Source organism: Eulemur rufifrons, chromosome 7 (assembly GCF_041146395.1).
Source record: "Eulemur rufifrons isolate Redbay chromosome 7, OSU_ERuf_1, whole genome shotgun sequence".
NCBI lineage: Eukaryota > Metazoa > Chordata > Mammalia > Primates > Lemuridae > Eulemur > Eulemur rufifrons.
In genome coordinates this window covers 140,341,378-140,460,817 of record NC_090989.1, presented here as the reverse complement: position 1 = coordinate 140,460,817, position 119,440 = coordinate 140,341,378, and the positions used below count along the sequence as shown (strand labels likewise).

Here is a 119,440-nt window from a genome sequence, read left to right as displayed (position 1 = left end):
CAATATTTTATTTTGTAGTACAAATAATATAGTCTTACCTCATACAAACACACAGTGTAAAACTGCAATGAAAAGGGAATGATAAATGGAAACTTTGAGTATGGTTTCCAGTGAGATGGGAGGAAAAACATGGAATTGGGAGAAGATGAGACACAGATGAGGGGATGAGAAGTGAGTGTGAGAATGTTCATTGCATCATTATTTTTTTTCATGAGCCAAAGGTTTTATTTGTTACTTCTTACATTTGAAGTACTCTTTGATGACATCCTTAGCCTGAGATTCTTTGCCATAGTCCTTAAATACTACACAACTGCAACCAACCACTTTATGGGGTTTCCCTTCTCTGTCAGTTTTACAAAGACCTACCCATTCCCCTAGTTTCTTGTTGTCATCAACCTTAATTAGGTTGGTTTGGTGTTCAGCACAAAGTTGACATACATGGGCTCATCACGGTTGGATGCAGCACACAAAGATGGGCTTGGCACTTGTCTAAGGCTTTGGCAGCTTGGCGAATTCCACGTGCAAGGCCATCGTGGATGAGGATGGTCTTCAGCACCTCTTGTAAAGCAGTATTAATGTCCGTTACGCCGCCAGCAGCAATGCCTTCCTCGGCCATGGCTGTGGGTTATGGGCGAAGCCGAATCTTGAACGCACACGAGCCTCGGTCTCCGCACAACTGGGCGACGGCAGAGAAAGAGCTGCATCATTATTTTTTATGCCATACATCCATTTTGTAAATAGTATTTTATATTTTTATACTTTGTGTTTTTATATTGTTATTTTTAAAACAATTTTTGGAAAAAAAATTGTGGTAGTGATATGAAGAAAATAAAACAAGTGGATGTGGTGGGGTAGGGGAGATTGATCAAGGAGGTGGCATTTGAGCAGAGACCTGAAGGCAGGGAGGGAACCAGTGGACAGAGTTGAGCTGGGAGGAGGTGTAGAATGCTTACCTGGTCCCCTGGGACCCCCTGCCCTGTGAAGCCACAAGGACTATCTTGCTTGGAGCTCCTTGCTTGAGATCCTTAATGTGTGGAGAACATAAATAAGGCCAGTATCCCAATTCAAACACAGACACACAAACAGAAAAAAGTTCAACTCTACTAGCAAAGAGACACAATTTAGAATCATCTCACACAACTGCTCAACTGAACAAGATGTTAAGCTCTGGCCAGTTTCTTCCTGTGTCTTGTACTTGCCTTACCAGCTCCTGCCTTTGCCCAGGGCTGTCATTTTAGATTCCAGTTCAGATGTCAATTCCTTGGGGACACTTTCATTTCTTCTCTGTCCCCCCAGCTAGATCAAATCAGAATCTCAGAGAACTTGTGACAATTTCAGGTCAAAATTTATGAAACTGTATACTTTAAATATGTACAGTTCATTGTATCAATCAAACCTCAACAAAGCTGCTCAAAAAAGAGATAAAATATTTTTTAAAAAACCTCACACAACCCCATGTACTTCTTATTTATAGCACCCATCACAGTTGCAATTTTATATTTATTATTGTGATTATTTGATTGATTTCTCTCTCCTCATAAGACTGTAAGCTTCATAAAGTGGGATGTGTGTCTGTTTTACCTACCACTGTGTTCCCAGCACCCCACAGAGGGTTTGGCCATAGTATGTGCTCCAGAAATTCTTGCAGGATTAATTATATATCTGCCAGACTGTCCAAACTCTCTTCTCTCATCACAATATTTCTCTCACAGTCATCATTCAAAAGCCCATTTTTAATCAATCTCCTGTGTCCAGACCATTGTTTGTGATCCAGTAAGGTTAATGGAGATGAGTGAGTGCAGCAGCATAAACCTGGAAAGGGACATAAGACAACTATTTAAATAACTCATAATTTGTTAACCATTATCAGGAATACCAGAACAAACTGGAAAGGCACTTTAAGGTACACACTAAAAATGGTTGCCTTTCTACAAAAAACAATCTCACCTAAGAGATAGAATGAGCTGAAAATTTGGTTGTGGTTAATTGCAAAAATGATTCAAATTCCTGCCTTCTGCACACCCATGGCTCTTTGTAATTTGACTGCAGCTTCTCCCTCAAGAAGGGAAGCCAGTTCTCCACAGTTTGCGTATGGGTTCAACAATGTGATTTGCCTTGGCCAATGAGACAGTAGAAAAGGTCCCACTGTGCACGGGACTTGTCATCTCTTATGACACTTGGAGCCCTCTCTTCATGTGAGTAAGCCTAGGCTAGTCTGTTGAAATGAGAGACACGTGACTCAGTTGTCTTTCCATCATTCCTGCCTCCTGTCAGTTGCATGAGTGAGACCATCCCAGGTCACTCAGCACCAGGAGATTCTCCAGCCGTCTTCAGATGCATGGCAAGTCCAGTAGAGCCAAGACCAGAAGAATTACTCAGCTGACCTAGAGAATCATGACCTAAATAAATGATTATTGTTGACCACTAAGTTTTGAGGTGGTTTGTTACATAGCACTACCTAATGGGTGCATTGACCAAAACTTCAAGAAGGATAACCTCATTTTTTTCTCCTTGAAGTCCTTGAAGTCAGTTTGAGTCAACGTGGTGAGATTGATAGGGAGAGACTGTCACATATGCACTCTGGCCTCTGCTGAAATGTCGTCTGGTCCTGCTTGGTCATCATTGAGAAATCATCCCTCATTCCCTTGGGCCAAGCCCCTCCAGGTCTCTCTGTGCTGTGCCACTACCAGGCTGCTCTACTCTGACAGTGGGGTTGGGAGCTGCTTCAATCCAGGTTACCTCCTCATATCACAGGCCGATGCTCCAGACCCCACAGAAGATGGCTCTGTAGAAAGAGACATAAAGAGTACGAGAGGCTGAGAGAAGGGACAGCAAAAGTCAAGTGTAATTGCCTTTGAGGAACAAGGTTGTCTGTGGACAGGTGTAGGTGGAGGGAACAGTTGCTTCCCATTATAATTCAACAGAATTTGTAAAAGGAAGTGAGACCAGACAACGCCTAGGGTGGCTGATCCTACTTGTGGGGCTGTCCAGCCTCATTAGAGCAGTATCTGAGGGTGTTTCCTCACCAAAGGAGGCAGTATTCCCTCAGGTGACTTTAGCAACAAATGCTCTTCCATATCATGAATTGATTTATTCTTTCAATACACTGTCCAGCACCTACCTTATACCAGGTCCTGCACTTGGTGCTGGAATGCAAAGATGAATCAGACACACATCCGTGTGACTGTAGCACCTTCAGCTGAGTAGAGCAGACAAGGCATTTATTTTTTCATTTGTTACATAAACCTATAATGAACTCCTAATGTGTGCCAGGCACGATATTAGAGAAACAGTATCACCTCTTGCCTCAAGAAACTCAAAATTAGGAGAAGACAGATAAGTGAACTTTTAATTACCCCATTGTTGGAGTTGGAATTGAGATGTGGAAAGAGTAAGGTGTGGGCCCCAAAGAGGGCTAGGTCACCATCCTGAGGGTGAGCCCAGGATGGCTTCTTGCAAGAGGGAGGCCTTGCTTGAACTCCTTTTAAGGGTATAGGCCGGACGTGGTGGTGTGTGCCTGTAATCCCAGCTACTACAGAGGCTGAGGTGGAAGATTACTTGAGGCCAGGAGTTCAAGACCAAACTTGGTGATATAGTGAGACCCAAAAAGATTGCTGGCAGAGGGCGCAACATGTGCAAAGGCTTGACTGGGGGAGAGGAGGTTGGGGCCAGAGGCCACAAAGCAGTACGAGAGATCCCTGAAGTGATCCCCACAAGAAATATGAGGACCTGAATTAAAGCACAGAACACAAAGAGCCTACAGATAAGACAGACAGAGAAATGTCAAAAGTTAGATGTAGGTAGAGCACTGCAGGGATTTCTAGAAGTAAAAAACAGGAATTTCTAGAAGGAAAAAACTCCTTCAGCTAGTGCAATCAGTGATTGCTTCATTAAGAAAGAGGTATTAAATCTGGGGTTTGAACTGGGATGAGTTGGGAACCTGTAGTCCTAAAAACAAAATCAGAGAGGGCATCCCCAAAACTCTGGGTTGGAGAAAGCTCAAGAAATGCATACAGAAAATGTCATCATGTTGAACAAATAATTACCTCACGGTGGGCTCCCTAGAAGACAGAGCCTGTGGAAAGGATGAAATGCTAATCCTTTCTTTGGGAGCTCCATGACAATGAGAGTGAGAAGAAAGGGAAATGAGGTAGGGAAGGGTGAGAAGTGATGCAAAGTGATGTGTTACAATCCAGGCCACTGCTTCAGGACAGCCTTGAAGACATAAAGCTGATTTCTTGGCAGATGCACCCACTAGATGTCTCTGGTCAGGCGATACAGAGAAACTTTAGCTTCAAATAGTTATTCAAAGGGAGGAAGTGAGAGAAAATTTATTTACACTCCTTCCCTCCTCTTTTCTTGCATTGTACTGTGCTGCTCCAGGGGGAGTCAACTTGCCCTCCCTTCTGGGATGCACCATCTAGCCTCTTTGGCAGGCACTTGGGAAGCACAGTGCTTCATTCCAGTGAGTCCAGAAGTATCTGGAGGAGCCAGAGATTCCAGATAGTTGGCTTTGGGTGGCAGATGAGCTGCAATGGCAGCTGTGGTGGAGAGGCAGCCTAGGGTTCAGGAGACAGGTGACTAGAGAATCAAGTAAGATGTCTGGTACAGCAATCATAGAGGTTGGGATCAAATTACCACCGAGACTTTCTGACCCAGAAGTTGCGAATTCAAATCTATCTTGGGGCCTGCTGCAGGATTTGTCAAAATTGAAGTGAACCAGATGGAAAATGTCCTTGACTGGAGGGAACTATTCTGCCTAAAGAATGTCCCAATACATATACCTGGTCTATTGTTACCCCATGGGACCTTGGGCCTGATGTGGCCAGACCTTCTGATCTTTGAGAAGAAACTGGAAATCAGATTATGTAACTTCCCCTGATTAAATGTTGATAACTACAGTAATTAAGTAAAATCTAAGACCCCGATGGGCCAACATGGTGAGTGTCTAATCAAATAGCTCTTCTGGCCATGTCTAGTTTTAACCTTTAATCTGGCTATGGAAAAATACTGTGATCATTCAGAGAAGTGAGCCACGGCTGCAGATGTGGCTATAAAAACAGAGAGGGTGGGTTACATCTGGTGGGGCCAGGTAAAGAAGAAATAACGGGCCTTGGTGATAGATCAGACATGAAAGGCAAAAAGAAAAAATACTGCAAAGATGCAGCTGGGAGACCCTGGGAAGCAGATGCCCATGGTAGATGATAGAAGGTGATAGAAAGAAGATAGGAGAGAAGAATGTTTGAAATAATTTCCCCCCCCCCAAGGCAGGCCTCACTTGGGGCATGTTATGTTTTCAGATATCCCAAACTCCTAAAAGGGCAAACACAGGGACAAAGACATCTCAAAACCCATGACTGCTATATGTCCTGGTCCAGTCCCTGATACACAGCTATCAACTTTTATTGGGACCTGTGGGGACACTGTTAGGTGATTATTTCATTATTTCACAATTTTATGTTTTTATTGTTTCATAACCATACCTATCAGTTGGTTGCACAATTTAACCCCAGGACATGGGTTTTAGGACTTTCTGTGTCAGAGGGCCTAAAGACATGTGAGAAGGCTGAGGAATTGCTGCATGGCAGAGTTCTCCACATTTGTAGGCCAGAGACCTTGTTATTTTCAGTTTTTATTTTTTGGTATAAGGATTCCTGCATGTCCTTTACCCACTGCATCAATTGTTAACATTTTGCTTTATTTGCTTCATCACATGCTCCCTCATCATATACATGTAATGTATATGTATTATGTATGAGGTATAATTACATATATATGTAAGTATAGACATGTTACCATTATCATTTGAGAGTAAAATGTAGACATTATGCTCCTTTACTCCTAAATATTTCAGGGTATATTTCCCAAGAACATAACCACAGTATCACTTATCAAAATTAGGAAACTGAATATTGATAAAATGTTATTTTCTAATCCATGGTCTATATTCAACTTTTGTTAATTGTCCCAATAATGCTTTACAGCTATTTTTTTCCTGGTCCAAGATCCAATCCAGGATCACACATCCACATTTAATTGTCTTTTTAGTGGAGACTTTGCGTTTTTTTTCTTGTTTTTAACATATGTCATTTAATACTCCTAAAAACCTATTTCAAATTACAATAATTCTAATGGCATTTAAAAAATATTAGAAATGTAAAATTAGGTAAAAATTTTATACTGAAAAACAAGTCAGAACTGACAGGGTGAATTAAAATTTGTTGAATAAGAAACCTCCCTAAGGGAAAATAGGTCAAAGGGGTTGAGATTGATTCTTAACTTGTGTATAGAGCCCTGTTATGACAGAAAAGCCAGCATTTCCTCTGGGATTTTGGGCTGCGTATCTCTCTCCCTCTCAGAGTTCTCATGCTACCCTGTGCTTCTCAAACCACCTTTGGTGAAGGATCAGTTTTGTTTCTTTTGTTATCAGTGCTCCTTCCCATCTATTAAGGATTCATCCTTTTGTAAAAATACAATAAAAATAAATTCCTAGAAAAATGAAATAAAAATAGACACAGGAAGTTCACACCCATTTTTTTTTCATTATTACATTCAACAGACAAACTTACTTTCTCAAATTGCTGCAAGTTTCTAAGTGCCTCATATGAATTTCTGTACTTATCTTGTGGCACTAGTCTGTGGACCACACTTTGAGAAGTACTAGTCTATACTGGAGCATGTACCACGTTTAGTTATGGCCATCTTTCTCACTGGAGGGAGTCCCTACAAGGTGACAGCCTTCTCGAGGTCATTTCTTATCCCCCAGAACCTGGAACAGGGGATTTTGCATCCCCGCACACTCTGTGTGTGCATTTGAACAGGAACTAAAAAGTGAAGTACAGGCAGAAGCATGGCCTAGTGAAAATAACTTGGGCTGTAAAGTCAGGTAATGTGACTGTAGAGGCTCCACCTCTTCCCAGCTCCGTGGCTGTTGTCAAGTTGTTTAAATCCTCTGTGCCTCAATTTACTAATCTGTGAATGTGGATAGCAGCGTGCAATTTGGATTGGGAGGCACAGTGACACACTGCTGGTAAAGCACTCAGCACAACAATGGCAATTACTACTATTGCTATTTCAACTTCAATACAAAGTCAAGCACTAAAATCTCAGAAACAAACTATGATCTATATACTCTCTTGGCAAGCTTCTACCATTAAGGGCCAGATAATAAATATTTTAGGCTTTGTGGGCCCTACGCTCCCTGCTGCAGCTACTCAACTCTGCTGCTGTAGTGCGAAAGCAGCCATATGTAATATGTAGAGGATCGGAGGTGGCTGTGTTCTAATAAAATTTTATTTATAAACACTGACATTAGAATCACACGTCACTTTCAAATGTCATAAAATATTATTCTTTTGATTTTTTTTCATCTATTTAAAAATGTAAAAACCATTCTTAGACGGCAGGCCATGCAGAAACAGGCAGTGGGCCACATTTGGTCCCCTGCCCTTAGTGTGCCAACTCCTGCTTTAAACTCCTGCCTCAATTCAGTTACAAATGCCTGTTGTATATTACAACCCTGAGTCTACAGGCTGGGAAGGAAGGTGGGAAAAGGTCAATCTCCCACGTACTAAGCATTGTTTTTAGTTTTTAAACTTCATTCTTTAATAATTTCAGGTTTAGAAAAAAAGTTGAAAAAAACAGTTCAAAGAATTCCTTCATTGATTTCCCAAATGTTAATATTTTGCCACATTTGCTTTCCTTTCTCAGGTTCTTTTCATGCCTGGAATACCAGCTCTGGAATACCATTTTTTTCCTCTCTCTCTCTCCACATTTTTTCCTCAATTGTTTGAGAGTCAGTTGCAAAGATCATGCCCTTGTCTAAAAACCAAGGATATTCTCTTACATAACTGCATTAGAGTTATCAAAATCAATAAATTAATATAAAATTATTATTTAATCTTTAGACCTTGTGCCATTATCAAAATCAGGAAATTAACATTGAATGGTACTATCTAACTTACAGATCTAATTCTGATTTCATTAGGTGTCCCACTAACATCCTCTATATGTCAAGCATCTTACAGTCATCGTCTTTGGCAACTTCCCCAATTATCCAGTGAATTTGATATTATTATCCTTATTTTACCAATGAAGGAACTAAGGCTCGGGGATGTTAAGTAGCTTGCCATCAGGCACATAGATAGTAAGTAGCAGAGCTGGAACTGCAACTCAGTGTGCCTGCCTCCAGAGCTCCTGCTGTTTAGTACTGGACTAGACTTGCAGATCTTGGGCAAGACTTCACAGTGCAAGGAGAGGGAGCTGGTATTCGAGGCATGAGAAGAGCCTGAGAAAGGAAAGCCAGTGACTGATACTTTCTGTCTATCAGAAAGGATAGGAGAAAGGAATCAGTAAATGAAATTTAGCTATTTTGTTATACAATATAAAAAGCTTTTGGAACACCAAGGTACAAACTAAAGTTATTTTTTTAACTTTTTAAAAGTAAAAAATAACTTGTTAACTTATTAAAAGTAAAAAATAATTTTTATCTTATTTTTAAAAGCAGATACAGAAAACAACACAAAACAGATACGTGGCTTGATGGGATATATTATGGCAAACACTCTTGTAATCACCCTCCAGGTCACGGAACAAAACTTTGTTGCCCTCTCTAGGGCCCCTGTTCCAATCTCAGCCCCCCACCCCCCTCCCCCATAATAACCATTATTCTTGACTTTTATAGTCATTACTCCCAGTGTGTAAGAACAAATTTAAGGTTTTTAGAAGATCCAAACATTGTAAAATAATGTTAAAGAAAAAAATTACTCTGACACCTGTTAAAGTGGTAAGGAAGACTTTATTCAAGACTGGGGCCGGGCGCAGTGGCTCACGCCTGTAATCCTAGCACTCTGGGAGGCCAAGGTGGGCGGATCGTTTGAGCTCAGGAGTTCGAGACCAGCCTGAGCAAGAGCGAGACCCCATCTCTACTAAAAATAGAAAGAAATTATATGGACAACTAAAAATATATATAGAAAAAATTAGCCGGGCATGGTGGTGCATGCCTGTAGTCCCAGCTACTCGGGAGGCTGAGACAGGAGGATCCCTTGAGCTCAGGAGTTTGAGGTTGCTGTGAGCTAGGCTGACGCCACGGCACTCACTCTAGCCTGGGCAACAGAGTAAGACTCTGTCTCAAAAAAAAAAAAAAAAAAAAAGACTGGTGCAAGAGGGGTCACTCCATTGCAGGGGGGGGAGAGTGACACAGCTCTACTCCAAGTACAGCAAAGACAGCTGGGGATTTATAACCAACCAGCAGAGTGAGGGGGTCAGTGGGTGGAAAATTACTAAGAGGAGAATAACAAGGGTAGGAGCATTCTCCCTAAACTGACTTAGCAGGATTTTTTGCTAAGACTGGGTGACACAGGCCCGGCAAGAATAAGACCAACTAGGAGGGCCACAGTTGAGGCCTAGCTGAGAAGAGGGCTCAGGGAAGCCTAACTAAATTCTGGACAAGGAGAGAGTCTTTGTCAATAGACAGCATGATTTAACTATACATTTTTATTTTTCAAAATAAGTTAAAAGTTCAAAATATTTTAAATGGGTAACTTTTATGGTATGTAAATTCAAAAAAGTTGGGAAAAAATTTAAATTATATTTATAAACACATACACACAAACACACACACACAAAGCAATTTCCCTAAAATTTCTTCCACTAAGTTTCGATTGAAGCTAAAGCTTGCACAGTAAGGGTAAGGCGGTATTTTCAGAGAGTGCAGCAAAGCGGCCTGGAAGATTTTAACTTTAGACTCAGCTCTGTAGTAACCAGAAGGCCTGGATAAGTTAACTCACACGGAGACCCTTCATTTTCTCAAATGTAAAAATAATGTGTTATTTCACGACATGTGACAGATCTGTCTGCATCCCAGAAATGTGATGCAAAACTGAAAGGTGGGAGATGTTGCTGTTCTTGTCACTCAGAACCCAAAGATGAAATTAAAATTCTGCAGACCCTGGTGCTTTGGGGCAGGTATTGGGAATAATTTTGCCACAGTTGAACCATACCTCTAAATTCATCAGTAACCTAGAGCAGTGGTTCTCAAACTTTGGCGTGCATGGGAATAATCTGCAGAGTTTGTAAAAATACAGATACCTGGAGTTTCTGATTCAGACCTTCTGCCCTGGGATCCCAGAATTTACATTTCTAACAAGTTCCTGGGGATGTCGATGTGGTTCGTCCAGGGACCGTACTTTGAAGACCCCTGGTTTAGAGTTTTCCGAAGAGCCCGTATACGCGAGGCGAGATTCGACCTAGTACATGTAAGTTTCGTTATCAATTTCCCCCTTCCAGGGACCCTTGTCAATATCCAACCCCCGGGCCCGTTATCAAGCTGCTGACAGTGGGGCCTCCTGCTTCCCATTCCAGATGGTATCTCCCTCCGGCAGAGGATGGCAGAATCCAGATAACACTACCCTGGAGTCACGCGGCCGCGCGTGGCCCCACACGCCCCGCCCAGCCCGCCCTGCTCGGCCGCCGCGGGGCGGAGAGCGGGACGGAGCAGGCGCCGAGGCTGGCTGCCCGGCCGGCGAGGGGCGGCGCCAGGCGGCGGGTCCTTAGTCAAGTGACGCCGAGCGGCTGTCCTGGGCGCAGACTGCGGAGCCGCGAGGCTGGAGGGTGGTCATGCCGGGGGTTCTGGTTCGCGTCTTCTCTCTGCTGCTGGCGCCGCTGCTTCTGTGCTCTGCGAGCTACTTGCGCGTAAGTCTGTGGGACCCCGGCGCGGGGACGCACTGCTAGGGGACAGGGTGGTCGGGAACCGGGCTGCGGCCACGGCCGCTTGGGGTCCTGCGGGGCGGGGAGCCTGGGACCCTGGGTGTCCCCGCAGGCAGGCAGCCGGCGGAGCGCAGGCAGTGGCCCGGCCCTCCCGTCCGGGGCGGGCTGGGCGGGGCGCGCGTCCGTCCCGGCAGCTGGGGCGTTAGTGTGTTCCGCTGCGGTCGCCCTGATCGCTGGGACCCACTTCCCTGTCTGTGTGACGAGGGGGTGAGGTGAGGTGAGGAGCGCCTAACCCTTTCCAACTTCGGCTTTCCGGGAGGGGGCTTCTAAGTTGCTCGGGTTATCAGAGGGCGCCTCGGCTTGGGGCGCCCTCCCTTGCCCATTCGCGCTCTGCGGAGCTCTCCGGAAGGAGAAAAATGGGGTCAGGAGAGGCCCCTGCAATGGGAACATTGGATTGTTTTTCTTCGCGGTGATTCCCCTTTTCAGACATCTCGTTCCCTTCTCCCCACTCCTCGCCGCCTGCTTTTTGGCTTGGGGTTTGCATCACATTCATGGGACCGTTTTATTTCAGGGGTTGACGGCCCAGGTTGAGGGTGGGAAGGGGCAGGTCGCAGGGGGGCGGCAGCGTTGATGGAGGGAAGTTTGGCGAGGGGAGTGGGTGGGGTGCAGGGGCGTGCACGTCTGGTGGGAGAGGGAGGACAGCCTCACTCCACCTGTCCGAGCTGAGGCGGCGGCCTGCGGGTTCCGAAGCGCTGCCTGGGGAGGTTGGCATCACATCTGAGGGAAGGAGAGGTGGTCATCAAAACGGGCAGCTTCTCCTCTGCACGTTCAGCGAACCAACTTTGGTTCCTCCAGAGTTTAGGTGGCCTGAGTCTGGGGCATATTTTAAGTACCAGATGGTGGAATTTGAGCCTGTGACTTGTAAGTTACATTCTTTGATAAAAGGTTTGCCTAGGGCAAAGAAAAGTCATACGTTTGTCTAAAGCAAAGGTTGAAAATTTTAAGTATTTGGGAAACAGCTGCTGAATGTGTTTTCATTTTGGGAAAAGGTCACCTCAAATTGAGTACTTGCTACACCCTCTCCACCTCGTCTGTGGTTCTCCTGCCCCAATTTTGTCTTTCTTTTCTTTTCTTTCTTTCTTTCTTTTTTTTTTTTTGGTAGACGGAATTTTCTTGTCAGGGAGACCTGGAGGAGTCTTGGGGGTCAGAGCTAGCCAGCTGTGAGAACCACTGGTAAAGGTGGAATTGGGGAATAGTTCAGAACAGTGGCAGAGTAAGGGGGGTGGGGAAAAGGCAGATCTTAACCATTATCTGGGGGTGGTTGGGGGAGAGATTAAAGATTTATGAATGAGGAGCAGGTGGACAGGGCAGCCTTCAGTGTGACATTAGCTTATCAGTCTTGTGCAGTGTCTTTGGGTGGATGCCCTGTGGCTGCCATACCTATGGCCCACACATAAAGGCTGGCATCACCCCAGGAATTCTCACGGCAGGTGTGCCTCCTGCACTGCCGTGCCTAGAGATGAAGAAAGATGCCAGCAGGCTAGCTTTCTGTTATTTCTTGGTTTGCATTTCTTTAGAACAGCGATTCTCAAACTTTAACTGTCCTAGAAATTAAGAAAAATTTTAAAAATATTTACTAACTAAGAAATAATAAATCTATTACATGTTAATAAACTATATTTTTGTGAAAAATAATTTCTCCCAAAATTTTAGGGTGACGAGTTGTATTGTTTTACATTTCTACAAGTCTCTTTCATGTCTGTCTTAAGAGAAGACAGATTTTCATGTCTACTTCTGCATTCAGTCTGTTGTCATCACATGTCACACAGTCTCTGGAAAACTCCACTGCACACTCATGAGAGAGAGAATGGAAAAGGCAGCAATGGCCTAGTATTATTTGGAAAATAATTTTGACTAAGTGGACCCCCGAAAGGGTTTCCCCAGACCAGACTTTGAGAACCACTTTTAGAATAATGTTTTTTTTATAAAGAAGTACATGTTCTTTGTGGAGAAACTTTAAACATATAAAAAAACAGTAAAAAAAACCCTGAAAACTGCTCATCACATCACATCCCTGTGTGTTTGTGTTTGAATAATAAACTTTAGCTAGTAAGTGACTGGTATTTGAGTGGCTTGGATTCAGGGTGGGTTGGGCGATGTAAATGGCCTTCAGGTTTTGAATGGGTATAAGGACCCTCTAATATCCCACAAAGCTGATGCCGGTTCCTGGTTGCAGGCGGAGTTGACCTGGAAACCTCTCCTTGGCCACTGTCCTTTCTAAGGAATTCATTTCCAGAGCCCTCCTGCACAGAACTGGTGGGGGACCCTTCTAGGAACAGAGAAAATGGCCGTCTTCAGGCAGCTGTCCCTAGGCTCGAAGGCCGCCCTGGCTGCTGTCACTGTCTTCGTGTCCATGATCGTCTCTCGCTCCTGTCTAGCTGAGAGCCTTGAGCTCAGGGCCTGGCGTTGGCTGTTTCGCCTGCAGCTCGCCCTGTTTGTCAATTCGCTCATGCTCATTGGCTCTCTCTACATCTGGCGTAGCACAGTGAGCAACCTCTGCCACTCCCCAGCCGCGGAGTCAACCTGTTTTCAGCTCTGGAAGGTGGTGGTTCTGGCATTTCTGGTCCTGGCCCATTCCAGTTTCTTCACCATGATTTTTTTAGTGGCTGAGGAGCCTTATCTCTTTTCCTTGGCAGCCTGCTCCTGCCTGGGTGCTTACATCATCATGCTCTTCTTTCTCTGCATCCTCAGCAGCATGGAGCAAGCCTATCAGCTCTTGGCCTGGCACAGTGGTAGGGTTGTGGGCAGTCTTGACAAGACAAGGAAGCTGGTGCTCAGGCCCGCCCTGGCAGTAGCAGTGACCGCCGTGCTCAGTGTGGCAGGACTTCTGAATGCTGCCCAACCTCCAGCTGTGAAAACCGTGGAGGTGCCCATTGATCAGCTGCCCCCCTCTATGAACAACCTCAAGATCGCGCTCCTCTCAGACATCCACTTGGGCCCCACGGTGGGCAGGACAAAGATGGAGATGTTTGTGAGGATGGTGAATGTACTGGAACCAGACATCACAGTGATCGTGGGTGACCTCTCTGATTCGGAAGCCTCGGTCCTGCGGAAAGCTGTTGCTCCTTTGGGCCAGCTTCATTCACGCCTCGGCACCTATTTCGTCACAGGCAATCACGAGTACTACACGTCAGATGTTAGCAACTGGTTTGCGCTGCTGGAATCCCTGCACGTCCAGCCTCTTCACAATGAGAACGTGAAGATTTCTGCCACAGGGGCCCAACGTGGTGGTGGTGAAGATGACGGCTGGATCTGCTTGGCCGGGGTGGACGATATTGAAGCAGACATCCTGCACTACTCTGGCCATGGCATGGATCTTGTCAAGGCCCTGAAGGGCTGCAGCCCAGACCACACCATCATCTTGCTAGCTCACCAGCCCCTGGCTGCCAAAAGAGCCCTCCAGGCTCGGCCAGACATTAACCTGATCCTTTCTGGGCACACGCATGCTGGGCAAATCTTCCCCTTGAACGTGGCAGCCTATCTCCTGAACCCCTTTTTTGCTGGTCTTTACCAGGTGGCCCAGGCTACATTTGTATATGTCAGCCCAGGCACAGCCTACTATGGGATACCCATGAGGTTGGGGAGCCGGGCAGAGATTACGGAGCTCATCCTGCAGCGGGCTCCCTGAACCAGTCCTGCCCTGTGCGCGCCTCTGCCCTGCCCTGCCCTGCTCACCTCCGTCCTGCCCTTGCTCTCCACCTTGTCCTGCTGCAGAGTCACTTGCCTGCTTTATCCCTCTGGCCTCTCCTGCCCAGCCCTGCCAGTGCACCCTTGGACACAAGCCTGACTCTCACAGTGAGTCTATAACATCCTTCTTGCCCTTATTTTATGTCATTTAGTTACTCAAGTTATCTGGGTCGTATGTCTTAGGATTTCCTACATTTTGGATTTTGGGATTGCTTAACGTGTTCTACTATCCCTCATATTTTCTGTGAACTGGTAGAACTGGAGCTCTGTAAGGGTTAGAGGTAGAGGCTGGATAGATTGAGGTTCGATATCTTCCGTTTCTGGTAGGAAGACTTCATTGCTACAGTGATGCTAAGATTGACCCAGGTGGGCCCAGGTGTTCTCAGCTTGATCCCTCCAACAGAGAGTTGCTCATCATCTTTTCATCTCATGTTTCAGCAGTCGTTGGTGAATGTTGACTAATGTCATTATTTCACTGGGCTGCAAAATGGTGATTTTTTTAAAAAAAATTCCATCATTTCTTCTGCATTTACTAGCTGTAGTTCTTCTGCAAAGAATTCTCCTCAATTGTTTTGTTACTCTGAAAAAGTCTTTAGCAAAGGCAAGATAGATGCTAGATTTTTTTCACTTTATTCATTAATTTCTAGAATAATGAGCTGGTACCACAGCAACCTCCAAGGGTGATTGATAAGCTTGTCTTTTGGGTGAGTGGGAGTAGCATTATGAATTTGGATATTTTTATATATCAGATGTTTTTTAATTCATTGAAGTGATATTTTGATGCTCAAAATATCCCATCTTTGGCCAGTTGGAGCCCCTTCAAATAGGCTTCTGTCATTTTGATGAGACCTTAATAGTTTTTATATTTAAGATAGTTTTAGGCTTATTTTGTACATATTCTGCCACAGACTTGGACTAACTAATTTCTTTTTTTTTTTTGAGACAGAGTCTCGCTCTGTTACCCGGGCTAGAGTGAGTGCTGTGGCGTCAGCCTCGCTCACAGCAACCTCAAACTCCTGGGCTTAAGCGATCCTACTGCCTCAGCCTCCCGAGTAGCTGGGACTACAGGCATGTGCCACCACGCCTGGCTAATTTTTTTCTATATATGTTTTTAGTTGGCCAGATAATTTCTTTCTATTTTTAGTAGAGACGGGGTCTCGTTCTTGCTCAGGCTGGTCTCAAACTCCTGACCTCTAGTGATCCACCCGCCTCAGCCTCCCAGAGTGCTAGGATTACAGGCGTGAGCCACCACGCCCGGCCTGGACTAACTAATTTCTTGAAGAAGCAGCTCTGGTTCCTTTAGTGGGAAATGTTTGCAGACCACAGTTTAGGTGCTATATTAGCACCCAGGTTAGATTGCTCATGGCTGGCATCGTTTCAAGCTGTTTCAGTGGGTATTGCTAGGAAATAAAATACTTTTTCAGAAAGAGAAAAAAAAAATCCTAAGTGTATACTAATATTTCCAATTCCAATGGAAGAATGCAGGTTTTCTTTTTTTAAGACTTTATTGTTTTAGAGAAGTTTTCAGTTGATAGCAAAATTGGAAGGTACAGAGCTTTCCCATATACCCCCGATTACCAGGTTTTTACTTGACTTTCTTTGATTTTATATTTGTTTCTCTTTTTACACTGAAATTTTTAGTTCCTAATAATCTGATGTAATTATTTATTTACTTTATCCTGCTACATGTATATATAACAGAATCAAAATAGCAATAACAATATTATTACTAAGATGAAATCCACTGGATGCAGTTTGCTTTTCTGTTATTTTGTCTGAATGCAGTTTAAGCTAAATACAGTCAGAGCGGTATTTCAAATTAACTTGGAATAATTCTTTCTGTGTGGAAAGTTAGGTCTGTTTTTAATATTTAAGAATTATTTTATATTTTTTAATTTAATTTTTTTAAACCATGCACTTACCTTTCCTCTGAGATGAAGAGCAGAACCAAACCTGTGCTTGTCCCTGAGTCGGTGAGGATCGGAACTGGACCAAGCTGTGCTCGTTTCCCCTCCATTCTGCCATTTCCCTATCTCTTCCATTGTCGCTTACCCACTTCATCCACAGTGCTCTGGAATGCTGAACAAAAATCTTTTTGGCACAAGGCAATCGTGAATAAATAAACAAAATTAATAAAAATAGAGTGTGTGAGCTAGAGCAGATCAGCCACGTTTTCCTCTTGTCCAGGCTGAGATGATCTCCATTACCTGCACTTGTTTTGCTTCTCCAGCCAGGCTGATGTCATGGTGCTTCCATGATGTGATGTTTTAAAGGCTCTTAGCTCTGACACAATCAGAGTTTGTTTTATAGTTAATATTTCTTCTCTTGCCCTTTTGTGCAAATACCCTTGCAGTCCCTCCCCTCTCTCATCTCTCCTTGCCTTGGTGCCTCTTCCCTCAACTCTCGGGTGCTTGCAGGCTAAGAGGATTGGGTCTCTGCCACCCCGGGGCCTCTGGAGTGAGTTGACAGGGTGTGTAGGGTGCTGGGGTTGGAGATCCAGTGAATAGCTGCTTACTGGAGTTGCACTGAGGGACCTGAAGACAGATTGTCCCCGCGGACTCAGCATGACCCATAACCGATGATATCACTGAGCTCCGTTTATCTCTTTGTTCTAGTCAAGGACTGTGCACAAGTAATGCAAATATAATTATTTTTAGTCCTGAGGATTAGGAAACTTGGGAGATGTTCATATTTCCTGATGATGTAAATATTGTGTTGTTTAATGTTTTTTATTTAAAGAGATGCTTATTCACTGCAATAATCTAAACTGAGTAAATAACTTTAAAAAATTATATTGGTCAGTACTAGGTTCCTGATATGTATTAGGTCCAAGGGTGTTTTGTTTGTACTGGTGTTTTATTTCATCCAGTATTATATGCACTGTGTAAATGCCTGGGGGGCCTTGAGAAAGTGGGCGTTTTGCTTTTTTTGGAATTGCTTTTTATTTTGTCTGTTTTCTCTGCCCTCATGCACTGTAAATCCTGATGCCCCTGCAAGTGTGAAATAAAAGTACGTCTCTTCAGTATTCCGTTCCTGCACCAATTCATTTGGAAGGGGTAGAATTTGCACACGGAGCAATTTTGTGTTTTGGGGAGAATAAACTCTGAAGGTCGCCTCCTCTTCCCCCTCCTTCCCCCCTTTCTTCTTCTCTCTCAGTATTTCTTGATGGCCTTATTTCGTCAATGGTACCATAGCTCAGAGGAACCTTAAAAGATGCTGGCTCTTTAGGCTGGATCTTCTCAGGTCCTTAAATGTTGAGAGGGGCCACTTTGGATCCATGAAGCAGACTGTCCACATTTCATTTGGCCACGTTAGTCCACAATCATGCGCCATCTCTGAAGGTGAGGCTGCTTCTGCCTCTGTCCATACTGATCCCCTCTGTGCTGCTTTTCTAGGTGTCCATTTCAGAGACTCGTCCCTGCCCCCCTGGTCCAAATAACATGGTGTCACTCATATCGGACCAGCATGACAATCCATAAATGTCCTGACAGTCAAGGTCTTTCATATGATATAGATCAGGGCAGTGGATGTAGCTCGGCCCACAGGCAGAATGTACCTGCTGCCCTGCTTACTCAAACAAACTGCTTTTGATCTGTTTTTATTGATAGAGTTTGAAAGGATTAGAACATTAGCTGCAAGCCAAGTGCTAGAGGCTGTGTTGCTCTGTCCCAGCAATCATCCCACACCTGCAGAATAGCTGCCGTGGGAACTACCTTGTGGTTAATTAAGTAGCCCACCATCTGGTTGTTTGCATGGGCTCACAGGTGATTCGAGTGGGAGTATGATAGACATGACCTTTAAGGCTTTGTGGAGGGGGCACTAATATCTATTAATACAATTCCAGGAGAGTTATGGTCTTGCTTCAGATTTATCTCAAGTGGGCGTGGGCAGTTCCAGAACTTCTACTTGATCTGTAATGGCTTTTCCTCATGGCGAGGTTCTGCTCTCTGTTCCGTGAAGCCATCCCAACTTGCCCGCCAGACCAGGGAAACAACCGTATGACGGGTCCTCCGACTCGCTGGGCCCACGGCCAGAGGCCTCGGGTCAAGGACCCTTTATCCCCACCTCCCTAAGAGTGATGGCACGTCAGTACCCCAGCATCACCGTCCGTTTAGACTGTAGCCAACAGTCCTCAGAAGGTCTGGGGTTACCCCTTTCCTTAGGACACCAGCACCCTAAGTCCCTTTGGGGAAGAATGGGGGAATATTTACTGTGCATACTTGGGGTGGCATTGCAGGGTCCTTCCTCGAGGGATCCATCCAACCTCCCTGCAGTGTGTGACTGAATGGCTGTATGTCAGAGAACTGGCTCGAAGCTGGGAACTGGGTGAACTGCAGTTTTCCGTTGCAGTGGCTGACATCAGCCTTTTGCTCATGAATTCTTGAATATTTTCATGTTAAACCCATTGAGCGGCACCCTTGCTGATTGCCCAGCCGTATGCCCCCGTAGGAATGCTGTGGTTTATGAGCCATTGCCTAAGATCACTACTGGTCAACACACCCTGGTTGCCACTCTGTCCTTGCTGGTCGTTGTGGTAATTGTGTCCACTTGCTTCTGACAGTTAAGTGGTCCCACCTTGCTTATGCCAGAATCTCGTCATCCCCAGTGACACTAGGGAGCCCAGTGCCTTGGCATCACCTTCTGCTGCTGTCCCTTGCCTACACAGGACAGCCCCACTGGGCATCTCAAGGATGCCTGGGCCCTCTCACTAGTGCATTCCTTACCGAAGGGATATTTTTTCGGGGTGCTCCTGAGGCATATAGTCAGATGGAGTCTCTGGTCACCATTTTCACATTCCCACTTCTTCGAGCCGTCCCATACCTTACTCAGGATGCCAAGGCACTCCCGGCATCTTCGCCTCATTTCCTGTGGGCCAGTCCCGTGTTTGTGTTCCACGGAGCCATCCCAACAGCGAAGGGACTGGGCTCAGATGCTTTTACCAAGGCAATGCACGAGTCATGGGAGAGCACACCATACCAATAATGTCCCCCCACTCAGCCTTATATCCTACTCCCTGAAGATCCACTCCCAGTGACCCTATGCTTAAGTCCTGGACTTTACTTTTCTGGCAGGAGATATGAGTCTCTTTAAACATTGCCACAGAAGCCTTTGGCATTCACAGAATGCCCTGAGTGGATAGCTGACCCGGGCCTGTTGATCTCTTTCTTCAAAGCTTCCAAATCCCTTAACAAAAGCCAGCCAACCTCACCCTCCTTACAATTACCAGTAACCCCCCACCTCTGCCCCGTTCCAGGGGTAGAGCTGGTGCAGATGCCTCCTCTTCTACCTCACCACCTCCCAGTCCAGCACAGCTGAGGGCCTTAGTATTTGTATTTGAGCTAGCACCACCCCACTTAGCACCAGCTATAGGGTTCTTGTTGCTGTTTGACATATATGAGAAATCTGGGTACAGACTCAATATCCTGAGGATCTGCTGTTTAGGCCACTCCTGGTACCAATTGTCTTAATTTGCATTCCTCTGGAAGTGGAACATTGGGTGCAGATGGTTTGAGAAGTGATCCAGAAGCACAGGACCAAGGAACAGAAGGATCAACCTATACAAGAACGTGTATAATGGTTATCACTCTGGGCAACAGAGATGTGATTCTGCCAATACCTCCTGAAAAGTGCACAGAATTGTCTGCCTAAAAGACAAGAGAGTGCAGTTATCCACCCTTTCTGTCCCCCATTGGTTGAGGGTTGCCCCCAGGGGCATCGACTTCCCAGCGCTCCTGGGCTCCTGGGCCGAGCCGGGTTCCCCTGGTATGTGGCAGGAAGACAAAAGACCTGAGGTGTGAGTGTGGGTTGAGACACTGTCAGCACAAAGCACACTGAGCTCGCACAAGATTATCCACAGAGCTGCAGCTGATGTAGGTATGTTTTAAACTGATATATATACATATATATACACACATATTTATTATTTATTTTTTTTACTTTTTTTTGTTTTTTTGAGACAGAGTCTCACTCTGTTGCCTGGGCTAGAGTGAGTGCCGTGGCGTCAGCCTAGCTCACAGCAACCTCAAACTCCTGGGCTCAAGCGATCCTTCTGCCTCAGCCTCCCAAGTAGCTGGGACTACAGGCATGCGCCACCATGCCCGGCTAATTTTTCTATATATATTTTTAGCTGTCCAGATCATTTCTTTCTATTTTTAGTAGAGATGGGGTCTCACTCTTGCTCAGGCTGCAACTCGAACTCCTGAGCTCAAACAATCCGCCCACCTCGGCCTCCCAGAGTGCTAGGATTACAGACATGAGCCACTGCGCCGGGCCTGTAGGTATGTTTTAAAAATCAAGTTCAGTGCCTGCAATCCTAGCATTAGAGGCCAGGGCAGGAGGATCACTTGAGCCCAGGAGTTTGATGTTGCAGTGAGCTATGATGATGCCACTGCGCTCAGGTGACAGAGCGAGGAGACCCTGTCTCTAAAATAAATAAATAAATACATACATAAAAATAAAAACAATTCTCTATCTTTTCTTCTCACCCTATGTGTATCAAGATCTTCCCACAGTGGCAAAAGTAGAGTACCTCATTACTTTCAGGAGCTGCATAATATTTCATCATGGATGTCTGTGCATATATACATGCATGCATATGCAATGCACATACCATAAAACCGTAATTTATGTCATTAGTGCACTTTTTTATTTGCATCAACATTTTTCTAAGAAAATTTTCAAACAGAGTTGAAAAACCAAGTGTGGTGGCATGTTCCTGTAGTCCCAGCTACTCGAGAGGCTGAGACCCTGTCTCAAAAACAAAAACATGTTACTCTCAGTCATCTGTCAATCCATGTTATGGATTGGATGCATGTCAAAGTAAGTTACAGACATCAGTGCCACCCCCCCCCAAAAAAAAAACTTCACCATGCATATCATTAACTAGAGGTCAATATTTGTTTATGGACTATTTTCCCCAAGGTAAAATTTACATACAATGAAATGCACATATCTTAAGTGTACTATATGATGAGTTTTAACAAATGCCTACACCTGCATAAGCAAAAACCGTTACCGAGCTATAGAACATTACCATTATCCCAGAAAGTTCCCTTGTGTCCTTCCCAGGTAGTACCTGCCACCAGTTTCCCACTATTGACAATTATTCTGATTTCAACCCCCCACCATAGATTAGGTTGCCTTTTCTAGAACATCATATAAATAGGTTCATGCAATATGAACATTTTTGTATAAGGCTTCTTTCAATCAGCATTTGGGATTTATCCATTTCATTAGCAGTTTGTCCTTTTTTATTGCTGAGTTGTAGTCTATCATATGAATATACCATAGTTTATTTACCCATTTTCTTGTTTATAGACAATTGGGTTTTTTCCAGTTTTGTTCTATTAAGAATAAAGCTATGAACATTTTTTACAAGTCTTTTTGAACATATTTTTTTTCCTCCTGTAATAAGGCTTATTATTTTGAAGTGAAATTTGGTTTAAACAGTGTTGCAGTTTTTAAAAATGTACTTTGTAAATACATTTTGGAGGAAATTGGGGGGGGAGGTAAATGCATTTTTAAAAAACTTTTTATTATGAAACTTTCCAAAAGTACAGACAGAATACACATGTCCCCACCTCCTAACTTCAGCAGAGATCCATTTTGCTATACATGTCATTTACTTTTTTTGTTTGCTCTTTTTCTTTTTGGTGTCTATTATTTTAAGGCAAATTTCAGACATCATGTCATTCCACCTATAAAGGTTTCTGTATCTATCACTAACTGATGAGGGCATTTTTTTTCTTTTGTATAATCACCATGCAATTGTTGTATGTAACGGAATTGGTGGTAATTCTTTTAATACTATCTAATGCCCAGTCTATGTTCAGATTTTTCCTATCTCAGTGTGTTTTTACAGTTTGTTAGAATCGGGATCCAAACCAGGTTTACACATTGCATTAGTTTGTTATTCCACTTAAGATCTCTTTCATTTTCCAAGAATACTCCCTTTCTTTTATTTTTATTTTTTTGAGACAGAGTCTCACTCTGTCACCCAGGCTAGAGTACTATGGCGTCAGCCTAGCTCACAGCAACCTCAAACTCCTGGGCTTAAGCAATCCTTCTGCCTCAGCCTCCCTGGTAGCTGGGACTACAGGCATGCGCCACCATGCCCGGCTAATTTTTTCTGTATATTTTTAGTTGTCCAGATAATTTCTTTCTATTTTTAGTAGAGACAGGGTCTCGTCCTTGCTCAGGCTGGTCTCGACCTCCTGACCTCTAGTGATCCACCCGCCTCGGCCTCCCAGAGTGCTAGGATTACAGGCATGAGACACCATGCCTGACCCCTCCTTTTTTTTTTTTTTTAATACTGTTGATTTGTTGGAACAACTGACCTGGATCATTGGGCTTTTAGAATGTCCCACATTTTGCAGTTGGCTTATTGCTGCTTTGGTATTGCTAAATTCAAGTTTAATTGTGATTTAGGTTCAATAATGAGGACCACTTCCTTGTGGGACTGTATTTGAATCATAACATGAGAGAGAATGTCTGCTTGTTCCTCTTCTACTGAGGCTGAAATTGAGCAGAGGGATCACATGGAATCTGCCCAATCTTTCTTTATAAAATTTCCATCAGTCTTTCTAATGGTTTTAGCATCTATTGATGATTATAGCTTAAATCCATTTTACTAAGTATTAGAAAAGGATGTTTTTCAGATTCTGTCATTCCTCTGCATTTATTAGCTGAGATCCTGTGAAGAATTTTCTATTGTCTACTTTTTGGTTACCCTGAAATACGGTTTGTTGTGGAGGGGAAGTAAACTGCTTGGCTCTGTCTCTGTCTTTGTCACTGTTCAGAGTAATGAGATGGTACTCTAGCCGTCTCCAAAGGTAACCGATGAATTTTTTCTTCTGTGTATTATGAACTCATGGTTGTTAATACCCATGCAGTAGTGGTTTTTTCCGGTTGATGTGTCTTTTAAGTCTTTCTCGCTCTCTCTTTTTGATGCTCAGATTTTTCCCTGAGGCAAGTAGAAGCTTCTTCAGGTTAGCCCCAGGGCCTCGTATCTAACCAGCCCCAGCCCTGTGGGTCTTCCTCCTGCCCACTGCCGGCCCGACCGTCCCCACTGTGGCCCACGTCGCTGCTGTCCTTTTAACCCCCTCAGGAAAAGGCCACAGTGCTGAACAGTTGAAAACACACCTGTTCCTACCATTCTTTCATTTCACTTGTTCTCCATGGCTCTTGGCATGAAGTCCAAGCCTTGAACCTGGACTTGAGGGCTCTTCAGTCTGGCCCCTGCCGCCGCCTCCGGCTCAGCAGCTGCCACGTTTTATCTGACTCGAGGCTCTGTGGCTTGCGCGCTGCCATCCTGCCCTCCCCAGCCCGGGCCTCACACGCGGTTTTCTCCATTGGTTGCCTTCCCCCTGGGCTAACTGCCCCCAACCCTAGGCCTTCGCTGAGGCCAGCAGTTCCCAGCCCTGGCTGCACGTTACAGCACCTGGGCAGCTTTAAGAAATACCAATGCCTGGGTTTCTCCAAAGACCAATTAAAATCTGAATGTCCAGCAGGGAGAGGCCCGATGTTGCTGTTTTTAAAAGCTTGCATAGGTGATTCTGATGAGCGGCCAAGATTGAGAAGCACAGTTTGGCGTGTTTCTTCCTCTGGGAAACTTGCCCTCCACCCCAGGCCTGGGTTCCATGCCATTTATTTCTGCAGCTTCCTGCTTTAAGACCTGCTTCCCCACCCAGACCCCTCACTGTGTTAGCCCTTACGTTTCTTCCAGGCTAGACGAAGCTTCATGTGGGTTGTGGCCACATCTGTGTGCTGCCCCTCTGGGATTACTCAGCACATAGTAGGTGCTTGGTAATGTTTGTAGATGGATGAAAGGGAGATATTTAGGCTGGACTCTGAGGTTGACTGGGGACAGAGATGGTGCCCCACTACCTGCTAGACAAAGGCTAGATTCCGTTGTCTGCCACCATCATTTCTCGCCAGCTTTGTCTCATGCTCCTCTGAACTGCTTCCCCTGGACGAGTGGAGTTCCAACAGCCCTACCCTTCTCGCAGTCCTGCCTGAAGTTGCTCTGCTTCCTTTCTACCTGTCCAAAGAATTGTCCCCTCTCATGGGCCACCTATGAACTCGAGGAACTTGTGGGGACCCCTTATTTGACACTTAGTCACATACATACTATGAGGATATTTTCAAAATCATCTATTGGGACACCTGGTATAAGAAATAATTTTTATCTTTCTGTGAGTTTCTTGCCTTTGAATGGAAATTAAAGCCTTATTTACTAGAAAAATAAAGTGATATTAAATTGACACTGGCCTTTTAGAAAAATGATTCTTAAATTATTTATGTGTTTGTTTGTGTTAGCTTTTTGAGATGTAACCCACACACAATGAAGCTGTCATTTACCCTTATGCATTCTGCTCTGAGTTGCTTAACTTCCACTCCCCAGGTGGGTTTCAGGCCATGTGTGATCTAGGATGCATGCTCTCACAATTGTTTCCAGATATGACTTCAATGGCAACCTCCAAAGCTACCGTGAACTGAGATGCTGCCATGACTAAAGCTAGTATTGTGACCTTTGAAAGCCTAAAGATGCACAAGGAATCTTACTAATGATGCAGGACACTAATTATTAAATGGATGATTTATTGTAAGCCTACTCCTGTTGGCACCTGTGGCCTGTTGCTTCCTTTCTTGTCCACCAGAGGGCAGTGTTCCACTCTGTCTAACAGTTGGCTCCCCTTTGAGATCTTCCCTTTCAAATCATGTCACTTTAACTCTGAAGGGACTCCAAAACAGTGTTTCTTGAAATTTTATTTGACTGATAGAAATACATTGCAACCCAGTAGCGACATACATACATAGTCAACTCTGCATGTGTATATATAACAAAAGTTTCATAAAGTAATACTTTGTACAATATACTCTGATATTTCCTATTCTTTCATTTAAAAAAAGATGCCTGGCCAGGTGCAGTGGCTCAGGCTTGTAATCCTAGCACTCTGGGACGCCAAGACAGGAGGATCGCTTGAGCTCAGGTGTTCAAGACCAGCCCAAGCAAGCCCAAGACCCTGTCTCTACTAAAAATGGAAAAAATTAGCTGGGCATGGTAATGTGCACCTGTAGCCCCAGTTAGTGGGAAGGCTGAGGCAGGAGGATCACTTGAGGTTGCTGTGAGCTATGATAACATCACTGCACTCTAGCTGGGGCTACAGAGCAAACCTCTGTCTCTCTCTGTCTCTCTCTCTCTCTCTCTATATATATATATAAAAAAGATGCATATCCCAACCCAAATTGAATTTATTGCTCACAAATCTAGTCTCAGCCCACAATTTGAAAAATACTGTTTTAAGGTTCCTTTCGTATGATACCTGAATAGTTACGGCAGAGGAGAGGAGGGTTAGAGATGGGAACGTGCCCAGGTCACTCTGGGACTCAGAGCAACACCTAGGATGGTGCTTCAGGGCTTTGGACTTTTAATCTGTTGCTTTTGTCCTGAATTTTACACTTTCAACTTTCTTTCTTTCTTTCTTTCTTTCCTTCCTTCCTTCCTTCCTTCCTTTCTCTCTTTCTTTTCTTTCTCTCTTTCTGTCTCTTTCTTTCTCTCTCTCCTTCCTTCCTTCTTTTCTTTTCTTTCTTTTCTTTCAAGATAGGATTTCACTCTGTGGCCCAGGCTAGAGTGCAGTGACATCATCGTAGCTCACTGCAACCTCAAAACTCCTGGGCTCAAATGATCCTCCTGCTTCAGCCTCCAGAGTAGCTGGGACTGCAGGCACATGCCACCATGCCCAGCTAATTTTTAAATTTTTTTTGTAGAGATGGCATCGTGCCATTGCCTAGGCTAATCTCAAACTCCTGGCTTCAAGTGATCTTCCTGCCTGGGCCTCCCAGAGTACTAGGATTACAGGTGTGAGCTACCACCCCTGGCCATTTAGAGTTTAATTAATGGGTGTTGGTGAACCCAGTGACATTACTGTTGAGGCACATCCAGTGCTCACGCAGGTCACAGCCACCGCTGTGTGTGTGTGTGTGTGTGTGTGTGTGTGTTCTCTTCCTAAGCCCCGTGAACGGCACACTGGAATGTCATCTCAGCCACTGATTGTCAGATTGGTGCCAGCCTCTGGAAACTAAGCCTTGTGGAATCCTGTATGTGAATCCTCCTTGATGATTTCTGTTACCTGAGTGCACATGGTGGACCTGGCTTAGCAGTGCTTTGTTTGATAGCCCAGGAACCAAGCATTAACTCCATCAGCACGTTACGTAGATTAAATAGGCAGGAATCACCTGCCACTGTCAAAGTGTCTGCTTCGGAAATACAGAAGGTGGAAGTTCTCATGTGTCCCATGCTTGCTCCGTAGAATGCCTCCCAGAAGACGTTCGAGATTGACTACAACCGGGACCGCTTCCTCAAGGATGGCCAGCCGTTTCGCTACATCTCAGGAAGTATTCACTACTCCCGCGTGCCCCGCTTCTACTGGAAGGATCGGCTGCTGAAGATGAAGATGGCTGGACTGAACGCCATCCAGACGTGAGTAGGAGGGCACGTGGCTCTCACCTGGGCCTGGACAGCCACGCTGGAGATAGGTCCAGCTGCATTCTCAGTGCAGCTATTGCTTTGCTCAGAAATGGGAGCTAGTCCAGGGTGGCGTTCTGGGAAGGGCGTGTCATGAGTCGGACTGGCCTTTCTTTGGATAACCACTGCTTCCAATCTTGAATTTTGTCACCAGAAGTCATAAAATAAATACATATCAGCTTAAAAAGGCAAGATGGGGAGAAAAGGCAAGGGGAAGTAGCAATGATTGAGCACTTACCAGGTGCAGGGCACTTTACACGAATGATTCCATTTCTCTGAGGTTGGTATTACTGTTTCCGCTTATAGCTGGTGAAAGTGAAATTTTCCCAAGCTCAAATCTTTGATCGGGTCCAGCTAGGATTTGAACATAAGGCACATAGGCAGCCGTAGCATAAGATGTGACCCTAGACAGCCATAACTTTTCTCAGCTCCCAGGGTGTAGAGGTAGAAAGATGTGATACTTTCTGTCACCCATCATAAGGGTCACAGCTGACACTCCTATAACAAAAGACAGGTTAACAAGAGAAAAGCACAACAAATTTATATAATCAAAGTTTTACATGACACAAGAGCCTTTAGAAATGAAGACCCAGAGACCCAGGAAAAACTGTTTTTGTGCTTAGGTTTGATGAAGAATGGGTAGCCATTAAAAATGTGATTGGACAAAAGGGTGTGAGCTCATGTTAATGGGCTGGTGGCGAAACCCAGCAAGACCTGTCTGTTGACGGACACTCTTCTTGGCCTCTCTAGACAGCAGTCCCTCCTCCTGGGTATAGAGCAAGACCCCAGGGAAGAACGGAGACAGTGATTTTTCTAGGTTTTATGGCTTGGTTTAGGGGAGAGGGGTTCTAGAGAAGGGGGGTGGGGGTCAGGAGGGCAGGGGAAGATCCGGGAGAGAAACGTCGCTTCTGAGGCCTTCTAATCTCCTTCAGTGCAAAGTACTCAGCAGGCCAAGGTGCCGTACTTTGGGGTACTGTTTTCTGAGTCCCAGCAGGGAATAAGGCTTGTCCTTAGGTAGATTCTTCCCCCTTGAGTACTAACCAGGCCCGACCTTGCTTAGCTTTTGAGATTAGACAAGATTGGCACGTTCAGGGTGACATGGCTTTAGACTTTAGGTAGATTTCTAAAACCCAATTTATCTCTGTGGTTCTGCTGGGGTAATTGTACAACCTCAGAGTATAGAATTACCTCCATAGCTATCTCTCTTCATCTCTTCTGCTCTTGTGAAGTCACTGGGAAGACAGCTGGGGTGGTTGGCCGCTCTGCTTTCTGCAGGGCAGATGTGGATTGATTGCCGATAGCTGTTTAAAGAGGATGGGTGAGGGAACTCAGAGGCAGCTTCCCAAGACAGACAGGGAGAATCCCACTCACGATTCTGGTTCCAAGGCCACTGGCAGAGGGAACCTGAGTTTACCTGTTTGTAGTTTGACACTGAGCTCGGGGGGACCCTGAAATCATTGGATCATGAAAAAGGACACAAGCTGGGGTCTTCAAAGAGACATCTGTGATGGGAATGCGTGGCTTCACATATCAAGTGGTCTCCCAGGCTGTAGGTAGGAGGCTTGGTCATTTTCCCTCTTGCCATGCTACTCCTGACAAAATCATCTGTCAGAAGGACAGAGGAGTTGGAGGTTTTTCTACTTTTATTAAAAGTTATTTTTCAAAAAATAAGGATACCTCTTACTACTTTAGCAAGATATTTTCATTTTTCCTAAGCCTTGCATAGGCATATATAATATTTATAGAATAGGAATTAATGTTCATGTAACTCTGGGTTTTTTTGGTTTTTTTTTTTTTTTTTTTTTTTTGCTTTTTTAAAGTTTACACTGTGCTGAGTTTTTTTTTTTTTTTGTCATGGCACACAGTTTCTTTAAAGGTTGTTTTGGGCCGGGCGCGGTGGCTCACGCCTGTAATCCTAGCACTCTGGGAGGCCGAGGTGGGCGGATCGTTTGAGCTCAGGAGTTCGAGACCAGCCTGAGCAAGAGCGAGACCCCATCTCTACTAAAAATAGAAAGAAATTATATGGACAGCTAAAAATATATATATAGAAAAAAAAATTAGCCGGGCATGGTGGTGCATGCCTGTAGTCCCAGCTACTCGGGAGGCGGAGACAGGAGGATCGCTTGAGCTCAGGAGTTTGAGGTTGCTGTGAGCTAGGCTAACGCCACGGCACTCACTCTAGCCTGGGCAACAGAGTGAGACTCTGTCTCAAAAAAAATAAAAAAATAAAAAAATAAAAAAATAAAGGTTGTTTTGATAAATTTTCAAGTTAATGTGCCACCATTGATATATATTTCTCTTTTTAAACTGTCCCCACCACGTTTGATTAGCTTGCATAGCTGCTATGAAAATTTATAACCAGGCCTCTTCCCGAGAAGCTGCCAAAGGGGAAGGTCTGTTTGTCCTATGGGTCTGTAGTTCTACAGACAGCTCAGAAATTCACGTAGGAGAGCTGGAATTTTGAGCAATTTACCCTTATTTTCCACAGAGGACCTCAGTCCAATTATTTACACAAAGCACAATTATAAAAAGCTAAAAGCATGACTTATGAACATGTGTCAAAAATTTATTTAACTCATTACAGGGGAAAGTAGCCAAATAGTAAAGCTAATTCAAAGGGGAATTCAAAGAGGAAGGAAGGTTTATAGTCAGCCAGGAAAGGCATGCTGAAATAAATCTGTCTTTAGAGATTAAACTAGGCTGGGCACAGTGGCTCATGCCTGTAATCCCAGCACTTTGGGAGGCTGAGCCAGGATGATCGCTTGAGGCTAGGAGTTGGAGACCAGACTGAGCAATATAGAGAGACCCGGTCACTACAAAAAAAATTTTAAAAATTAGCCAGGCATGGTTGTGTGTGCCTGTATCCCTAGTTACTCCAGAGGCTGAGGTGGGAGTATCCCTTGAAGCCAGGACTTCAAGGTTGATGCGAGCTATGATCACGCCACCATACCTTGGGTGACGGAGTGAGACCCTGTCTCTGGGAAAAAAAAAAAAACCAAAAACCTGGTCAATATCTTAAAAAGGAATGTATGAAAGAGTAACTTTTGGGCTGGGTGTGGTGGTGCATGCCTGTAATCCTAGCACTCTGGGAGGCTGAGGCAGGAGGATTGCTTGAGTTCAGAAGTTCGAGACCAACCCGAGCAAGAACAAGACCCTGTCTCTACTAAAAATAGAAAAAAAAAAAAAAAAATCAGCTGGGCATTGTGGCACACACCTGTAGTCCCAGCTACTTGGGAGGCTGAGGAAGGTGGATTGCTTAAGCCCAGGAGTTTGAGGTTGCAGTGAGCTATGATGCCACTGCACTCTACCCAGGGTGACAGAATGAGACTCTGTCTACAAAAAAAAGAAAAAGGAAAGTAGCTTTTGGAGTTGTCTTCTTTATATAAAAATAATCATTTGTACCTCTACCAGGGGAAAATCTACAAATTAATCTGTAATTTTAGAGTCTTTCCCCTAATTAATAGTAAATAGTAAATTGGTCAACATATTTCCCCCAGAGAATGAAAGAAGCCTTGGGTGGGCTTGTTGGACAATCCTCCAATATAACATGGAAAGGAAATGCAATCACCCTTTTGCCTTATTTCCAAGTTCTGGATAAATTTTCTTAACAAGCCTCTTCCTACTCTTCTCCCTCTTATCCGTGTGTTAGCAACAGTCCTAAGAAGGCCCATTCTTCCACCGCTTCTTCCTGACTTTGCCCAGTGTCCACGGAAGGGCTGTGGGTGTCTTGCAGGTATGTGCCCTGGAACTTTCACGAGCCCCAGCCGGGGAAGTACCAGTTCACTGAGGACCATGATGTGGAGTACTTCATCCAGCTGGCTCACGAACTGGGCCTGCTGGTTATCCTGCGGCCTGGGCCCTACATCTGCGCGGAGTGGGACATGGTGAGTGTGGCTGGGCGGGGCTCTGCCTGCCTGGTGAACGGGGTGGGCTGGCGGGCAGGGGCTCTGCAGCAAAGTGAACTAAAACAATTTAAAGAAGACTCTGGGCCGGGCGCGGTGGCTCACGCCCGTAATCCTAGCACTCTGGGAGGCCGAGGTGGGCGGATCGTTTGAGCTCAGGAGTTCGAGACCAGCCTAAGCAAGAGCGAGACCCCATCTCTACTAAAAATAGAAAGAAATTATATGGACAGCTAAAAATATATATAGAAAAAATTAGCCGGGCATGGTGGCGCATGCCTGTAGTCCCAGCTACTCGGGAGGCTGAGACAGGAGGATCGCTTGAGCTCAGGAGTTTGAGGTTGCTGTGAGCTAGGCTGACGCCACGGCACTCACTCTAGCCTGGGCAACAGAGTGAGACTCTGTCTCAAAAAAAAAAATAAAATAAAAAAAAAAATAAAGAAGACTCTAATTCCAGATAACATAGAGCCTGTGACTGTCCCCAGCACAGGTGTCTGCTACCTGAGGAAGGTGCCCAGGCAGAGAGGAACAGGTACTGTCCTCCTGGTGGTCACTCACATGCCTGTTTCCTCGTCCATACAAAACAGTTCATGGTGTCTGCTCTGTCTACCTCACAGGGTAGTTGTGAAATTAAGTGGAATAATCTATATAAAAAGCTTCTCAAAACATTACATTCATGCAGAATTGATCTAGTTTTACTACATTACAATTTCTAATTTCTCTGAAAGTAGCTAAGCTACTAACAAATACCCCCTTCCCCCGAAGCTCTTCTTCTTTTCCGTCGCTGCTAATAGTCATTTCTGTCTCCCCTGAGTTGCTTTCATGACATGGACATTCTAATGGCCTGTTTCCCCCCATCCTAGGGAGGATTACCTGCTTGGCTATTAGAGAAAGAATCTATTGTTCTTCGCTCCTCTGACCCAGGTAAGTTGTTACAGATGTCTTGAGAGAATTTACAAGAGCTTAGACAATTTATACCAAGAGGGTCAGGTATTTTGAAGGTTGGAGTACTTCTGTACAAATACTTCTGAAAGTTTAGTGAAAGTCTGAGTGTTAATCACCGTCCACTGCATAACACCAGACATTAAACCAATAGGAAATAGGGTTTTCTTGAACTCCTTGACCAGATCTTGCTGATAAACGGATAGCTCTTTGAGTTGGCATTGAGCCCTGTCTGTGGTTGACCAGCTGACTTCAGTGCATTCTCTTCCTACATACTGAGTACGTCACACATTCCGTGCCAGCGTCTGGCTAATCGAAATGGCAGACACGGTGTCTGGGATAGTGTCACTGGATTGCTTGGTAGCTGCAGTGCCTTCTATTTCCTTGTCTACTTTTACAGAGTGATATGTGAATGACAGTTTTTTTCCTTGTCTTTCTAAATCACTAGAGCTTATTTTAGCTAGTAAACTCTAATCAGTCAGAAGGTCCCGTTTAACTGCTTTTCTATCTTCTGAAGGCCTCAATTTCTCTTGGGGATGGCGGTGGTGGTAGAGGTGGTGATGGTAGTGAAGATGCTTAAAGCAGCAGCTAACATTGATTAAGTTTCCTGCATAAAAGGCTTGTGCATTACACACTATATTTCCTTCTTACTCTGTTACCCTCATGTCTCATACTCTTAGTATATTATTAGTGTTTTCACATGTATTATCTCATTTAATCCTTATGGCAACTTTACGTAACGTGTACTTTTATGATTCCCATTTGACAATGTAAATATATGATTTGTTAGAATTTAGTTTTAAAAAGAAAAAAGCCCCAATGAGACTGATGGCCGAACACGCTATTCAGTCTTTTCTTTGTTCAACACACATGGCTTGGATGCCTCCTGTGCTCCAGGCTTTGTGTCCTGTGGCGAGGACAATGGCTTACAACAGAAAACCTGAAACTGGGTAATTTATAAAGAAAAGGAACTTATTTCTTACAGTTATGGAGGTTGAGAAGTTCACAGTTAAGGGGTCGCATCTGTGGAGCTTCCTTGCTGGTGGGGACTCTCTGCGGAGTCCCGGGGTGGCACAGGGTATCACATGATGTGGGGGCTGGGTGTGCTAGCTCAGGTCTCTCTTCCTCTTCTTATAAAGCCTCCAGTCCCACTCCTGCGATAACCCGCTGATCCATTAGCCGTGAGTGGATTAATCCACTCAGCTTTCATGACCTCTTAAAGGCCCCACCTCTCAACACTGCTGCATTGGGGATTAAGTTTCAGCCTGAGTTTTGGAGGGGACAGACATTCAAACCATAGCGGACAGATACCAGGCATACTGGTCCTTGTCCACGTACTGGCTCAGCTGAGGAGACAGCTGCTTTGCAGGACAGCTTTTATCAGACTTCTGTCGTGTGTAGCTGCCCCACTTCAGGAGGTAGTCGTTGAGTCCGTAGATCCTGAGCCCTGCTGCCGGTGCCAGTGTGATCAGGTTGGGTTGGTGTCTGTTTGTACTAAAAGGTTTGTGATGGTGTTAAACCTCTCTTGTTTTCCAGATTACCTTGCACCTGTGGAAAGGTGGTTGGGAGTTATTCTGCCCAAAATGAAGCCTCTCCTTTATCAGAACGGAGGGCCGATTATAACCGTGCAGGTAAGTCTGGAGTTGAGCACGGGCAGGCGGAGGGAGGGCGGTTTCCATCTACACTATGTAAGTGATAGGCGCAGGGCAGACGTGAGCCTCCCGGGTCTGTTTCTTTGAGAGCTAATGCCACAGACGGTGCTTTTAAGTGCATTTGGGGAAGGCATAAATGCCTGCCGTGTGTCAGGCTCCGGGTCTGCTGCCCTACAAATGCTATTCAATTCCCCCAACCACCCTCTCTTTTACATGAAGAAGTTCGAAAAGGCTAAGTGACTTGGCCAAGGTCACCTAGCTGGCAGGCGGCAGAATCAAGATTGCACCCTCGTTCTGCTGATCCCAGAGTGTGTCTCTGTCTCTGCTGGGATATGGCCTTCTGGCTGCGGGGAGGCAGCATGGGCGGAAGCGCCTGGGACCTGCGCTGCCTAGGCAGGCAGTCAACCCCGGGGTGGAAAAGGATGTGGTGGGTCGGGGCCCTTCTGTGCTCTCTCCCACTTCCTGCCCCACTCTCCTTGCTCCACGTGTTCTTGGTTCTGCAAAGACTGACACACTGCGGGCTACATCATGTTTTTCACATATATGCCACGTGAAACATCGGGATGCTTGAACTTCGTGGGTTTTGGTGTCTGTAAAATTACCGAGGTAAAACATAAGACCATGTTCATTGGACATTTACCAAGGCTCCTCTTATTGAAAAGAATAAAGTTATGTAAAACTGGCAGCAGTCTGGTGCTTCTCAGGGATGCGGCGTGGCACTCCCGTGGGCCCGGTTTCCTCCTATGAGCAGTACTATGGACAGGCTGTAGGGGCGGGTCGTGGCGGGGGGAGCACAGCCCCTCCTTTGCCCCTCAGCTGCGGGGGGACTGAGGGCTGAGCCAGCCGGGGTGTCCCTTCTGAGGCTGCACGGTGAGAGGAGATGTGGTCCTGAGAGAGGCCGGTTGCTGCTCAAAGAGGAATGTGCCAGTGACCCCTCAAAGCCCCTTCATCCTCGACCCGTCCTGAGTCTGTGCTGGTTGAGCTGACAGGGGCCACGTTTTCCTGTATGAAGATACTGAGTCTGAAACGTGGGTGCACCTCTGCTCTGCGAGCCTGTGTCGTCTTCCTTTCTTCTGATCTCAGGGGCGAGCCCTCTTCTTAGCTGGCCTCTTTTTTCAGTCTCTGCTTCTCCTTGAATCACTTTCAATTTCTGCTCACAACTTCTCTGCCCCTTTTGGTTATGGAAATGCCACAAAAAACATCATCAAATATTAAGTCTGCGGAGGATGGTGAAGTCAGCTGTCTTGGAGACGTTTCTTCTCATGTCCATCCCTGGCAACTTCAGATGACTTTAACTTGACCGTGGATCCTGCCAGGTGGCTCTGCCCTGCCCCTCCCCTTCCTCCTCCTTGTCCTCTTCTCTCCCTCCCACTCTACCTGCTTGAATCGCACCTCATCATTTTTGCCCCTGGTTTACTAAATAAAACAGAAAAACAAGAAAGCAGAAAAAATGTAACTGTCACTCAAACTTCAAGAGCCAGAAACAGAGCTCTTCACATTTTGGGAGTTTCCTTGAATATTTTTCTAGGCTTTTTTTTTTTTTTTTTCCTTCCTTTTTACAGACAGAGTAAGTTCATTCTGTGTGACCTATTTTCTTTTTTTTTTTTTCTTTTTTTTTTTTTTTTTTTGAGACAGAGTCTCACTTTGTTGCCCAGGCTAGAGTGAGTGCCATGGCGTCAGCCTAGCTCACAGCAACCTCAAACTCCTGGGCTCAAGCGATCCTCCTGTCTCCGCCTCCCGAGTAGCTGGGACTACAGGCATGCGCCACCATGCCCGGCTAATTTTTTCTATATATATTTTTAGCTGTCCATATAATTTCTTTCAAATTTTTTTTTAGTAGAGATGGGGTCTCGTTCTTGCTCAGGCTGGTCTCGAACTCCTGAGCTCAAACGATCCGCCCACCTCGGCCTCCCAGAGTGCTAGGATTACAGGTGTGAGCCACCGCGCCCGGCCTGTGTGACCTATTTTCTGTGTGGCTTTTTTCACTTCATTCTTATATCGTAAGCGTTTTTTCATATCAGTAAAAATTCTTTGTGCATCATCGTTCACGGTTGCCCTACTTGTCTTTTGAGGCGCAGCTCACATGCAAAAGCTCCCGCCGTCCAGAAGCCGTCCCAGTCGGCCTCTGTTGGACTCGCAGACCCCTGGGTTGGTGCCTGCTTTGGGGAAGCACACGGGCGGCTTACCTTGGTACATCCCTGACCTGCCGTCTCTCCAGTCTCTCTGGCTCCCCACACGCCCGCATGTCACACGCCCACCAAGTGGAGCTGGAATTGAATAGAGGATGGGCTTGATGAAAAAGAACTGGGGGACATGGAGACAGTGTTTCTGTGTGTAAAGATATCTGTAAAAGCTGATTTCTATCTCTGTCTTAATTCATGCCGAGGGGTAGAAAATTATGGCTTTTCTCAATTCATGATGGTGTTCTCTCTGGGTGCCCAGAGAGTTTGAGGAGGCCACAGAAGAGCTCTGGGTGTGCAGCCAGGTTAAAAATGAGTCAGACCTGAAGGCTCCAGTTCCTGCCTGAGGACAGTCAGAGCCCTCAACACTATTGTCTTAGAGATGCAGCCTGACCTTCATTCATCCTTACGATTCAGCCAGATCTGCAAGTGTTTATCTTCGGGAGGGATCAGTGGAGCCAGTGTCACCTGTGGCGGTTTGCTAACGTGGAGGTTCATCTCAGCTTGCACCTCAAATGGGTAAAGCCTCATGCACCCACTGATCTTATACAAGGTGAAACTAATTAGGAGCCACCCACAACTGTACTTCATCCAATTAGTGGGGTATTCATCATGACTTAATGAGGCTATTTATACCTATTGTCTGCAAGATGAACAATTTAAAAGTCTATGGTGCTTAAGGAGCTTATAGGATGGAGATAGTTACTCTAGAAAAGACTTATAAACTGTGGCCACCCTTTACCTGTTTTTGTAAATAAAGGTATATTGGAATAGCCACGCTATGCATTTATATACCGACTCTGGCTGCTTTTGCACTACAGTGGCAGAGGGGAGTGGTGAAGACAGAGACCCTTATGGCCCTTATTCTCTGGCCCTTTACTGAAAAAGTTTGCTGACTCTTGCTTTGGAAAACGCCATGTTCTTCTGAACCTCACAGTACTTTTTCTATGGTCTTGCAAGCCCTTTTCTGTTTGTGTGTTTCCCCCACCCCCACCCCAAGCTTTCACAAAGCTCTTTGTCTTCCCTAATTGGCAATAACATATAACTTGAGTAGAGCTTAGTTGCTAGCTTCTTGAGCACTTACCAGATGCCGGGTGCTGCGCAGAGCTCTAGTCATGTATTGACTCAGTTACTCCCCATGATAACCCAGCAAGGTAGGGGTGCTTTACAGGTGGAGTCCCACAGGTGGGAGTGGCAGAGCTCAGATTTGCATGTGGACAATTGGGCCTCAGCCTCCTGCACCCACAGCCGCCACTTTAAGGTGCCTTGCAAATGTACTTTTCTCTCTCTCAAAACCTAACCAAATTATGTGTATGCATTTTTTATCAGCCTGTTTATGTTAAGGTCATGATATAATGATGATAAGGGATAAATAAGACTTGAAAAAGTGAGATTATAGGGAAGAAAACTGAGGTTGGATTGGGGAATACGGGTGGGCAGAAAACTACATGAGGCACAGAGGTTCTGGGCCTGCTTAGTGGCTAGAGCTGACCCTTAGATTTAGCTCTGAACTTCTTGGCAGCCAAATGATAAAGGGAGACACAGCCATTTAAGTAGCATTTACTAAAAGAGGGGCGGCTGGGCATGGTGGCTCATGCCTGTAATCCCAGCACTTGGGAGGCTAAGGCAGGAGGATTACTTGAGGCCAGTTTAAGAGACCAGCCTGGGCAACATAGTGAGACCCCATCTCTACAAAAAATTAAAAACATTAGCTGGGGTTGATGGTCCTCGTCTGTAGTCCTTTGGGAGGCTGAGGCAGGAGGATCATCACTTCACTTGAGCCTAGGAGTTTGAGGCTGCAGTGAACTATGAATGTGCCACTGCACGCCAGTCTGAGCAATAGAGTGAGACCCTGTCTCTAAAAAAGAAGGGGCAGGGAGAGAATGAGGAAAAAGAACCTTGCCAGTATTTGCAAAGCTTTTATTAGCATTAATCTAATTATTTCAAAAGGAACTTTTGTGGAACTTAACTCACCAATGGGAGTTTTCTACTCTGTGTGAGCAGTAGATACCTCCTCTTTCGGGATGCCTTCATGACCAGTGAAGACCTTGGTACTAGGCATGCTTGCTACACTCTGTTTTGTATCTTGAACCCAGAACATGAAAGTATTGCCAGAGGGATCCTCTCTGAGAGAACAATCACTCACAAAGCCATTTGGGAGGCAGCAGAACTGTACAGATAATAATGGTGGCATTTGGTTCATTGTCATCACTCACCGTTCCGTTCCCACTCTCTAACTCTGCACACGGGCAAAGTCAAGCTGCTGGTGGTTTCACAAACGGGCTGCCTCTTGCAGGAATACCCTCTACCCATTCTCCGTCCCCAGCTCGGAGCCTTTCCTTCTAGAGCTGCCTCGGGCTGCCTCTCTGGGGACACCTCCTTAACCATCTCTCCCGGCTACCCTCAGGCTAAGCACCTCTTTTCTGGGGGCTCACGATGTCTGGTGCTTATGTTTGAAGACCATATATTCCTAGGATCACAACAATTGGATTTGTATTATGTGCAAGTTGGGTTTTAAAAAGATTTTTGTAAAATTATAAAACACGGCAAGCATACATAAATGTGCAGTATAATGAATCATTATAATGTGAACACCCACATAACCACCCTCCAAGGACGGGAGACAGTATGGCCAGTACCCTAGAAGCTTCCCAGGTGACCTTCTTGATCATACCCCGTTTCCTCCCACTGTCTGGACTTTTATGGCCATCAGGCCCTTGCTTTTGTTTGTCTTTTACCACCTATGTGGGCACTCACACTTTACAGTTTGGTTTTTTACTATTTTTGAATTTTCTCCAAGGGGGATTGTACCGTATGTATTTTTCAGCATCATGCTTCTTTCTCTCAACTTTATGTTTCTTAGATTCTTCGGCATATTGGGTAGGGCGGAAGTTCATTTGTTTTATTGCTTGAGTGCAATGTGAACCTTTTTTTCATTGTTGCCCACTAAAGAGCCTTTTTAGACTTTTTTTTTAATTGCCTCCCCTTCCCCACCATGAAATTTTAATACCTGAGATATAGAATATCTGTTTTTGTTGTTGTTTTATTCGGTTAGTTTTAGAGACAGGGCCTTGCTCTGTTGCCCAGGCTGAACTCAAACTCCTGGGCTTGAGAAATCCTCCTGCCTCAGCCTCCCGAGTAGCTGGGACCACCACGCCCAGCCTTTTTTTTTTTTTTTTTTAATGTACACCTTTATGTGCAGTATGTTCATCTATGTTTTATATATAAAAATAATAAGATGTTTTTATCCCATAAGAATCAATTTTCCCCCCTTGGAAGTGCTACCCACCTCATACGTGCTTCAGAGCAGGGCCTCCCACCCTCAGCACCGTAGCCACGTTGCACCTGGTACTTGTTTGTTGCGGTGCTGTCCTGCCACCGTAGGACGTTTAGCAGCATCTCCCCGCTACCACCTCTACCCACTGATGCCATTAGCACCCCCCCCATGCGACAAACCAGAATGTTTCCAAACATTGCCAAATGTCCCCTGGGGGGCAAAAGAGCTCCTGGTTTTGAGAACCACTGACATTCTTCAGCACAGTGGTCCCCAACCTTTTTGGCACCAGAGACTGTTTACATGGAAGACAATTTTTCTAGAGACCTGGGGTGGGAGAGGGTGGGGATGGTTTTGGGATGATTTGAGAGCATTACATTTATTGTGCACTTTATTTCTATTATTATATTGTAATATGTAATGAAATAAGTATACAACTCACCGTAGGTTGGGGACCCCTGCTGTAGCACAAACTGAGCATTGGTGATGGAGCACAAGATGGGAAACACCCTGTGTGTCTGACAGCAGGATGTCAAATAAACAATGGCGCGTCCACGCCCAGCATACACCTTCTTACTGCCTTGGAGATCTTGCATAATGTGTTAAGGGAGAAAGCAGTGTTACAACCAACACATATAATATGATACCAGTTTTGAGGAAGGAGACACTTATTGTGTATATTTAGCATATGTGTGTGTCTGTGTAAATCTGGAAAGCTACATATTAAAATGCTTTCATTGGTTATCTCTGGGCAATAGAATTAACAGATACTTTTTCCATTTTCTTTTCATTTTTCTCCATTTGCTAATATATTTACCATTGGAAGGTATTATTTATATAATGTTTAAAATATCTACTATAAGGGAGAATATCACTACAAACCAAAAACTAATTTGGTGTATTTTGTTTTCTTTCTCTTATTTCTGGGTGGCGGGGGAGGGTTAGTAGAAGGTAAGCTTTCGTGCTGAGCTGCTTTTTAGAAAAATGAGTTTTGCGGTCTGAGCGAAGGGAGACTTTTCTGGCAATCATGAAGCCCAGATATTTTCCCTAAACAAAAGCTTGCATTAGAATGGCTACATTGGGATCTCCTAATTTTTCCCTCCTCTTCTCTTTTCTTTTCTTTCTTTCTTTTTTTTTTTTTTTTTTGAGACAGGGTCTCACTCAGTTGCCAGGGCTGGAGTACAGTGGCTTCATCAGAGCTCACTGCAACCTCTAACTCCTGGGCTCAAGCGATGCTCCTGCCTTAGCCTCCTCTTTTCTAACTTGCAGGTTGAAAATGAATATGGCAGCTACATCACCTGCGACCCTAACTACATGCGTTTCCTGCTGAAGCGCTTCCGCTACTACCTGGGTGACGACGTGGTTCTGTTCACCACTGACGGGGCACAGGATTATTTCCTGCAGCGTGGGGGCCTGCAGGGCCTCTACGCCACAGTGGACTTTGGAACAGGTTGGTGTCTGCAGTAACGGAAAATGCAGTTTAAAATCAGCTTTTTCCTCAGTCCATTACTCTGGGAAGCTGTTGTTTTAGGTGTTGTGGGCAGATTGAACGAGATTTCTCAGATTTTCCTTTATCGAATAATAGGTAAAATAGAATAACTGCATCTCTCAGTAGCAGAGGGTGTCTGGAGGACAAGAGCTTGCAGGGTCACTGCACTTACAGCACTGGTGGAGTTAGCCTGGGACCTGGAGCACAGGGCTGGCCCAGCCAGGATGAGGACACAGGTCAGCAGTTCCAGCTGTGAGAAGCTCTCCCCTGAGGCAGTTGCCTTTGAGGCCCTGTGTCTGGGTCAAGCTTCTCCGCTCTTCTCTGCTCTCCCTGCCCTCCCATCTTGGCAGGACCCTCGGGGCCGTGTCCTGGCCGTAGTCAACTTTGAAGTCAACCACTAGCTGGAAACTTACCTTATACATCTGTTATTTTTCTGCGTAATTCTTAACAGGGCTGAAGGTTTGGCAGATGCTACAAAAACTGTCTTGCCAGACTCATTAGTGCTGTGTAAGCTATGGAGGTTCTGCAAATGAAAGTTCTAGATGGGTTCGGAGTGTGGCTAGGGTGCTTTTGGCCATAAGAAATGTTAAGAGAGTCTTCATGTAGATCGAGGACCTTTCACAGGGTATGTATGGGACAGCTAATTACAGCATGTGATCCTGAATAGGATCCCGGACTGGATTTTTTTTTTTTTTTTTTTTTGCTGTGAAGGACATTATTAAGATAATTACAATCTTTGAATAAAGTCTGTAGATTAGAAAATAGTATTGTATCAATGTAATTTTCTGATTTTTGTAATCGTTTTGAGTTTAAATTTTTATAATTGTTTAAATTTTATAATTGTATTGTGTGTTTCTAGGGAATAAACACCAAAGTATTAAAATATAGGAGCAAAGGGCCAACATGTCTGCAAATTATTCTTGAATGGCTCAGAAAAAAACATATGCTTTTTTAGAGAGAGAGAAGCTGATAGAGTAAATCTGGTAAAATGTGAACAATTGGAGAATCTAGGTGAGGGGAATGTGAGAGTTCTTTGTACTATTCCTACAACTTTCTGTAAGTTAGAAATTATTTCAGAATAAAATGTTACCAAAGAAAGATTAGTCCCTCAAGCAGCATAACGACTCTGCTGCCCTCCCCCCTGAGGCACGAGGCGCTCCGTGCTCGTTGTCCATCATCCAACACTTGCCCTCTCTGGAGAGGGATGTGCAGAAGCCTGGAATGAGCAGTTAGGATGAAGTCACATTTTTAAAGAAGTTCTTCTATGTTACCAAAAAAGAGGAGAAAAGAAGCAGACCTGACCTTAAGTGAATTGTTTCTAGAAACATGTGCCTTGCCCAGAGCGTTAGGTGATGACAGAACTCATCTACGAAGAGCTGCAGAGGAAGTGGCATGCTGGTTTCCTTCAGCTTTGGCACACTTCCCATCACAGCGATGACAAAGCCCACTATTCTTCTGTTGGGAGGAACAAATTGAAGGTTACTGTGAATGTGCTGTAAGCATTATCTGTATAAGGTGACAGTGTGACCGCCACCACTAGGGGTGGGAGAACAGACCGCTACAAGGCCAGTGTGCCTGGAGTGGGTGGGCCTTGCAGCCTGAGGCCTTTGCCACATTCATTCATTTGTGTGGGAGACGGGCATGGCTTGGGGGGAGCGGGTGGTCTCATGAGAACAATGTGTAAAGATCTGAATGCCACCTAATGCTTAACAGTGAGAAACATAGCCGTGAAGTAAATGAGGTTCTGCTCTTTCTTGATCAGCACATTCTCTCCTGAAAGCTGGACCTACAAAGAAGCCACAGGCCAGTCTCAGAGCAGGGTTATCAGGGTCTTGGCTGATGTTGTTTCCACTCTGGGATACCTGCTGTGGGAACTGGGTCATGCAGCATGGGGCCAGGGTGTCCTCTGCTCTAGTTGGTGTGGATATCGTTCATACTTACTCTTTCACTGATGCGAGGCAGCCTGTTGCTTCTCCGTGGAAACATTCTTTTCCTTTTTAGAGGAGGAAGGGACAATAGAAGACACAGGAGGCAAGATAAGACACAGGCATCCTGGCCAAGTGCAGTGGCTCACGCCTGTAATCCTAGCACTCTGGGAGGCCGGGGTGGGAGGATTGCTTGAGCTCAGGAGTTCCAGACCAGCCTGAGCCACAGCAAGACCCCGTCTCTCTACTAAAAATAGAAAAAAATTAGCCGGGTGTGGTGGCACACACCTGTAGTCCCAGCTACTCAGGAGGCTGAAACAGGAGAATGGCTTGAGCCCAGGAGTTTGAGGTTGCTGTGAGCTAGGCTGACGCCATGGCACTCTAGCCCGGGCAACAGAGCGAGACTCTGTCTCAAAAAAAAAAAAAAAAAAAAAAAGCCACAGGCATCCTAATGAAATGTTTCAGGAGAAAAAATTGAGAACAAGTGGTTTGGAATGGCTGAGGATATACAAATTAGTATTCAGAGTATGCTCTATTATTCAGGGATAAACACAATTAGAGCACCCACATCCCCTTGATTTAATTAACTGGCAAACATCTGTGGCATTTTTGTGTGTATGGTGCTGTGGAGGCTGCAAGTAACTATCTTCCAAGCAGACTCTTCCTGTAGGGAGCCTCTGGGTGAACCAGATTCATGGAAGGGAAACATATAAAACATGTGTCCAGGCCCTGGGGAAACACAGATGAAGAAGACAGTCTGTGGCAGGGATGCCTAAGACAGTATAATCAGGAAAGGCCATGGGGACCTCCCTGTTCAGGGAGGAAGCAATGTTCTGTGGTCCCCACCCATGCCTCACATGGATGGCCAGGGTCCAGCCTGAAGCTAGCTTGGAGGTATTCCAGGTCCAAGTGGGTGTGGGGAGGGGCAGGGGATCTGTCTTAGTCCAGGCTGCTCTAACAAAATGCCTTAGACTGGGTAATTTAGAAACAAAAGAAATGTATTGGCAGTTATAGAGGCTCAGAAGTCCAAAATCAGGATGCCAGCAGATTCAGCGCCTGGTGAGGGCTTGCTCTCTGCTCCAAAGATGGTGCCTTCTTGCTGTGTCCTCATATGGCAGACGGGACCAAGGAGCCTTTTTTTTTTTTTTTTTTAAAGAAACAAAAGCAGTTAACTTTTATTTTTACAAATATACATACATAGACAAAAGACTGAAAACAGACACATAAAACTGGTTTTCCTGTGGGAAGTAGGATTGGACATGGGAGAGGATAGAAAGATATTTATTTTTCTAAGTTAGAGTATGTATTGTGTTTCTACAACATCTGTGTGTTCTTTTATTTTTAAATTTTTTTATTTTTAATTATTATGGATACATAATAGTTGTATAATGTTAAAGAAACTCTTATAGACATAGGCCTAGACAAAGAATTTATGAAGACCCCAAAAGCAATCACAGCAACAGCAAAAATAAATAATTTGGACCTGATCAAATTAAAAAGCTTCTGCACAGCAGAGACACTATCATTAGAGTGAATAGACAACCTACAGAGTGGGAGAAAATATTTGCATGCTACACATCCTCTAAAGGGCTAATAACTAGAACCTAAACAGAACTCAGGAAAATCAGTAAGAAAAACTCAGGGAGCTTTCTTGAGCCTCTTTTATAAGGACACTAATCCCATTCATGAGCGTGGAGCCCTCATGACTTAATCTGTTCCCAAAGGCCCCACCTCTTCACACTGTCACATTAGGTATTATGTTCCAACATATGAATTCTGGGGGACTCCCACATTCAGACCAGAGCAGGGCCTCAGGCTCAAGTCCTGTCAAAGGCTCTTGTTATTTAAGTTCTTGTCATTCCTGTGATTGACCTTTCTTTTCCCTCTTGTAATTTTCAGGCGCCAACATCACAGCTGCTTTCCTAACCCAGAGGAAGAGTGAGCCCAAAGGACCCTTGGTAAGAATTGAGGGTGAGGTGGGGAGAGCCTGTTGGCTTATACCAACTTCATTGCAACCGTTGGCACAGAGAGGTTACATGCTGGGGGGCAGGGGGTGGAGTGGATCCTTGATTTTTCTGGCTCTGGGGTCAGCAGCTGATGGCACTGTGGGGACATAGCTGTTCTAGACACATAGGTGACAGCAGAAACAATGCTGCTGTTGACACTGAGGCCCTGCACTGGAGTGGAACAGACTGAGGACCAACGTGAATGGCCTGCCATGCTCCAGGCTCCAAAACCTCATCTGGGTTTTCAGGGCACCTCTCATAAATTGTCTCCTTTTTCAGTGAGGCTCAGGGAACATACGTCACTTGCCAGGGTCATACAGCTGGTGGGTGGCCGGGCCAGGATCTGAGTTCAGGTCTGTGCTTCTTGACAGCTGTTTGTGACAGAGCTTCTCCACCTTTAAAATGTTTGGGGATCTTGTTAATCCTCAAATGATTTGTAAACACAGCAAAATTTGATCTGCTGGGTCTTGGGTGGGGCCTGGGATTCTGTATTTCTAACAGGCAGCCAGGTAGCTTTGAGAATGTTGGTTTGCTGACCACCCTTTGAGTTGTGGGGCCCTTTGGCATGCTGTGTAGATGGTGGCAAGATCCCAGCAGGTGTCAACAATCTGTCAGCCCTGCTCGCTCTGCTCTTCCCTTCTCCAGCTGAAGTTGTTATCGTTGTTGTTACTCAGCCCAGTTTAAGGGGTTATATCTTATGCCATCTTTGCAGCATGTCCCCTGTGTGCAAGCCTTATTTACAAAACAACCTTTTCTGAGTCACTGAGTGAGCAGTGCAGAGCCTCCATTCACGGACTTTGGGTGGAGCTATTTCCTGGAACCTGAAACGAGAAGGGCCAGATTTCTTTTTCCTTCTCGAGCCCAGGAGCTTGGCAGGATGATGCCCAAGAGAAACATGAAGCGTTTGGGACCTGCTTTTCAGAGTACTTGGATAGTCTACCTCATTCTAAGTCAACCTGAGAGCTGAAAATCTAGATTTACACAAAGGGTGAATTTGGAGCTGATTATTTTATAAACATTTTTTGCTGTCCAACTCCTTTGTCCAGTAAGACTTTCCTACTGTATTTAAACAGGGGACCAGTTAACAAAATTTTGATGTAGGTACAGCTTTTCAGGAGAGCTTGTATGGTGTAAGATGACATCTCACTTTGGGTTGGAGCCTGAGGACTGAGTGTAGCATGGCTGTTTTTGGAAGTGCTCATGGGTTCCCTGGCTCTGGAGTAGGCAGTGCATGTCAACTCCCTTGACACCTGTCCCTCGGTGGAGGGTGTGACAGGGAAGCCCTAGCAATGGAAGGCTGTAAATCTATCCTGAGCTCCACATCCTTTTCTCTTTTTAGATCAATTCTGAATTCTATACTGGCTGGTTAGACCATTGGGGCGAACCTCACTCGACAGTCAAGGCTGAAGACGTGGCTTCCACCCTCTATGATATACTTGCCCATGGGGCAAATGTGAACTTGTGAGTGTTCATGTCCTGCGGGGAGGGAGCTTTCAGTAGCTGTGGGCTCACAATAAAGTGCTATGTGTTCTCTTGTTTTCTTGTAGGTACATGTTTATGGGTGGGACCAATTTTGCCTATTGGAATGGTAAGAGCAATTGAAGATAGAAAGCTTATGCTAGGATGTTTCTGTTGACTGATTTTGGGGGGGGGTGTGCCCATAGACAATTTTTATTTTCTGTTTTTGTTTGTCTTCTAAATTTTCTAATATATTAGAATTACCTATATAATTTTTAAAGATAATTAAAAAAAATTTTAAGGTCATAACTTGAGCATTTAGAGCCTTATTGTTTTAAACCAGGCTGGTTGGGCAGGCTTCAGTCGTGGTCTATGACTCTGGCTTCTTTGTTCAGATATTCTGCTGTGGTCTTTTTTTTTTTTTTTTTTTTAACAACTTGTTACGATATGATTTACGTATCATAAAATTCACAATTTTAAAGTGTATGATTCAGTGGTTTTTAGTATATTCACAAAGTTGTGCAACCATTGCCACCATCAAATTCCAGGACATTTTATCACTCCAAAAAGAAACTCCATCCCCATTAGCAGTCACTCTACACTCTCCTTTGACCCATGCCCTGGAAATCACTAATCTCCTTATTCCTGTGGATTTACCTATTCTGGGCATTTTATATGGATGGAACCATACAATATGTGGTCTTTGTGCCTGACTGCTTTCAGTACTTCAGTCTTCTATTGCTGAACAATATTCTATTGTGTAGGTGTGCAATATTTATCCATTCATTGGTTGATGGACATTTGGGGTATTTCCACTTTTCGGCTATAATGTTGCTAGGGACATTGATGTGCAAGTATTTGGATTCCTGTTTCAATTCTTTTGGGTGTGTACCAGGGAGTGGAATTGCTGGGTTACATGGTAACTCTGTGTTTAGAGTTTGAGGAGCTGCCGTGGTGTTTTCCAAAGCAGCTGCACCATTGTACATTCCTGTATATGTAATTTTTTTGGTGGGAAAAATTGTGGTAGATTTTTCTGCATTGTCATTCATTTTTGTGACAAATTATGCTATGTTGGCTTTTCTCTAAACTTCATTCCCCACCTCTCTCCACATCTGCATTTTTCTCTCTGAATCATTTAGGTTGCCCTACTGTTGAGTTTTGGAGGCTTAGTTTGGGCCTAAATCGCTCAGGATCTGAAATTGGATGCTATCAAGTCTTAATGAACATTCTCCTTTGAACTGCTATCTTCTTTGCAGGCTGGGAGGGGCCATTGCTTACAAGCATTATCAATTTTATTACCATTATTAGAGCCAAGAAATGAAGATACTGCAAAACTCAAATGTCACTGCTTAAAAGATGACAGCGTGCCAGGGTTGGTGGTTGACATTTTAGACCTTCTCTGCGTATCTGTCTTCTCACTGGAAACAGTTAAGACGTAGTGGTGCCTTTCACCCCGTGGACAGAAATTCCACCTAGCTGCCGTGGATGAAATTGAGGCCGATCATCCCATCTAGGAATAAAGACTGATATGTTTTGGAACTTTACAGTTCATGAAACAATTTTTAAAAATCTTCCTGTTTTACTTAAAACAATATATTCTTCTTAGAAAAAAAATTTAGATAATATGAAAACTATCGTTCAGAAAATAGAAGTTGTCCTTAATTCTCTCCCCTGCCTCTGCCTCTGCCATAATCAATAGAAGTCTCCTTTCTGCCTCTCTTTAGTCTCTTTTCTGCTTATTTAGTCCTCATATCAGTCTCATCTAGGCTAGGGATTATCAACACCACTTTATAGATAAGAATAGCTAAGTGCAAAAAAAAATAAATAAATAAATAAAAGTCCACACATTTCCTGTTCAGCTGGTGAGAAGAGCCAGTACTCAGGCTCAGGCCGCGGTGAGCTGGAGTCACTGCCCTTTGGACAATCCCTCGCGTCCTGAAGCCCCAGAGCCACCCCCACGCCAGCCCCGCTTGTGTTCTGCCAGGCCTCTCTGCCCGGTCTCTTTAGGGAAGTGAGGGAGGGCCAGTCTCTGCTTCGCTGCTAGCAGCTGCTCCTCAGGCCGGCTTCCCAGAGGAGAGCGGCGAGAGGAGAGCACCTGGGGGGACTCGCCGCCCGTCCTACCCGAGGGAAGGTGCACGTGCTTGTGCAGGGGTGTGCCTCCTACTTCATGCCTGTGTGTGGCTGCCTGCAGGAGCCAGGCTCTCCTGTGCTTCTCACGCAACGTGGAGAGTCGAGGAGTGAGAAGTCTCACCGTTTCTTTGGCCTTTCTACCTCACACCTTCTCAGGTGGCCAGAGCAGGCTTGAGTGTGCACTGTTTCTCTGTGGTCTGAGAACATGCAGAGCAAGAGTCCACTGGCAGAACTAGAACAGAGACCTAGTGTCCCAGTCCACGCTTTAACCCGCTGGCCGGCTTTCCAGCCCGCGCGTCCTCGGCCTGTAGAGTTTGTTTCTGGAGGTCACACTTGTCCATCTCAACTTGGCCGCTGCTCATTGAACTCCTCCTCCATGCCTGGCTCTGGCTGGGGACTGGAGCGCAAGTGAGGCACAGCCTCTGCTCCTGAGGTGCACACAGTTCAGTGGGGAGCGAGAAACACAGGGCAGCACAGTCGCTACCACATGAGAGGTAGCAGAAGGACCACAAAGAAGGTGTGTGCCTTGCAGCAAGGGATGTGGTTTTATTTTTCTTTGTGTCTCAAGAGAAGGGATGTGTTTTAACCTATGCATCCCCCAAGGCAGGTGGACCTGTTAACTGTCAGCTGTCTGATGAATAAGAAATGGGGGAAAGTAACTTGACCACATCAATTCAGTTGTTTGAGTAGTCCAAGTCTTTTGAGATGTAGATTCTGTGCAGAGAACTAATGAATACGTCTTTGAGGGCTGACCTGATCCTCAGCCTCTCTCATCTGTCACCTCCACCACCAATAGGGTCACCCAAGGTGGCTCCATCATTTGTGAGCTGTGTCTAAGGAATTTATTACTAGTTGTAGGTGAACTGTCATATTTTGTGCCTCATTGACTTACAAATCAGGTTGGACAAAAGATCATTCTAAAATAACTTCATTCTCATGCACTTGCATTGCACAATGCTCTCTGCAGTAGAAGAGAAAGGCACAAAGCCTTGCTGGTCCCCAGATGGCAGCATCAGCACCACCTGGGGCCCTGTTAGAAGCGCAGAGTCTTAGGCCCCACCCCAGACCTGCTGAATCAGAATCTCCAGGCTGGGGCTTAGGAGTTTGTTTTAATAAGTTTTCTATATGACTCGTATGCAGAGTTAAGTTTTCAAAGTATTGCCCAATGTTGCAGACAACCTCATGCCTGTGAGCATCATCTGCAACAAGGTTGGGAGCCACTGGTCCAGACTCTGCCTCTTGGACAATGATTGATTACAGGGGTGTTTGCTTTTCTAGTCCTTTTCATTTTTCAGTACTGGCACTATTCATTGGTCTTTGTTGTAGGTAAAGTTCCCAGGGAACAGACTCCGAGATTACCAGGCAGGATGTTTACTGGCTGTGCTCTCCAGAGCAACACCTATAACTGTGTGGGAGGCGGAGGGAGAAGTTGGACTGTGATGCAGTTTCACAAGTGGCCCCAGCCGACCCCAGAGGGAGCTCTGCAGCAGGGATGGCCCTTTGAGGCATGTTGGTCGGTTGTTGGATACCGGCTATCCTGGAGGGCTGTGACTTTGGGTCAGCAGAGGTCTACGTCTCAGAGATGTCAGCAGCCAACAGCCCTCACAGCTGGGGTACTGGGTGTGTGCCTTTGTCCTGACGGGGGTTCTGGGGGTTCCGAGAGGCACACCACAGCCCCGCTGCACTCCGTAGGTGTTACAGACGCCTCAAGGCTGTGTTTGAATCTCAGTGCGCAGTCATCTCCCGCTTTGTTTGGTCTGATAACCACTCGTGTTTCTGCTGAGTGTTGGCCAGTCACCTGTGTCTTCACCCCTGACCTTATCTCCGCTGAATAGTTTCAGGACACAAGAAAGACCAGGGATTGCGGAGCTGAGAGTCAGAGTTGTGGGTCATGTCATAAGCCCTGCCGTTACCAGTTGTGAGATGTTAGCAGATTTCTGTGGGGAGCTTCGGATTCCCTGCTTGTCCGGTGGGGTGTTATCTGTTAGGATCACGGCTGTGAGCATCCACAGAGACAGCGGATAGGAAAAGTGCTTTGAAAACTCCGAGGTGCTTGGCAAATGCTACCTGTAGGAAGAAACTTATTCCTCTAAACCTTGCATCCTGAGGGCCACAGCTATGTCTCTCAAAAATTGGTTTTACTGTGTCCTTCATTTTTCTCTCTCCACAATGCTGAGACCATAGATCCCAGGACAGGGCCATCAGTCGTAACTAGTGCATGTTTTTGTCTCCTAGGGGCCAACACACCCTATGCAGCACAGCCCACCAGCTACGACTACGATGCCCCCCTGAGCGAGGCTGGGGACCTTACTGAGAAGTATTTTGTTCTGCGAAAGGTTATCCAGAAGGTAGGTGCTTCCTACAGGTCATGGTGGGCTGGTCTTGGACAGAACCTGCCTTGAACTCGTTGTGGCTCTGTAGACAACTTCTTGCTTGGAGGCTTCATGTTTAAAAGGATGGATGGAGGGAGCCTCAGCTAGACTTGGCTTTGCATCTTTGCCCTACCTATGGGCAAGTTACTCTATTGATCTATTAATTTATAAGACTGGGACTACAGCACCTGATTGTAAGGATTAAAAAGAACATATATGAGCCATCCAGGACAGTCTCTGACACGTGAATGTCCAATAAGTAGTAGGCATTACTATTATTTGTCTTAAAGGTAAGAAAACTTATGTCCACTTAAAGGCTGAAGTATGGTAGGAAAAAGAAATCTGAGGACACTGTGAAGCACGGTGCAAATGTGAGCTGTCAGTGATGCTTCATTTTCTGTTTGGGGCAAGTGATCGCTGTTTCCTTCTGGCCTGCACCTGAGATGCTTAATTCTGCTAGCATTGTAACCTTTTGGGGCGCCTAACGCACCCAGGTGGGGTTTCCTGTCTCTGCTGTGGGTTCAAAGAAAAACCCACAGTTTTTCTGCTCAGTCACCTGAGTTTTGAAGTTAAAAAACAAAGGTTTTCTGCCTATAAATGGGGTGATTTTTTTTAAGTATCATATAGTCTCATTTTTAAGCATAAGCATTACAATTTGTATTATGGCATATTCTAAACAAATAGAAAAATTCTATCTAAACTACTCTTAAAATTTGTCCATTTCATCCAGATTTTCAAATGTATTGTGAAAATGTTGCTCATTTTATCTTTTTCTTATGAGTTTAATCTCTGCAGAATTTATAGTAATGTCTCCCAAGCTCTCTCTTGCACGTTTTTTCTCTGTTTCAAAGCTTTCTGTTCTGATCTTTATTATTTCCTTCCTTTATCTGAAGCTTAGCTTGTTGATCCAGACTTTCTTCTTTTCTAATATAAATATTCAAGGTTGTACGTTTCCTTCAAGTTCTGCTATAGCTCCAATCTCATAAATTTTGATGTGCAATGTGTTTATTATTGTTTTTTTCTAAGCATGTCTATTTTGATTTCTCTTTGACCCTTGAAATGTTCAGAAGTGTGTTTTGCAATTATTAAAAATAAGTGTTTTTCTAGATTGTTGATTTCTAACATATTTACATTGTGGTTAGAGAATGTAGTCTGTATGATACCAATCCCTTGAAATTTGTTGAGCCTAATCTTAGAGCCGGACATATACCAATATTAATAAATAGTCAATATGTGCTTGGAATGAATGTATTATTTTATGGTTGTTGGGTATAATATTCTATATACATGTTCATTAAATTAAGCTTATTAATGGTGCCATTGATGTCTTTAACATGCTTCCTAATTTTTTACAGTTTATTCAATTATATGTTGAGAGTTGTTCTCATGTATGTCTCCTTATGGTTCTATCAGTTGTTGAGGTTATGTTATTGGGTATGCAAATTGAGAATTAAATCCTTCAGTATTTAATAGTAGAGGGATTATGTAGCCCTTTATCTCTAATAATGCTTTTTGCCTTGAAGTCTTTGTTGTCTGTTATTAGTATAGCTTACTGCATTCTTTTGGTTAATATTTATTTGGTCTATGTTTCCCAGTGCTTTAATTTGAACCTTTTTATATCCTTTGTCTTCTTTACATATGGCCCTTATAAACAAGATGAATTTTTAAAATAGCTAGTTTGAAATTTTTTGTCTTTTAAATGGTACATTTGTTCATTCTTAGTCATCATAATTCTTGATACATGTAGATTAATTTCAATCATCTTGTTTTATCATTTTTATTTGTCTACCTGTTCTGTTTTTTCTTCTCTTTTTTTTTTTTTCTTATTTCTTTAACCCCCTCTTCTGGTTTGGAAGTTATCCACTATATTTTAATTTTTTTAGTAGTTAACTCGTAAGTATGTACAGATCAGTGAATTTAGACATAGTGAACACAGCCCTATAACCAACATACAGCACCCCAGAAGCCCCACTCATGCGCCTTTGTAGTTATTAACACACACACACCCCTGAGTTAACCACTATCCTGACCTCTGTCACCACAGATTCGTTTTGATTGTCTCTGGACTTCATATATTATAAATAAGTTCATGCAATATGGACTCCTTGTGTCTGACTCTCAAGGAGTTAATGTGCAGTTTTAACTTATAAAAGTTTAAAATTCATCAGTATCTTTACTTCCTCCATATTACATTCCTCTTTAACTCAGTGTAACTCCAGTTACATCCCTCTTGACATGTATGTTATTATTGTCATGTATCTTAGTTCTCTGGGTTTAGTCGTCATGTACTTTAGTGCTCTCTTTAAAAAATAAAACCTATAAGGCATTACTATAATGGTGTAGGTAGTGTTTCACTTTACCCACATGGTTCATTTATTAACAAATGATTTAACAAATACGTACCAAGTGCCCCTCTATGCGTCAGGTGTGGTTTTAGCTGCTTGGTATATCTAGGCCTCCTTGAAAAGGTGCAACTTGAACAAAGACTTTAAGGTGGTGAGAGAGCCATGTGGGATATCCAGGGCTAGAACATTCCATTCCAGGCAGAGTTCAGCCAGTGAGAAGGTGAGAAAGTGCATGGCATTCTTAAAGACTCACAAGGAGGCCGGTGTGGCTGGAACTTGGTAAACATGGGAAAGAGGAAGTAGGGGTTGAGGTCAGAGAGATAAGTGGGGAACTGATCACACAGGGCCTTATAGACCGTTGTGAGATGTTGGCTTTTATTCTGAATGAAATGGGGATCTGTTGGAGAGTTGAGCAGGGCAAATAAAGGATTATTCTAGCTGCTATGTTGGAACTGGACTCTGGGAAGCAGGATGAGGATAGAGCAGGAAGACCATTTGAAGGCTTTGGCAGCCATTTAGGTGAGAGGTGATTTGTGGCCTATGAAGGTAGTAGGAACTAGTCAAATTCAGACTATACTATGAAAGTAAAGCTAATAGAATTTCCTCATGTGGAGTGTGAAAGAGAGTAGAATCAAGGTATCTCTGGGGTGTTCAACCTGAGCAACTCAAAGGATAGAGTTGCCATTTATGTGGGGGAAGATCAGGAGTTCATTTTTGGATGTGGTAAGTTTGACTTTTCTAATATATGTCCTGGTGGAGATGGAGAGTAGGCATTAGATATACAAATTCACAGTTTGGGACAAAGGTCCAGGACCTTTGTCCTAGTACCACATTTTCTTTGTCCATTATTCCTTGTCGCAGTTCAATCTTTCCATCTGAGATCATTCCTTCTCCTGAGGTTTATCCTTTAGAATTTCAGTTAGTATGCAAAGTACCTTAATTCTTCTTTGTCTGAAAAGAATTTTTTTCACCTGCATTTTCTTTTTTTTTTTTTTTTTTTTTTTTTTTTGAGACAGAGTCTCACTTTGTTGCCCAGGCTAGAGTGAGTGCCGTGGCATCAGCTCACAGCAACCTCAAACTCCTGAGCTCAAGGGATCCTCCTGTCTCAGCCTCCCGAGTAGTTGGGACTACAGGCATGCACCACCATGCCCGGCTAATTTTTTCTATATATATTTTTAGCTGTCCATATAATTTCTTTCTATTTTTAGTAGAGATGGGGTCTCGCTCTTGCTCAGGCTGGTCTCGAACTCCTGAGCTCAAAGGATCCGCCCACCTCGGCCTCCCAGAGTGCTAGGATTACAGGCGTGAGCCACCGCGCCCGGCCTGCATTTTCAAAATACAGTTTTTCTAGACTGATGGTTTTCTCTGAGAGTACTGACTTCTGCCTTCTGTCGTTCCTGTTGAGAAGTCCGCTAAGTCTACTCTGTCACTCCTTTGAAGGTACTCTGCCTTCCTCTCGGGCAGCTTCAAAGATTTTCCCTTTACATTTGATGTTGTAGTTTGTGTGTGATGAGTCTCAGTGTGAATTTCTTTTTATTTATCCTACTTTAGTTTTGGAACTTAGAAATCTGTGGTTTGGTATCTTTTTCACTAGTCCTTAAAAGTTTAAGACATTATCTCTTTAAATATTTGTTTCTATTTTTTCAAACAAAAAAAATATCTGTTTCTAATATTCTCTCTCTTTTTTTTCAGGAGCTCCTATTTGATGTTTGTTAGACCTTCTGATTCTAGCCTCCATGTCTCAGTCTGTTTTTCTCTTTCCATGGCTTTCAGAGCATCTTCAGATACGTTCTTCAATTCTGTTGTTTTCTTCTCTCTAGCAGTTATAAATTTGAGGTTAAACCTTTTCATTAAATTATTAAATTCTATTTTTTATTCTCAAAGTGCACATTGGCATTTCTAATTCCCCTTGAATATTTTAAAATTCCCTTGCTATTTGCATATATATACATATTCTTATTAAGCACATTAAAGATATTTCTGTTACATGTCTGCATTTGATAATGCTAGTATGCAAAGACTTCCTGTGTCTCATTCTGCTTTTTGTTGTTTCTGTGAGCTCTCCCTCATGACACCTTGTTTCTTTGTGTGTGTTATGATTTTGATAGTGAGTTCAGTTTCCTGGATCTTATCTTTAGGAATTATTTGAGATTTTGGGTGAAGGCGTGTTCTTCCAGAGAGAATTAGCATTTGCTTCTGGCCAGTACCAAGGACCACTACAGTTTAAATTTTAAAATCTTAGGTTGAGGGTTTTGTACTACAGAAGTAGTACGAATTTTGGCTGTGACTATATCTGAGGGATTATTGTGGATATGAATTTTCAAGAGAGATTTGTTTTCTCCCCTATCTATTGCTATATAACAAATTACTCCAAAACTTAGTAGCTCAATATTATAAACATTATCTCACACATTTTCTGAGGGTGAAGAATCTAGAAATGGCTTAGCTAGGTACTATATCTAAGCTATTCCTAGAGTTATTTTTTATTTTTTTAATCAATTTATGCATTTATTTTTTATCAGCACTTTTAAGATATCATTCTACTGTTGTATGACTTCCATCATTTGTTTTGAGAAATCCGCTGTTATTTTTGCTCCTTTGATACTAATAGGTCATTTTTTTCTCTAGCTGCTTTTAAGGTTTTCCCTTCAAATTTAGTTTTCAGAAATTTTCCTATTGTGTGCCTAAGCATAGTTTTCCTTACATACATCTTGTTTGAGGATTTTTGAGCTCCCTAAATCTATGACATTATTTCTTTTGTGGATTTTAGAAAATTCTTGACCATTATCTCATCAAATGTTATGTTGACCCCATTCTCCCGCCTTGCCTTTTGGGACACCAATTATATGTGTATTAAACCTTTTCACTGTGTTCCATATATATTTTAAACTGTTCCATTTTTTACCTATCCTTTTTTCCCCTCCTCCGTTATGAAGGCTAGATTTTTTTTTTCTGACCTATCTTCTAGTTTTCTAATCTTTTCTTTATCTGTGTCTAAGTTAAACCTATATGGTAGTCCTAATTTCAATTATTGAAATTATTCTGTTCCAGAACCTCCATTAGATTAAAAAAATTGTTTCCACTTCTCTGCTGAAATTCTTAATCTTGTTGCATGTTTCTCATCATTATTTTAAGGCTTTTTGCAGATTATTCCAATACCATAATATTTTGTGGGTCTGTTTCATTGGTTTTTTTTTTTTTCCTTTCCTCTTAGTTTTTGATCAGATAGTGTTGTCTACAGTATGGTAGGGGGAGGGGGGTTTCCTCATTCAGAAGCTAATAAAATAAAAAGAGATAATTTAGGCTATATATTTTTTATTCCAAAGGAGATTTACTTTTATTTCTAACAGGCAGTTAGGGTAGAGACAGATCATCTTAATTGCAATCTTAATTGCAAGGATTAAGCTAATTTGAAACAACTGGGCTTCTATCTTTGTGCGGGCTGGTCTATTTCTTAGGGATCTCAGCTGAGAGCCTGAAGCGTTCACCAGGGTTCTTCCTCTCTGATGATCTCTGATGTTCAATTTTTATCTTCGCAGCCTCATAGGACTCCCAGAAGTTGTGATCAGCTTCTAGCCTCTCAGCTGGCCTTTGTGAATTAACAAATACCTTGATGGGAAAACTGGTACCAAATGTCAGACTCATGTTATGGCATTTTCTGCTGTTTTATTTTGTTTTTGTGGAATTATAACCACTTAATTCCTTTCTGCTTTAGGAATCAGAAGGTAGCCTTCTGATGCCTTCAAACAGATATTTTATCTTGTCCAATTTTTCTGGATGTTTTCCATGGGAATGTTTGTCAACAAAAAGCTAGTGTCAGAGATTTACTTGCCCCCTATGAGATTACTCCAAACCTCCCCAGAATTTGTTATTAACAAATGCAAGCACCTTCAGAGCACAGGGAACTCCTTGCACAAATAAATTTTCTGAGACCCTAGGCTCATCTGCTTGATCATTATACAAATATTTATTTAGCATTAGTCTTACATTTCTGTGTTGAATGCTAGAAGTAAGTGATTAATTTTTTTTTTTTTTTTTTGAGACAGACTCTCGCTTTGTTGCCCGGGCTAGAGTGAGTGCCGTGGCGTCAGCCTAGCTCACAGCAACCTCAAACTCCTGGGCTTAAGCAATCCTAGCGCCTCAGCCTCCCGAGTAGCTGGGACTACAGGCATGTACCACCATGCCCGGCTAATTTTTTCTATATATATTTTAGTTGGCCAGATAATTTCTTTCTATTTTTAGTAGAGACAGGGGTCTCGCTCTTGCTCAGGCTGGTCTCGAACTCCTGACCTTGAGCGATCCACCTGCCTCGGCCTCCCAGAGTGCTAGGATTACAGGCGTGAGCCACCGCACCCGGCCAGTGATTAATATTATTATATCATGGTTCTATAGTGGAGGGACTCACAGAAGAGAGAAATTTGAATTTTTATCTTTAAGCACCCATCTTACTGAAGAGTTCCTCCAAATAGAATGAACCAGCTTTCAAGCAAGTTTTAAATAAATGGCAAATATTCAATTTAATACCTCTTTCACCAATCTTGGACTTTTTTTTAAGGAGTCACCTGGTATTGTGTGAGGAGCAGAGCCACAGAGTGGACAGGCTTTGGAGAGGGACAGAACAAGACTTAAGTCTCAACTTTGGTACTCTCAGTGGGCAAGGTACCCTGCCTCCACACCTGTGCAATAGGGCTAGCACTTCTTCTCAGGAGATAATGCATAGCAGCTATTTTTACTATTCTTTTTGTCTACTTGTCTCATTCTGAGTTTTCAAACTGGAGTTAAATACTTTTCTGGAAAGTTGTGTCTACTTGGCCTCAAAGCATCTGTGGGCAGATACCTTCAGTAGCTGCAGCAGTTGCATTGCTCAGTTGCTCCCAAGAAAATCCGAGCAGAGGTATTCCTCTGCCATCCTATTAGCTCTTATCTGGTGTCCAGACTCAAAGGGCGTCTCGTGGCAGAGTGGCATGCACACCTGTAGTGTTTTCTAGACTAGAGTTAATGATCCATGTTTACTTTTGATGTCTCCTCTACTGCTGATTTACCTGATTTGACTATAATGCCTGTTACAGGCTTTTGCTTTATTTCACAAACCCCACTTCAGGTTTATCTATTTATTGTCTGAGCAGATTTGTTGAAATATAATTCATATACCACACAGTTCACCCATTTAAAGTACACCATGGTATGTTATTAGTTTTCTTAATTGTGGTAGAATATTTATAAAATAGAATTTTCCACTTTAACCATAGTTTTGTAAATTCAGTGGCATTAGTTATATTCATAATGTTGTTTCAAAGCTTTTTCTTCACCCCAGACAGAAACTCTGTAACCATTAAGCAATAACTCCCCATTTCCCTGACCCCCTAGCCTCTGGTAATTTCTGGTCTACTTTCTGTCTCTGTGAATTTGCCCATTTTAGATATTTCATATAAGGGGAATCATACAATATTTATCCTTTTGTGTCTGGCTTATTTTACTTAGCACAGTGTTTTCAAGGCTCATGTTGTAGCATGTATCAGAATTTCATTCTTTTAATGGCTTAGTAATATTCCATTGCATTGGTATACCACATTTTGATGATCTATTCATCTCATTCATCTGGTGATGAACATTTCGGTTGTTTCCATCTTTGGTTATTTGGATAATGCTACAGTGAACATCAAGGTACAAGTATCTGTTTAAGTCTCTGCTTTCCATTCCTCTGGGTGTATATCTAGGAGTGGAGTTGCTGGTAAGTTTATTTTTAGAATAATTTTCCTGGCTGGGCCCGGCAGCTCACTTCTGTAATCCCAGCACTTTGGGAGGCAGAGGCAGGCAGATTGCTTGGGGCCAGGAGTTTGAGACCAGCCTGGGTAACATAGCAAGATACTGTCTCTACAAAAAATTAAAAAATTAGCCAGGCATGGCACCTGTAGTCCCACTACTCAAGGGGCTGAGGCTGGGGGATCCCTTGAACCCAGAAGTTGGAGGTCACAGCGAGCTATGATGACACCACTGCACTCTAGCGAGCTATGATGACACCACTGCACTCTAGCCTGAGTGACAGAGTGAGACCCTAACTCTAAAAACAAACAAACAAAAAAGAATAATTTTCTTTCTGAAATAGTGAGCTGTTCTGTACCTAATATGGAAAACAGTTACATGTGGTTCGTTGCATAAAATATCACTTTATATTCTGCCTGATCATAAGCCTACATTTGTATTCTTTCAGACTTCTATCTACCATTTCCTGCCCTCACCTACCCTGGAAACCCTTCACACTTTTCTTACCTTCCCTGGTTCTTCGGCTGATGGCTGTGATAGTCTTACGCCACCACCCTTGATCCCTCTATATGCAGCTGTTCAAGAGGGCCTGCTCTACAGACCACTGCTGGGACCATTCCAGCAGCAGAGCCAGGCAGGGGGATTTTAAACCTCAGTATGGATGGGCTGGGACAGGAATTTGTACTTCCAGCCTCACTTGGATCTTTAACCACCTCCAGTTCTCTTTTTGCCCCTGATAGTCTCTTCTTCTCACTGTTCTAGTGTGAACCATCACTCCCATACTTTCTTCTAATGTACAGGTGACATTATCTCCTACATTACCAAGAAAATAAATGCTACGGAAAGTGCCACGTAAGGGAGCTTGAGTGATAGGTAATAGGTGCCTTTGAAATATTTTAAGGAAGAAAATAATATAGTCAGATATGCATTTCAGAATGGTTATTGGGTGAGGCAACAAAAATGAATGTGGGCTGGGCATGGTGGCTCATGCCTGTAATCCTAGCACTCTGGGAGGCTGAGGCAGGAGGATCACTCGAGGTCAGGAGTTCGAGACCAGCCTGAGCAAGAGCGAGACCCCCGTCTCTACTAAAAATAGAAAGATATTATACGGACGATAAAAATATATATATATATATATAGAAAAATTAGCCGGGCATGGTGGCACATGCCTGTAGTCCCACCTACTCAGGAGGCTGAGGCAGAAGAATCACTGGAGCCCAGGAGTTTGAGGTTGCTGTGAGCTAGGCTGACGCCACGGCACTCTAGCCCGGGCAACAGAGCGAGACACTGTCTCAAAAAAAAAAAAAGTTTAAAAAAAAAAATGAATGTGTATTTACAATGAGTAAAGAAATCATTACAGATTACAAGTGTCTTAGTCTGAGCTTCTGTAACAAAGTATCATAAACTGGGTAGTTTATAAACAACAGAAACTTATTTCTCAGAGTTCTGGAGGCTGGAAGTCATCCAAGGTCAGTGTGTCAGCATGGTCAGGTTCTGGTGAGGGCACTTGTCCGCGTTGCAGACTGCCGACTTCTAGTCGTGCCCTCACACGGGAAAAGGGAGCTAAAGAGCTCTCTGAGGTCTGTTTTATAAGGCGCTGATCCCACCCCAAAGGCCCCACATTGTAATAACGTCACATCGGGGGTAGGATTTCAACATATGAATTTGGGGCAGGGCACAGACATTCAGTCCATAACAAAAAGTTTAAAAGATTATAGTCATCACACTATTACAATATCACAAACATCACAATTTTTTTTTAAAAAAACATACTTTGGATTTATTAACTGCTTGAAAACACCTCTGCCACCTTGCTTTCCTTACTTTCTCGTAGCTGTTTGATTGTCTCTTCAGGTGGCAACAATGTTGGTAATCTTTTTTCTAGAGAGACTAGAAGTCTTTCACTTTAGCATGGCTCACTGAAATTTGTTTAATATTGATAGTTAAAAAAAGAAAAACTTCACATTTTGTTATTGATAACATTATATAAATGTTTAGGATTGTTACCAAAATTGGGAAAATACCTCTCAAGTTCTTTCATATACAAGCAGTAATATTTGGAAGAAATTTCCACAGACAGGTCTGGCCCCACACATTTCAAACCTTGTTTCTCCTCCACAACCCACATACTTCTGGGTCTGGGCGTCTCAGGGCATGACTGTGTTGGTCTGACGCTAAGTGAGTCTGCACGTTGGGAGTTAGGAATAATCCATTAGCAATAACTTACCTGCTCATAGAGGCAGCAGGGAGCCACTTAAATATATCCTCCTACACACAAATTAAATAAATCTTCACCTCAACTGCTCCTCAGGTAGATCCCAAAGATGCCTGTAGTGTAAAGCCTATGAGGACATGTGACACCGGGAAGCTGGAGCAGAAAGGGACAAGGGTCTTACCCTGTTGTGGTCAAATTAATTACTTTTCCAAATTTAGAAAAACATATGCCAATATAAACACACCGCTAGGACCCTTCCCTTGGGGCGTTTCTGGATGCAGAAGATAAGGCAGGCGGCTGCTGCAGTAACCTGCCTGAGAGATGGCAGGGGCGGCAGGGAGTGGGGAGGAAGCAAGAGATTTGAAAAATATTTAGGAGGTAAGATTGGTAGGACTTGGTGATCAACTGAATGCAGGTGTGAGAAAGAGTGAGGAGTGTTGATCTGTCCTGGTTGTAACCTTAGTTGGATAATTAGGTGGATACTGGTGTCAGCAGCTAAGATAGAGGATTGCAGAGGAGGGGCATAGGCAGGGAGAGGGAAGCAAGGTCACTCTGGGCTTGTTCAGCTCAGGATGCCTCTGGGGACATCCAGGGGGAGGTATCTGACCAGCAAGTACCAGCACTTAAGAGTGAGATGCTGCAGGGAGCATTGATGGAGGTGAAAGGCCAGGGAGAGGTTGAGATTGCAGTGAGGAGGGCAGTGGGCCAAGCAAGGGACAAATCCCGGGGTCCCAAGCACTTAACCAGTGGTCCGAGTAAGATGAACCCATGAAGGAGATGGAATCTTTAGAAATGAATGTAATTCAGTAGCTTATGACAGATTGCAGCTTAACATGTAGTCATCTTTTTCCTTCTTTTTCTTTCTTTTCTTCCTTCCTTCCTTCTTTTCTTCTTTCTTTCATTTCTTTTTTTTCTTTCCCTCCCTCCCATCCTTCCTTCCTTCCATCCTTCCTTCACAGAGTCTCACTCTGTCACCTGGGCTGGAGTGCAGGAAGCCTAATCATAGTTCACTGCAACCTCCAACTCCTGGGCTCAAGCGATCCTCCTGCCTCAGCCTCCCGAGTAGCTGGGACTACAGGCATGCGCCACCACACCCTGCTAATTTTTTAAAATGTTTTTGTAGTGATGGGGTCTCACTGTGTTGCCCAGGCTGGTCTTGAACTCCTGGCCTCAAGTGATCCTTCTGTCTCGGCCTCCCAATGTGCTGGGATTACAGGCGTGAGCCACTGTGCCTGACCTCCTTTTTATTTTTTATTTTTTTTTTGACATTTCAGATTTGGAAGAGAGTGAACTACTTTAAAAGATTTAGTGGGCTTTTTCTTATAAAATTTTGTAGACATTCACTTAGCTCTGTGGTCCCCCAACCCCCAGGCAGAGGACTGGTACCAGCCTGTGGCCTGTTAGGAACTGGGCCGCACAGCAGGAGGTGAGCAGCAGGCAAGCCAATGAAGCTTCATCTGTATTCACAGCCGCTCCCCATTGCTTGTGTCACTGCCTGAGCTCCTCCTCCTGTCAGATCAGTGGTGGCATTAGATTCTCATAGGAGCGCGAATCCTACTGTAAATTGCATGCCAGGGATCTAGGTTGCGGCTCCTTATGAGAATCTAATGCCTGATGATCTGAGGTGGAGCTGAGACGGTGATGCTAGCACTGAGGAGCAGCTGCAAATACAGATCATCATTAGCAGAGAGGTTTGACTGCACAGAGACCGTAATAAATCAATTGCTTGCAGACTCATATGGAAACCCTATTAGTGGCTGGGCGCGGTGGCTCACACCTGTAATCCTAGCACTCTGGGAGGCCAAGGTGGGAGGATCACTTGACGTCAGGAGTTCGAGACCACCCTGATCAAGAGTGAGACCCCCATCTCTTCTAAAAATAGAAAAAATTAGCCGAGCATGGTAATACATGCCTTAGTCCCAGCTATTCGAGAGACTGAGGCAGGAGGATGGCTTGAGCCCAGGAGTTGGAGGTTGCTGTGAGCTAGGCTGACACCACAGCACTCACCCAGGCAACAGAGCGAGACTCTATCTCAAAAAAAAAAAAAAAAAAAAAAAAACCCCTATCAATGAGTGGCAAATGACAAGGTAATAATAATAGAAATAAAGTACACGATAAATGTAATGCAATTGAATCATTTCGAAACCATCCCTCCCCCGCACCCCCCACCACCACCACCCCAGTCCGTGGAAAAATTGTCTTCCGTGGTCCGGTCTCTGGTGTGAAAAAGTTTGGGGCTGATTTGTTAAACGGTATTTGAAATATTTGCTTACATTAAGGAAGGGAAATTAGATGGTAAATATCCCCATATATAGCTCTACTTGCCTCCTTCCTTTATCAAAGACTTAAAAAATGGAATCTGTCTCCTTCTTAATCAATTTCAAGAATACATTAGGTGGTGACGGACGTTGTCTTTCACTGATGGGGACTCCTGGGCTAACTTCCCAGCTCCAGGCAGCTCTTTTCGTATGAATCGTCAAGGCATGACAAAGCCCGTGACATTTGCATTTTCTAAGGTAGTTTCTTTGGTGTGGGTAAAACTCAACCAGACATGGTTAACACTTTGACCTCGAACCATAAAACTACAGGGCAGCACCCTCCTCCTCCCTACAGATTCCTGAGATGAGCAGTGGCGACTTTATTTTTATATGCTTTCAAATAAATTTAAGACCCATTTTAAGAGTCTTGTTCCCATTCTTCATAGGGATTCCATCAAGTGTGGCTGGCTTTTTAGAGACAGGTCATGCTGCAGAAATTAATCAGGTGGTAGTTGAGGACCCTGAAAATCATAGTGGATTCTGGGATTCCCAAAGGTGGTAACTGGGGCTGGGTGGGAGAGTGGGATGGGAGAATACCCACAGTGATCTTCAGTACTTCAAAAGCTTAATGAAGTTTGGAGCTTGACCTAGGGTCAGTCTACACCGGCTGACTGTCCTTTGTTTATGACTGGAATGACATTGACTCAGTGGGCAGACACCAGCTATCTCTTACTGATCAATGGTGCTGGTGGGGACACAGTGTTGTATGTCTAATAATGAAAGCTGAAAAGGGGAATATTACTTAATGAATGTTGGATAGTCTTTTAAAGTGCCACCTGTGTACTTGTAACACTGGTCTCTTCATCCTACGGATTTGGATTTTGTAATCCATCTTCCAGACTGATTTCTCTAAAACACTGATCTGGGCAGATGCCCTCCATGACTTGGCCCCTGTATTTTTTCAGCTTCATCTTTCAATTCTTCCTTTCTTATACTTGGCTCTCTGGCTTTAAAATGGAGCTACATAAAATTCTGTGGACAGACATTGCTATTTCTACCTCCTGATCTCTGCACAGACTATTTTCTCTGCCTTTATCTACCTGGAACACGAAGACATACCTCAGTTACCTTCTCTGGAGAGTCTTCTCTTCTTTGAGCCATCTCTCAGTAGAGTTGTCACATTTTGTTTTCTATCACTGTCTTATAGTGTGGAAATCTTTAATACACCACTGTGCATAGTGTGTTCATATGCCTTGTTTACACATATTGCTGACCTTCCGTACTAGAAGCTGTTTCTATCTTCAGTACCAAGCACAGGACCTGGCACAAAAAAGTACTTCCTTAATAAGAGTTTGTTGGATGAGTGAATGAAATCATTAGAGGTCTTGGTAAAGGAAAAACTGGTCACCACTGAATCTAATGGATTCCACAGGGGAAAGAGCAGCTCCCCATGGTGACTTGGTCCAGCTAAATAAATATGATGAGAAGCAACATTTATGATTGGTCTGAAAACTGTGATTGAAGCACAAATTATTACAGAGAAGTAAAGATTCAGAAATATAGCATTTTGGTTTATTTGTCAGTTTCTTTTCTGAAACATTAATTAGCTTGATAAAGATGAGAATTTTACTATAGGATAAACTAGTATCAATGAAAAATCACTAAAATTAAACTGAAAAGACAGAAAGTTATAGCAAGTGGGATAGAGGAAGGTTTAATATCTATATTATAATGAGCTAATGCCTCTGATTAAAATATTGAGATCCAAATAGAAAATTGGATAGAGGACATATATGAGTATAGATACTTGGTGAAAACTTGGGTACATACTATTTTAAGAGTCATATAAAATACTCATATCCTTTGACCTAGTCACCCTCCACTTGGGACTTTATTTTATAACATAAAAATTTTAAAGAAGGCTAATGTTATAGACATGAAGTTTGTTCATTGCACGGAGATTTGTAATGTCAAAATTGTAAATAATTCAACCCCTGACATAGAAAGGATAGTTATATAAATTCTGCCTTATCCATTTGGATCACTGTCATTTGCAATGAATAAAATTATTGATCAACATTTGGCCATGCTAAAAGTGCCTTTGGTGAGCGGCAGTAGCAAATTATTAAATTATCTCTTAAATTTATGTTACATGTGTGCCTAAGGGGAGGGTCTAGGAGGAAAACTGGAAGAGAAAAGGTTTTGTGGGGTTTTCAGTTTGGAACTATGGGTGAAGATACTGTCAATTCTTTTATTATTACGACAGTAAGGAGGCAGGAAGGAGCAGTGAAGATAACCATAGACTTGGGGTCACAGTACCAGCTCCTTCGCTCATCGTCATCTTAATGTTGAGCAAGTTCCTCAATCACATCGCTAAAGAGGAAATGTGTTAATAATAACCAGATGTGAGGGCCTTGGTGAGTGGTAAGTGAGATGACAGACCTGGCACCTGAGCTCTGCATCAAAGTGAGCTGGATGTAGGTTGAATGTCTATGCAATGACTTTTTTCTTCTAATGTGGTAGAAGAGATGGCAGTCCTAGTTCAGTTGGAATCCGCTTTGACTTTGGGCATTAGATAGGACGTGGTCACTGTCACGTGCAGGTAAACAGAAGACCTCAGAAAACAAATCGTACTGCTCTCAAGTTGCTGCCTGTGAATTTGTGTTTTCTGCTTTTATTGGCCAGAATGTGGGGTGATAGAGGCAGGGGTGGGTAAATGTCCAAAAGGAGAAGGGATATGGTCTAGACTTCAGGGAAAGCTGAGAAGAGAGATCTTACAGCATCTTGCTCTAAGATCAATAGTAACTCTTTGACTTCACATTCATCTCTTTTCATATTATCTTTTTAAAATTTCACAGAAATATAGACTCATAGAATATTAGGAGTACAAAGGACTTTCCAGTACAAGATAGCTGACTGACCATGTATTTATCTTCTCTCTCTTCCAAAATGATACTAAATGATAAGAAAGGGGCCGGCACAGTGGCTCACACCTGTAATCCTAGTACTTTGGGAGGCTGAGGTGGGCAGATTGCTTGAAGCTAAGAGTTTGAGACCAGCCTGAGCAAGAGCAAGACCCCATCTCTGTAAAACATAGAAAAATTAGCTGAGCATGGATGGTACATGCCTATAGTCCCAGCTACCAGGGAGGCTGAAGTGGGAAGATCGCTTGAGCCCAGGAGTTTGAGGTTGCTGTGAGCTCTGATGAGGCCAGTACATTCTAGCCTCGGTGATGGAGCAAGACTCTGTCTCACAAAAAAAAAATAAATAAATAAGAGAGGAATCTTTTTTTAAGTGAAGCCAACGATAGGGGAGCTGTCCTTGCATGAGAGATTTCAAAAGATTTCTGGAAAATGAAAGACAATGGAGGAGTGGTGACTGAGGATGTACGATGGGAAAATCTTGATCCCCAGTGAGTGTGGGAGCGGGTTGTAGGAACAGGGAGTAGAGAGCAGATGGGTCTCAGTGAGCCCTGGAGAGCCAGGGGCCTGGAAATACAGGACTGGCAAAGGATGGGAATGAAATACAGCTGGAAATGGGCAGGTGAACTATACATTTCCTGTCAGCTCTTCTGCCCCTTCACCATCTCCCACTGTCCACCACTGAGGCATTCTACCAGTCAGAAAATAAGCGGACATTTTCCCCCACTCATTTCTCCTGAGAAAAAAGGGTTTTTTTCTTTTAAAAAAAATTTTTTTAAGTAAACAGCCCTAAAGTGAAGATTTTCCACATTACATCTGACTTTGTCAAATCACCCTAAAACAAAGTCCCTAGGGAACAAGCCTTGCTTCTGTCCACAGAACAGGATGTTACAGAGAGATGGTCGTGTAGATGCTGGTATGTTCATTTGCATTACCATTAAACACGATGGACACCAAGGACGGCCAGGACATTTGCGGACAACTATAAAACCTGCAGTGGGAAAGAGAAAGACCAGGATGAAATGAACAGAAAAATGACCCTAGAGGCAACAGAGAATTCAGGGGACTGAGGAGATCTTAAGCAAAACAAAGAAAAACCTCTCAAATTTATATCCGTCAGAGAGATTTGAGAAGATATTACATCCATGAAATAAGAACAGGATACCTTGAAAACGGAGCCACTAGAGGACAAGAAAGAGTTTTTAGAAAGTCAGACTAATCTCCTAGAAGTTAGAACCAGAATACAGAGATGGAAATAGGAGAAAAGAAATAAGAGATGTAGAGGAATAGTCTAGAATGTCCAACTGGTTGCTTATAAGAAAGGAAAAATGGAGGAAAAAATATTAAAGAAACAATATAAGCTTTGCTCAGTGACAATATTGTAGCCAATGAGGTTTATCTGAGGTGTGATTATTGCTAATTGAAAACTTTTCCCAATACCCCATCATGACAACTTGCAATATAGTCAGCATTGGCAATTGTGACAGTCCCTATGGGGACTGAGTTAAAAAAAAAAATACAGAATTTTCCCCAAATTGAAAGAGATCTCTGAGTTGCTCAGCATGATGCACGCAGAAAAAAAGCCGTATCCAGGAGTCCCAGGAGCATTGTTGGAAAATTTTAGGACATTGAGAATAAAGAGGATACATGGTTCTAGAGAGAAAATGCCAGGCCCTTTCAAAGGATCAAGAGTGAAGTTGGCATGAGCCACACTGGATGATAGAATAAAATAGAATAGTACCTTTGACATTGTGAGGGGAGATGATTACCGACATAGAATTCGTTTTTTTAGAGACAGGGTCTTGCTCTGTCACCCAGGCTGGAGTGCAGTAACATCATCATAGCACACTGCAACCTCAAACTCCTAGGCTCAAGTCATCCTCCTGCCTCAGCCTCCTGAGTAACTGGAACTAGAGGTGTATGCCACTGTACCCAGCTAATCTTTTTCTCTTTTTGTAGAGGTGGGTCTCTCAATGTTGCCTAGGCTGGTTTCAAACTCCTGGCCTCAAGCAGTCCTCCCACCCTGGCCTCCCAAAGCACTGGGGTTGAGCCACCACTCCTGGCCTCAACATAGAATTCTATACCCATCCAAACTAGATAAACTAGTTTGGATAAATATTTGGAGATTCAAGAAGTTTACCTCTCACATACCAGTTCTTAGGCAGTTACTGGAGATCATGCTCCAGTGAGATGAGGAAGCCATGACATCCCAGAAACGGGAGCTGAAAGCCAGGAGAATAGTGAAGGAAAGTCTCAGAATATCAAGTGCAGAGGGGAGTCAGTCCCTTGGAGCAGGCAGACTAAGAATTTCAGACGGGAGTTTTCCTAGGGGGAAGGGGTGTTTGGAGAAACTTGATACCATCTTTGGAAATTTGGACTAACCTAAAAAGGTGTCAACCTAAAGGCAGACAGAAAAAAGAAAGAAAATTAGAAACCTCAGGAGTGGGTGGAAGAACACAAAAAGCTGAAAAGACAGAGCGTGCCATCATAGTATACACCATTTAGCTATATAGAAAGCAATATTTATAATATTAATAATTATAATGTGAGCACTGTTGGTTGATTTTTGAATTCAGAGTCAATACACAGATGAGGGAAGGGCTTTTGGCTACAGGACAGATGGTCTTAACTTTGACAATGTAAAAGTACAGCTGATAGGATGGAGGTGGGAGTGGGGAGGAGACCTCAGGGAGGGATGCAAAGAGCCTTGTCTTTAAAAATGTGGACACAAAGGATAGTGTCCTAATTGATGGAACTAAGAAATAGAGGTATAAGGATATTATCTTAACCAGTAGAGAAACTGAAAATGGTAACATAACCAGGAAGAAAGGAAGACAGTTCGGGTGATACAACTGAGCCACGCTCTCACGTGTTAAAAGAAATCAATGACAGTGTTTGAAATTAATCAAACAAGAAATAGAAGTACAGGTATATTATTTAGGGACCAGAAGATGCCAAAATAGGAACAATTAAATGATTTTAAAAATGACTTCCTCTGAGGAATAGAACTTAGAGAAAAGCAAGGTTGGGGACTATTGTGTTGCTTTTCCTTCTAACGGTTTTTTTTCACCTTTTTAAAATCGCTAGTTTTTATTATTTCTTTTACAAAGGGAAGCCAAAAGAATGAAAGAAATGTAAGGATACTGAGAAATCATTATACCACAGACTTCTCTAAGAACTGGGACTTAGACCCAGATCTTCTGACTCTATAAGTGTGTGTGTGTGTGTGTGTGTGTGTGTTATATGTGTATGTATATGTCATTCTCTTTTTTTTTTTTCTTTTTTTTTTTTGAGACAGAGTCTTACTCTGTAGCCCTGAATAGAGTGCCGTGGTGTCAGCCTAGCTCACAGCAACCTCACACTCCTGGGTTCAAGTGATCCTCCTGCGTCAGCCTCCCAAGTAGCTGGGACTACAGATACGGGCCACCGAGCCTGGCTAATTTTTTCTGTTTGTCTTAATTGCCCAGATAATTTCTTTCTATTTTTAGTAGAGACGGGGTCTCACTCTTGCTGAGGCTGGTCTCAAACTCCTGACCTCACATAATCCTCCCGCCTCGGCCTCCCTGAGTGTTAGGATTACGGGTGTGCGCCATCATGCCTGACCGTCTGTATATATCATTCCCTCTACTTGTTTTTGCTCTTTTTTTTTTGAAGTCTTTTGTTCTATAATTATTCGGATGATTCCTGGAGCTTAAAACACAGGTACATACTTAGAAATAAAAACTTTACCAGATCCTGTTTTGGAAGAAGTCCCTTGTTCCTTTGCCTTTCCAAAAATCACTAGCACTGTTGTTTGAGTTTTTAATCTTCCTTTTGAAAAATGAATTCCATCAATATGTTTCTGAAGGTTTAACAGCTTTTTTCCTTTTCTCTCGTTTTGCCCTCTGGTTTATAGTTTAAAGAAGTACCAGAAGGTCCTATCCCTCCATCCACACCAAAGTTTGCATATGGAAAAGTTGCTCTAAAAAAGGTAAGAAAAAAAAATAACAAACGTTGAAAGTGAGACGGGAGTGAGGAAGTGTTTAGCAGCAGTGAGTGAAAGTGCTGTGCTGAGGAATCGGTTCATTATTTTTCTATGAATTTGTTTCTGTGAGCCTGAGAGGGTAGATGATGTTTCGGGTAAACGGCGAGTTGGAGGTGAGAAGATACACACACTTGCTGACAAGATGAGATGGGATGTGAGCGGGAGCAGTAGCGTTCTTAGATCATTCAGGTCATTTAGGTTCAGTTATCAGTTGTCAAAAGCAGTGCCGGGAGCCTTTGTGGAAATTACACGACACCTCATTGTTCTGGCTAGAGAGGCGTTTTCCATAGTTCACTTTTTTAAAAGGGGTTCCCAAAAATCACAGGCATTTTGCTAGGTCTCTGCCTTAAATTATACACTCCTCTCCATCTCAAAATGATGGCCTTATTTTTATTATCTGTGGTTTATATGGCATATGATATATAAGGGGGAAAAAGCTAGAAATTAATGATAAACGTGAGTTACGAGCATTGTATTCTAGGGAAAAAGAAATGGATTTTATTTAATAGTCAGAAGGATTGACGTAAGCCAAACTTAATTTGTTTTGACCTTCTGTGTCTTCAGGCTTTCCCCTTTTATAATCCCTAACTCCTACATGTATTAACTCACAGGAAAAAAAAAAGAAGAAGAAAACATGAACAGTTACTTATTTCTTAAGAATCTTGATATCCTAAAATAGCATCATAAGTTTTTATCTTTAAGCAAAATGCCAAACATGACGATTATATAATTTTTCCACTAGAGAAGCCCTTTGACATGATGGTTGGCGGGGTGAGCTTTTGTAACATTTTCCACGTAGTGTCAGATATGGGTGCTACATTCTACAAGAGTGTGGTCTCTCTGCCTGATAGGAATCTTTCTTTAGATTAATCAGACTTCAACCACACTTATAAAGGGAGCACCTTCTACTTGCTCACTGCTTCAGCTACTTAAGGAAAGTGTTGGTTTGTTTGTTGTAGATCTGTGAGAAATTTATTTTTATGCTACAGAAAATAACTCCAAATGTTCAAAACAACAAAATTGCTAAAACAAAGCTACCTTAGTATCAGGAGCACATTCTGTTTGCCGTGAAGGACAATTGGGTGTGCTAAAATGACTTTTCATTGTTTACTAAATGTATACGATTTAAGATAACAGATCAGCACAGAACTGAATTGAATTTATGTAGAACGTAGTTATATAGAATAAAAGCTTTTACTGTGAGTTGAATTCCTTTAGTTGTCCAGGTGAGAAAACACCCATGTGAGTAGCTGGCTTGATGGAACTGTAGTTAAGATTTTTTCCTCTATGCTGCACATCAGCAAAGTAACCATGGGAAATATTTATAAAATTCCTAACCAGTGTCATGTTGTGGAAAGCCCTGGATTTGGGAGCCAAACCTAACTGCAAATCCTGGCTCTGCCATCCAAGTGAGCGTCTCTGTGTCTCTGTTTCCTCCTCTATAACATGAGGACAGTAATGCCTGCCTCACTGTCACCTCAGAGGTGACTGGGTAGTTGTGAGTATTCAGTGAGGTGGTACAGGCTGGGCGCGGTGGCTCACGCCTATAATCCTAGCATTCTAGAAGGCCGATGCGGGAGGATCACTTGAGCTCAGGAGTTCGAGACCAGCCTGAGCAAGAGGGAGACCCCATCTCTACAAAAAATAGAAAACTTAGCCAGGTGTGGTAGCACATACTTGTAGTCTCAGCTACCCCAGAGGCTGGAGCAGGAGGATCACTTGAGTCCAGAAGTTTGAGGTTGCTGTGAGCTATGACGACGCCACAGCACTCTAGCCTGGGCAACAGTGCAAGACCCTGTCTCAAAAAAAAAAAAAAAAAAAATGAGGTAGTGTGTATACAATGCTCCGTCTCAACTGGAGTATGTGGACAGGCAATGACTGGTAGCTGTTGTTGTTGTTCTTGCATCCGAATAAGTATCCTGGGTTGCAAGAATACACAATCCTTTGGATTGAATACGATCAGTATTTATCAAGTGTGTATTATGTTCTGGGTATTGGGGGTGAGCTCAGTATGTATTTTACCCTAAGGAGCTGACATTCTGGTGAGGACAACAAAGGTAAACAACTAATAAATGATACGGGCATGGAAAATATACTACAGACAACTTCAGAGGGGGTGACGTAACTATGAAGTATTAAGGTGACATGATAGTAGCATATCTAACCTCATTTGGTGCAATTTGCCTCTAGTTACTATTTTTACCTCTCGGTTACTTCACTGGAGGGGTGTTGGGGAAGGCTTTTCGGAGGAGGCAGCCTCTGAGCCTTGGTTTTCACTCATTTTAGGGGCCTTTACAGATCTCTGAGCAGGTTTTATTTTTATGTCTGAATAGGTGTGTTGGAAACGTTTTTGAAGACTACTATCATTCATACTTTTCTCAAGAGTTAGGGAGTGGATGGAGAGGCCTGAAGGTGACTGGGAAGCAGCAGTAAGTGAAATGTGAACAGGTTAGGTCTCGTTAGGGTTTCCACGCATGTCTTTGGTAAATTGGAAATGACGCTCCGCTCTCGATCACCAGTGAGGGGTGGCAGAGAGTGAACGCTACTTTTGTTTCTTTTCAGTTAAAGACGGTGGAGGCAGCTCTGGACATCCTGTGTCCCGCTGGACCCATAAAAAGCCTTTATCCCCTGACATTTATCCAGGTGAAACAGGTAGGCCCTCAGAGGTAATGCTTCACCGTTTTTCTACTTGCAAAATTGTGCTTTGCGGCCTGCCTTGCAGTGCCTGTTGGGAGTGAAGCGGCCGCAACGCTGAGCAGATGAATCAGGTAAGGGAGGTTTCCAGCGCTGCACGACGGGCTGATCTTTCCTGTGCCCCCCGCCCCCATTTCTTATCACTCACACAGGAAGTAGCTCAGCCTGCCTCAAGGTAATTCTGTACGAGTTATAAATCGAGTGCACTGACTGACCTAATTAATCTTTATTATTAAATATCAGACATCAGTAGAAAATCACTATTTTAATACTCAAAAAAGATAATTTAATTATTTATCCCTTCTTAGTTCGCTCAGTGGTACAGGGCAGCAGTCCCCAACCTTTTTGGCACCAGGGACGGGTTTCATGGAGGATAATTTTTCCACGGACCAGTGGGGCTATGGGGTGGGGGAGGAATGGTTTTGGGATGATTCAACCTCATTACATTTATTGTGCACTTTATTTCTATTATTATTACATTGTAATATATAATGAAATAATTATGCGAACTCACCATACTGCAGAATCTAATGCCACCGCTGATCTGACAGGAGGTGGAGCTCGGGTGGTGATGCGGGTGATGGGGAGCTACTGTAAACACAGACAAAGCTTTGCTCTCTTGCTCACCGCTCACCTCCTACTGGGCAGCCTGGTTCCTAACAAGCCACGGACTGGTGCCAGTCTGCGCCAGGGGCTTGGGCACCGCAGGTACAGGGGCTATGTTCTTGGTAGGCTGGGTTATTTGAGATTCTTTTTCCTGCTTTTGAAGAGAACAGAGCACATCTTTGTTTTTTAGTGTTTGTATATCTGTGTGATTTAGTTCTCTAGGCAGTGCCCCATCTTTATTTTAAAAGTTTTTCCCAACTTTTTATTTTGGAAAATTTCAAATATAAAAAGTTGCAAGAAATGGCCGGGTGCGGTGGCTCACACCTGCAATCCTACACTCTGGGAGGTCGAGGTGGGTGGATCATTTGAGCTCAGGAGTTCGAGACCAGCCTGAGCAAGAGCGAGACTCCGTCTCTACTAAAAATAGAAAGAAATTAGCCAGACAACTAAAATATATACAAAAACCTAGCCGGACATGGTGGCACATGCCTGTAGTCCCAGCTATTTGGGAGGCTGAGGCAGGAGGATCACTTGAGCCCAGGAATTTGAGGTTGCTGTGAGCTAGGCTGATGCCACGGCACTCTAGCCTGGGTAACAGAGTGAGACTCTGTCTCAAAAAAATAAAAAAAATAAAAAGTTGTAAGAATAGTATAACAAACACCCATCTACTTATCACCTAAGTTTACCAGTTGTTAACAGTTGCTTCACGTGCTTTATTTTTCTCTCTGTGTAGGTAGTCAACTTCTTTTCCTTCTGTAACCATTTGAGTTAGTTGTCAACACCACGACATATCAACCCTAAATGTTGCAACATATGTCTTTTAATAAAAAGGACATTATCTTATATAACCACAAGACAATGATCATACTTAAGAAATTTAATGTTGATACAATCCTATTATCTAATATACATTCTATATTCAAGTGTTCCTAGTCCTTCCAATAACATCCTTTATAGCTTATTTTTTTAATCCGATTTCCAATCTATGATCACACATTGCATTTAGTTATGTTGTCTCTCTAGTCTTCTTTGATCTGAAACTGTTCCTAAGCCTCTCCTGAGAAGAGGACTCTTAGAAGAGAATCCAGATAGAAATCCAGCATGGAACAGAGAAAAATATCCAGGATTTTGTCCCAGCTCACCCTTACTAATGTCCACAGCAGGAAGTAAACAGGCAAAGTCAATAACTGTAATTCTATGGGTGGTATGACTGCTGGGGCGGATTGTTTGAGGCTTCCTTTTAGACTAGGGATGTCAGCATCTAAAAATATTTTCTGATTAGGGACAAGTTATACTCTAGCTTCTCAACTGTCTTTCCCCTCCCCCCTTCCTCTACTTTAAAGTGTTCTAATAGACTCTTTATTTTTTTTTTTTATTTTTTTAGAGGTGGGGTCTCGCTATGTTGCCCAGGCAGGACTCAAACTCCTGAGCTCAAGCGATCCTCCCAGCTCAGCCTCCTGAGTAGCTGGGACTACAGGCGGGTACCACCAGGCCCAGCTTATTGACTCTTTGTTTTGTATGTCAGAGCAGATTTAGCCCAAGAACCTGCAGTATGTTTTACTGAGCAGAGAACTTCATCTCTTGGCTTTGCTGATGTTTGTTTGTCTTACAGTTTTTTTGTTGGTGGTGGTGGTGGTTTTCCTTGGTTTTGTTTTTTGAGTTAACATCCATAACTTTTGATACATATAATATAATCACCTGGGTGACCCTGGGCAAATGACTTAACCTGCCCAGGGTCCAGTGTCTTCTTGTGGGAAAGGGATGCTTGATAAGACACTCTTCGGGGTTCACTGCATTTTATTATGATGATAGTTATTCTATGATCTAAAAATTTGAGATTGAATTTTTCTTTTCCTTTTTCAGATTGAATTTTCCTGGAGGTGGGGGGAAGCTTTTCATTTTGTGGTTTTTTAAATGTTACTTTTATACAGATCAAGGGTAACCAAGTTGTCTTTTAATGAACAGAAGAATGATACATTTTTCTTAAATCTTTTTCTGACCAGTATTTTGGGTTTGTGCTGTACCGGACAACACTTCCTCAAGACTGCAGCAGCCCAACACCTCTGTCTTCGTCCCGCAATGGAGTCCATGATCGGGCCTATGTCTCTGTGGATGGGGTAAGAGTCTTCTCTGAGCTGTATGCATTTCTGCCCCAAGGAGGAAGGAGTAGTCTACACTTGGTAGCTTGGCATTTGAGGCCTTTGCTCACCTCTTCACCCTCAGCTCCACCTCTCTTCTTGATGTCCCTAACCTGTGCCCCTCACTTGCTGTGTGGCTCAGGAATGTGCCATCTGCTTGGAATACACCCAGGAATACACCCCCATCTTAACCCCGAGGGCTGTGCGCGAGCCCCCCCCCCCCCAGAAGCCAAGACCATCCTTCTCTGACCGACCACACCATGTTCCCAGGCATTCTTCACCCCTTAAGCAAAGAACATTTCCTGTTCAGTTTTGTACATGCCACTAATCAAAGTGGATTAAACTTTGTGCCTTTTTCCCGCATGAGAAATTATATTCCAAAAGATTGCTTATGACAATTATTACTAAAATGCACAAAGAACTTTGTTTCATAACAAAATGCAGATACATTTTAGGATTTCCACTCCTCTCAGTGAAACAGTCATAGGAAAGAACACATTAAAAGATTTTCTGAACCAAGAAAATTTGTTTAGAAAATCTAAGATTCAAATATTTCTATTCTCTTGTTATCAGCAGCTTTCATTTCAGTGGGAGCAAGTTTCTAAGACATTAAGACATTATACTGATGGTAATTGTTCGTTGGCTTCCAATTTAGGAGTTGCCTTAGTGAATTACGGTCAGTGTAACATCAATCTTAGAAATCTAACCTTTTAAAAAATTAGGAATATTGGCTGGGCGCGGTGGCTCACGCCTGTAATCCTAGCACTCTTAGAGGCTGAGGCAGGAGGATCGCTCGAGGTCAGGAGTTCGAGACCAGCCTGAGCAAAAGCGAGACCCCATCTCTACTAAAAATAGAAAAAATTAGCTCGGTGTGGTGGCACCTGCTTGTAGCCCCAGCTGCTCAGGAGGCTGAGGCAGGAGGATCACTTGAGCCCAGGAGTTTGAGGTTGCTGTGAGCTAGGCTGACGCCACAGCACTCTAGCCTAGGCGACAGAGCAAGACTCTGTCTCAAAAAAAGAAAAAATTAGGACTATGTTGCTGATAAAATGCCTGCTAGTGCTCCTCATTCTGTTATATAATTTTCATGGTTAATGCATATCAAGTATTTTTGAGGTGAGAATACTCCACCTAACTCTCTGAGTTTATCTCGTTTATCTGATTTTGTCTGAGCTCTCCATGTAGTTTGGAAGCTATTTTTTTATGACTGACTTGTGCTGTGAGAACACAATGCAATTCGTTTACTAGGAATCCTCCCCTGGAATTTTGCCTCCACCTTTTTCCATTAAAGATGGATGCACAGTTCCTTCTGAACCACAGTTCTATGTAAAAAGAAAAAAAAAAGATGGACAGTAAAACATTTCAGGGCAAAGGAAACCAGCCTAGACCTTCCGATGCTCTGAACTGTGTCTGGCAAGTTTCCTAGTTAGGAAGCAGCGGCTGGCGGGAACCTGGCCAGTGACTTGGGCTAAGGAGCCATCAGAGCATTCCTTACCAAGTCTGACACTTCGAGGCAGGGACAGGGGTGCTGAAAGAACAGCATGCTGCCTTTTCCCCCTGCTGATCTTCTTGCTCTCAGTTCTGTTCTCATTTGGCCTTGAACCCACAGGTCCCCCAGGGAATCCTTGAGCGAAACGGGGTGAACACTCTGAACATAATGGGGAAGGCTGGGGCCACTCTGGACCTTCTGGTGGAGAACATGGGACGTGTGAACTACGGCAGATTTATCAATGATTCTAAGGTAGGAGGGGCTGCACTGTTAGGACTGGGGTTCAAGGGTTGGCAAGACTATGCCTGCGCAGTCTGGGGAAGTTTTCGTGTATCCATTTACAAACCCTCACTCATACATTCTTACCTTCCACTCCATTAACACAGAAGCAGTTTTTAAGTTATTTTTTCTATTTAGGGTATGCAACTTAATGTTTTGATATACATTGTGAAATGATCAACACAATCAAGCCAGTTAGCATCAGAGAGGCCATTTGTAAAAGCACACCAAAGGTTTGAAGAGTGAACCTATGTGATTTCTCTTGCAACCTGGAAGTTGAGTTATTTTGAAGAGCTCTTTTCCTGCCCAGGTGATAAGAAAGTTAAGCTTTGCAAAACAGAACCTTTCCCTTGTGTTTGAGTTTGCTCGTCCTGTGGAAAGAAATGGAAGGAGGAAGCCACTCCACAGTGCTCTTCCTCTGCTTAAAAATCCCACCCGGTCCTCTGAAGGCACTCTTGCCAACAAAGCCAGGTTAACATTCAGGCTTCCCTGTGCTGTGGGTTTGGACGGTCAGTCCATAACGAACTCTTGAATTGCAGAAAGCCTTTTCCCTTAGTACAGTGCCTCTCACCTCTGCTGGTGACCCTTTGCCCAGGTGTCTGGTCCAAACATGTTTTTCTAACAAATATTTTTAGAGCATTATTCACCAGACGTGTTAAGCTCACACTCTGTGCTAGATGCTCTACAAGGTGCTTCGGGGAAAGCAAAGATGCTGAGATACAGGCGCCCCCCAGGGTATCTCACCATCTTCCCGAGGACAGAAGACCTCATCGAGGGAACTATGGCACCACCCAGTCCAGGGCAGGACAGGTGTCTGTGGCTACTTCCTGACCCTCTTGGTGGCAGCTCAAAGGCAAGGCAGTTACACACAGGGAACAGCCGTGCGCCGGCCGCCTCTGCCTCCAGTGTAAATGTCTCTCTCATAAACCCTTGTGCTCAGCCTGTAATGTGTGGCCTTCCTGCCTGGCTCTCACAGGCCGCGCTGACCCGTGGAGTGACTAGGACTCAGTTGTGTAGTCTCTGGATCCCCAGTGCCCGGCAAAGAGCCTGACACACAGCTGCCTAGTTAATGTTTATTGACTCGTTAAGTGGGAGGTTGAGACTTGGTATCCAGCCAGGTCCCGCTAGGAGTGGAGAAGTTCCCCACATACAAGCTGGGACGGGGAAGTTAGATGAGCCGTGAGCATAGGCTGCCAGGCTGTGGCCGCTGCCACGGACACCCCAGCCCCGGCTCCTGTGGAACAAATAGAGCAACTTCCCAGTACAAGTCTAAGGTTTGCCATCACCATCATTACCCTTCATATCCTTTTACAGATACCAGAGTTTCTCATTGATGTTAGCTCATTTGGTGCTCACAGCAGGTGAGTGGGCTCAGGTTGATCGTCCCCGTGAGGACGGCTGAGGTGCTCCAGGTCAGGGCTTGCTCCTGGCTGTATCCATCCCCCCTCCCGCCCCCTACAGTGGGGTGAATATCCCACTCACTCGTCCCATTCCTCAGCTTCCATCTTTTCTTCCATTCTAGCAATGGCTCTGCACCAAATGCTGATGACTGGGGGATTTGAGGTCAGACACTGTGGGGGCTCAGCCCCCTTTCGGTAGAAGCAGAAACTCTGGCCCTTTTATGGAGACATCCTAACCTCCAACCGAGACAGAAAGCTGTAGTTTAGGAAACATATCTCTTCCCAAGGATTTGTGATTCCGCCTCAAGCTAGACCCGTGTTACTTTGATGTACACGTAGTTTGAATCTCGTTTCCTGTTGGTGTTTTGTATCCCAGTTTGCTTTTCCCAGGAGTTGAGGGCTGGGACGCAGAGACAAGAGAAGCCTTTTTCCTTCCCTTCCCAGCTCATTGTGTCATTTCTCCTTTTCAGGGCTTGATTTCTAACCTGACCCTCAACTCCAGTATCCTCACGGGCTGGACCATCTTCCCACTGGACACCGAGGATGCAGTGCACAGCCGCCTGGGAGGCTGGGGTGGCCAGGACGGCAGCTTCGATGGTAAAGCCCACAGCTCATCTAACTACACGCTCCCAGCCTTCTATGTGGGGAACTTCTCCATTTTCAGTGGGATCCCAGACTTGCCCCAGGACACCTTTATCCAGTTTCCTGGATGGACCAAGGTACGTGACTTCATGAGAAAGGTTTGAATTGAGGCTTCAAACATCTGGTTGTTAGTGTCTGAGAAAGAATCAAAAAGCTGTTAAAGTCAGTCGTGGTGGCTCATGCCTGTAGTCACAGCTACTTGGGAGGCTGAGGTAGGAGGATCGCTTAAGTCCAAGAGTTTGAGGCTGCAGTGAGCTATGATGACACCACTGCACTCTAGCCCAGGTGACAAAAAATAAGACCCTGTCTCAAAAAAAGCAACAAAAGTCTCCTTAATATTTTCCCAAGGTCACACAGATATCAAGTTGTACAGCTCAGATGAACCTACACTGTCTGATTTCAAACCTCATACTCCTAATTCTTCATCATCTCTCACCGGGCTCAGTTGAAACACAAACCAGTGGCTCACATCTGTAATCCCATAATCCTACCACTTTGAGAGGCCAAAGTGAGAGGATCCCTTGAGGCCAGGAGTTCGAGACCAGCCCAAGCAAGAGCAAGACCCCGTCTCTACAAAATATAGAAAAATTACCTGGGTATAATGATGTGCGTCTGTGGTCCCAGCTACTCAGGGGGCTGAGGTAGGAGAATCACTTGAGCTCAGGAGTTCAAGGCTGCAGTGAGCTATGATGATGCCACTGCACTGTAGCTCAGGTGGCAGAACAAGGCCTGTCTCAAAATAAATAAATGAAAATAAAAATATTTGCTCTTCAGAAGACATTATTAAGAAAATGAAAATCCAAGCCACAGATTAGGAGAAAATAAGTTGCAAGTCATATAGCCAATAAAAGACTTGTATCTAGAATATGTAAAGGATTCTTACAACTCAATAATGTACAAACAACCCAATCCAAAAATGGGCAAAGGACTTGAATAGGCATTTTGCCAAAGAAAGTATACAAATGGCTAATAAGTATGTGAAAAGATGCTCAATGCGCAACATAATTAATCTTTATGGAAATGCAAGTCAAAACCACAATGAAATACTACTTCACACCCACTAGAATGGCTATAATGAGAAGTGGGACAATGACAAATGTCGGCAAGGATGTGGAGCAAAGGGAATCCTCCTGCCTTGCTGGTGAGAATGCAAAAGATGATACAAACATTTTGGAACATAGTTTGGCAGTTTCATCAAGGGTTAAATACAGAATTACCATAGGACCCAGCAATTCTACTCCTAGGTATATACCCAAGAGAAAGGAGAACATATGTTCACAGAAAAACGTATATTCAAGTATGCAGTATTATTTTAGCAGTATTATATATGGTGATATTATTCATAATAACCACAACTGGAAATAAGCCAAATGTCCATCAAGTGATGAATGGATAACAGGTGGCATATCCATGAATGGAATGCTATTTATCAGTGAAAAGGAACAGAGTGCTAACACCTCCCACAACACACATGCATCTGAGAAGCATTATGCCGAGTACAAGCAGCCAGACGTAAAAGGCCACATATTGTAACTCCATTTATATGAAATACTTAGAAAAGGCAAATCTATAAAAACAGAAAGCTTAATGCTTGCCTAGGGCTGAGAGTGGGAATGGAGAGTGGCTGTCAATGGGTATGGGGTTTCTTTGGTGGCTGTTGGTATGTCTTGGCAAACCTACCTCTGGGATTTCCAGCTTTAATATCCTCTCTCTGGCCACATGTTTGTACCCCCCAACTGTCATGCCTACCAGACGTGCTCTTAGATCTTTTTAATGACCTGAAACTCTCTGCCATTAAGGCCTCAGTCCCTCCTCTGTCCGGCCTAGTGGTCACCACTGCCCTTTTTTAAGAGCCATCAATCCACTGGCCCCCTTGTCCTTCCACTGCCTCCCTCGCTCATCTTCCATTCTGAAGGGGGTCCACCATGGGCCCTCTGCTGGTTCAGCAGTAACTGGGCTGGGCTGGAGACCTCTCCACTGCACTGCTCATGGCCCTGATCCGCTCCCTGCCTCCCACCTCCAGAAGCCCTCGGGCTTGTGCGGCACTCCTCGGTCTCTCTCTGCTGCCCTCCCCCATTGGCCTTCCCGGCCTTCACCACCCTCTTGAAGACATCTTCTCCCTCCCCACCCCGTCCACTGAGGACCTCAGCCTCCTACTGCTCTCCTCGGTTCCCTCGGCTTCCTGTCAGACTTATCTCTCTGCCTCACCCTCACTTCCTGCCCAGTGGCCTCTAGGAGGACCTCTGAGCTCCGAATCCCCTCCCCACCTTCTTCCTCCGGGCCAAGATCCTGTTCTCATATTTCCTCCACCTGCGTTTTATCAGCTTTTCTGTCAACTCCCATTCTGCAGCCAAACAGTGATTCACTAGGGGCTCTAGGACCTAAAAACAAAGTAAAGCCCTCCCTGGACTTTCCCCCTTTAGCTAGCAAGCATGTTCCCTTGCCCTCTCTTGTTCTCCCCTTCTTCTGTAGTAGAAGCAAAGGTGCAGAAATGGCGAAGCATGGGACATTTTGGAGGTCAAAGGCAGTTTACCTTGGCCAGGTTGTAAAGGTGTCACATCCAGGAGTTACTGACCCAGGCATTCTGCTCGACACGTTATAGACACTATCTCCGTAATCATCAGAAGAGGCACATGTGATAGGATGTCCTGTCATTATCTCCAGTTTGCAAATGAGCAGCTGAGGTTTAGAGAGCTAAGTGACTTGTATGAAGTATAGAAGTACACGGTGGAACAGGTAGCTGAGCCCCAAATGTGTCTTAAAGGCCCATGGAAAAGGCAGACAGCATTGTACGGGCCCTCAACGGCCGGTGAGGAGCCTGTGCTGATTACCTAGGCAGGGGCTCTACCTCCTTGGTCGGTCTGATGAACACTCTGCATCTTCACGTTTGAAAAGTACATAGACACACAATATTTGTGAATGTGTCAGAGGGTTCAAACCCCCCAAAAGTCCATCTAAACCACATGTGCACTCAAAAATTTGTACACAAATGTTCATAGCAGCATTATTCATAATTGCCAGAAGGTAGGAAAAACCCAAATGTCCATCACCTGATGAATGGATAAACAAAACATGCTACTTCCATACAATGGCATATTATTTGGCAATAAAAAGAAATGAGGTACTTACACACGCTACAGCATGAAAGAACCTCGAAAACATGATGCCAAGTGAAAGAAGCCAGTCACAAGAGACCATGTATTGTGTGACTCCGTTTATATGAAATGTCCAGAATAGGCAAATCCATACCGACAGGAAGATTTGTGGTTGCCTAGAGCAGAGGAAGGGGAGTGTTGGCAGAGATGGAGTGGAAGGGTACAGAGTCTCTTTTTGGGATGATGAAAATATTCCAGAATTCACTGTCGTGGTTGCACAGCTCTGTCGTAGACTAAGAACTGCTGAATTGTATGGCATGTGAATTACATCTCAAAGCTTCGCACACACAAAAAAGGTCCATCCAAGAGATTTGTGGACACTGGGTTGAGCAAGTCTGAAGGACAGAGGATACACGTGCACTGCATGTAAAATAGAACGGATGTGATTTCTGTAGTTTTCTGTTGCATGGTTGTCCCTACTGCCAAGGACAGTCCTGGGGCAGCTCCGGAGGTCCTGAATGATCAACTAACTGAAAACAGATCCTACACCCCCATGGGATGCCGAGTTCTGACATTTGGGAGAAAGAGAATGTTAGCAGGTTGTTGTGGTGGCGGAGTGGGGACCAGATGATGCCCGAAGTCCCAGCCGTGTCCAAGGCTGCACCTCCAGGCACACTAACCCCTCCACCCTCATCCTTGGGAGGCCCCTGCAAGGCCCCCGGCCCAGGCCTCTGGGATTTTGCTATTCATTTGCCATAAAGAAACTGCCGTGATTTAGAGAGTGGTCACTGATAAGGGTGATTCATGAGATAAAAAAATCACTCGATTACTCTGGCTTTACTTTGGTCGGATGTGGCTTTCTGGTTAATGCCCAGCGAGAATGAACGTCAACTGTGATTTCAGCGAGAAGGGGTCAGGCACGTTTTGCTCCGTCCAAGAGATGCGCAACAGTGCTTTGTCTGTGCCGAACTCTCGTCTGACTACAAACTCCCTTAGATAGGAGTGCTCTCCTCCAGTGCTTCCGTGACCTGTCATATATGCCATTCCTGAGACATTGTGTTCTGCCAGTGCAGTGACGTTTGCGCTGCGTGTCTCTGAGATGGATGTGGTTAAGCCTCCTATCAATATCCTACGCTGCTTCCTGCGTGCGTTAGTCTCTCTCTGTGGGTTTGGTGCCTTTCAGAGCATGGTGGCGAGAGAGATGTAGGATAATGTCCACCTTTCCTCAACCAAAATTATGCTTTGGAGAGCTAAGAATCAAAATAGAATACTGACTAAAAGGAATTTTACTTTTTAAAGGCAAATGATGCCACCTTCAAGATGTAAAAAAAAAAAATCACAAAGAACCATAATAAAGGGCTGAAAAATTCCCTTCTTTTAACTGTTCTTGCTCTTACTTTTGAATGTTTCTTTGCTTTCTTAAATGAAGTATGTGGGACTTTTTAAACCTTGTCAGTGTTAATTGTTTGTTCTCAATCCATTTGGGGAGATGGAGGTGTGGACAGACTCTGGGAGGACCATGAGAGGCATCTGGAAGAGAGGTGCGAATCCTGGAGTTGGGCCATGGAGAGAGGAGATTGTAAGCACCTAGGAAAAGTCTGATCTTCCCTGATGGAGTAGAACATCATGTGCAAAGGGACTGACATTTCAAGTGTATGATATAATAAGAAACATACTGGGTCTTTGTCCTGGTTCTAGACTTCTAGAACCCTTGGAATTTCCTGAGTGGTAGGAGTGTCTTTTGTTATAAATTCATAATATGCCCCTTTCAGTCCTCATACCTGTAATCCCAGTGCTTTGGAAGGCTGAAGGGGGAAGGATTGCTTGAGGCCAGGAGTTCAAGGGACCAGCCTGGGCAACATAGTGAGACCCTCGTCTCTACAAAAAAATTTAAAAATTAGCAGCGTGTAGTGATGTGTGCCTGTAGTCCCAGCTACTCGGAAGGCTGAGGCAGGAGGATTGCTTGAGCCCAGGCATTAGAGATTGCAGTGAGCTGTGATCGTGCCAGTGCACTCCAGCCTGGGAGACAGAGTGAGACCCCGTCTCAGGAAAAAAAAAAAAAGCCCTTTTCAATCACACATGAGTTTATGCTAATGAGATGACTTATGTTGGAGCCCCTAGATAGCTTTAGAGCAGGGAATTTTTACCAGAAAAACCAAGTGATTAGAGGGTTGGAACTTTTAGTTCCACCCACTGACCTGGTGGAAGAGAAGAGCTGGAGATGAGTTCTGTAAAAAATCTTGGACAAGAATCAGAGAGCGTCTGGGTTGGTGAACACATGGAGGTGCTGGGAGGGTGGTTTGCCTGGAGAGGGCACAGAAGCTCCATGACACCCCGTCCCCAAATACCCTGCCCTAAGCATCTCTTCCCAATTTGTGTCTTTTATAATAATAAATGTAAGTAAAGCATTTTCCTGAGTTCTGTGAGTCATAGTAAATTATCTAACCTGAGGAAGGGGTTATGGGAACCTCCGATTTGTAGCTGGTTGGTCAGAAGTACAGGCGGCCTGAAACTTGCAAATGGCATCTGAAGTGGGCGTGGTCTTGTGGGACTCAGCCCTTTAATTTGTGGAATGTGACACAACTGACTCCAGGTAGATAGTGTCAGAATCGAATTTAATTGTTAGATACCCAGCTGGTGTCCAGAGAATTGGCTGGTGTCAGAGAAAACACCCCAGAAAGGGCGAGGAGGGGAATCACAGAAAACGCAGTTGGAGATGTGGTTTTGTGGCCTCATCTACCAAGGAGTTTGGATGTTATCTTGAGAACTTTATAGAACGAGGGGGAAGTTTTACATAGTGACGTGACGCAATCAGATATGGCAGCAGTGTGTGGAATGTACCAGAGAGGGGAAGTATTTGATGACTGCCTGTTGAGTATGTGGGCACTAGAGAGAAGGACGCTGCTAGTGGGGAAGACACCATAATTTCAGACAGCGGTGACAATTAGGAAGAAAGGAAATGGGATAATGTGATATAAAGTAAGTTGTAGGGGTGAAGACGTTGCTACTTTATGTGGTGTATTAGATACCTATCGCTGTGTAACAAATTACCCTAAAACTTATAGCTTAAAACAGCAATAAACATTTATTTTTCTCACAGTTTCTGTGGATCAGCAATTTGGGACTGGTTTGGCTGGGCGATTCTGGATCAGGGTCTTTCATGAGTTTGCAGTCAAGCTGCTGGCCAGGGCTGCGTCATCTGAAGGCTCGAATGGGGCCGGAGGATCCACTTCCAAGGTGGCCCCTCGCATGGCTGGTGAGACGGGGCTGCCGTTGGCAGAAGGCCCTAGTTCTTCCCACGTGAGCCTCCCCAAAGGCTGCTTGAGTGTCCTCATGACATGGCAGCTGGCTTTCTCCAGAGGGAGTGATCCGGGAAAGAGAAAGGCAGGCAGAAACTATCATTTTTTATAGCCTCATCTTGGAAGTCACATGGTATCACTTCTGTCACATTCTCTTGGTTAAAAGAGAGTCATTAAGTCTAGTTCCTGTTCTTGGTGTGGAAATTAGTTTCTGCCTATTGTGGAATTTGTGGGCATATTTCAGAACTACCAAACACAGGGTGGTCAAGAGACGCCTCAGGAAGAGGTGGAGTAAGACCTGAAGGATGAGACTGAGTCACCCATGTGAAGAGCTGGAGGAAGAACATTCCAGAATCAGGGAACAATGGGTGCAAAGGCCCAGAGCAAGAAAGATCTGGGGAGCGAAAGGGAAAGTGGGGGAGATGAAGAGATGGGGGGAGGCACAACATCAGGGGGCAGTAATGAGGACTTTGGCTTCTCTTGGATGTTGAGCACAGAGTGAAAAAACCGATTGACATTTACAAGATCACTTCGCAGTGGGGAATGGATTATAGTACGGCAAGATTGGAAGCTGAGATTCCTGGTGGGAAGCTATTGTAGTCATCCTGCAAGAAATTATGGAGCTGGGTGTCGACTGATGGAAAGAATTGCAAGATTTGTAAAGAAGAGAGAAGGCAAGATTTGCTGAAGGATCAGGTGTGGGGTATGAGGAAAAAGAAGAGTTTAGGAGGACTCCAGAGTTTTTTGACCTAAGTAACTAGAGGGATAGGGTTAGGGTTAGGGTTTCTGGCTGAGGAATACTGGAGGAAAGCAGGTGGCAGGGGGCAGAAGCTCTGTTTGGGGCATGTTGGGTCTCAAGTACTTACTAATCATCAAAGAGGAGCTATCTTCTCTTGGCCATCAAATAGGTGACCATAAAGTGTGGAAATAGCAAAAAAAAAAACAAAATTGCTTTCAGTTCAATGAGATAATGTCATCTGTTTCCAGACTCTATGGCCCTCCTATAGAAGACCTGTTAGTCTTGAGTCCAGACATTAGTCTGTACAAATTGGGAGGCAAATTACAATGCAAGTTAAAGGTACATGGTCAGTGCTTGTCATGGGAATGCAGAGCGAGGTCTTGTGCTGTTAGGAAAAGGACCCAACTAGTGAGACTAACCCCCAGGGCCACGGGTAGCAATGACTCTCCTGCTCCCCCCACTCTCCTGAAGCTGTTCTTGCCAAGGCCACCAGCAGTGATGTGGTGTGTTCCCCAGGCATTCCTCGGGCCTCATCTTACTCGACCTCTTGGCAACAACTAACACAAATAACCACTGCTTCCTCGCCACACTCTCCTCCTGACTTGCATGACCAAACTTTTCCTGGTTTTCCTTCCCCTTCTTTGTTACTTCTCAGGCTTCTCTTTCAGTTTCTGTTTTGCAGCCCTCAGGACTTTGTCCTGGGCCCTCTTCTTGCATTTTCGGGGGATGTCGTGCTCACGGATGTGCTGGGCATCCCCAGATTTCCATTTCCCACAAGGTTCCCACGAGGCTCCAGAGCACCCGTGTGACTGCCAGTGTGGGCCTGCCCCAGGGGACTCATTAGGCACCTCTGACCTGGTAGGTGTAAAACAAAGCTCTTCCTCCCTGTTACCCCCGAAAGCTGCTCTTCTGCTGGAGAAGTGGTCCAAGGAGGAAGGATGAAGCTGGGCCTTGAGTGTAGCAGTAGGAACATGGGGAAGGCCCAGCTGCGGGAAATACTAATACTCGCAGCCACGTTTGAGAGCTTATCTCGGGCCGGTAACTGTGCTGAGTGCTGCTCACGGTGCCTTCTCGCTCAGCCACCCACAGCAGTCCTGAGAGAGGCACAGACATGGCTCTGTGGAGAGGGGCGCCTGCCAGGATTGGGTGGTTGGTTAGTGAAAGAGGAACTGATTAGAAGAAGATGACGCTACTGTTTTTAAGTTGAGTTTGTAAACATCATTTACTTTCCTGAAAAGCCGCATGCTAAGGCACCTTGCGGCCATGGAGGTGTGTATCGGTTAGCCTTCGCTGCACAACAAGCCACCCAACACGTGGTGGTTTAAAACAGCAATTTATTTAGCTCATGATTTTGAGTATTGGCAGAGTAGGTGGTTCTTCTGCTTGTCTCAGCTGGGCATGACCACCTGGGTGCAACGGGGGCAACAAGGAAGATGGGTCACATCTCTGTCATCATCCAGCAAGCTCGTTCACATGGTGACTGGCGGGGTTCAAAGAAGGAATGGAAACGTGCCGGCGTCTTAAGGCCCAGCTCAGAACTCACATGTCCCTGCTCCCACGTTCTCTGTCCACACGTCACTGGACAGGCCAGATGGAAGGCCTGGAAGAACGGATTCTACCTCTTGATAGAGGGGGCTGCAAAGAATCGTGGCCATTTTTCCAGTGTGCCATGGGATCTACCTGTTTGACCCTACTTTGGTTCTAAAGCTTAAACTTTTTGTAATTATGCCGACCTCCCACAAGAGCTGCTGTTTCCATCTAATTCACTGCTTCTAGTCACAAGTCCTGTGAACTTGGAAACTAGATAAGCAGAATTCTGTTAACAATGACATATTAATTTCACAACAAAACTTATTAGAATTGTGTGAAAATGGGTAAATAGGCTACGAATGAAGGAGAGTCTCCTACAATTTTTAGTGCGTGGGCTTTATAACGAATATTATGCGGCTGCCCGGCGGTAAGCTTTGCCTCCCAGTTCATAGCTTGTTCCAATTAGGTGAGGGGGCTCGATGACCGCTGTTACATTAAAATGGTCAAGCCCTTTTGCAGCCGTCACCGAAGCGGCAGTGGCCACATGAAGTTCAACCCCTTTGTGACTTCAGACCGAAGGAAGAATGTGAAAGGCATTTCAGTGCACCTTCCCCCATTCGCAGGAAGATTTTGTCTTCCCCGCTTTCCGAAGAGCTGAGACAGAAGTACGATGTTCCATCCATGCCCACCCAAAAGGATGATGAAGTTCAGGTGGTTCGGGGACACTGTAAGAATCAGCAAATTGGCGAAGTCGTCTAGGTCTACAGGAAGAAATACGTCATCTACACTGAATGGGTACAGCAGGAAAAGGCCAGTGGCACAGCTGTCCACCTGGGCATCCACCCCAGCAAGGTGGTTATGACTAGGCTTAAACTGGACAAGGACCGCAAAAAGGCCCTTGAACGGAGAGCCGAATCTCGCCAAGTAGGAAAGGAAAAGGGCGGGTACAAGGAAGAAACAAATGAGAAGATGCAGGAATAAAATAATCTTATATACCACTTTTATTAGAAACTGCTAAAAGGAAAAAAAAACACGAAATGGTCAAGTGATGATGGAACTGTTGGGAGTTGAGAAGGAAAAGGGATTTTTATTTGGGATTTGATGAGAAAATGTGATTCATCTTTGATGATATTATTTTATGCATTTGATGGCTTCAATTCTCTTTGGGTCTGTCCTAAAATACAGAGAAGCCGTAAAGTTGTTATATTTAACTTTGTTAGTCTAAGACCAGGGAGGAAGCACAGGAGTGTGACTGCATCAGCGGCAGAGCCCTTGGGGGTCCCGAAGGAAGGGGAGACATCGTTTCTCCTGTGTGCTTCAGTGAGGTTTATTTAACATCTTATCTCTAAGCAAGTCCTCTCACTACTTTACATTTTGTTTTGTTTTGTTTTTAGTTCTCCTCTTTCCGTTTTCTTTTTCCCAAGTTAGCACCACAGTAATTCATGAGTGATGTGTGGTGGGAGCCTTAACCTTGGGAGCTGGATTTTGTCTTTTGCACTTTAAGGCCTGCAGGTGTCTACAGGTCTTCTCTCAGTGTGACAAAGTCAACATTCAACCTGGGCTTGTTGTTGTTTTTGAAGGAACTCCTGAAAAATTTTGAAAAATTTTAAACTATGACTTAAAACAGTATTGAAACTTTTGTTTTAAATTCTTATGAGAAGATTATAATCATCCAAATAATTTAAAACAGACAGACAGACACACAAATCTGTCTCATCAATAAAGAAGTAGGTCGGGCATTTCTGCAAACCTCACACTTATTAAAACTAGTGTTATCGCCTGGATGATAATAGCAGAGGGTTGGGAGTCTGCCAGGGGTCAAGCCATGGTCAGAGAAAGTCAGGCTTTGTCATGGGATTATTTTAGCTGGGACTGCCCCGGGAAGTCCCAGAAACCACTAGAGTTCGCTCTATAAATGCTTGATCCCATTGGGGCTCACTTCATCAAGAGTGTATTTTGCTGGGCACAGTGGCTCACACCTGTAATGCTAGCACTCTGGGAGGCCAAGGCAGGAGGATTGCTGAGGCCAGGAGTTCGAGACCAGCCTGAGCAAGAGGGAGATCCTATCTCTACAAAAAATAGAAAAATTAGCTGGGCATGATGGCACACACCTGTAGTCCTAGCTACTTGGGAGGCTGAGGTGAGAGGATCATTTGAGGCCAGGCGTTCAAGACCAGCCTGGGCAACATAGTGAGAACCCATCTCTTAAAAAGAAGAAAAAGGAAAGAAGGAAGAGTAGTGGAGAGCAGAGTGAGCAAAGGGTAGCATGGCAGAGACAGGGCAGAGAGGAGGAAGGCCTAGGCCGTGGCCAGGGGAAGGAGTTTAGAAGCAGGAATGTTGAAAATCATGAGATTGTCACTTTTGCTGCTATGCAGCCTGGGTTCTAGAGTTAATAGGGGAAGTCTAGGCCGGGTGTGGTGGCTCACACCTGTAATCGTAATACTCTAGGAGGCTGAGGTGGGAGGATCCCTTGAGCTCAGGAGTTCGAGACCAGCCTGAGCAAGAGTGAAACCCCGTCTCTACAAAAAATAGAAAAATTAGCCAGGTGTGGTGGCGCTCGCCTGTAGTCCCAGCTGCTTGGGAGGCTGACACAGGAGGATCGCTGGAGCCCAGGAGTTTGAGGTTGCAGTGAGCTGTGATGACTCCATTGCATTCTACCTGGGGCGACCGTGAGACTCTATCTCAAAAAAAGAAAAAAAAAATAGGGGGAATCGGGATACCTGCGAGGAGGCTGCAGCAGTCTGAGACAGCTCTGATTATGACTTACTTTGGAAGCCAGGCTATGAGGATGAGAAATGTCGAGGTTGTGGTCTGAAGATGAAATCACAGGCATGGCACCATACCTCAGCTCTGCAGCCCAGTGTGATAGCTATTAGTTACACGTGGCTATTTACATTTAAATTTAAATCAGTTAAAAGTGAAAATTCAGTTCCTCCTTCACATGTGTTTTTTTATAGCTACTCTTTATGCTATTACAAAAGTGGGGCATGTGCCTACCCCGTGAAGTAGCAATTCCATTTCTAGCATTCTACTCCTATAAGAAAGATGTACATGTGTGTTCCTAATGGCATGTACAAGAATATTCATATCAGCAGTGCTATTTTTATTTTTGTTTAAATTTTTTTAAAGCTGGGGAAATGATAAAGGGTATTCAATGTCTTGTTTTTTCTTAAGACAGAGTCTCACTCTGTCACCCTAAATAGAATGCAGTGGTGTCAACACAGCTCACAGCAACCTCAAATTCCTAGGCTCAAGCAATCCTCCTACCTCAGCCTCCCACGTAGCTAGGACTACAGACATGCACCACAATGCCCAGCTAATTTTCCTATTTTTAGTAGGGACAGGGTCTCACTCTTGCTCAGGCTGGTCTCGAACTCTTGAGCTCAAGTGATCTTCCTGCCTTGGCCTCCCAGAGTGCTCAGATTACAGGCGTGAGCCACAGCACCTGGCCAGCAGTGCTATTTTCAATAGCCAAAAGCTGGAAACAGCCCAAATGCCTGTTTCCAGTAGTAAAAGAAGTAAATAAACAATGGCATATTCATACCGTTGAGTACCATACAGCAGGTAAAATCAACAAAGGACTGTTGTATGTCATGAACTAGATATTAAAAACTTTATGATACATGATTACATTTATATATTTCAAAATTAGACAAAATGAATCTATGGCAAGTAAAATCAGAACAGTGGACATCATTGGAGAGGAGGTGAAATATGGTGACTTCACAGGGGCAAGAGAGGTATTTATGGGGCAGCTACAGTATTATTTCTTGATCAGAGTGCTGTTTATACACGAGTGTTATTAATTTCTTTGAAAAAATTAAACAAATATTGCAATGACAGACTACATTTTTCTGTATGCCTGTTATGCTCCAGTGTGCCTTAAAAATTTGCCTTAAAAATGATAACACCAAGCTGTATATGGCAGCACGTGCCTGAGCTACTCAGGAGCCCAAGGTGGGGAATACCTTGAGCCCAAGAGTTCAAGGTCAGCCTGGGCAACATAACGAGACTCCATCCTTTAAAAAAGAAATCTCAAAAAAAAAAAAAAAAAAAAAAAAAGGCCGGGCGTGGTGGCTCACACCTGTAATCCTAGCACTCTGGGAGGCCAAGGCGGGTGGATCGCTCAAGGTCAGGAGTTCGAGACCAGCCTGAGCAAGAGTGAGACCCCGTCTCTACTAACAATAGAAAGAAATTATCTGGCCAACTAAAATATATATAGAAAAAATTAGCCGGGCATGGTGGTGCATGCCTGTAGTCCCAGCTACCTGGGAGGCTGAGGCAGGAGGATCGCTTAAGCCCAGGAGTTTGAGGTTGCTGTGAGCTAGGCTGATGCCACGGCACTCACTCTAGCCTGGGCAACAGAGTAAGACTCTGTCTCAAAAAAAAAAAAATACAAAAAAATACAAAAAACCTCTAGAATCTCATGAAATTAAAAACAAATGTACAATAAAATAAAGATAGTTCTAGCAAAAAATTAATAAACCCGGGCAAGACTGATTGAGGAGGGGAAAAGATGGCAAAGCTAATCAGTATAAAGGATGAAAAACAAGGAGACGTTACTAGAGACCTAAGAGGATATTGTGAATAATTTCATGCCAAAAATTCAAGTGAAATGGGAAAATTACCATAACTAACAAAACTGACACAAGAAGAAGATGGAAAAATTGAAACAGCCTTGTATCTATTAAAGGAATTGAATCTAAGAATCAAAAAACAAGACCAAAAAACCTTCCCATTCTCGTACAGGAAACTCGAGGCTCGGGTAGTTTCAAATTTTAATTCTACCATATGTGCAAGGAAAAAATAAAATCAAACCTCTTCATTTTTTATTTGAAATTTCTTGCCGCTTCTGGGTTAAGGTTCGATAGCTCCAGGAAGCCTAGCGTGATCTGCAAGTGTACTTGAAGGAGGCAGTAACTCCTTCGCCCGTCACCACCCCCTGAGCAGTCACGGGACCCGCTGTGCAGGCTGGTGCGAGACAGGAGACACACACCGTCCCTGCCTGTTGAGAGAGTGTAGTTCGTGGGGGAGATGGACACATCACTGTCCACTCAGCAGCTGGGGGACGGGGACGTAGGTAGAGTCTGGATAAGCAGGAAGCGTAGGTGACTAAGAAAGACCTGGGTAAGGTCTGTACTGTGGGGTTCTGTCAGTCACGGTTAAGTCTGGGAAGTGGAGCCACTCTGCGTATTCGCCACCAGGAACTGGACCTCACACATGTGCGGGAGGAGCTGGGAAAGCCAAGGCCAAAAGCAGGGAGCAGAGAATCAGAGGCGGAAACACTACACAGCCCTCCTGAAGCACCGGCACGGGTAGTCCCGGGAATCTGAGAAGCAGGTCCAGGTCCCCAGGTAGCGCCCTGGGGACCCCGCAGCGGTCTTTGGGAGCGGCTGCCTCTGCGCGGCTGCTGCGCCGTTGGCCAGCGCGGCCAGCATTTGGGAGGATGAGCCGGGCTGGAACTTGCCAGGACCCTCGGCTCTGTCCGTCCCCGTGTCTAACCAGCAGTGGACCCTCCCAGAGCAATGGCTGCTGCTTCCCGTTCACCTTCCCAGTCTCAAGCCAGATCCTCTTTTGACAGCCCTGACCCAGAGCCACGCTGCGCAGGGGATGCAGGGAGTCAGTTCCCAGCTGACTCACCAGGTTGACATGCACAGGGTAGCACAAGGGATGTAAGGGACAGTCTCTTGGAACTCTAGGTGTGAGAAGGGACAAAACCTCAACTTTGTTCACCTGCTGTTTGGTCAGGGGTCGGCTTGGCCTCTGTCAGGAACGCGACACGAAGCCTGTGTAGCATGTGCCATCCCTCGGGTGCTGCTCACAGAGCCCTGTCACTAACCTACCTTTGAAGCCATCTTCTCCCTTGACCACAAAAGTAAAGTGCTACTGTTCTCTAATACTGCAAAAACAAGACACCCGCAGATGTTAAACTGATAAAAACCTGGTAAAGCTGTCATTGTATATACCTTTTAGGATAGATCGAGATAACGTATCCCAGGGTAAAAACAAGAGTAAAACAGTTCTGAGAACTGTGACACTGTCTTCCTTTTTCTAAATGACTTCATCCAACAGACAGGTGGTTTTTAATCACAGACCCCCTTCTTTTGTGGTCATCTGAACACCAAGCTCTTTTCATTGCAGTAGTGTAGGGAGTGCGGCCACTTATGGAACCCTTCCTGGGTGCCAGCCACTTGACATGCACTGCCTCCTTCTGTTGTCATTGTCCCCAATTGCTGGTATGAAAAATTGAGTTGAGACCTGCCCAAGGTCAGACAGCTGGTAAGTGGCAGGACTAAGACATTTACGTAGGTAGGAAATGCAGAAGGAGCTAGAAAAAGGGGGCACTTGAAAGCTGAAAAATGCCCAAAGGTAAGCGACTGAGTAGCTCTGGGGTGAGCACCTGCAGCCGTGTCGCGGAGCATGGTGGGGTCAGGGCTCGACAGGTAACAGCCGTGGCTGGGCCTCCTCCAGGCTGGCTCCCGGTAGATTTGGGCCATTCGCTTCCCCCATTCTTTCCCCAGTTCCTTCTCCCTTCGTCCTTCCTTCATCTCTCAGATTTCTTCTATCCTGTATGTGTGTGTGATCTCCCCTCCTTCATTTTTTCTTTGTAACAGAATGTTCCATCTATTCAGCCAACTGCTGATCCTATCCTTTGAGCAAATCCTAGCACGTGCAAGGAGGCTGTGCACACACACCTGAGTATGGTCTCTATTTTTCAGGAGTTTCTCCTCCACTTGTGTCACAGGAAGCCACTTCCCCTACTCACAGAACGTGTTTTTTGCAGCATGTGGGGTCACCTCTGTTCCTTAATCAAGCGTGCAGTCCACACCCTCCCTCCAAGGGTGGCTGAGAGAATCCTTGAAGCACAGTGGTAATACAGACGCCGACTGGCTGGGCCCCTTCCCCTCCCTCAGCCCCCATACCCAGCTCGAGGGGTTGTTTTGGGGTCTGCTCCTGTCTGCTCTCAGGCCACAGGCCCTGGTGTGCTCAGTGCCCTGTGTTCACTGGGCATACGGCGTGGTCAAGACCTGCTTCTAGGCTGGGCACGGTGGCTCACGCCTGTAATCCTATCACTCTGGGAGGCTGAGGCGGGTGGATCGCTCGAGGTTAGGAGTTCGAGACCAGCCTGAGCAAGAGGGAGACCCCCGTCTCTACTAAAAATAGAAAAAATTAGCTGGGTTTGGTGGCACCTGCCTGTAGGCCCAGCTACTTGGGAGGCAGAGGCAGGACAATCTCTGGAGCCCAGGAGTTTGAGGTTGCTGTGAGCTAGGCTGATGTCATGGCTTTCTCCCAGGGCAATAGAGTGAGACTGTCTCAAAAAAGACCTGCCTCTAGGAGGGGAGAACAAAGAAGGAAAACTCCTCTACTGAAGGCAGCACTTCAGCAATTCTGTGTACAGAGAAGGCAGGGAGAGGCTCCCGTATGGAGACAGGCAGCACCTGGAACCAGGACGCGGTTCAGAAACTTGGCAAAACAGCCACATTGTTCTCCAGTTCTGACATCTGTGGCCACTGAAGCCAGTATTTTCCTGATGCAGGAGTGGGCGTTTGGGGCAACTTTTTGTTATTCCTCTACCCTCCCTCTGCTTGACTTGGCCGGTTATCTCAGCAGGGTGCTGGAGCCAAGACTGGCGTGGCCTCCTTCCCAGCCACACCTGCACGGAGGCATTTCCTGCCTGCGCCACTGCTGGCCTCTGCGCCAGGGCTGCCATGTCCTCAGAGCTGTGGGTGCATCTGGGATTGATGGTTTTCTCTCTCTCTCTCTCTCTCTCTCTCCCCAGGGTCAGGTATGGATTAATGGCTTTAACCTTGGCCGCTATTGGCCAGCACGGGGCCCCCAGATGACCTTGTTTGTGCCACGACACATCCTGACAACCTCAGCCCCAAATACCGTCATAGTGTTGGAACTGGAGCATGCGCCCTGCAGCGACAATGACCCAAAAGCGTGTGCTGTGGAGTTTGTGGACAGGCCAGTTATCAGTGCAGCTGTGACCTACAATCGTCCTTCCAAGCCTGGTTAGTCAAGACTCATGGCTGGGCCATGTGTGGTGACTGTAGCCAGTGATTTGGGGGGTTCTAGCCCTGCACATACCTCACAGACCCTCCCTGTCATGCCAACATTCACTAGAGAGTTAGATTGGAAAATGAATGTGTTGCGTGTGTTTCCGCCTGAGGTTTCCCTGCAGCCCTGCAATGCCTAATCCCTGTCCTCGGGGGCCACCTTGGATGTGTCAGGGAGCTGACAGCACAGTAATGCCCAGACATATCTGCAGAGTTGGAAGCTTTACAGGCGTTCTTGATTTTTTTGTTTGGAAGAATCATGTTGTCTTTTTGTTAAATAAAATTTGTACTGAAATGATGATGTCACTGTTTTTAATGTTGAGCAAGTATTAAATTATATGATCTGACTTAAATCATAACTAGACTTGAGTGGGCTGAATAAGCCACTTCACTAGCTTGAAATTCAAAGGGGTGGAAAATAGTCTTGGTTTGATCTAGTGGACTGCTATTTTTCTGATCCTTATTTGACTTGCTTTTGAATTTCTGTGATATCTACTAGGTAGCTCATAAATACAGCTAAAAATAATTATGAAAACAACCTAAATGATCCACATTTGCACAGTGTACCTAGTATGGTACATCTGTACAGAATAGCATTTTAGCCATTAAAATGGTGATACAGATGTATATTTATTTATATAAAGATACTTTCATATGTTGTATAGAAAAAAGATTACCTTAAATTTAATCCCATTTTGTGTGTTTAGACGTAAGAGCTGCACATATTCACACACTCAGTACAGACCTGTACACATGTCAGTAGACAGGCGTACACATATACATGTGCTATGTACATGCGCAGATATGCAGGGACCTGGTGTTTTATGACACACGTGTCCTGACATGGAGCAGTGGCTCTCATTTGTTGAGTGCTTGTTCTATACCATGCACAGTTTTGAGCATATCGTATGTTTAATTCACTTGCCCTTGACAAGAACTCTGAGAAATGTGCTGCCGTCTCCCGGTTTATGGGATCACACAGCCCTAAGTGGCAGAGACGAGGTGAACCCAGGTAGTCTGGCTCCAGTGTCCAGCCACACATTGCATTCACAGACTCCATGCATGCTAGTGTTCCACAGGAAAGGTTTGGAATAACAAAAATGTTAATATGATTATCTCTGGGTGGTATTTGAGAGATTGTTTACTTTTTCTTATCTGTATTTTAAATTCTTAACAGAGAATGTGAAATTTTTTTAAAGGAAGAAGAAAGGAAAGATTAATCAATCTACCACATTTTCTTGGCAGTGTATTTGTCCTCTCATAGGCACAGATAATAAACATCTGGGATGCAACAGGTTGTTTTTAAACTCTGCTTGAGCCAGCTGCAGGAGGCGCAGGTAGGTTGAGACAATCTGAGACTGGAACTTAACTGATGACTGTTCCATAGTGTCTTTTCTAGATGTTCTGCAGCTTTGATGTTTGGTCAGACCACAGGGTGAAGGAGGTGCTACAAGGACTCACAGCCTTATTTTATGACTCTTCTTCCACTGCAAAGTTACCAAAAGTTATTATAAAATGGGACTTAAGAACTGTGGCCAGTGATAAGCTGTGGAAAGAAACATGAGATGGTTCCCTTTAGGGCACAAGGTACATGGTAAATTGTAGTCCCCCAGCCTCAGGGATAAGCAGAGAATGTCCAGAAGGCACAGTCAGTGGGGTACGGGCACCTCGTCGGAGTGTGCACTTCTCTTACACGCACTCGTCCGATCTGCAGAGCCACACTCTTGGGTAGACAACAGTAAGCCCATTTAACAGTTGAAAATATTTAAAACTTTAACAAGAGGCAGAGTTGGTTTAAAATCTGGTCTCTCTCCAAAGCCAGAGCATTTTGTCTTGTCAGTAAGAGGGAATTTTGGGGATATGTCCCCCCTTCTACAGTACCGTGCCATCCCTTGCCCAGGAAGTTTCTGGAAAATGGAATCTCAATACATAAGTAGTACCACCCAGACTCCAACCCATCCAGGTCTCTATGCTGACTCTCATGGAGGCATGTGTTTTGCCCACTACAGGGTCATTTTTTTTTTTTTTTTTTTTGGTTTGTTGGCATCTTCTAATACAATGTCATTCTTAGATCTGCCTTCAGTCATTCCTGATTTCTCTGAATAGCTTTGAGATCTGTCTATCCATGAATTGATTTAAAATTTAACTCTGTCTATGGATTCTACCCCTGAAAATAATGAGGGGAGTACCATTATTACGTGCTATGTAAACCTTTTATATGAAATTATCTTTAAGCTGATTTTAATATTCCAGGATTTGCTGAGCAGGCTTGTGCTGACAGACAACACTGACGGACTTAGAATGTTACCACGTTCTCTGTCATCCTGGTGACCGTTGTGGCCTTTTCCTTTGTATCCTTTGTTTCTGTGTACCCCGGGTTTACATGACCTGCAGAACATCTTGTTTTAAACAGCTTTTTGGAGGTGTTGTTTACACATACCATAAAACTGACCTGTATTGAGCTACAGTTCCGTGAGTTTTACAAAGTATATACAGTTGTGTGGCTGTCACCATGGTCCAGTTGTAGAGCACGTCCTTTGCTCCAGAAAGTTCCATCGTGCCTGTTTGCAGTTGATCTTCACTCCCATCCCCATGCCGGGCAATGACTAATCTTTCCATAGTTCTGCCTTTTTTAGAAATTTCCTAGAACTGGGATCAGTTCTATGAAATAGTCTGACTTCTTTAATTTAGTATCATGTGTTTGAGGTTCATTCATGTTGTAGCATGTTCAGGAATTTGTTCCTTCTTATTGCTGAGCGTGCCACATTGTGCTTGTCCACTTGCCAGTTGATGGGCATTTGAATTGTTTCCAGCTTTTGACTATTATGAATAATGCTGATATGAACAGTCATGTACAATTCTTTGTGTGGTCATGTGTTTTCATTTCCTGTGGGTAAACACTAGACATGGAATTGTTTAGTCATATGTAATATATATTTAACTTTTTAAGAAATTGTCAAACAATTTCATAATATCTTTTTCGAGGCTAGTAAGTAATGAAGAAGAGACAGAATTTTACTTAGAATGACCCGAGTTTTCCTCTCTCTCTCTCTCTCGTCCCCTCTCTCCGTCAGGCTGTTGACTGCCTTTCTTTCTTTGTCATTGTCAGTCTGTCCCTCTTTGTTTCTTAGCAAATCCAGTTTATTCAGCATGAAATTGTTTAGCACTAATCTAAAGTTGGGTTTTTTTCATTGTTTCCCCAACAAGCAATGTGTCTTCTGTCAAATGACACAAATAGGAAATGATCTTGTGTGGTCTTTGTTTCTCCCGCTCATGAAGAAAAAAGTCATTTTCTGAAATCATTTTATTAGTCAGTGTGAGGGATTCTGTCTGGTGTGTGACAAAATGCACAGCTAGCGTGGACCGACAGTGCAGGGGCTGCAGGAAAGTCGGGCTGATGTCCAGATAATGGGGACAGGGTGGCTCTGGGTCCCAGCCCAGCCCCTGCTCTGGGTCTGACTGAGCGATACTTCCCCAGTTGTCCCTTGCCCTCTGACTCTGAGCTTTGTTAGAACTGGACGCCCGGCAGGTTTCTGGTTGTCTGTAAGTGCCTGGTGAACATTCTGAACTGATTCCCCACCAGACAGTTGCTCTACTTGCGCCCCCAGGGGGCTTTCCCCTGTGTGAGGAAGCCGCCCACGAGCTTAAGTCCTCCAGACTCCCAAACCAACAGCATTGTCTCATAAGGTCAAACAGGACAGGCTGTGGGGACAGAAACCCAGGTTCATGTTCCCACTCCATCACGAATTCTTCTTCTCCTAAGCATGGGTCCCACCTTCTGGAGTTTTAAAATTAAATGGGGTAATCATAAACGTACCTTGCACAGTGCTTGCCGTATAGTACGTGCTTACTAAATGCTAGAGTCTTTCTTATCACATTCCTCCACAGAAGCAGGTAAGAGATCTCAGGAAACCTGGGACCAAGGAGAAAGAAATGACACGTAGGACATACCATCCTTTCCCCATCACCCTTTGTGTTCAGTTCAACAACTTGGTTCTTCTCCTGACCAACCCTTGTGCTTGGCTGAGGGTCCAAAGGCAGAGGAGACGGTCCAGTATAAAGCACGACACGGACCAGAGGGGAGGGATGCCCTGGAAAGGGTGGAGGTGCATCAACCATTGAGACCCTCCAGCATTAAGCCAAGATTGCTGTGGACAGCATGAGCCTACAGAAAAGATGAGATCCAGGATTTGGACTTCAGAGATCCCCATGTGAACTTGTTCAGTGCTCCACTTCCTTAAAGCCTCTGTTTGCTTGTTCTCAAAACATAAACAACTTTCCATTGCCAACATATTGAGTTCCTTGCCCAAAGAGCAATTCTCATCATTGTGTGCTGTTTTGGTTATTGTCTATTGCTGCATGACAACCACCTCAGTAAGTCTGCATTAGTTACATAAAACAGCTAATCTGTTATGCACATGATTCCATGGCTGAGGAACTTGGACAGCCCTGCAAGGATGGCTTGTCTTCATTCTGTGATGTCTGGGTACTGCTGGGTACTGGAATCATTGGAGATTCCTTCACTCATCTGGCGTTTGGTCTGGGAGGACTTACTTGAAGTTTAAGCTCAACTGGGACTGTCAACAGCATCTACGAGTGGTCTGTCCATGCGACTCAGGCTTCTTATAACACAGGAGCTGGGTTCTGAGAGGGCGTGTTTCAGGAGGGAACTTCCAGAAAGTAAACAATTCAACAGAAGCAGGCAGAAGCAGCATAGCCTTTAAGACCTAGAATCGGAAGTCACATAGCGTCACTTCCACTGTACCCTACTGGTCAAAGCAGTCACAGTTCACTCGTATTCAAGGGGAGGGTACAGAGACCCATCCCTTAATGGGATCAGTGACAATTTGCAGTCATTTTAAAAAACCATCACATGTGTGCACAGTGTTGCATTACAGCACAGTCAATTTTGTGTATTTCTGTCCATCCCACTAGAGGTCTGAAAACCTGGTGAGCATGAATTGAGTCCTATTCATCTTGTGTCCAAAGCCCCGCTGGCAAAGCACAGGGAGCCATTGGCTAAGTGGTTCATTTAGCCTGTTGTTTAGCAAATTGGATCCTTCATCTCTTGTGCAGGTCCCTGGCCCCTGGTGGTCTCACCAGATAGCAGCGGAAGGGGACTTGGAACTCTGAACACAGGCTGGAAATCCACTGTGTGAACCACCCACCAGCCAGAGTTTATGGAGGTGTGAGATGATGGGCACTGCACCCAAAGCTCAGTCTAGTTTCTTTGTTATCTTTTGGTGAAATCTTTTGATTTTAGTTTCCAAGCAAGAGGTGCAGTCTGTCCAATTTACTTCAACTTTGTTTTAATTTTTCCTGAGCATTGGGATCTTTTTCCCAGGTGCTTTGGCGGTTGTGGATTCCCCTGTCCTTTTTTTCTGTGGCCTTTGAACTCAGGAAGTATCCCAAGAAATTCCAGTGAGGAGTCCCTAGGGTTTCTGGTTTCATCACTTCTAGGGTGATGAGTGCGCTCCTCAGCATTTGACTATTATAGTAGGTGGTTTTTTCTGTTTTTGTTTTTGTTTTTCATTTACCCAACAGATGTTCATTCAGTACATACTCTGACCCCCATGCTACTGAGTAGGACACATTTCTTGTCCCTCAGGGAGCACAGAAATCTGTAAACAGACAACAGTAGTGTTGTGGGGACAGATGATGACAGGGACGAGACCAGGGTGCTATGAGCATGCTGGATCCAGTCTTAGACTTCATGTGAGCGGGGACTCATCGGGGTAGGCTCCTGGAGTTGAGCCAAATGGAGAATAAGAGAAGAAGGAGAAAAGGTGGGAGCGGGGAGACAAAAGTCACTTCACGAAGGAAAGCAGCATCTGCAAAGACACAGGGTCTACAGAGACGATGGAGAATTCCAGAAATTGATGACATGTAGCTCAATCTGCCTGGAGTTTGGAATGAACAAAGATGAGGCAAGAGAGATGCAGGGACCAGAGCTCTCTCCAACCAGCTTATAGTATCCTGAAAAATTATTTTCACACATCCTTTGTCCTCTGAAGTTTCTAGGTTCATGTCTTACACTTTGATGGTGCTTAATAAGAATGACATTTGTAAAGTGATTTGAATGTTATTTTGCGTACACTTTCTCATTCAGTCTTATAAGAACTTTTGAATAAATGAGGCAGGTGGTATGCAACCCAATGTGCAGTTTAGGAAAATTGAGAGGTGGGAAAGATTGTGATTCACACAAAATTGGGAGCCTGAAACTCAGACACAAGTCTCTTGCTTCCAGATCCCACCCTCCTTTCCCATCTGCAGGTTGCTTTGATTGATCAAGCTGCAAGGAGGAAGCTTTATATTCTGTTTAAGAAAATTCAAAAGCCAGAAGAACGATACTTCAGTCAAGTCTTGTCTGGTGTGCCAGTTAGGTCAGGTCTGAGCTGTGTGGCCCCAGGTTTTGGAAAATGACCCATGAGTCTTGTGTGTGTCTCTGGTGAGCAGAATGGCCTGTATACGTGGGACCCCAATGGACCCAGCTCAGGAAGTGAGGAATCTTCCACATGGCAGGTAGCTTCTTCACAAGGCTGGGCATCCCTCTCAGACAAACCTACTGTCGGAGACCAGCCTCTCTTCTGCTTTAGTTTGCTCTATAACAATCAGCAAATTCCCCAGAAACTTAGCTGAAAAATTCCCTGAGCAGCAAGTTTCTCTGAAAGCAGTGGGTAGAGAGAAGGTAGATGGAATTGTAGTTGAGCAGTCAAATGGTGACTCTCGGTTTTTCTCTGGAGGGAGCTCTTCCTCGAGGTGAGACAGGGCCAAGCAGACATGAGAGTGGGCAGAGAAGTGCTGTAGACTGACATCGACTTGAGGCCCTCGCATGCTAAGAACGTCGCGGCTTCCCTAGTGGGTGACTGGGTTCGTCTGTCCACTGTCTGCCGTGATCAGTAGACGCCAACACAACATTTGCAAAGTCCAAAGAACAAATGTGGTAAAGTCCTCAAGAAACTGCACCAGAGAGTTCATTTGTTGTGGATCAGAGGTTGTTGGGCCCCCCAGTGATCTGAATGAGTTTTTCATGGTTTTGTACCTAAAATTGTGATTATTTGAAACCTAAATGCCAAATCCTTCCACTAGACAGGATTTTTGCTGTACTAAATATCTGCGAGGAAGATAGAGCTAGAGGGAAGACAGTTGTTAAAATACAGGGCTAGTTTTCTTTCCTTCCTTCCTTCCTTCCTTCTTTCTTTCTGTCTTCTTTCTTCATCTTTCTTTCTTTTTCTTTATACACAATGAAGACATGAGAGTTTTGTCTAGTTTTCTATTAAAAGCTTCTGTGAGCACCTGACAAGCTGATAACAGGAAGGTTTTGTTGGAATACAACTTCCAGATCCTGTCCTGAAGTCATTGCAGATTCATCTCAGTCTCATTGCAAGCTCTACAGAAGCCATCCCCGCTAAAGATGGAATTCTGATTGTTCAGGAGACAGGTGGAGAATGGAGAAAAAATATTGACATAACGTTCTGAATTTTTTTCTACGCTGAGGACCAGAATTTTGTCTCTTGACAGCAAGGGAGAAGCCACCCGTCTCAGGTGTTCAAATAGAGCAATGCTTTTGAGAGCAGCCAACTCTTTACTCTGATATAAAACCTCAGTGCCCATGCCACCTGTGTAATACCGTATGTAGAATGTGAATACCGTACAGCTGGTGTGAACCGAACTTTCGGCCCTCCTCACTGGGCAGGACCCTTCAACATCTTGGCCCCAACTGCTCTTAGTGACAAAATTTTGCCATTTTCCGCTCCCATGTTTTTATACACTGAAATTGCCCCTTCTCCATTTCAGCAATCTTATCACTTAAGTCCTTGGACTTTGCACCTAAAAAGTCTCCAAAATTCATTCTTTATGGAAATGTTTTTAATTTCCAATATACTCTCCAAAAAAGCTTGTAGCCTGCATCTCTTTTTTAAATCCAGGACAGCTTTCATTCACTCATTCATTCAACTATTAGTGACTCCCTAATACATGCCAGGCATTGAGGATAAAATGGTAACCACTTTATCACCCCATATTTCAGTCTCTTTTGTTTTTTTTTTTTTTTTTTTTTTTTTTTTTTTGAGACAGAGTCTCACTCTGTTGCCCAGGCTAGAGTGAGTGCCGTGGCGTCAGCCTAGCTCACAGCAACCTCAAACTCCTGAGCTCAAGCGATCCTCCTGTCTCAGCCTCCCGAGTAGCTGGGACTACAGGCATGCACCACCATGCCCGGCTAATTTTTTCTATATATATTTTTAGCTGTCCATATAATTTCTTTCTATTTTTAGTAGAGATGGGGTCTCGCTCTTGCTCAGGCTGGTCTCGAACTCCTGAGCTCAAACGATCCGCCCACCTCGGCCTCCCAGAGTGCTAGGATTACAGGCGTGAGCCACCGCGCCCGGCCTCTTTTGTAAGGCTATTATTGCTATCAATAGTAATAATAAGGAAAAATGACCCATGTCTTCAAAAGGTTTAGAGTTAGTAGGAGAAATAAGTAAACAGACAGTTTCAAAGCAGTCTCATGGACACCACAGTAAGGGATAGTACAGGATGGTGGAGCAGCACCTTGTGGGGGTCACAGCCCAGGCCCAGGCAGTCAGGGACTCTGTCTCACAGCAGAGCCGAAGAGATTTGGGTGTGTGTGGTTTATGGAGGGGATCCTCTAAGGAGGAAGGGAGTGAGGAAAGAGTACAGAGCAGGAGAATTAAGGTAAGTAAGGAGGCCGGATGTGATGGCTCACGCCTGTAATCCTAGCACTCTGGGAGGCCGAGGCAGGAGGATCGCTTGAGCTCAGGAGTTCAAGACCAGCCTGAGCAAGAGCAAGACCCTGTCTCTACAAAAAATAGAAAACTTAGCTGGGCATGGTGGTGTACATCTATAGTCCCTGCTACCTGGGAGGCTGAGGATCGTTTGAGCCCAGGAGTTTGATGTTGCAGTGAGCTCTGATGATGTCTCTGTACTCTAGCCTGGGGCGACAGAGTGAGACTCTTGTCTCAAAAAAAAAAAAAAAAAAAAGTAAGCAAGGATACTAGCTTCAGCTTAAAACAACTATTTATTAATTCATGATTCAGTTGAGTAGTTCTTCTGGCCTGGAACAGACTACACTGATCTTGGCTTGGCTCACTTATGTATCTGAGGTCAGATGATAAGTCAGCTCAGTTTGCTAGTTCCAGAAAATCTCACACACATTAATTATACCACAAAGTTGTACTCACCTTGAGTCAAGGGGGCCAGCCATTGGCTGTAGCATACTGCTGAAGGGGAAGGGGAACTAGTGGTGTTGTGGAGAGGTGGTCAGAAGATGGCCAAAAACAAGAGAAGAGGGCATCTGTGAGCTGTTAGCTGCCAACACTCATAGCTGGGGACTGTGTGCACCAGTCTATAAAGTAAATTTGTGCAGCATCATCAGTGTATGCTACAGGTCTCAAACGAAGACCTGAACTGAAGAGTTAGGTGAAGAGTGGAAGAAGAGCATTCCAGGTAAAGGAAACAATATATGCAGATGGCTGGACCAAAGCGAGAGGAAGACCATTCACAGAAACATAGGTGATAGTGATGGGCAATGTTGAGAACACATGGCTGCAATGATATCAAGGAGCTAGATTTGAAGAGTCTTGTCTGATTGTGTAAGGAGGATAATATATTTGAGGTATTAGCCTATATTTCTGTGTTAGTCAGTATAGGCTAAGTTATGTTACATAACAAACAACACCCAAAACTTAGTAGCTTAAAACAAAAATATTTATTTCCCATTCTTTTTTTTTTTTTTTTTTTGAGACAGAGTCTCACTCTGTTGCCCAGGCTAGAGTGAGTGCCGTGGCGTCAGCCTAGCTCACAGCAACCTCAAACTCCTAGGCTCAAGCGATCCTCCTGTCTCAGCCTCCCGAGTAGCTGGGACTACAGGCATGCACCACCATGCCCGGCTAATTTTTTCTATATATATATATTTTTTAGCTGTCCATATAATTTCTTTCTATTTTTTAGTAGAGATGGGGTCTCGCTCTTGCTCAGGCTGGTCTCGAACTCCTGAGCTCAAACGATCCGCCCACCTCGGCCTCCCAGAGTGCTAGGATTACAGGCGTGAGCCACCGCGCCCGGCCTTATTTCCCATTCTTGCTACATGTCCTTTGCTAATCAGTTGGGTCTCCATTGTCCATTGTTTCCAATGGACATTGGACCCATGCTGGCAGAGCAGCTACCATCTGGAACATTGCTTTCACAACTGCCAAAGCAGGCAAAGGGAACATGGAAAATCACACACACACTGACTCTTAAAGCTCCACCTGGAAATGATACCACAAAAAAAAAAAAAAAAAAAAAAAAAACCACCACCAGAATTTAATTTTTAAAGTATCATTAGGAACACAGAGTCCTCACAAAAATGATAAAATTCTAATCCATCAAGAAGACACATCAATTCTAAACATGTTTCATAAAATATATGAAGAAAAATGATAGGATTACAGAAAGAAATGGACAAATCCTTTATCATAGAGCATTGAAAAGCCGATAGGAATGCAAATCAAAACCACAATGAGATATCACTTAACCCCAATGAGAATGGCCTTTATCAAAAAAACCCAAAACAACACATGTTGGCGTGGGTGTGGAGAGACAGGAACACTAATACACTGCTGGTGGGACTGCAAACTAGTGCAACCCCTGTGGAAAGCATTATGGAGGTATCTTAAACAGATTCAAGTAGACCTGCCATTTGACCCAGCAATCCCATTACTGGGCATATACCCAAAGGAAAAAAGGTCATTCTGTAACAAAGACACATGTACCCGAATGTTTATAGCAGCACAATTCACAATCGCAAAGATGTGGAAATAACCCAAATGCCCATCAATACATGATTGGATAAGTAAGCTGTGGTATATGTATACCATGGAATATTACTCAGCTATAAGGAATAATGAAGATACGACATCTCTATGGTTCTCCTGGAGAGAGTTGGAACCCATTATATTAAGTGAAGTATCCCAAGAATGGAAAAACAAGCATCACATGTACTCACCAGAAAACTGGTTTCCCTGAACATCACCTAAATACACATCTAGGAACGACACTAATCGGATATCAGACTGAGGTGGGGGGTAGGGGAGGGGATGGGGGTATGCCTACACAATGAGTGCATTGCACACCGTTTGGGGAATGGTAACACTTGAAGGTGCTGACTCGGGAAGGGGGGGTGGGGAGGAGGGACATATACCTACATGATGGGTGCAACGCACACTACCTGGGGAACGGACACGCCTGGAGCTCTGACTTGGGGGGAAAGGCGGTACATGGGCAACGTATGTAACCTGCAATTCTGTATCCCCCATAACAATAAGATGAAATAAAAAAAAAAAATTCCAGAACAAACAAAAATTCAAAAAAAAAAAAAAAGAAAAAAGAAAAGCCGATAGGATAGTAAGAAAGATAAATAAATCATTCAGAAACACTTTTGCATTTGATTATCCAAAGTAAATTAGCTGTGAAACTAAATTCTATTTGAATGGGTTCACCAAAGTTCGGATGTCTTTTAGGATACTAACCCACCTTAAGCCAGGTGGCTACATCCAGGCAATGCACACCTCAGGGTAGGAGTGTAACAAATGGAAAGGACCTCCCTTCTCTGAATATCCAGGGGATGTAGATACAAGTGCCTTGTTGCTAAGCAAGGCAGGAATAACTAACAACTCATCCCTGATAGGTTGTGAGCACAGGTTAGCTCTAGCATGCATTTGTGTTCTAAATTTGCATCACTGGGTTAATACAATAAACTTAAGGCAATTAATTAAAGTGTTATACAGAACTGATAGCGCCCCTACATGTCTGACACAAGCAATCTCAAAATCATCTTTGGAATAAGGGCATCTTTATTCTAGATCTTGGGAAAACCCCCAAATTATTTTCAAGGTCAAAAAGTAGTCATAGTGGCCAGGCGCAGTGGCTCATGCCTATAATCCTAGCACTTTGGGAGGCCGAGGTGGGAGGATCGCTCGAGTTCAGGAGTTTGAGACCAGCCTGAGCAAGAGTGAGACCCCGTCTCTACTAAAAAAATTAGAAAGAAATGAAATGGACAGCTAAAAATATATAGAGAAAAAAAAATTAGGGCATGGTGGCACATGCCTGTGGTCCCAGCTACTCGGGAGGCTGAGGCAGGAGGATTGCTTGAGCCCAGGAGTTTGAGGTTGCTATGAGCTAGGCTGATGCCACAGCACTCTAGCCTGAGCAACAGAGTGAGACTCTGTCTCAAAAAAAAAAAAAAAAAAAAGTCACAGTCAAATATAATCAAATACACAATGGAACATGGCAACATAAGCAAGAAGCAGCAGAAACAGATCCACATAAACTTTGGCTATTGAAAGTATGAGATATATTTTAAAATACATATTCCTACAATATTTCAAGACAAAACAACTTTGAAAATATCTTCAGCAAACAGGAAACTACAACAAAACATCATAGATTTGCAAAAGAACCAAAGAACACTTTTGGAACTGCAAAATAAAATTATCAAATTTTGAGACTCAGTGTATGGGTTTTTGAACTGTTAGACACAGTAGAAGAGAGAATTAGTGTATTGGAATATAGATCAAAAGAAATGATGCAGGATATAGCATAGAAAACAAACAAAAAGGAAAACATGAGAGAAAGGTTTAGAGACATGAAGGATAAAGTGAAATGATTAAATATATATTTAATCTGAATTCCAGAAGGAAAAGATAGAATGTAGTAGAGGTAGTATTTGAAGAAACAATGGATGAGAATTTCCTAGAATCAACGTAAGACAGCAATCCATAGATTCAAGAGGCCCAAAGAATACCAAACATTTAAACTAAACAAAAGTTCACACCTAGACATGACATAGTAAAATTGAAGAACACCAGGAACAAATAGAAGCATCTTAAAAGCAGCCAGAGAATATAGGTTACCTTTAAGAGAGTGGCAGTAGACTCAAAGAGGATTTATCAAAGGTAAAAATAAAAGACCAAAGATAATAGATTTAACTTCTCCTCCTTCCTCTTCCCCACTTTCTTCCACTCTCTCCCTTCTTCTCCCCTTAAAAAAAAAAAAAAAGAAGACAACAGAATGTTATCTTCGATGTACTGAAAGAAACAAACTGCCAACCTATTAAATAGAATACTATACTCAATGAAATTATCCCTCAACAAGGTTGTCAAAATGAAGACATTTTGTGATAAACAGAGACTCTCATTGAAGGCTATACTAAAGCATGTACCTCAGTCAGAAGAAAAGTGATTCTAGAAGGAGGATCTAGGATGTAAAAAAGATTAAAAGGCAAAGAGAGTGGTAAATCTATGCATAAATGTAAACAAATATTAAACAAAAATTAAATGTAACAGTAATAATAATGACAAGTGGACCTCACAAGATTGAATTACAATACACATAAACAAGAAATATAAGGCAACAATATAAGTAGAGTTAAGGCTGGGTGTGGTGGCTCACGCCTGCAATCCTAGTACTCTGGGAGGCTGAGGCAGGAGGATCACTAGAGGTCAGGAGTTCAAGACCACCCTGAGCAAGAGTGAGACCCTGTCTCTACTAAAAAAAATTGGAAAAATTAGCTGGGTGTGGTGGTGTGTGCCTGCAGTTCCAGCTACTCGGGAAGCTGAGGCAGGAGGATTGCTTGAGCCCAGGAGTTTGAGGTTGCTGTGAGCTAGGCTGGTGCCACGACACTCTAGCCCAAGGGACAGAGCAAGACTCTTTCTCAAAAAAAAAAAATATATATATATACATATATAAATATGTAGAGTTAAAATCTTCTACTTTTGTTGTCTTTTGGGTTTCTTTGGTTAATGTCTGTAATAAAGCCAAAGGTAATTGGTTAATTTTAAACTTTGAAAATTAAACATACTCCCCTCAAAAGGCAAGAAATGAGAGAAAAAGAAACTTGTAACAGGTAGTATGACTAGAACACATGAAATAAGATTTATACAGGAATATGTCAGAAATCACATTAATATAAATGGGCTAAATGCAACAGTTAAAATACCAAGATTGCCAGAATGGGTCTTCAATAACCTAACTATGTGCTATCTACAAGAAATCAAGTTGAAAACATACAAATATCAAAAGTTTAAAAGTAAAAGGATAGAAAAAGATATACCATGCAAGTACAAACCAAAAAAACAAACTTTTGTAATGTTATTATTTTTATTGGACAAAATATCTTTGAAGATAAAAAGAGATACATAAAGTCTTTTCATAATGACAATTTTTAATTCACCAGGAAGACATAAATATTTTATATTTGTATATACCTAATAACATGGTCTTATATGGTGCAGAAATGTGTAGAATTAAAGAAGAAGAAATAGTTAAATCCAAAATCATAATAGAACATTTTAACACACCTCTCTCAGGAGTTAATAGAACAATCTGATAAAATATTAGATAGAATATTTGATCCACATGATTAACAAACTAAATGCAACAAGTGGATATAGAACACTCCACCTCTGCTCTTTACAAACAGATATGAAACATTTACAAAAATTGGCATACATTGGGGCCACAATGCAAATCTCAATAAATTTAATCAGACTAAAAACAGAACATATACTCTGAACTCAGTGCAAATAAGCTGGAAATCAATAACCAAAAAATAACCAAAACATTTTCATATATTTGTTTGGAACTAAAAACACACATTTCTAAATTATTGTTGGTTTAACATTAAGAATTTTAGATTATAGTTTGAACTGAGTAATAATGAAAGCATTACATATCAAAACTTGGAAGATACAGTCAAAGCTGTATTTAGAGGGAAACTTGTAGCCTTAAATGTAATTATTAGCACATTGGCTGCCATACAAAAAAACCCGAAATTTTTTCCTTGGGGCCACAGTGTTTTCTTATGAAAATAGAATAAAAACTTCAAAAACAAAATGATCCTTTCTAAGTTAATGAACAATTTCTGCAGGGTTTTGCCCAGGGGGCCACCCGTCACATAACATGTATGCTACAGCATGGCAGCATCAGTTGCCTGTGCACCATGAGGCTCCCAAGGTAAAGACGTGTGAGTTATATGTTTCATGAGGCCCCAGGGTCAAAACTACCATGAGTTAAATACAACTCATATGGCCGGTAATGTATTAAAGACGAAGAAAGTCTGAAATTTAATGAGCAAAACATCTTTATTAAGAAGTAAGGTAGAAATGGGAAGAGATTGATCAACAGGTACAAAGTTAAAATTACGAGGAATAAGCGAGGGTGTCATATTGCATAGTAGGGTAAATACAGTTAACAATAATAATGTATTGAATATTTCAAAATAGCTAGAAGAAAGGATTTGGAATGTTTTCACTACAAAGAAATGATAAATGTTTGAGGTGATGTATATGCTAATTACCCTGATTTGATCATTACACAATGCATACATGTATTGAAACATCATATTGTACCCCATAAATATGCATAATTTATACATGTCAATTAAGTTGTTCAAAAAATTTTAAGGGGAAAATTTTTAACCTGTCTTTAAAAAGCTTGACTTTTTGAAAATAAAACTCTATCTTTTCTTACAAAAAAATGGAAAAAAAAAACCAGCAAAAGAAATCCCCCAAAAATATAGAAGAAATATGCATAAAAGCAGAAATTAATGAAACTGAAAATGCATATCAATAGAGAGCATCAACAAAATAGCAACAGTTTTTTATTTTCCAAGACTAAATAAGTTTCTAAACTCAGGAAGGAAAAAGTGCCTCCTCACCTTTGTAAGCATTTTAGCACTAAGAGCTAAAGAAAATGTTCCCTCATCAGAAAAGTCTGAATCTACCCTCTAAAACAATGAACACTGACTTTATTGGGTTCCGAAATGACAGAGCTGTAAGGGAACTCAGTTTCTCCATCCGTATCATGAAGGCAGAGAACTTTGCGTGCTGGAGAAGGAAAACTTCCTCTTCTCCTGTCCCTCTCCTCTCACTACCGTCTCAGATCTATCACACAAAAAGTTATTTCAGCTGGTCAAGTAAGGCCTCCATCCCAGAGCTTCCTCCCTCTGCTGAGTTGTCCGGAAGACTATTTTGCCATGGGTTTGTTCATCCATTGAAAGAAAGGGAAGAAAGCAAGGTTGGTTGGGCCTTTTCCTGGCTGTCGCAAAGCTCGGGGTGTATCGGAGCCCCATCAATCTGCTGCAGGAGTCTACGTTTCAGGAGCTTATTTCCCTCCTCAACTCTTGAAACTTAGAAAATTTGCTTGTTTTTTAATTTTGATGGTGTTACTGTGAGAAAGGGTGGAAGAATTGTTCTTTTCTACTCCCACTTGAAGAAAACAACAAGATGTCTCCTAAAACCCCTCTGTCTTCGTGCTGAATGTGCTAAGAATCTCACAATCTGTCGGTTTGGGGTAAATGCCCCCCTGCAAAAGCAACCTGTTGTTTTTCACACTAACTATGGATATTAAGACAGTTATCTCACTCAAAGGTTTTCAAGATAATAAGCATTTTCCTGCTTGGGTGACACTTGTTCTTCATAGTCTGCCTTTCCTCTCCCATTAGCTAAACCTCAGTATCATAATGTGGTCAACACGTAGCTTCTGCAGCGTACGGTCCTGTGCTTGCTAAGCCATGGTTAATGATGGTAACAACAATAAGAGAAACGTCCATGCTTTGATTAACAGAGGACACTTAATGGGAACTGGGTCAGAAACTCAGACTGGCAGGTTAGGACCATGTTGGCAAAACATTTACGAGCTTTGGGGAAAGGGATAGGATAAATATTAATAGTAAACACTCATGTGTTCTCCAAGAGCTAGGTTCCATGAAGTTTATTAGTGCAGGTGCTGTTAATTCTTTCTCAGGTGACCTCTCTCTCTATGGCACTTAGCTCATAACACTGTGGTTATTTGTTTACCGCTGACTGAGGGAGCCTTCGTGACAAGTACCATGATTTTTATTCTTGTATTCATGGTACCCAGTACAGCACACCTAGCCCATAGTAGGTCCCAGTCAGTGCTTCCTGAATGAGTGAATGCTTCCATGACTACCTTCATGGATCAAGAGTGGGTCCACATGTTTCCAGCACTCACTGAGGCATGTCTAACAGTGATGTCAGCTGAGGTCCCCTTCTCTTTAAAAATCTAGATAAGGTTTGTCTTAAAAACCATCCCACGATTTCTGTGAACCCCTGGAGGGCTTACTTTCTCATGGTTTTCTCTGGCTAGACATTCTGCCTCAGCTTCCACTGAATTCGCCCAGTTCATGAATGATCTCATCATCCTACACATTCTTTTGCAGTATCTTGACTCAAATGTGGAACACAGTCCCTTGAATTTCACAAAAACCTCACCCACATTGGGCCTTTTTAATCTACAGAAACCATACAGAAGTTTTGAAGAGGTGGGGAGGAGGGGCAGTCTACATGGCCACAGCACAGCTCAATAGTGTTGACTGTGAGGTACCCTAGTTGTTAAAAGACATTCTACCGCCATCCATACTGCTTGGCCTTCCTTTTGTCTTTACTGTTCTTCTCTTCTTTGTCCATTCCTCCCTCTGAATTTTTCTAATAATTTTAAAACTAAGCATGTCCCATCTGTATTCCCAAAATGATAAATGCTTGCCTTTCTTCTCCAGGTCGAATTTCTTAGAAAGGCCTTAAGAGGCATGAGGCTTCCATGGGCTAAGGGAGAGGGAGAGAAGAGCCAGAAGGAAGCAAAAATGTCAGAGGCTAGTGAGCATTCCTGAGAAGAGTCCTGGCACCTTCCCTTCCCATGGCCAAGCCTTGTGGTAAGGAGGCACAAAAGAATCCCCACTCAGATTTTGGGATCTGAGAAAATAGAGATGTTTAACATTTTAAAAAATTTTTTTAAATATATTTTTTAATAGAGACAGTGTCTCACTATATTGCCCAGGCTGATCTTGAACTCCTGGCCTCAAGTGATTCTCCCACCTCAGCTTCCCAAAGTGCTAGAATCACAGGCGTGAGCCACCATGCCCAGCAAAATAGGGCTTTTGAGCCATACTCCCAAGGTCAAGCTTGGGGAAGAAGCAAGATCCCTGAGTTTCCCATCATGGTGCAAGGGCAGAGGCAGCACAGTGTGGGTGGACCAAGGGAGCCTTCAAGAGCTCCCATGAGCCAAACATGGAGTGGAGAGAGTAGGATGGTTTCCCACACCAGGTAGAGCAGCAGGAAGTAGCAAAGGCCCTAGATGGCCCTACTAAGTCTCTGAGGCCACAGAGTAGAGCAAAAGAAAAGGGAGCATTTTCCATGTCCCAAGAGGAATGCCAAAGGATCTGAGTGAGAAGTGGCCCTGCGGAAGTCCTGTATGTGGGAGTGGATCAGTTTAGCAGGCGACTGCACGAATTGATGGTTGAGGCCCAGACAAGATGAAGTACACCTCAGCAGGTGCTGATATCAAAAAGTAACAAATGAAGACCAGAGTCACTTTTCCAAAATCACTATCCCAGATGTCACTGAGGAAAGGTAGAGTGGGCAAAATGCTGAATTGACTGAGATTAGTTCCTGCCTTCTAGGGAAATTGGGGTCTCAAAATAGAAGTTGAATTCCATTCTAGAAGGAAGTTTACCGTTGACACCCATGTATATCTCTCCTAACACCTTTGAGTAGGATCCGCCTGATGTCAGCAGATGTTTTGTAATCTTTTGTTCTTTCTTAGTGGGTGTTACTACTTCATTTTCTTCCAGATAGATCAGCATATTTATTTAAAAGTATTTTCCATACTATTCTATTATATTGGTTTCATCTCAAGTGAGTTCTTGTTTTGATTGTTGATCTCGTTCATTGTTTTAGAATTATATGTCTTCCTTGGGCTGTGGAATTTTGGTTGGTATGCTCATCACAAATGGGAAATTTTTCATTAATTTGTTTATGAGCATTTGTTTCTCTCTCTCTCTTTTTCTCTTTCGCCACCTTTCTGCTCTTCCATCCCTGTACGAGAATTTTGAGGTTGCCCCTGTACTAGATGTTTGTGTCCCAACCAGACACCTGTAGCTGTTGGTGCATCACTCCCTTAGCTCCTGTGACCCTTGGTTGCTCCCTTCCCCAGAGAACTACTCTTGGCTTAATGGAAGATGCCTCACTGACATGGGGATACAAAGTGGGATTAATTCTGTCATATAATTCATGCTCCAAATTCCCCATGAGATCAGGTCGAGGCTAGATTCTAGCAGGGAACTTGTGATGATTAATTTTATTTTTTCTTTTGTGAGACAGGGTCTCACTCTGTCACCCAGGCTGAAGGGTAGTGGTGCTATCACAGCTCACTGCAACCACCAGCTGCCAGGCTCAAGTGATCCTCCTGGCTTAGCCTCCCACGTGGCTGAGAGTACAGGTACGTGCCGCCACGCCTGGCTATTATGTGCCAACTTGAGTAGGCCACAGACTGCCCAGACATTTGGTCAGACATTACTCTGGGTGTGTCTGTGAGGGTGCTTCTGGATGGGACTAACATCTGAATCAGTAAATTAAGCAAAGCAGATTGCCCTCCCTAATGTGGGTGGGCCTCGTCCAATTAGGTGAAGGCCCAAATAAAACAAAAAAGCTGACTCTCTCACAAGTACGAGGTAATTCCTCCTGCCTAACTGCCTTGAGCTGAGACATTGATCTTTCCCTGCCTTCGGACTCTAACTAAAACATTGACTCTTCCTGGGTGTCAAGACTGCCAGATTGTGGACTTACACTATAGGCTCTCCTGGTTCTTAGGCCTTCGAACTCGGACTGGAACTACATCATCAGCTCTCCTGGATCCCCAGGAGATCTGGGGACTTTTCAGATTCCATAATAATGTGAGCCAATTCCTTATAATAAATCTTTTTATATACATGTATATGCATATATATACACACACACACACACACACACACACACACGCACACGCACGGATATAAACATAGATATAATCTCCTATTGGTTCTGTTTCTCTGGAGAACCCGAATACAGAACACACCCTTGCTTAGCTTTTTCCCCTTCCCTGTCCTATTTCTCTCCCTCCCTCCCTTCTCCAGGGAGCAGCCCCAATAAATCACTTTCACTAGAATCCCTGTCTCAGGTTCTGCTTCTAGGGAACCCAACTTTAGGCTCCTTCCAGTTAGCAACGTGGAGTCACAATCTGGAACCAGGTGTTCTGCTGGTGGTTTGGATCTCAAGTCCTGTAATGGTTTGGGGATATTACAATTCCAATCATGGAGAATGGGCTTGGGGTTGGTTCAAATCTTAGTTGTGGATTTGTGCTTGTCTTCCAGCCTAATGAGGCCGACAGCTGCCAATCAGCAGTTTTTTAGTCTTCTTTCAGAGGTGGAGTGGTCCTGTCCTGCCCAACCCCCTCCCTCCGCCCTGTTTGCAGCAGAGCTATCCCACACGATCTGAGCTCCTGGTAGCTACTTCAGGTCCCGGGACCCAGAAGACTTAAGGCCTCAGCTTTGCTCAACAGTTTGCTTCTGTTTTCCAGTTCTGGTCCTCAGAGATGCTTAATCCTGTATTTTTCTGAAATATTATTTATTTTTCATTGCAGTGTAATTTACATGTCATAAAACATGCAGATTTTTAAGTGCATCGTACAATGAGTTTTGACAAATATGTATACCCACGTTACCCACACCTAATAAGACATAGGAAATTTTCATCACCCAGAGTATTTCCTTGTGCTCCTTTGCAATTGACACTCTACTACACACCAGAGGCAAACCACTGTTAGAATTTAGAGTTTTTTTCTCCATGTATTAGTTTTGCCTGTTCTAGAACTTCATGTAAATAGAATCATACAATGTGTACCGTTTTATGTCTGGCTTCTTTTGTTCAACATAATGTTTTTGAGGTACATCCATATTGTTGCATATGTGAATGATTCCTTCATTTATATTACTGAATAGTATTTCATTGTGTGAATATACCAAGTTTGTCCATTCTCCTGCTAATAGACATTTGGGTTATTTCCAGTTTGGGGCCATTATGAATACAGCTGCTATGAACATTCTTTTATCAAACATTTTTATTGAGATATAATTCACATACCATAAACTTTACTCATTGAAAATAGACAAGTCAATAATTTTTAGTTTATTCACAGAGTTGTGCAACCATCATCACAATCTAAATTAAGAACCTTTTTATCACCCCAAAAAGAAACTTTGTACCTGTTAACAGTAACTCCTCATCTCCCTCTTCTCCCTGCCCTGGGCAACCACCAGTCTACTTTCTGTCTCTACAGATTTCCCTAACCCAAGGTCATGAAGATTGATAACTATGTTTTCTTCTAAGAATTTGTAAATCAAATGTGATTCATTTTGAGTTGATTTTTTGTGTATGGAGTGAGGTAGTGGTCCAACTTCATTCTTTTGCATGTGGATATCCAGTTATTCCAAGATGAGTTGTTAGAAAGACCATTCTTTCCCCATTGAATTATTTTGGCACCCTTGTCAAAAATCAACTGACTATAAATGTGAGGGTTTATTTCTGGACTCTCAATTCTATCCCCTTTTCTACATGTCTATCCTTATGTCATACCACATTGTCTCAACTACTGTAGCTTTTTAGTAAGTTTTGCAATTGGGAAGTGTGAGTCCTCCAACTTAGTTTTTCCTTTTCCAGATTGTTTTAGCTCTTCTGGATCACTTTCTATTTCCATATGAATTACGGGATCAGCCTGTCAATTTCTTCAAAGAGTCAGCTGGAATTGTGATAAGGATTATGTTTAATCTGTAGGTCAATTTGGAAAGTGCAATATTGCCATCTTAACAATATTAAATCTTCCAATCAATAATCATGGATTACCTCTTTACTTATTTAGAGCTCCTTTAATTTAGTTCCATGATGTTTTCTAGCTTTCAATGTACAAATTTTGTACTTCATTGGTTAAATTTATTCCTAAGTACTTTATTTTTTTATATTATTTTAAACAGAATTATTTTCTTAATTTCATTTTTGGATTACTTATTGCTAGTGTATAGAGATGCAATTGATTTTTGTATGTTAATCTTGTATCCTACAACCTGCTGAACTCATTTATTAGCTCTAATAGTTTTTTGGTGGATTCCTTAGAATTTTCTACATACAAGATCATGTCATCCACAAAAAGATATAGTTTTACTTTTTTCTTTCCAACCTGGATGCCTTTTCTTTTTCTTGCCCATTTTCCTGGCAAGAACTTCCAGTACAGTATACATAGAAATGAAAGAGCAGACATCCTAGTCTTGTCCCCGATCTTAGGGGAAAAGTATTCCATCTTTCACCATTATGTCTGATATTACCAACATTCTTGAACAGGTCATTTTGTGGACCGAAGTTTTCATTTCTCTTAGGTCAATAACTAGGTGCAGAATTCTTGGGTCGTAGAGTAAGTATACGTTTAATTTTACAAAGAATTGTCCAACGGTTTTCCAAAGTGGTTTTTTTCATCCAGCCATCTTTCAGACTTCCCTTACTATATATTATCTTATATTTCAACATGTTTTTGAAAATGGAAGACCCTCTAACTGTACCTTAATTGGAAGTCTTCTTAGTGGTAGACTCAACAGTTCTGCAACCCTCAAGAAGTTCTTAAGGACTCAGATTAGGGACCATTCTTATATTTACAACTCAGAGCCATTCCCTCATAAACTCACCCTTTGTCCACTCCACAAACTCTCTCAAACTTCTCCTCAGCCATTCCCCCAAGGGGAGCCCAGCTAGGCCACACAATGCTCCATCCGAACCATTGTTCACTTTTTTTGCGTGTGATGTTTTCATTGTGACGTCAATAAAATTAGGACGAACCCCTCTCACCAAGGCAACCACAGAGAGGTGGCTGTACAGTCTAGTCTTGGTGAAGATCTTTTTCCTGCCTGCTGGCCTCCGGTGATGGTCTCGGTTTACCTCACGTGTGATCAAAAGAGTGCAAACATTCTGCAGGCTCTAATGTGTTATCTTGCACCCATCTCAAACGTAAACTCTGCTACCCTTCAGGACTGACGTCAGCGTCTTCTTCAAAGTATTGCACATCTCTGAAGGCAGGTGTCATGTCAGGATGACATCCACATGCTCAACTCACCTGGGAGCCCTGTATTCTAGAATATCTCTGTGTGGCTCTCCATCATCACAAAGTTCTCCCTCTTTTGTTTTTTTCCTAAAATGGAAATATCTCTATTGCTTTGGCAGATCATGAAAGTGAGGAATGTTTGTTTAAAGAAATAAAGAAGCCTAGAAAGTATAAAGTATAATTCTTCCCTCTATAAAACTAAGAGTTTGGGGTTTATCCTCCCATGTTTTTTAAATGTATTTAATATGTCATGGACATTTGTGCATGGTAGTAAGTATATAGCTGAAACTTATTCTTTTTAATGGCATCATATTCTTTAGTATAGCTATACACCAACTTATTTATTAGGCATTTCAACCATATAGAAAAGTATCAAGAATAACATAGCAAGCATCCATGTGCCACTTAGCAGTTAGGAAAAAGTTCAATTGCATATAATTATTTCCCCCTGTTTGTCATTTGTCTTTTCATTTTTCCTTTGATGATGTTTCTGTTGTGCTTATTTTTATATTCACATAAAGTTATTAATCTTTTCCTTTATGGCTTCTGAATTTTGAGTTATTTTTACAAAGGCCTTGCCCCATGCCAAAATTATGAAGAAATTATCCTGTTTTCTTTTAGAACTTTTATTGTTCCAGTTTTCACATTTAAATATTTTTGTGTGT

General features: G+C 43.7%; 2 protein-coding genes, 1 non-coding gene and 1 pseudogene across 4 annotated transcripts; all 4 read left to right on the top strand.

The window, feature by feature from the left end:
• Window positions 1–10,536: 10,536 nt before the first annotated feature.
• Window positions 10,537–96,089, top strand: GLB1 (galactosidase beta 1). The gene is made up of 16 exons (XM_069473373.1): window positions 10,537–10,692; window positions 26,766–26,935; window positions 30,714–30,864; window positions 31,743–31,803; window positions 33,358–33,452; window positions 40,197–40,377; window positions 44,241–44,299; window positions 45,687–45,808; window positions 45,895–45,935; window positions 50,171–50,283; window positions 69,705–69,779; window positions 72,396–72,485; window positions 75,137–75,250; window positions 76,878–77,009; window positions 78,907–79,155; window positions 95,522–96,089. The coding sequence occupies exons 1-16, from the start codon at window positions 10,618–10,620 to the stop codon at window positions 95,759–95,761; spliced, it is 1,968 nt and encodes a 655-aa protein (XP_069329474.1). The 5' UTR covers window positions 10,537–10,617; the 3' UTR covers window positions 95,762–96,089.
• Window positions 10,923–15,546, top strand: TMPPE (transmembrane protein with metallophosphoesterase domain). Of its 2 annotated transcripts, none has more exons than XM_069473372.1 (2): window positions 10,923–10,979; window positions 12,944–15,546. In XM_069473372.1, exon 2 carries the CDS (start codon window positions 13,052–13,054, stop codon window positions 14,393–14,395), a length of 1,344 nt encoding a protein of 447 aa, XP_069329473.1. In that variant the 5' UTR covers window positions 10,923–10,979; window positions 12,944–13,051; the 3' UTR covers window positions 14,396–15,546. The 2 variants fall into 2 exon arrangements, with proteins under 2 accessions (XP_069329473.1, XP_069329472.1); XM_069473371.1 differs by having other exon boundaries at window positions 10,941–10,984.
• LOC138388707 (U4 spliceosomal RNA) lies at window positions 67,169–67,308 on the top strand. The gene has a single exon (XR_011234205.1). It is a non-coding gene; the product is annotated as a U4 spliceosomal RNA (small nuclear RNA).
• Window positions 88,286–88,722, top strand: LOC138386757 (large ribosomal subunit protein uL24-like; annotated as a pseudogene).
• Window positions 96,090–119,440: the final 23,351 nt, after the last annotated feature.

What these genes read in the sequence shown, in the direction of transcription:
- GLB1 (XM_069473373.1), top strand. Translation starts at nt 10,618, where the DNA reads ATGCCGGGGGTTCTGGTTCGCGTCTTCTCTCTGCTGCTGGCGCCGCTG. An exon ending in GGCCGATTATAACCGTGCAG is followed by an intron (nt 33,453 to 40,196) that starts GTAAGTCTGGAG and finishes TCTAACTTGCAG; the next exon opens with GTTGAAAATGAATATGGCAG. An exon ending in GAAAAGTTGCTCTAAAAAAG is followed by an intron (nt 69,780 to 72,395) that starts GTAAGAAAAAAA and finishes GTTTCTTTTCAG; the next exon opens with TTAAAGACGGTGGAGGCAGC.
- TMPPE (XM_069473372.1), top strand. Translation starts at nt 13,052, where the DNA reads ATGGCCGTCTTCAGGCAGCTGTCCCTAGGCTCGAAGGCCGCCCTGGCT.